At 32.5% G+C, this 133,571-nt stretch overlaps 1 protein-coding gene across 3 annotated transcripts; it reads right to left on the bottom strand.

Moving 5' to 3' along the window:
• Positions 1-24,535: 24,535 nt before the first annotated feature.
• Positions 24,536-129,798, bottom strand: LOC127723033 (DENN domain-containing protein 3-like). Of its 3 annotated transcripts, XM_052229453.1 has the most exons (26): positions 129,686-129,798; positions 119,323-119,451; positions 115,528-115,900; positions 112,687-112,811; positions 110,117-110,259; positions 100,268-100,376; positions 97,484-97,681; positions 96,340-96,480; positions 93,935-94,128; positions 91,721-91,831; positions 91,103-91,199; positions 72,512-72,645; positions 67,487-67,637; positions 66,013-66,149; positions 60,896-61,068; positions 60,283-60,387; positions 57,463-57,637; positions 56,623-56,753; positions 55,874-56,036; positions 53,849-54,045; positions 41,606-41,724; positions 40,569-40,717; positions 37,130-37,263; positions 35,231-35,376; positions 25,939-26,064; positions 24,536-24,909 (listed from the first exon to the last, which is right to left on the bottom strand). In XM_052229453.1, the coding sequence occupies exons 2-26, from the start codon at positions 119,440-119,442 to the stop codon at positions 24,691-24,693; spliced, it is 3,870 nt and encodes a 1,289-aa protein (XP_052085413.1). In that variant the 5' UTR covers positions 119,443-119,451; positions 129,686-129,798; the 3' UTR covers positions 24,536-24,690. The 3 variants fall into 3 exon arrangements, with proteins under 3 accessions (XP_052085413.1, XP_052085414.1, XP_052085415.1); XM_052229454.1 differs by lacking the exons at positions 93,935-94,128; positions 96,340-96,480; positions 97,484-97,681; ... (4 more) ...; positions 119,323-119,451; positions 129,686-129,798 and adding an exon at positions 93,876-93,906; XM_052229455.1 differs by lacking the exons at positions 93,935-94,128; positions 96,340-96,480; positions 97,484-97,681; ... (4 more) ...; positions 119,323-119,451; positions 129,686-129,798 and adding an exon at positions 93,758-93,772.
• Between the last annotated feature and the right edge of the window lie 3,773 nt (positions 129,799-133,571).

Genomic DNA, 133,571 nt, shown 5'->3' with positions numbered 1-133,571 from the left:
TACATCGTTACTGCTATATCAGATAACTATTGTTTTATGTCTCTCTATACATCGTTACTGCTATTTCAGATAAGTATTGCTTTATGTCTCTCAATACATTGTAACTGCTTTTTCAGATAAGTATTGCTTTATGTTTCTTAATACATCGTTACTGCTATTTCAGATAAGTATTGCTTTATGTCTCTTAATGCATCGTAACTGCTATTTCAGATAAGTATTGCTTCATGTCTCTTAATACATCGTTACTGCTATATCAGATAACTATTGTTTTATGTCTCTCTATACATTGTTACTGCTATTTCAGATAAGTATTGCTTTATGTCTCTTAATACATCGTTACTGCTATTTCAGATAAGTATTGCTTCATGTCTCTTAATACATCGTTACTGCTATTTCAGATAAGTATTGTTTTATGTCTCTCTATACATTGTTAGTGTTTTTTCAGATGTGTATTGCTTTATGTCTCTCTATACATCGTTTCTGCTATTTCAGATAAGTATTGCTTCATGTCTCTTAATACATCGTTACTGCTATTTCAGATAAGTATTGCTTTATGTCTCTCTATACATTGTTACTGCTATTTCAGATAAGTGTTGCTTTATGTCTCTTAATACATCGTTACTGCTATTTCAGATAAGTATTGCTTTATGTCTCTTAATACATTGTTACTGTTATTTCAGATAAGTATTGTTTTATGTCTCTCTATACATCGTTACTGCTATTTCAGATAAGTATTGCTTTATGTCTCTCCATACATTGTTACTGCTATTTCAGATAAGTATTGCTTTATGTTTCTTAATACATCGTTACTGCTATTTCAGATAAGTATTGCTTTATGTCTCTTAATACATCGTAACTGCTATTTCAGATAAGTATTGCTTTATGTCTCTTCATACATTGTTACTGCTATTTCAGATAAGTATTGTTTATGTCTCTCTATACATCGTTACTGCTATTTCAGATAAGTATTGTTTTTTGTCTCTCTATACATTGTTACTGCTATTTCAGATAAGTATTGCTTTATGTTTCTTTAAACATCGTTACTGCTATTTAAGATAAGTATTGCTTTATGTCTCTTAATACATCGTAACTGCTATTTCAGATAAGTATTGCTTTATGCGTCTTAATACATCGTTACTGCTATTTCATATAAGTATTGTTTTATGTCTCTCTATACATTGTTACTGCTTTTTGAGATAAGTATTGCTTTATGTCTCTAAATACATCGTTACTGCTATTTCAGATAAGTATTGCTTTATGTCTCTTAATACATCGTAACTGCTATTTCAGATAAGTATTGCTTTATGTCTCTTAATACATTGTTACTGCTATTTCAGATAAGTATTGTTTATGTCTCTCTATACATCGTTACTGCGATTTCAGATAAGTATTGCTTTATGTTTCTTTAAACATCGTTACTGCTATTTCAGATAAGTATTGCTTTATGTCTCTTAATACATCGTAACTGCTATTTCAGATAAGTATTGCTTTATGCCTCTTAATACATCGTTACTGCTATTTCATATAAGTATTGTTTTATGTCTCTCTATACATTGTTACTGCTTTTTTTTTAGATAAGTATTGCTTTATGTCTCTAAATACATCGTTACTGCTATTTCAGATAAGTATTGCTTTATGTCTCTTAATACATCGTTACTGCTATTTCAGATAAGTATTGCTTTATGTCTCTTAATATATCGTTAATGCTATTTCAGATAAGTATTGCTTTATGTCTCTCAATACATTGTTACTGCTATATCAGATAACTATTGCTTTATGTCTCTTAACACATCGTTACTGCTATTTCAGATAAGTATTGCTTCATGTCTCTTAATACATCGTTACTGCTATATCAGATAACTATTGTTTTATGTCTCTCTATACATCGTTACTGCTATTTCAGATAAGTATTGCTTTATGTCTCTCAATACATTGTTACTGCTTTTTCAGATAAGTATTGCTTTATGTTTCTTAATACATCGTTACTGCTATTTCAGATAAGTATTGTTTTATGTCTCTCTATACATTGTTAGTGTTTTTTCAGATAAGTATTGCTTTATGTCTCTCTATACATCGTTTCTACTATTTCAGATAAGTATTGCTTCATGTCTCTTAATACATCGTTACTGCTATTTCAGATAAGTATTGCTTTATGTCTCTCTATACATTGTTACTGCTATTTCAGATAAGTGTTGCTTTATGTCTCTTAATACATCGTTACTGCTATTTCAGATAAGTATTGCTGTATGTCTCTTAATACATTGTTACTGCTATTTCAGATAAGTATTGTTTTATGTCTCTCTATACATCGTTACTGCTATTTCAGATAAGTATTGCTTTATGTCTCTCCATACATTGTTACGGCTATTTCAGATAAGTATTGCTTTATGTTTCTTAATACATCGTTACTGCTATTTCAGATAAGTATTGCTTTATGTCTCTTAATACATCGTAACTGCTATTTCAGATAAGTATTGCTTTATGTCTCTTAATACATTGTTACTGCTATTTCAGATAAGTATTGTTTATGTCTCTCTATACATCGTTACTGCTATTTCAGATAAGTATTGTTTTTTGTCTCTCTATACATTGTTACTGCTATTTCAGATAAGTATTGCTTTATGTTTCTTTAAACATCGTTACTGCTATTTCAGATAAGTATTGCTTTATGTCTCTTAATACATCGTAACTGCTATTTCAGATAAGTATTGCTTTATGCCTCTTAATACATCGTTACTGCTATTTCATATAAGTATGGTTTTATGTCTCTCTATACATTGTTACTGCTTTTTCAGATAAGTATTGCTTTATGTCTCTAAATACATCGTTACTGCTATTTCAGATAAGTATTGCTTTATGTCTCTTAATACATCGTTACTGCTATTTCAGATAAGTATTGTTTAATGTCTCTTAATATATCGTTAATGCTATTTCAGATAAGTATTGCTTTATGTCTCTCAATACATTGTTACTGCTATATCAGATAACTATTGCTTTATGTCTCTTAACACATCGTTACTGCTATTTCAGATAAGTATTGCTTTATGTCTCTCAATACATTGTTACTGCTTTTTCAGATAAGTATTGCTTTATGTTTCTTAATACATCGTTACTGCTATTTCAGATAAGTATTGCTTTATGTCTCTTAATGCATCGTAACTGCTATTTCAGATAAGTATTGCTTTATGTCTCTTAATACATCGTTACTGCTATTTCAGATAAGTATTGTTTTATGTCTCTCTATACATTGTTACTGCTATTTCAGATAAGTATTGCTTTATGTCTCTTAATACATCGTTACTGCTATTTCAGATAAGTATTGCTTCATGTCTCTTAATACATCGTTACTGCTATTTCAGATAAGTATTGTTTTATGTCTCTCTATACATTGTTAGTGTTTTTTCAGATAAGTATTGCTTTATGTCTCTCTATACATCGTTTCTGCTATTTCAGATAAGTATTGCTTCATGTCTCTTAATACATCGTTACTGCTATTTCAGATAAGTATTGCTTTATGTCTCTCTATACATTGTTACTGCTATTTCAGATAAGTGTTGCTTTATGTCTCTTAATACATCGTTACTGCTATTTCAGATAAGTATTGCTTTATGTCTCTTAATACATTGTTACTGCTATTTCAGATAAGTATTGTTTTATGTCTCTCTATACATCGTTACTGCTATTTCAGATAAGTATTGCTTTATGTCTCTCCATACATTGTTACTGCTATTTCAGATAAGTATTGCTTCATGTCTCTGAATACATCGGTACTGCTATTTCAGATAAGTATTGCTTTATGTCTCTTAATACATCGTAACTGCTATTTCAGATGAGTATTTCTTTATGTCTCTTAATACATTGTTACTGCTATTTCAGATAAGTATTGTTTATGTCTCTCTATACATCGTTACTGCTAATTCAGATAAGTATTGTTTTTTGTCTCTCCATACATTGTTACTGCTATTTCAGATAAGTATTGCTTAATGTTTCTTTAAACATCGTTACTGCTATTTCAGATAAGTATTGCTTTATGTCTCTTAATACATCGTAACTGCTATTTCAGATAAGTATTGCTTTATGCCTCTTAATACATCGTTACTGCTATTTCATATAAGTATTGTTTTATGTCTCTCTATACATTGTTACTGCTTTTTCAGATAAGTATTGCTTTATGTCTCTTAATACATCGTTACTGCTATTTCAGATAAGTATTGCTTTATGCCTCTTAATACATCGTTACTGCTATTTCATATAAGTATTGTTTCATGTCTCTCTATACATTGTTACTGCTTTTTCAGATAAGTATTGCTTTATGTCACTAAATACATCGTTACTGCTATTTCAGATAAGAATTGCTTTATGTCTCTTAATACATCGTTACTGCTATTTCAGATAAGTATTGTTTTATGTCTCTTAATATATCGTTAATGCTATTTCAGATAAGTATTGCTTTATGTCTCTCAATACATTGTTACTGCTATATCAGATAACTATTGCTTTATGTCTCTTAACACATCGTTACTGCTATTTCAGATAAGTATTGCTTTATGTCTCTTAATACATCGTAACTGCTATTTCAGATAAGTATTGCTTTATGTCTCTTAATACATCGTTACTGCTATTTCAGATAAGTATTGTTTTATGTCTCTCTATACTTTGTTACTGCTATTTCAGATAAGTATTGCTTTATGTCTCTTAATACATCGTTACTGCTATTTCAGATAAGTATTGCTTCATGTCTCTTAATACATCGTTACTGCTATTTCAGATAAGTATTGTTTTATGTCTCTCTATACATTGTTAGTGTTTTTTTCAGATAAGTATTGCTTTATGTCTCTCTATACATCGTGTCTGCTATTTCAGATAAGTATTGCTTCATGTCTCTTAATACATCGTTACTGCTATTTCAGATAAGTATTTCTTTATGTCTCTCTATACATTGTTACTGCTATTTCAGATAAGTGTTGCTTTATGTCTCTTAATACATCGTTACTGCTATTTCAGATAAGTATTGCTTTATGTCTCTTAATACATTGTTACTGCTATTTCAGATAAGTATTGTTTTATGTCTCTCTATACATCGTTACTGCTATTTCAGATAAGTATTGCTTGATGTCTCTCCATACATTGTTACTGCTATTTCAGATAAGTATTGCTTTATGTTTCTTAATACATCGTTACTGCTATTTCAGATAAGTATTGCTTTATGTCTCTTAATACATCGTAACTGCTATTTCAGATAAGTATTGTTTATGTCTCTCTATACATCGTTACTGCTTTTTCAGATAAGTATTGCTTTATGTCTCTAAATACATCGTTACTGCTATTTCAGATAAGTATTGCTTTATGTCTCTTAATACATCGTTACTGCTATTTCAGATAAGTATTGTTTTATGTCTCTTAATATATCGTTAATGCTATTTCAGATAAGTATTGCTTTATGTCTCTCAATACATTGTTACTGCTATATCAGATAACTATTGCTTTATGTCTCTTAACACATCGTTACTGCTATTTCAGATAAGTATTGCTTCATGTCTCTTAATACATCGTTACTGCTATATCAGATAACTATTGTTTTATGTCTCTCTATACATCGTTACTGCTATTTCAGATAAGTATTGCTTTATGTCTCTCAATACATTGTTACTGCTTTTTCAGATAAGTATTGCTTTATGTTTCTTAATACATCGTTACTGCTATTTCAGATAAGTATTGCTTTATGTCTCTTAATGCATCGTAACTGCTATTTCAGATAAGTTTTGCTTTATGTCTCTGAATACATCGTTACTGCTATTTCAGATAAGTATTGTTTTATGTCTCCCTATACATTGTTACTGCTATTTCAGATAAGTATTGCTTTATGTCTCTTAATACATCGTTACTGCTATTTCAGATAAGTATTGCTTCATGTCTCTTAATACATCGTTACTGCTATTTCAGATAAGTATTGTTTTATGTCTCTCTATACATTGTTAGTGCTTTTTCAGATAAGTATTGCTTTATGTTTCTCTATACATCGTTTCTGCTATTTCCGATAAGTATTGCTTCATGTCTCTTAATACATCGTTACTGCTATTTCAGATAAGTATTGCTTTATGTCTCTCTATACATTGTTACTGCTATTTCAGATAAGTGTTGCTTTATGTCTCTTAATACATAGTTACTGCTATTTCAGATAAGTATTGCTTTATGTCTCTTAATACATTGTTACTGCTATTTCAGATAAGTATTGTTTTATGTCTCTCTATACATCGTTACTGCTATTTCAGATAAGTATTGCTTTATGTCTCTAAATACATCGTTACTGCTATTTCAGATAAGTATTGCTTTATGTCTCTTAATACATCGTTACTGCTATTTCAGATAAGTATTGCTTTATGTCTCTTAATATATCGTTAATGCTATTTCAGATAAGTATTGCTTTATGTCTCTCAATACATTGTTACTGCTATATCAGATAACTATTGCTTTATGTCTCTTAACACATCGTTACTGCTATTTCAGATAAGTATTGCTTCATGTCTCTTAATACATCGTTACTGCTATATCAGATAACTATTGTTTTATGTCTCTCTATACATCGTTACTGCTATTTCAGATAAGTATTGCTTTATGTCTCTCAATACATTGTTACTGCTTTTTCAGATAAGTATTGCTTTATGTTTCTTAATACATCGTTACTGCTATTTCAGATAAGTATTGTTTTATGTCTCTCTATACATTGTTAGTGTTTTTTCAGATAAGTATTGCTTTATGTCTCTCTATATATCGTTTCTACTATTTCAGATAAGTATTGCTTCATGTCTCTTAATACATCGTTACTGCTATTTCAGATAAGTATTGCTTTTTGTCTCTCTATACATTGTTACTGCTATTTCAGATAAGTGTTGCTTTATGTCTCTTAATACATCGTTACTGCTATTTCAGATAAGTATTGCTGTATGTCTCTTAATACATTGTTACTGCTATTTCAGATAAGTATTGTTTTATGTCTCTCTATACATCGTTACTGCTATTTCAGATAAGTATTGCTTTATGTCTCTCCATACATTGTTACGGCTATTTCAGATAAGTATTGCTTTATGTTTCTTAATACATCGTTACTGCTATTTCAGATAAGTATTGCTTTATGTCTCTTAATACATCGTAACTGCTATTTCAGATAAGTATTGCTTTATGTCTCTTAATACATTGTTACTGCTATTTCAGATAAGTATTGTTTATGTCTCTCTATACATCGTTACTGCTATTTCAGATAAGTATTGTTTTTTGTCTCTCTATACATTGTTACTGCTATTTCAGATAAGTATTGCTTTATGTTTCTTTAAACATCGTTACTGCTATTTCAGATAAGTATTGCTTTATGTCTCTTAATACATCGTAACTGCTATTTCAGATAAGTATTGCTTTATGCCTCTTAATACATCGTTACTGCTATTTCATATAAGTATGGTTTTATGTCTCTCTATACATTGTTACTGCTTTTTCAGATAAGTATTGCTTTATGTCTCTAAATACATCGTTACTGCTATTTCAGATAAGTATTGCTTTATGTCTCTTAATACATCGTTACTGCTATTTCAGATAAGTATTGTTTTATGTCTCTTAATATATCGTTAATGCTATTTCAGATAAGTATTGCTTTATGTCTCTCAATACATTGTTACTGCTATATCAGATAACTATTGCTTTATGTCTCTTAACACATCGTTACTGCTATTTCAGATAAGTATTGCTTCATGTCTCTTAATACATCGTTACTGCTATATCAGATAACTATTGTTTTATGTCTCTCTATACATCGTTACTGCTATTTCAGATAAGTATTGCTTTATGTCTCTCAATACATTGTTACTGCTTTTTCAGATAAGTATTGCTTTATGTTTCTTAATACATCGTTACTGCTATTTCAGATAAGTATTGCTTTATGTCTCTTAATGCATCGTAACTGCTATTTCAGATAAGTATTGCTTTATGTCTCTTAATACATCGTTACTGCTATTTCAGATAAGTATTGTTTTATGTCTCTCTATACATTGTTACTGCTATTTCAGATAAGTATTGCTTTATGTCTCTTAATACATCGTTACTGCTATTTCAGATAAGTATTGCTTCATGTCTCTTAATACATCGTTACTGCTATTTCAGATAAGTATTGTTTTATGTCTCTCTATACATTGTTAGTGTTTTTTCAGATAAGTATTGCTTTATGTCTCTCTATACATCGTTTCTGCTATTTCAGATAAGTATTGCTTCATGTCTCTTAATACATCGTTACTGCTATTTCAGATAAGTATTGCTTTATGTCTCTCTATACATTGTTACTGCTATTTCAGATAAGTGTTGCTTTATGTCTCTTAATACATCGTTACTGCTATTTCAGATAAGTATTGCTTTATGTCTCTTAATACATTGTTACTGCTATTTCAGATAAGTATTGTTTTATGTCTCTCTATACATCGTTACTGCTATTTCAGATAAGTATTGCTTTATGTCTCTCCATACATTGTTACTGCTATTTCAGATAAGTATTGCTTCATGTCTCTGAATACATCGGTACTGCTATTTCAGATAAGTATTGCTTTATGTCTCTTAATACATCGTAACTGCTATTTCAGATGAGTATTTCTTTATGTCTCTTAATACATTGTTACTGCTATTTCAGATAAGTATTGTTTATGTCTCTCTATACATCGTTACTGCTAATTCAGATAAGTATTGTTTTTTGTCTCTCCATACATTGTTACTGCTATTTCAGATAAGTATTGCTTAATGTTTCTTTAAACATCGTTACTGCTATTTCAGATAAGTATTGCTTTATGTCTCTTAATACATCGTAACTGCTATTTCAGATAAGTATTGCTTTATGCCTCTTAATACATCGTTACTGCTATTTCATATAAGTATTGTTTTATGTCTCTCTATACATTGTTACTGCTTTTTCAGATAAGTATTGCTTTATGTCTCTTAATACATCGTTACTGCTATTTCAGATAAGTATTGCTTTATGCCTCTTAATACATCGTTACTGCTATTTCATATAAGTATTGTTTCATGTCTCTCTATACATTGTTACTGCTTTTTCAGATAAGTATTGCTTTATGTCACTAAATACATCGTTACTGCTATTTCAGATAAGAATTGCTTTATGTCTCTTAATACATCGTTACTGCTATTTCAGATAAGTATTGTTTTATGTCTCTTAATATATCGTTAATGCTATTTCAGATAAGTATTGCTTTATGTCTCTCAATACATTGTTACTGCTATATCAGATAACTATTGCTTTATGTCTCTTAACACATCGTTACTGCTATTTCAGATAAGTATTGCTTTATGTCTCTTAATACATCGTAACTGCTATTTCAGATAAGTATTGCTTTATGTCTCTTAATACATCGTTACTGCTATTTCAGATAAGTATTGTTTTATGTCTCTCTATACTTTGTTACTGCTATTTCAGATAAGTATTGCTTTATGTCTCTTAATACATCGTTACTGCTATTTCAGATAAGTATTGCTTCATGTCTCTTAATACATCGTTACTGCTATTTCAGATAAGTATTGTTTTATGTCTCTCTATACATTGTTAGTGTTTTTTTCAGATAAGTATTGCTTTATGTCTCTCTATACATCGTGTCTGCTATTTCAGATAAGTATTGCTTCATGTCTCTTAATACATCGTTACTGCTATTTCAGATAAGTATTTCTTTATGTCTCTCTATACATTGTTACTGCTATTTCAGATAAGTGTTGCTTTATGTCTCTTAATACATCGTTACTGCTATTTCAGATAAGTATTGCTTTATGTCTCTTAATACATTGTTACTGCTATTTCAGATAAGTATTGTTTTATGTCTCTCTATACATCGTTACTGCTATTTCAGATAAGTATTGCTTGATGTCTCTCCATACATTGTTACTGCTATTTCAGATAAGTATTGCTTTATGTTTCTTAATACATCGTTACTGCTATTTCAGATAAGTATTGCTTTATGTCTCTTAATACATCGTAACTGCTATTTCAGATAAGTATTGTTTATGTCTCTCTATACATCGTTACTGCTTTTTCAGATAAGTATTGCTTTATGTCTCTAAATACATCGTTACTGCTATTTCAGATAAGTATTGCTTTATGTCTCTTAATACATCGTTACTGCTATTTCAGATAAGTATTGTTTTATGTCTCTTAATATATCGTTAATGCTATTTCAGATAAGTATTGCTTTATGTCTCTCAATACATTGTTACTGCTATATCAGATAACTATTGCTTTATGTCTCTTAACACATCGTTACTGCTATTTCAGATAAGTATTGCTTCATGTCTCTTAATACATCGTTACTGCTATATCAGATAACTATTGTTTTATGTCTCTCTATACATCGTTACTGCTATTTCAGATAAGTATTGCTTTATGTCTCTCAATACATTGTTACTGCTTTTTCAGATAAGTATTGCTTTATGTTTCTTAATACATCGTTACTGCTATTTCAGATAAGTATTGCTTTATGTCTCTTAATGCATCGTAACTGCTATTTCAGATAAGTTTTGCTTTATGTCTCTGAATACATCGTTACTGCTATTTCAGATAAGTATTGTTTTATGTCTCCCTATACATTGTTACTGCTATTTCAGATAAGTATTGCTTTATGTCTCTTAATACATCGTTACTGCTATTTCAGATAAGTATTGCTTCATGTCTCTTAATACATCGTTACTGCTATTTCAGATAAGTATTGTTTTATGTCTCTCTATACATTGTTAGTGCTTTTTCAGATAAGTATTGCTTTATGTTTCTCTATACATCGTTTCTGCTATTTCAGATAAGTATTGCTTCATGTCTCTTAATACATCGTTACTGCTATTTCAGATAAGTATTGCTTTATGTCTCTCTATACATTGTTACTGCTATTTCAGATAAGTGTTGCTTTATGTCTCTTAATACATAGTTACTGCTATTTCAGATAAGTATTGCTTTATGTCTCTTAATACATTGTTACTGCTATTTCAGATAAGTATTGTTTTATGTCTCTCTATACATCGTTACTGCTATTTCAGATAAGTATTGCTTTATGTCTCTCCATACATTGTTACTGCTATTTCAGATAAGTATTGCTTTATGTTTCTTAATACATCGTTACTGCTATTTCAGATAAGTATTGCTTTATGTCTCTTAATACATCGTAACTGCTATTTCAGATAAGTATTGCTTTATGTCTCTTAATACATTGTTACTGCTATTTCAGATAAGTATTGCTTTATGTCTCTCTATACATCGTTACTGCTATTTCAGATAAGTATTGTTTTATGTCTCTCTATACATCGTTACTGCTATTTCAGATAAGTATTGCTTTATGTCTCTCAATACATTGTTACTGCTTTTTCAGATAAGTATTGCTTTATGTTTCTTAATACATCGTTACTGCTATTTCAGATAAGTATTGCTTTATGTCTCTTAATGCATCGTAACTGCTATTTCAGATAAGTTTTGCTTTATGTCTCTGAATACATCGTTACTGCTATTTCAGATAACTATTGTTTTATGTCTCTCTATACATCGTTACTGCTATTTCAGATAAGTATTGCTTTATGTCTCTCAATACATTGTTACTGCTTTTTCAGATAAGTATTGCTTTATGTTTCTTAATACATCGTTACTGCTATTTCAGATAAGTATTGCTTTATGTCTCTTAATGCATCGTAACTGCTATTTCAGATAAGTTTTGCTTTATGTCTCTGAATACATCGTTACTGCTATTTCAGATAAGTATTGTTTTATGTCTCTCTATACATTGTTACTGCTATTTCAGATAAGTATTGCTTTATGTCTCTTAATACATCGTTACTGCTATTTCAGATAAGTATTGCTTCATGTCTCTTAATACATCGTTACTGCTATTTCAGATAAGTATTGTTTTATGTCTCTCTATACATTGTTAGTGCTTTTTCAGATAAGTATTGCTTTATGTATCTCTATACATCGTTTCTGCTATTTCAGATAAGTATTGCTTCATGTCTCTTAATACATCGTTACTGCTATTTCAGATAAGTATTGCTTTATGTCTCTCTATACATTGTTACTGCTATTTCAGATAAGTGTTGCTTTATGTCTCTTAATACATAGTTACTGCTATTTCAGATAAGTATTGCTTTATGTCTCTTAATACATTGTTACTGCTATTTCAGATAAGTATTGTTTTATGTCTCTCTATACATCGTTACTGCTATTTCAGATAAGTATTGCTTTATGTCTCTCCATACATTGTTACTGCTATTTCAGATAAGTATTGCTTTATGTTTCTTAATACATCGTTACTGCTATTTCAGATAAGTATTGCTTTATGTCTCTTAATACATCGTAACTGCTATTTCAGATAAGTATTGCTTTATGTCTCTTAATACATTGTTACTGCTATTTCAGATAAGTATTGTTTTATGTCTCTCTATACATCGTTACTGCTATTTCAGATAAGTATTGCTTTTTGTCTCTCCATACATTGTTACTGCTATTTCAGATAAGTATTGCTTTATGTTTCTTAATACATCGTTACTGCTATTTCAGATAAGTATTGCTTTATGTCTCTTAATACATCGTAACTGCTATTTCAGATAAGTATTGCTTTATGTCTCTTAATACATCGTTACTGCTATTTCATATAAGTATTGTTTTATGTCTCTCTATACATTGTTACTGCTTTTTCAGATAAGTATTGCTTTATGTCTCTAAATACATCGTTACTGCTATTTCAGATAAGTATTGTTTTATGTCTCTTATTATATCATTACTGCTATATCAGATAAGTATTGCTTGATGTCTCTTAATACATCGTTACTGCTATATCAGATAACTATTGCTTTATGTCTCTTAATACATCGTTACTGCTATTTCAGATAAGTATTGCTTTATGTCTCTCTATACATTGTTACTGCTATATTAGATAACTAATGCTTTATGTCTCTCAATACATTGTTATTGTTATATCAGGTTACTATTGATTTATGTCTATCAATACATTGTTATTGGTATATCAGATAACTATTGCTTTATGTCTCTCTATACATTGTTACTGCTATATCAGATAAGTATTGCTTTATGTCTCTCAATACATTGTTACTGCTATATCAGGTAAGTTTTGCTTCATTTCTCTCAATACATTGTTATTGTTATATCAGGTAACTATTGATTTATGTCTATCAATACATTGTTATTGCTATATCAGATAACTATTGCTTTATGTCTCTCTATACATTGTTACTGCTATATTAGATAAGTATTGCTTTATGTCTCTTAATACATCGTTACTGCTATATCAGGTAAGTATTGCTTTATGTCTCTCTATACATTGTTACTGCTATATCAGATAACTATTGCTTTTTGTCTCTCAATACATTGTTATTGTTATATCAGGTAACTATTGATTTATATCTATCAATACATTGTTATTGCTATATCAGATAACTATTGCATTATGTCTCTTAATACATCGTTACTGCTATATCAGGTAAGTATTGCTTTATGTCTCTCTATACATCGTTACTGCTATATCAGATAAGTATTGCTTTATGTCTCTCAATACATTGTTACTGCTATATCAGGTAAGTATTGTTTAGGTCTCTCAATACATTGTTATTGCTATATCAGATAACTATTGCTTTATGTCTCTCTATACATCGTTACTGCTATAACAGGTGAGTATTGTTAAGGTTTCTCAATACATTGTTATTGCTATATCAGAAAACTAATGCTTTATGTCTCTCCATACATTGTTACTGCTATATCAGGTAACTATTGCTTTATGTCTCTCTTTACATCGTTACTGCTATATCAGATAAGTGTTGCTTTATGTCTCTCAGCGCATTGTTACTGCTATATCAGGTAAGAATTGCTTTATGTCTCTTAATACATCGTTATTGCTATATCAGGTAAATATTGCTTTATGTCTCTCAATATATTGTTACTGATATATCAGGTAAGTATTGCTTTATATCTCTCTATACATTGTTACTGCTATATCAGATAAGTATTGCTTTATGTCTCTCAACGCATTGTTACTGCTATATCAGGTAAGTATTGCTTTAGGTCTCTTAATACATTGTTACTGCTATATCAGATAACTATTGCTTTATGTCTCTCAACGCATTGTTACTGCTGTGTCAGGTAAGTATTGCTTCATGTCTCTCAATTCATCGTTACTGCTATATAAGATAGCTATTGCTTTATGTCTCTCAATACATCGTTACTGCTATATCAGGTAACTATTGCTTTATGTCTCTCTTTACATCGTTACTGCTATATCAGATAAGTGTTGCTTTATGTCTCTCAGCGCATTGTTACTGCTATATCAGGTAAGAATTGCTTTATGTCTCTTAATACATCGTTATTGCTATATCAGGTAAATATTGCTTTATGTCTCTCAATATATTGTTACTGATATATCAGGTAAGTATTGCTTTATATCTCTCTATACATTGTTACTGCTATATCAGATAAGTATTGCTTTATGTCTCTCAACGCATTGTTACTGCTATATCAGGTAAGTATTGCTTTAGGTCTCTTAATACATTGTTACTGCTATATCAGATAACTATTGCTTTATGTCTCTCAACGCATTGTTACTGCTGTGTCAGGTAAGTATTGCTTCATGTCTCTCAATTCATCGTTACTGCTATATAAGATAGCTATTGCTTTATGTCTCTCAATACATCGTTACTGCTATATCAGATAACTATTGCTTTATGTCTCTCAATACATTGTTACTGCTATATTAGATAAGTGTTGCTTCATGTCTCTTAAAACATTGTGACTGCTATATCAGGTAAGTATTGTGTATGTCTCTCAATACATTGTTACTGCTATATCAGGTAAGTACTGCTTCATGTCTCTTAATACATTGTTACTGCTATATCAGGTAAGTACTGCTTCATGTCTCTTATTACATTGTTACTGCTATATCAGGTAAGTATTGTTTATGTCTCTTAATACATCGTTACTACTGTGTTAGGTTAGTATTGCTTTATGTCTCTCAATACATTGTTACTGCTATTTCAGATAAGTGTTGTTTAGGTCTCTCTATACATTGTTACTGCTATATCAGATAACTATTGCTTAATGTCTCTCAATACATTGTTACTGCTATATCAGATAAGTATTGCTTTATGTCTCTCAACGCATTGTTACTGCTATATCAGGTAAGTATTGCTTTATGTCTCTCAACGCATTGTTACTGCTATATCAGATAAGTGTTGCTTTATGTCTCTTAATACATGGTTACTGCTATATCAGGTAAGTATTGCTTTATGTTTATTAATACATGGTTACTGCTATATCAGATAACTATTGCTTTATGTCTCTCTATACATCGTTACTGCTATTTCAGATAAGTATTGTTTTATGTCTCTCTATACATTGTTACTGCTATATCAGGTAAGTATTGCTTTATGTCTCTCAATACATTGTTACTGCTATATCAGGTAAGTATTGCTTCATGTCTGTCAATACATTGTTACTGCTATATCAGATAACTATTGCTTTATGTCTCTCTATACATCGTTACTGCTATTTCAGATAAGTATTGTTTTATGTCTCTCTATACATTGTTACTGCTATATCAAGTAAGTATTGCTTTATGTCTCTCTATACATCGTTACTGCTATTTCAGATAAGTATTGCTTTATGTCTCTCTATACATTGTTACTGCTATATCAGATAAGTATTGCTTTATGTCTCTCAATACATTGTTACTGCTATATCAGGTAAGTATTGTTTAGGTCTCTCAATACATCGTTACTGCTATATCAGATAAGTATTGCTTTATGTCTCTCAATACATTGTTACTACTATATCAGGTAAGTATTGTTTTATGTCTCTCTATACATTGTTACTGCTATATCAGGTAAGTATTGCTTTATGTTTCTCAATACATTGTTACTGCTATATCAGATAAGTGTTGCTTTATGTCTCTCAATACATTGTTTCTGCTATATCAGGTAAGTATTGCTTTATGTCTCTCTATACATTGTTACTGCTATATCAGGTAACTATTGCTTTATGTCTCTCAATACATTGTTACTGCTATATCAGATAAGTGTTGCTTTATGTCTCTCAATACATCGTTACTGCTATATCAGGTAACTATTGCTTTATGTCTCTCAGCGCATTGTTACTGCTGTGTCAAGTGGTATTGCTTATTGTTACTGCTGTTTTAGGATAGTATACAAGAATTATGTTACCATGTTTTTTCATCAACAAGAACCAAATTTATAAACCATCCTTCTATCCAAACAAATTTGATTCACAGAAGCTTCAGAAAAAAGAACAAATAAGATTTTCACAGATAACTTTTAGAGTCTAAGCTTTATCATTAATGCCATGCATGTCTTAAGGTGTAATACCATCAAATCATAGCACGTCACATCCGGTTTCATACGATAAAGGTAAAAAAAAAATATTCTCTTGAATTTGACAGTTGTAGGAAGTTAACCCTGTATTTCATTGGAGATAAACAAATCTGAGTCATAAACATATATCTTAGGTGTTTCAAAGCACCATTCTTTTTTTATTTGGTGTTTCTATAAAATATTTCGGAAACTTGAGGTGACGGTTACTAAAGCTTGTAAAAAGTAAAAAAGGGGGTGAAAATTTGATTGGTTTACTTCCGGTGATAGTTATTGTCTTATATGCAATGAAATTTTAAGTGAATTTTTTACTGTAGTACTTGACAGGATAAACTTAACTCATCCCTTAAAAGTTCTTATCATTTTCTTATAGGCTACGTTTTTTTTGTAAGTCTGTACATAAAACCATAACAATGATTGATTCAACTTTTATTTTATTAACAATTAAACAGTACTACAAAAGTTAACTGAATCATTTAATTATATAAGGCAGCATTATGTGCCTAAGGAAATATACCTTGAAATGGATCATATGTTTGTTGTTGAATACATGCTTCATTTATGAGGAATAAATGCTAATTTATCTTAAAACTTACATCAATACAATATATTCATAATGTACCAAAATTCATAAGGATAATAATATAAGCCTGCTTACAATCAATTTTAAATAAATAATTGTTCTGATGAAATAAAGGTAACGACAAATAACAGATATTTGATCTCCTTTTTTGGAGACTGATCTCCAGTTGGATATTTCCAAGCTGTAGATTTAAAACCAATAGATATGTGGGAAAATTTTTAAGTGTACCGGGGTATTTCATTTCATAATTTCAGACTTTTCCAAATACAAATCAATGAAAAATATTAACAACTTGTTTAGTGTAAAAAAAAATAAAATACTTTTCCATGTTCATAACATCCCTATACAAAATAACTATTAAGAATGTTTCATATTTCATAATAACCTTTTTTAGAAAGTAAACTAGAGGCTCTCAAGAGCCTGTGTCGCTCACCTGTATTAACTGATGCTTTGGAAATCATGTAAAATTAGGTTAAAATCATAATTAATAGTATTAGATATTAGATATTATAATGATATCTAAGATAAAAAATTGCAAAATTTCTGTAAAATTACAAACCCAGGGGCAGCAACCCAACAACGGGTTGTCGGATTCGTCTAAAAATTTCAGGGCAGATAAATCTAAATCTGATGAACATTTTTGCCACCTGTCAGATTTGCTCTAAATGCTTTAGTTTCATAGATAAAAACCAAAAACTGCATTTTACCCCTATGTTCTATTTTTAACCAAGTCGGCCATGATGGTTGGAAGGCGGGGTCATCGGACAAATTTTTTAAACTAGATACCCTTATTATGATTATGACCAAGTATGGTTAAATTTGTCTCAGTAGTTTCAGATAAGAAATTTTTGTAAAAGATTACAAAAATTTACGAAAAATAGTTACAAATTGACTATAAAGGGCAATAACTCCTAAAGGGGTCGACTGACAATTTTGGTCATTCGACTTATTTGTAGATCTTACTTTGCTGAACATTATTGCTGTTTACAGTTTATCTCTATTTATAATAATATTCAAGATAATAACCAAAAACTGCAAAATTTCCTTAAAATTACCAATTCAGGGGCAGCAACCTAACAACCGGTTGTCAAATTTGTCGGAAAATTTACGAGCAGTTAGATCTTGACCTGATAATCAGTTTTACCCCTATGTCAGATTTACTTTAAATGCTCTGGTTACAGAGATATAAGCCAAAATCTACAGTATACCCCTATGTTCTATTTTTAGCCATGTCGGCAATCTTGGTTAGTTGTCGGGGTCATCGGACACATTTTTAAAACTATATACCCCAATGATGATTGTGGCCGAGTTTGGTTAAATTTGGCCCAGTAGTTTCAGAGGAGAAGATTTTTGTAAAAGTTAACGGACGACGGACAACGGACGCCAAGTGATGAGAAAAGCTCACTTCGGGCCAGGTGAGCTAAAAAGTAAAAATTAAGACGTTACTTACCTTTAAAATATAGGTAAAAACTTTGATACTAATGTATTATTCAGATATTTTGTTGGAAGGCACCAGTACCTACATGATATGTTATTTTCAAATTAAAAAATTAACAATACAAAAATTTCTTAAAATTAAAACAAATATTTTATACATAGCTGCATTGTTCATATTATTGGCAGTATAACAATATAATAACAGCAAAATAAACTTAATGGTAATGTGTATATATATATATATATATATATATATGAGATAATGAAAATAGTATATATTTTTCAATGATGTGTTATATTATCCTGTTAAATTAACATGATCAAATGGTCTATGTCTAGGTCCACTGGGCAGTTTTGTGTGCCTCATCATTTTATTTGTATAAAAGAAATTATTTTTCGATTCATTATAAACAAAAATTTCAAAAAGTCACCTTAACATTTATATATATATTACCTATATGAAGTTATTTCCTTTCAGAATGATAGGTCTGTTTATCTAAGAGACAACCCGGATATTACCATGTTTCAATGCAATGTCCTTCAAGACATAAAGTAATGACATGTGTAAGGGATCATAGATTTATTTACGAGGAAGCTCCAAGCATGCCCAGAGGATGCTATAGATTTGATTGACATATCCTGCTGTTTTTAATGAAACATGATGATTTTTACATAAATTGCTGAGAAGAGCCTGCTTCAAAAGCTCTGGCATCCTTCAAGCATGCTCTGAGCTTCCGCATAAGAATAAATCTATGATCCCTAAGGCCATTATGTACCCTGACTAAAATGCAAATTACAGTTTAACAAGCATTCTGAGAGTATTGCATGGCAATACATAGTCCCCTACCGGGTAAACATTCATCTTACTGGAACAAAATGCTAACTTGTTCTATAACTTGTCATGGTGTAAACAAAAAGAAAATATTAAGTCAATATCTTCAAGCATGACTAAAAACAGTGTGGAAAACTGAATATATGAGTGAATTTTTTCAAGTCCAAGGACCATAACTCTGCACAAAATTAACAGACCGAAACAAAAATTTGAACTTGATCTGTAACTTGTCATGATAAAACAATATACCAATTGTCAATCAATATCTTCAAGCATGATGAAAAAAAGTGTGGAAAACCTATAACACTCTAACATTAGATACGATTAATAGTTCTCTAAAATTAGATATGATGTAATACAATGTATATCTATTTTCAAATTACAATCAAATATAATTAATAGTTCCAAATATTTTTTCTTTCATTTATCACAAACTAATATAGATTTGTAACTTATCTATAAAAGAGGGACGAAAGATACCAGAGGGACAGTCAAACTCATAGATCGAAAAACAAACTGACAACGCCATGGCCAAAAATAAAAAGACAAACAGACAAATAATAGTACAGATTACACAACATAGAAAACTAAAGACTAAGCAACACGAACCCCACCAAAAACTGGGGGTGATCTCAGGTGCTCCGGAAGGGTTAGCAGATCCTGCTCCACATGTGGCACCCGTCGTGTTGCTTATGTTATTACAAATCCGGTAAATAGTCCAATTCGGTAAGTCACATTCGTGAAAAGGGAAGGGTATTGTAGTTACGACATAAGGAACATATCCGATATCATCTGTGAAACGGTTATTCCATAACGGTCAACCAACTCGTGATGGCGTCCGTAAAATTTACGAAAGGATGATTTCAACTTCACCATTTGGAACTCTTGGCTTTATAGCTTCCTTGTGAGCAGCAATCCTCTATCAAGGAAATCATGATAGGAAACTCAAGCCCGGGAATATCGTATCAATTGGGAGATATATACTCTGTATGCAGGCGCTGCTGGAATGTTGCTACATAGAAATTGAAAGTTCACAATTGGGAAGCTGAAATCATCTCTTTTGTCGTAAAGTTTTTTTTTCAACCGACCCTCATTGTCAATTTCTAGATGTAAGTCAAGATATGAGGCAGACTTAACTGTATCTGTAGTATCCTTTATCTCTAGTTCGATGGGATAGATTTGTTCAACATAGTCACCAAATTTTATATTATTTAGTGAGAGAACATCATCTATATAGCAGAACGTAGAGTTAAAGGATATTGCTTACTTCTTATCTTTCTTCCTAAGAAGTTCCTGTACGAAGCATAATAAAGAAACAAGTCGGCAAGAAGAGGGGCACAATTGGTTCCCATTGGAATTCCGACAGTCCGTTGAAAAACACGTCCTCCAAACGTAACAAATATGTTGTCAATCAAGAAATCAAGCATCTTGATAATGTCAGTTTCAAAATGTCAACAACTTTTATCTACACAATGTAATGTAATGAAATATATACCTTAATAAAAATAGATTATTATCTAATTAAAGGATTTCACTTAATAAAAAATATATATATATATATACATGTAGCATTCAGAAAATTAGTTTATACAAAATAACATATAAACATGCGACAAAATTCCTCAAACAATTTACCAAAGAATGTCTTTTAAAAAATGAGTTATCTCCCTTTGTACAGATATATGGTTTAACATATTACTCTAACATTAGTTATGGAGTTTTTTTATGGACCATAACTCTGGACTAAATCATCAGACCGGAACAAAATTCGAACTTGATCTATAACTTGTCATGATAAAACTGTATACCAAATATCAAATCAATATCTTCAAGAACGAAGAAAAAAAGTGTAGAAAACTGAGTTGCCGGACTGACGGATGGACAGACGGACAGAGTGCAAACCTAATGTCCCCTTCGACTTCGTCAGTAGGGGACTAATAAAAGATTTAATTCATTCACTTTATATAAGAAAATCATTCATTTTTGTTGCTGCAACTAGTCTTATAAAACAACAGCAAATATTGAAGTTGTAGAAAAAATGGAGAATGTGTCCATGGGACACAGATGATGCCCCTGATTGCATAGAACGTTATAAAGCAACATAACTGTTAAAGTGATGCCACCCAACATTGATCTTGATCTGTGTTTTGTGGAAATAAGCATTGTGTATAAGTTTCATAAAATTTGGTTGAGGCAAACTAAAGTTAGAGGACAGAAACCAATTTCGGACAAACAAGGTAAACCTTAATGCCCCCTCCACTACTGCGGGGGCATGTTAAAAATTAAAATGAAACCATATAACAAATAATGATTTGTAGTTACTGAGAAAAATGCAACGGAAACTGAGAGAGACAGACAGACGGACATAGGGACAGACAGGGGTAAAACGATATACCCCCTCTTTCAGAGCATGGGTATAAAAATAATTTTATCTAGTTAACAGCAATAACCAATGAATATGGATACTTATATATGATACCAATTCAAAATGAATATGGAATTTTGGCCTTCCATAAATAACAGATATTTACAAATCAATATAAAATCCAAGGAAAAATGTAACAACAAGTGTAAAGTCTTATCAAAACAACAATATTAAATGCATAAATTAGTAACAAATTTGAATAAATTAGTAATAAATTTGCATAAATTAGTAACAAATTTGCATAAATTAGTAACACATTTGCATAAATTCGTAACAAATTTGCATAAATTCGTAACAAATTTAAAAAACATTTTGTTTATACATTTACATCATTTAAAATCATTAACAATCTATTTTTTCTAAACATTAACATCATTACATAGATTAACAACATATAATAAATTACATTATTTTAAGTTAAACAAGATTGAAAAGTTTACTTTAATGATATTTATATATATATAATGCAACATTTTCATAAACGAAAACAATACAGCGGGAAGAATAAAGCAACAAGTAAAAACCAACATATAAATGTACCTATTTATTTGGCATTTTTTTACCTTAGGGGTACTTAGGCTTTAGGGTTAAGGTTCAATTATGGTTAAGATCAGGTTAGAGGATGTTCTAGGTTAGGGTAAGGGTTTGTGTTAGGGTAAGGTACATAGTATGGTTTACTGTAAGATTTAGGGTTAAGGACAGTTTAGTAAAGCTCTATAATGGGTTGGGACCCTTAAAGTAAAAGAAGGCCAAATATTATGTTATATATAAAAGAAGTTAAGGAATTATGTTAACCATGTTAACTGATCTGTAATTATTGGCGGTTTACAATTATTTCAATTCTAAATTAAATATTAATCATTGGCAATAGCATTTGCTGTGTGTTCTAAAACCTCTGTAATATCATTTTTGTTAAAAGAAAAAAGGGCAAATTGTTGAATGTAATTTTGTTTTTCTTCTTTGAATATTTTTGTTTTTGTATTTGTAGAGATAAACAAAGTTTAACATATACAAACTGGTACAAACCCAAAAATATCATGCCTTTCAAGAGTACTGATAAAAACCAGTGAAATTTTGTCAATAGATCAATTACTGTAAAATCTTGCAATCTATAGAGTTATTGCTTGCATTTATTCTTGAGATTGATGAAAAATGAACACAAATGTGAGTTAAATATTTGTGATTTTAGAAAATGCTGCTAACAAATAATGCTATCAAAATATAAAATGCGTCGCAATTTTTGTGAGAACAAACCATCACAAAAATTTCTGAATTACCACTGTTTTTTAAAATAAAACTTTTTAAGGATTTACTAGAATTTTTCCCATCATTGTCTTTTTTCTAAGACAGTATGGACAAAGATGAAGAAACCATGTTACTTGTGACCTCTGGAAAGCTTCCCTGTATAGAAACCAGACAGTAGTTTATTCTATTGATGCTGGAACTGACAGGGAGGTTAGAAATGCCAAACAGAAATAATTTAATTTTTAAAACACTGTCATCAAAATTTGAAGTTTAGGGTTTTTACTGGGATTTTAACATTTTTTTAAAAATATCAAAGGCATTTTTAGGCATGGAATATGAGTGACTTATAATTGCAGTGTTTTTTTTTCATATTTTTACTCTTGTACCCTTTAAAAAAACTAAAGACTCAATGAAAGACAAAATAACTTGATATATGCTGCCAACAACATAAGCAAATTTCCAATTAAAAATAACAAAATGAAAAGGATGTAAAAATATCCTTGAAATGTAAAATGTGATAATCTAGACTGTTAATAACATAGTGGTGGGGAGTATTAACTGCTGTATACTGAAACTAAAGATTAAAACTGATTTAAGTCTATAGTGTGAAAGGTTGTAAAAAAGTTTTCCAATTCACACTTAAAAAATGCCATACCATTTCTACAAGTAAATCCATAAGAGGTAATTAACATTATATTTGACACTTATACATAGTCACAATAACTTTTTTCTACTCCATTATTATCATTATTATGATGAAAATTTTAATGACCTCAACAAACTTTTTACTGACCTGATCCATATAGGCCTAGGGCAAGTGGTTAATCAAGAAGACTGTCAAAATAGACTCATATGTTTCCGAGTATTTTCATGCATAATGAAATGTATAGCACCTTTATAAACACATATCATATATTATTCCATTGTATCTAAATATTGATTGCAAAATCAACATTTCTTTGGTTGAGGCTATTCCATGTGACATTGAACAAAACTTCATATTCCACTTCCACTATCATATTCCCCTCTGAACACATAGACACATTTGACCATAAACATGGTAAATGTACATTTTTTGACAGTTGAGTCATCATCATGTTCAAAATTATTTCAGACGTAAAACAATACAGATAAAATCATGTCATAAAACAAATCATTAACTTTGATCTATGCTATTTATCAACGTTTATGTCATGTAGAGTTATAAAAGCAACCGATAAGAAAAATTGTATATTAATTATTGTTATGTTAAAAAAGTATAGGCAGTGGAATATAACATTTATTCCCTTGGCTTGGGGTGATATGAAGATTTCATCACCATCCAAAAATCACATTGCCCTTGGGAAATATGAATTTTCTTGGGTGAACAAATTCCACTGCCTATATTGTTGAGTGCTTTCAAATAGTCCTCAGTCAAGTTGTACAGTATAATTATACCAATAAGCAGCTGAAATTGTGACCAGTACTAAACTGGTGTAATTCTGGATTTTGATGAAAAAAAATTTCATTATGACATCACACTATTGGTAGAATCTTACCAATACTATCATTGTTGTCCTATCCAAACAGAGTTTTCACATTTGAAAGACTCAAATACAAATGGAAGTAACAATTTCACTCTCAATTTGCTCCTGAGTTACAATACTTCTCCAATTTGATAGTTAAATTTCAATTTTGATATGCACCTTAAATTTAACATGTTGAAAATTGAAAATCAAGATATCTTGAGTGGAAAATATTACATTGTAAATGAAGGATGAAATATATTTATTCATCTAGTATAAATTTTCCTGAGTCTGTCTTTGTGTCTGTAGAACTCCACATTGCAATACGTCCATCACGACTTCCTGCCCCGCTTATAATGTATCTGTTTTCAGCACAACACAAAGCCCTGACTGCATCATCATGTGCCTGAAGACGTTTGACTACTTTTCTTGTTTCCGTATTGATAATATGTATGGTACCATCTTTGCTCCCGACCCAAACCTATGGGGAAATCTACATGTGTCACTTATACTCTATTTTCTAAATGTTTTGTATACTAGTAAATTCAGAAATTGTGTGCATTTATCATTGAGATTTTTGATGTATAGACAAAAATCCAATACTGTTTATTGCAATTTGAGATATCAGAATGCAAGTTTTTATTATTGCAATACTCACTCATTATTCGCAATAACAAAAACCTCGCAACAATTTCTGAATTTAAAGTAGATTTAATTCAATTTCTTCACCTGTATATAAACACATGAAATATATAACTTGTTTTGGTATTTGTGCCTTTCATTTAAGGAATAGCAGTACTAAAGCTGAAGAGTTGCCGCCATCAATTGGGCAATTTGACATTTCTAAAAGACAGTTTTACTGGGGATGCGTAGAGTAGCATTATTTGTGAGTGTCTAATCTCAATTGACTGCAGCAACTGTTCAACTACAGTACTGTTATCACTATCCTAATGTATAACACACAGAAATTGTACAAAAAAACTTGTAGAAATGTAGAAATTTAAGATAAACAAAAATTCTGTGAAACTTCATGAATGATTTTGGTGCATTAATCCTCATCACCATGATGACGGCATACAAATGATAACTGCAGGTTATTTCATTACTTGTGCAATTTTGTTTTTGATAAAATCTAATTTGAAACAGCCTTTTTGAGGTAGCTTATATTTTATTTTCGATTCTATTGTATTAATTGAACAGTAAAGAATTCAAGTAATTCAAAATGGCAGCCCAAGACATGTCAATTGTGGATTTGACAGTAAATTTAAGTCAATGAGAAAAGTTGTTACATAAAGTCAATTTCTTTCAACTATCTGGTTGAATTGGCCATCCTTCTGCTTTGATTCTAGTGCCATTGACGAATGAAGATATAAGGTGTTCTTAGCATACTAAACTAAGCACCTAGTATCTTTCATGAGGTTTTAGTTTTTGTAACTTGTTGTACAAGATCTATATGAAGTTATAAAATATACGATCTTTTTCCTTAAGTAAATTCAGCCTTGTAACAAACCTTTTGTTCCTGTTGTACTATAGAACTTATTCCTTCACATTTCTGTAATTCTATTATTTCTTTCAGTTTCCCTCGTGTGCTGTCCCATATCAAAATAATACCAGACCGTCTATAGCCAGCCCATATCTACAATCACAGAAGGGTAAGATATCACATATCAATATAATACCAGAACGTCTATAGCCAGCCCATATCTACAATCACAGAAGGATAAGATATCACATATCAATATAATACCAGACCGTCTATAGCCAGCCCATATCTACAATCACAGAAGGATAAGATATCACATATCAATATAATACCAGAATGTCTACAGCCTGCCCATATCTACAATCACAGAAGGCTGAGATATCACATATCAAAATAATACCAGAACTTCTATAGCCATCCCATATCTACAATCACAGAAGGATAAGATATCACATATCAATATAATACCAGAACTTCTATAGCCAGCCCATATCTACAATCACAGAAGGATAAGATATCACATATCAATATAATACCAGAACGTCTATAGCCAGCCCATATCTACAATCACAGAAGGGTAAGATATCACATATCAATAAAATACCAGACTGCCTATAGCCAGCCCATATCTACAATCCCAGAAGGATAAGATATCACATATCAATATAATACCAGAACTTCTATAGCCAGCCCATATCTACAATCACAGAAGGATAAGATATCACATATCAATATAATACCAGACCATCTATAGCCAGCCCATATCTACAATCACAGAGGGATAAGATATCACATATCAATATAATACCAGAACTTCTATAGCCAGGCCATATCTACAATCACAGAAGGATAAGATATCACATATCAATATAATGGTCCGAGTACACAGTTATTTCGTAGTGCATTTCTTTTAGACAATAAATGAAAATTTAAAAAATCCCACCTGCGCTTTCTCAATAATATTTTTACAGTGTGTTGTACTACTTTTGGGACAAATTATATCAAAATTATAGAAAACTTCATCGGCTCTAACTCAAAATATGGACAATTTCATGTTAAGGGGGTCTTCAAATCTTTTGACATCTTCCGAAGTGCTAATTTTTAACATTTTTCAGCTGGACCAAATCACTACTTTACTTTAAAATTCATGACCCAAATTTTTTTACAGTGTCATTTCACCCCCCTACTTACTATTTGAGTCATAAAACATGGAGAAATAAATTTGGAAGGGGTATAAAAAAAATCGACAAGTAACACACTGTCCACACTAGGGACTATATTCTTGGACAACGAAAATCAAAGGATGATAACTGTGTACCCGGACCTAATACCAGAACATCGTTAGCCATCCCATATCTACAATCACAGAAAGGTAAGATATCACATATCAATATAATACCAGACCGTCTATAGCCTGCCCATATCTACAATCACAGATGGATAAGATATCAAATATCAATATAATACCAGACCATCTATAGCCAGCCCATATCTACAATCACAGAGGGATAAGATATCACATATCAATATAATACCAGACCATCTATAGCCAGCCCATATCTATGATCACAGAAGGATAAGATATCACATATCAATATAATACCAGAACTTCTATAGCCAGCCCATATCTACAATCACAGAAGGATAAGATATCACATATCAATATAATACCAGACCGCCTATAGCCATCCCATATCTACAATCACAGAAGGATAAGATATCACATATCAATATAATACCAGACCGTCTATAGCCAGCCCATATCTACAATCACAGAGGGATAAGATATCACATATCAATATAATACCAGAACTTCTATAGCCAGCCCATATCTACAATCACAAAAGGATAAGATATCACATATCAATATAATGGTCCGAGTTCACAGTTATTTCGTAGTGCATTTCTTTTAGACAATAAATGAAAATTTAAAAAATCCCACCTGCACTTTCTCAATAATATTTTTACAGTGTGTTGTACTACTTTTGGGACAAATTATATCAAAATTATAGAAAACTTCATCGGCTCTAACTCAAAATATGGACAATTTCATGTTAAGGGGGTCTTCAAATCTTTTGACAGCTTCCGAAGCGCTAATTTTTAACATTTTTCAGCTGGACCAAATCACTACTTTACTTTAAAATTCATGACCTAAATTTTTTTACAGTGTCATTTCACCCCCCTACTTACTTTTTGAGTCATAAAACATGGAGAAATAAATTTGGAAGGGGTATAAAAAAAATCGACAAGTAACACACTGTCCACACTAGGGACTATATTCGTGGACAACGAAAATCAAAGGACGATAACTGTGTACCCGACCTAATAGGGTAGAAAAAGTTGACCAATCTTAATGAAACTTGGTATGACCAAAGCTTATTAAATTATAAAACTGCTTACAAAGTTTCATGGCAATAGGATTTATATTATAGACAATATGACTAATTCTATATTCAACTTTGCGTATTAAATTTAGACGTTAAAATTGAAAATTTTCAACTATCAACATTTGGGGCTTAAAAAATTTAAATATTGCAAAAAAATACTTTTGAAATGCCTTAATATATAATATATTATGTATTAAAAGCAATAGAGTACTCATTTGATTTATCAGACTAATCATAATTATTAAAAAGTCAAATTTATATGAGCCTGTGGCTAAAAATGGAGGTTTTTCAATGAAGGGGGGCCTTACATGAAGATGTAATATTTTCCAGCAATTTTAAATTTGTAAAGCTTTTTGGTTATAAATAATCCTTACATATGTATTCAATGTACTTTAAATGGAAAGAAAACTTACAAATAACATATCACATTAGTTTAAAAGGGTCTTAGGCCAAGTAAGACTGAAAATAATTTAGGGTCAATTTAGGCCGTATCACATATTTACATTTAAAAATGCATATTGAAGCTATAGGAAATAAAATTTTGTGTCTTTTCTATCATTTCTATACTCAGGTGACATGATACAATAAATCTGAGCACAAAAAGACTCTTGCATTCAACTTTTTTTGCAGACAGTATGGTCTGTTACAAAGATTTTTCACTTTTTAGTGAAAAACATGCATGCAATTTTAGTCTCAACAGGCTTATATTTGAACCACTTGCTATCCTACAGAAGAAAAGAAAGATATTTTGTGACATAAAACAGGTACAAAAGACATTGTTAAGTGCTTTTTATACAAATTTAGTTAGGTCTTTATAATGGACTTCAACTTTTATGTTCCAAGCTCCTCACATTTAACTTGATCCAAACAGGGCGTTAGACGAGGATCATATATACAACACATTTTGCACATATTGTCCGAGATAACCTTCTTTTCTGTAGATTCAGAGTTCACAAATGAGTAATACAACTGGATTGAAGCATAGAAACACAAATATTGACACATAAAAACCTGTCAGATAGAAAGTCAGAATGCCACTTATGCATCAAAATTGAAAAAGCTATGAAATGCTTATTTTGACCATAAAATGCCAAAATTGGTCATTTTTGCAGAAATTCTATCAAATAAAAGTTTAAATCCTTTAGTTTTATGCTATTTGATAAATTGACACCATCAAATCATTCAGGGAAGTTGCCAAAGTACAGATTCTATATTTCCTGATTTCACCTCTTAGGTCCGAGTACACAGTTATTTCGTAGTGCATTTCTTTTAGACAATAAATGAATTTTAAAAAATTCCACCTGCGCTTTCTCAATGATATTTTTACAGTGTGCTGTACTACTTTTGGGACAAATTATATCACAATTATAGAAAACTTCATCGGCTCTAACTCAAAATATGGACAATTTCATGTTAAGGGGGTCTTCAAATCTTTTGACAGCTTCCGAAGTGCTAATTTTTAACATTTTTCAGCTGGACCAAATCACTACTTTACTTTAAAATTCATGACCCAAATTTTTTTACAGTGTCATTTCACCCCCCTACTTACTATTTGAGTCATAAAACATGGAGAAATAAATTTGGAAGGGGTATAAAAAAAATCAACAAGTAACACACTGTCCACACTAGGGACTATATTCGTGGACAACGAAAATCAAAAGACGATAACTGTGTAGCGGACCTAATACCAGAACGTCTTTAGCCATCCCATATCTACAATCACAGAAAGGTAAGATATCACATATCAATATAATACCAGACCGTCTATAGCCTGCCCATATCTACAATCACAGAGGGATAAGATATCACATATCAATATAATACCAGACCATCTATAGCCAGCCCATATCTACAATCACAGAGGGATTAGATATCACATATCAATATAATACCAGACCATCTATAGCCAGCCCATATCTATGATCACAGAAGGATAAGATATCACATATCAATATAATACCAGAACTTCTATAGCCAGCCCATATCTACAATCACAGAAGGATAAGATATCACATATCAATATAATACCAGACCGCCTATAGCCATCCCATATCTACAATCACAGAAGGATAAGATATCACATATCAATATAATACCAGACTGTCTATAGCCAGCCCATATCTACAATCACAGAGGAATAAGATATCACATATCAATATAATACCAGACCGTCTTTAGCCATCCCATATCTACAAACACAGAAAGGTAAGATATCACATATCAATATAATACCAGACTGTCTATAGTCTGCCCATATCTACAATCACAGAGGGATAAGATATCACATATCACACTACAAACCAGTAAAAGTCTGAAATGGCCTATATCTGTACTCGACTGTACTGATTTTTACTCGACCAGTCTGAATTGGTCTGAATTTTACTTGACATTACTTGACCCCAGTCTTAACCATACTCGACTGTACTGATTTGTTCTTGACCCTTATCTTTGCCATTGAAAATAGTCTGAACTATTACTCGACCAGTCTGAAACAGTCTTAACCCATTCTTGACCTGTACTCGACCTATTTTTTCAGTCTAAACCATACTCGACCAAAGGTCTGATCAATACTCGACCAGTCTGAACCATACTTGACCAAATAACCTCTACTTTTTTAATTTTAACTGTTAAAATAAATTTCTTTTTAACTGACATGACAACAGCCACAATAAAATAAAGATATATATAAAAACAGATTTTTACATCCTTACATGATTCTCAGATTTATCAAAAAGAGATAGTTAAATCAATTATCTTATATAATAATTTAATTATATTAATTTTAAAGTTTTAGAGTTTTGTTAAAAAAAAGATTTTCTTTTACCAAAAAACCACACCTAACTGAGGTTAATAAAACCTTATTAAGGTGCTTCTTGTTTGGCATGTGTTTTTTTTTTTAAATTAATTTTCCTAAATTCCTAAATAAAAACTACATAGGTTTTATGGTTACATACAATAGTCATATAATTATCTTTTAAATGAGGTAACAACAGCCAACAAAATCACTGAAATTGTTTAACCTTATATTAGAAATATATCTATTCTTATTATAATTTGGGATATATTATATATAATATATATCAAATTGGGATGAAAAATTAAAGAAATGAATAAAATTGTTCTTTTGATTAGTGGTAAAGTATAAAGTAATACCTCCTGCTTGGGGCAAACTCATTAAAAAGATCACACCTGGTCAGAGAGTAATAAATTCTTAATAACATTCATTCAAAATTGCAACATCCTGTAAAACTTAAATTGCAAGGCCTTTTGAATTCACTAGATAAGTAATACACGAGTTTAAGAAAAATAGGGCTTTCTTTTTACCTGTAAAACACACATGTACTGAGGTAATTAAACCTTATTAAAGTGCTTCTTGTATGGCATGTCTTTAATTTTGACAAAAGTTATTTAAATTTAATTGAAATAAATTTTTACTGCAACTTTGGAACACATTTCTTTTTTTAAAAGGTTATCAAGGATTGCTATGGAAGTTCTATTATCATGATTATATTAAATTCTTGGTTTTACAAAACAAAGGTGTCATTTTTTAAATTTATTAAGTTGATTTATATACTATTTTATATATATTTTGATAAAAAAAAAAATGTTCACTGCATTATTAACTAAACTCAACTGACACCATAAATCTATACTAGACTTAAATTAATGGTGAAAATTGTCCAGTAACCATTAAATATATCTGAAACATTCAAAACAATTTGAATAACATTGAAAATATTAGTCACAATAAAGTTTTGAGACTTTTTGATCAGCTTGTTTTTTTTTAATTTTAAAGGGGAAATATATATGTAAGTGTTGAAGTTATATTATGTTTATTGTGAAATTTTGGTTTCAATGCCATATTATTTACACTTTTAATTTCAAATTGTTTAATTTCTATCCAGGGGATATAGCTGTTATTAAAAACAGTTCCTAAATTGATAAAATACAATAGATAGATACAAAAAATAGGTCTAGGTTGGTTAAGAATTGGTCGAGTATGGTTCAGACTAGGTCGAGTATGGTTCAGACTAGGTCGAGTATGGTTCAGACTAGGTCGAGTATGGTTCAGACTAGGTCGAGCATGGTTCAGATGCGTATAAAATGGTTAAGTATAGTTCAGATTGCAGTCGAGTCTTATTAAGTAAATTTCAGACCAATTCAGACTGGTCGAGTAAAAATCAGTACAGTCGAGTACAGATATAGGCCATTTCAGACTTTTACTGGTTTGTAGTGTCAATATAATACCAGAACATCTATAGCCAGCCCATATCTACAATCACAGAAGGATAAGATATCACATATCAATATAATACCAGACCGTCTATAGCCAGCCCATATCTACAATCACAGAAAGGTAAGATATCACATATCAATAGAATACCAGAACGTCTATAGCCAGCCCATATCTACAATCACAGAAGGATAAGATATCACATATCAATATAATACCAGAACTTCTATAGCCTGCCCATATCTACAATCACAGAAGGGTAAGATATCACATATCAATATAATACCAGACCATCTATAGCCAGCTCATATCTACAATCACAGAAAGATAAGATATCACATATCAATATAATACCAGAACGTCTACATATAAATGTAATACCAGACAGTCTATAGCCAGCCCATATCTACAATCACAGAAGGGTAAGATATCACATATCAATATAATACCAGAACGTCTATAGCCAGCCCATATCTACAATCACAGAAGGAAAACATATCACATATCAATATAATACCAGAACGTCTACATATAAATGTAATACCAGACAGTCTATAGCCAGCCCATATCTACAAACACAGAAAGGTAAGATATCACATATCAATATAATACCAGACTGTCTATAGTCTGCCCATATCTACAATCACAGAGGGATAAGATATCACATATCAATATAATACCAGAACATCTATAGCCAGCCCATATCTACAATCACAGAAGGATAAGATACCACATATCAATATAATACCAGACCGTCTATAGCCAGCCCATATCTACAATCACAGAAAGGTAAGATATCACATATCAATATAATACCAGAACGTCTATAGCCAGCCCATATCTACAATCACAGAAGGATAAGATATCACATATCAATATAATACCAGAACTTCTATAGCCTGCCCATATCTACAATCACAGAAGGGTAAGATATCACATATCAATATAATACCAGACCATCTATAGCCAGCTCATATCTACAATCACAGAAAGATAAGATATCACATATCAATATAATACAAAACGTCTACATATAAATGTAATACCAGACAGTCTATAGCCAGCCCATATCTACAATCACAGAAGGGTAAGATATCACATATCAATATAATACCAGAACGTCTATAGCCAGCCCATATCTACAATCACAGAAGGAAAACATATCACATATCAATATAATACCAGACAGTCTATAGCCAGCCCATATCTACAATCACAGAAGGATAAGATATCACATATCAATATAATACCAGACCATCTATAGCCAGCCCATATCTACAATCACAGAGGGATAAGATATCACATATCAATATAATACCAGACCATCTATAGCCAGCCCATATCTACAATCACAGAAGGATAAGAAATCACATATCAATATAATACCAGAACTTCTATAGCCAGCCCATATCTACAATCACAGAAGGATGAGAAATCATTCCTTTAGTTTAATTTGTACTAAAACATTAAACAAGAATTTGTCCATAGAATATGGATGCCCCACTAGCACTATCATTTTCTACGTTCAGTGGACCATGAAATTGGGGTCAAAACTGTAATTTGGCATTAAAATTAAAAACATCATATCATGGGGAACATTTGTACTCAGTTTCAAGTTGATTGGACTTCAACTTCAACAAAAACTACCTTGATCAAAAACTTTAACCTGAAGCAGGACAGACTGACAGACGAACAAACAGATACACAGACCGAAAAACATAATGCCCTCTACTATTGTAGGTGGGGCATAAAAACAATGTTTTAGTACATGGAGGTAAATCTAACCTTACAACAAAAACTAACCGTCATATAAGTTCAGTTTGCACAGTGTTTCCCTGTATACAATATCATACTATATTTGCTATAAAGAGATGTTTAACAAAGAATTTTTAAGGTCATCTTAAGTTTGTGTCCAGTAATAAAATATCAAAAACCTTAAAAATTAAGAGTTAATATTGTTTTTACAGAATACTGAGCTAAACAATAATAAAAGTCACATTAATATTAGGTTCTATGGAGACTAAAATGCTCAACTAACATCTGTGCATAAGCTGTGCACAATCTGATTAACAGTAATATGAAAGCATGATCTCTTTTATAGCTTGCTAGGCTGGTTTTTGTAGGATTGGTTTTGCTCATTGTTGAAGAGTGTACAGTAACCTATAGTTGCTAACTTCTATGTCATTTGGTCTCTGGTTGAGAGTTGTCTCATTGACAATCATACCACTTCTTATTTGTATATTAGCTTAGATGGACTTATTACTTAGGAGGAAATGATTTTAAGAGTAAAACAAATGAGTTTATCTGATTTTAACTTTGATATTTACATCAAGGACTAATTAACATTTAGGTAATTAACAGTCCTTGGCTTACTAGCTACAGAGAAAATCATTAACATAAAATACTGGCCTGTAATTTCGTATGTCGGTAGGTCCATGTATTAAATCTTTTGTTAATGATATGAACTGATTTATTGGACAAAGGAAAGAACTGGACTTGAGGATAAGAGTTTTATTAAGATTTTGGTGGATGGCATTACTGAAAACACATTTGGTTATGGTAGCAACATTGATTTGTGGGAATTTCTTTTCCGAAAAATTGTAGATTGTGAACAGACACCAAGGGATGTTACCAACTTGCATTTGACCTCAGGTTATATGTTCTCACCTAATAAATCTTTGCTATTAGTTAAAATTACCTCTCCACTCTCACTTATATGGAAACTATCAATTTCTGGAGATACTTCCCGAGATATGTCAGCTTGACTCGATCTCTGAACAATAACTGGATATTTCTGTAACAAATTCATACTCAAGTCTATCCTGTACACAGCAACCTTGGTCCCTATAATCATGATATCAATTACAATCTATCTTTCATACAGAATATTTCTACTGGAGTCTAATTTTTACAGCCCCTTAAGAACTTGGCAACCTTATTCCTAATCCTGATGACAGGATATTGCTTAGACATCAACAATTTAAATTCATCTTTTAAACAGAAATTTTGAATTTTGAGAACATGATGTTGGAGTTTTTGCACCTTAATACAAGTTCTAGTATTTTAAATACACGCAAAACCTTAAAAGGAGAAGCAGCTAATATCAAGCGTCAACTTGTCAAGTCTCTAGCCTGACCTGGCCTAGGTTGAAACCAACGACACATTATAGGTTAGCTGGCTACCCTGAGACCACCAAGACTGGCATTTCTAACTATTTTGATCTGAGTGTCACCGATGAGTCTTATGTAGACGAAACGTGCGTCTGGCGTATCAAGTTATAAGCCTGGTACCTTTGATAACTATTTATTAAGTAAGTTCTGAACACATTGTAGGCGCATTAGCCGAGTTACTATACGGATTTAAAGTAGAAGTTGGTTGGATAATTTGTATTTTGCTTGTTTTGGTGATGATGGTTTAAAGGCTGCTAACATTTTATGTCAAATACTGCCAATAGCTGATACTTGGGCTAAGGGATATACTCATTTTAGAAAAAAAACTGCAGTAAAACTAACTTTTGACCAAGTGATCCACCAAAGATCTAAGTTATTTATCCCAAAGTATGATCCACCAAAGATGGATAAAGACTTGAACATTTCCCAAAATTTCAGTCTATTCACATGTACTGTGATCAACGCCATTTTTTAACCAAGGGGAATTAATTTTTTTAGTAGCTTTAATGAAGACCACATTGTGGCAATATTTTGGTTTATTGACGAAATCTTTAAACAATATTTCTTACTTTTACTGAACATATTTTGATGATGCCCAACTTGGTGCAGAAAACCAATATGCATTTGTTTTCATGGATATAAGACGTACCTACAGACCCTTATCATGTGTTCATGGATATAAGGCTTAACTACAGACCCCTACCATGGTATCATAGATATAGGGGTAAAATATCGACATAGCACAAGATTAAATAATGTAAATTCAGAAATTATTGTGATGCTTTTAGGTGAGTATCACAATAATAATATTAGTTATCTTGGTGTAATCAGGGGTGTACAGAATTTTACACCGTTGTTGAAAACACCCTGAGGCGCAGCCGAATGGGTGTATGAATTTTCAACAACAGTGTAAAATTCCGTACACCCCTGATTACACCAAGATAACGAATTTATTTCTTATGAACAATTCCTTTACTCATTTTTAAACCGGGATGTAAAATTGAAAAATGCTAATGAAAAATTTCTAGTGTAATATTTTTTCGACGTTGATGTTGCTGCGTATTGTCATATACTTTTTTCTTTATTTTGGGGAAATTCAGATAAAAAAAAAAAAAATTTTAATTTTTTTACAAAATTTATTTATTTTTTATTTTTTATATTTTTTTTTGTTTTTGTTTTTTTTGACATTTTATTTTTTTTTATTTTTTTTTTTTTTGGACATTTTTTTTAATTTTTTATTTTGGTAATTTTTTAATTTTTTAATTTCTGATACAAAATCTGTATGCAAATTATTTTTCTTAAATTGCAATAATCAATATTGCATTTTTGTTCATTTTTCTTAATTTACAAAAATGAATGCACACATTGATTTCTGAATTTACAGTATTCTCCATTTATTTAAGTTTTCCTAATGAAAAGCCACTTACCACACCATAAGAAACCATTACAGAATTTGAGCCTCCTCAGATCTTTGATTTTCTCACTGCATTTATCTACGACTGTAATTGTCTGTACATCCCACTTCAGAATGTCACCATCAGCACTGGCTGTGTATACATATCTAAAAAAAACAAGTCTAAATTGAAAACAACGTTCAAACCTATGATTGCGCTGGATAAAAACCGCAATTTTTATACATGTGCATGCAAAAAAAATAAACAGCTGCGCCATGAGCGCATGATACGCCCGTCGTCTTGTGTGTGAATTGTTATTCAATAATCATAAATAGTTTCTGACATACGGCCTGACATGCGAAAACCCCCTTTTTTTTACAAAAAACTCTCTAAAATAAAATTTTGAATCAAAACCAAAAAGTATACAGATCTTTAGATTAATATAACTAAGAAGTGTGTAAAATTTTAAGCAATAATCATAATCGTTTTTGAGCAACGTGTGAAAACCCCCCTTTAAAAAAAAAAAAAATCAATATCTCAAAAATAAACTTTTGAATCAAAACCAAAAAGTATACAGATCTTTAGATTAATATAACTAAGAAGTGTGTAAAATTTAAAGCAATAATCATACATCGTTTTTGAGATACGGCGCGACATGTGAAAAACCCCTCCCCCTTTTTTTACAAAATACTCAATAACTCAAAAACAAAATTTTGAATCATCACCAAAAAGTATACAGATCTTAAGATTAATATAACTATGAAGTGTGTAAAGTTTTAAGCAATAATCATAAACTGTTTTGAGATACGGCGCGACATGTGGAAAAACCCCTCCCCCTTTTTTAACAAAATACTCAATATCTCTAAAATAAAATTTTGAATCATCACCAAAAAGTATACAGATCTTAAGATTAATATAACTAAGAAGTGTGTAAAGTTTTAAGCAATAATCATAAATTGTTTTTGAGATACGGCGCGACATGTGAAAACAAAACACACACCTGTTTTAGTTACTAAGTCCCATAACTCAAAAAGTTTTAATCTTATTTTCACCAAGAAGTATACAGATCGTTTGACCATCATGAGAAACAACTATGTTAAGTTTCATAAAATTTGGATAAGTCGTTCTGATGTTACGGTGCGACATGTTTACGCCGGACAGACAGACGGACAGACGGACGGACGGACGGACAGCGGACATCTGTATACCATAATACGTCCCGTCAAAAATTGACGGGCATATAAAAATTCTTGGTAGAGGGGTCTAAATACAGCACAAACTACATTTTCCAAAAGACCAAAAAAGTGAAAAAGTGTAATTTAACAAAACACATTTGACTATAGCTAGCAGGTCGAACAACGAATTTTCTTAAACCCTGCTGACTGCCATGGCGATTGCCAAATAAATGGATCACCAGATGTAACAAAATTTAATATCAAACAGAAAACAATAAACTTGCTGAAAAGATGAGGTGAAAAAATTTGTACACCATATCCACATTTCGACAATTAATGTCTCTTCAGATCTAAAATAATATATATTTTAAACATCAATATACTGGCTGAGTATAAATACCTACATATATACATTAAAACAAAGATATGCTATTCCGTGGCAAAATGTCCCCTGTTGTATAAATGAGGAAATAAATTACTCCCATAAAAAGGCCCAAATTAAAATGATGGTATCCTGTGGTCAACTACACATGATGGCAAACAATACTACAAAGTTTAAGGGCTTTTTGTAGAACAGTGTCTAAGTACCAGAACTCCTGTAAAAAACGGTCATTTCAAAATTATATTTAGATGGGGTGCAATATTGTTAACCACATATAATGGAAAATAATCCTACCAAGTAAGTATGAGAGCTTTCTGTGAAACAATTTCAGAGGTGTTGGGTTTGCAAAAAAGTTATATAGTTACAATACCCCAAAAAATATTTGAATCAAAATGAGGTACAATATGCATGGTCAACTACACATGATGGCAAACAGTCCTACTAAGTATGAGAGCTTTCTGTTAAAATGTCTCATGGAAGTTGCGTTCACAAGGTGTCATTGTTAGAATATCAAATAAACTGTTAACACAAAGATATGTCTCGCCTTTTTGTAATTTTGATGATGCAAATGTTGAAATTGAAATAGCAATACTTTAACATGTAAGTTATGCAAATATTCAGTCAATGAACCATGACAGAAGGTACATGGCTAAACAATCTCTCATGGAAATGAGATGTGCCAATGCTAATACAACTGCATACCAAATACCATTGGCTTATCATAAGGGCTATTCCATTAAAATGTATGTGGGAGGGTAGGAAGGGAAGTTTAACTATTGAATGTGGGTCATGGGTCTTTTTTCAGTATGCGTCTATTACCATTATGCAAAATTATCTAAAAAATGGTTCTTGGTTGTAGGGATATTTTGAAAGTCCCTTCCTACCCTCCCACATACATTTTAATGGAATAGCCCTAAGTAGTTCCCTTTAAACAAACCTAAACACAAACATTAAAATGTAAACTATGTTTAAGTTTCAAAGTCAATGAACCATGATGAGGGGGTGGGCCGGTGGGGCTATATAATCTCCGTGGAAACGAGACTTACAAATGCCCATAAATTTGCATACCAAATATCATTGACTTAACATTAGCGGTTCATCTTAAACTGATCTAATCACAAACTGATACATGTAAACTAAGCAAAAGTTTCAAAGTTAATAGACTATGACTGAGAGGGCGGAGCAAAATATTCACCATGGAAATGAGATGTGCTAATGTTTATACAACTGCATACCAATTAACATTGGCCTACCACTAATGGTTTCCCTTGAACTGACCTAATCACAAACTAATACATGTAAACTAAGCAAATTTTTCAAAGTCAATAAACCATGACTGTGGGGGCGGAGCCAAATAATTCCCATGGAAATGAGATATGCCAATGCTTATACAACTGCATACCAATTAACATTGGTCTACCACTAGTGGTTCCCCATGAACTGACCTAATCACAAACAAATACATGTAAACCAAACAAAAGTTTCAAAGTCAATAGACCATGAGTGAGGGGGCAAGGCCAATTAATCTCCATGGAAATGAGATATGCCAATCCTAATACAACTGCATACCAAATATCATCGACCTACCACTAGTGGATCACCATAACCTAGACCTTATCACAAACTAATACATTGTTGACGCGGCTGCCGCGCCGAAAACAGCATACCTATGTTTCGCTTTTTGACTCCGTCAAGGCGAGACAAATACAATGTTCAAAATCCCATAACTCCTGTAAAAATTAAGGTAACTCTTCAATTTTGATTTGTTTATCAAGTACTGTGCCTTTTTAAAGCCAGGCACCAAATTAAACCATGTTTTCTTCTAAATCATGTTTTCTTATATTTTCAATAGCTTTTAAATTGGTTTTATATTATGAAAGAGTGATGAGTCTTTTAGACAGTTACTTCCCCTTACCTGCCATCATTAACAACAACAATACTGACAACTGAGTCAGCATGGTCGGTCAGTGGAGCTCTGTTACATCTCAGGGTTTGTACATCAATGATGTAGATATAATAAGATCCTGCCCAAATTTGTTTCCCACCAACATCAGCCAAACACATCTACAATGTAATAATGAATTACACTTAGGGCTGTTCCAAACTTAAGTGCATGGGGGTGAGGGGTGATGGTTGTTACTTTTTTACACAACTTCATTCTACTTATAGTTCTTAGCAAATTCTTTGGAAAATGCAACTACTCATATTTAATAGATTTGAGCGTACACCCAATAACTGTGGAACAGCCCGTAGACGAAAAATTGGAAGTAAATAGAAGCAATAAAAGAGCTTTTCCTTGATGTCTGGTCTATTCATTTGCATGTAGTGATTTTGTGTCAGTATTCAAACAGGGTTTGGCAAGTTTGAGACAACCTTAACCTCAGGACATTGTTAATTTTTTGACAACCCTGAACAGCACAGAATCTATGTCTAGATCTATTTCTTGAGATAACTTTTTTCAAATACATTAAAGGTATAATATACAGGTTTATTATGTATTTTAAATGTTCTTAACTAATTGAAATATGCCAGTTACCCCATGTCGGCTGTTTTATAGTAGGTGTTGAAGAAGTACAAATCCTGTATGTAAACCTTCAATGGTCATTAATAAGTTCATTATCAACACAGTTTAACATATTTACTCATGCCACTAAAGATTTTACATTAAGGAATCAAATATGATGTTGTGATTCATGCCATCTTTATTTTAAATAAATATCTCAACAAAATGAAAGGCCTAAACGTCAACAGCTACTTCATGAACTGCCTATATAAATACTTAATTGTCATTTCAGGACCTTTTAAAGCTTACTATGCAGTGTAGCTTTTGTTCATTGTTGAGGACATTTGGGGACCCATAAATGTTAATTTCTACATCATTTGATCTCTGGTAGAGAGTTGTCTCATTGGCAATCATACCACATTTTCTGATTTTCATATACCGGTATTTACCACAGCAGTTTTCGTCTGTATAAAGTGTGATTCTAAGTTCCATGCCATTGCATCAAATATTTTGATTTTTCCATCTCCCATACCACACCAGAGTCTCGGTAAAACATGCTGTTGGGGATCTGAAAGATAATGTAAGTCATCAATTAAAAACCCATCAAAAATACCAGGCTTATAATCTTGTACATAAGACGTGCATTTCGTCTATATAAGATTCATCAATAAAGCTGGAATTAAAACAGTTGGAAGACCAAATCAAATACGAAGTTGAAGAGCATTAAAAACCGAAAATTAAAAAAAAAAATTCCAAATAAAGCTAAGGTAATCTATACCTTGGAATAGAATAACCAATGTTTAAAAATCAGTGTAAAAGTTTGCAATTAAGCCACCCCGAAATTTTATTAAACAGAGGCAATCCTTTTCACAAACATGACAAGAAATGTTTAAGTGTACACAGAAAAAAAAATGAAAAACGCCCTGTTAGCATCGCATGTGTTTCTTGAATAACCTAAAAAGTATAAAGTAAGGAAGACAAAATTAAAACTAGAGGCTCTAAAGAGCCTGTGTCGTTCATCTGCAACAATGGCTACTTTTTAGTAAAAATCATCATTAGATACCCCAATAACGATTGTGGCCAAGCTTGGTTAAATTTAGCCTAGCAGTTTCAGAAGAGAATATTTTTATAGTTTTAACTTAATGGACTACGATGAAGATGGAAGGCGGACACCAAGTCATGAGAAAAGCTTACTTGGCCTTTCGGCCAGGTGAGCTTAAAAATGTTTGAGGGCATTAAAACAAAAAAGTCTAACAAAACAGCCTTAAATTGAATGACTGGTGTGTGTGTAAAAAGGAGATCAGTCCTGGAGAAATGGACCCTCATATCTTATATTAATAGTTCCTGCTGATTCATTATTATTCTTTGGATACCAATTTTCATAGGTTTCTTGGGTACAGGTGAACCAAGAATTTAAATTTTCAAGGAATTACACATTTTTTATAGGCTTGCATGCAGACACATGAAAAACCACGGAATCAAATGTTAATAACAATGCAAGTTTTCCTCAATCCACAAAAAATGGTACCCCCGAAAATAAATTAATACAGAGTAAATGACATTCAGCCGTTTCAGAATTGAGCCACATACAAACTGCCACATACACACCTTTATAATGTGCTTGTAGTAGTTGCTTTTAGAGTCATTGAAGTGAAATTCCATGAATGTTTTGTGTGGAATTTTGTTTTTGCACCCGCAACCTTGAGAATTAAAGTCAGCGCTCTTACCAGTACAACTTATCTCTATTTAGTCCATTCCGGGAAAAAAAAGTCATTTAGACAACTTCCAGTTTGGGTAAATTGTCACAAAACAAAGGTCATCAGTAATGAGCTGAGGGAGGAAAACGTGCAGGAAGTGAACATTGAGAAATTTGTATAGTATACACTAGTAACTCGAATTTAGCTTGAACGGACAAAAACGCATTAACGGCATTTAAAAAAGATTAATGAAAATTGAATAAAGATTGACAAAAATTAAAAATTATTTTTGATGCATTTCAATCCATATCAAATCATTTTAATACCAGTCAAATAGATTCCCTTGCGGTCATTCAAGTTAATTTGAGATGTGGTTAAACTGCGTCAAACTAATTAGCCACGCCCCCGTTAAACGGAATCAAACTGATGTTAAGTCCTTTTAAACTTTAAAGTGTCCGCCTTTTTGTAAGGTAAATCACTCAAGCGGTACAGCATCCGCGTGTATCTATCGTTTAACCGTTCCGAGCTAGCGTTATCGATTTTAGTCAGAAAAGTAAAAATGTACCTCTTACAAATATTCACATTAAAATTAAATAATGACAAATACATGTGTAAACTAAGTTTTTTATAGTTAATGATGCCAGATTTTTAAAATGCAGCGAAAAGTATAATTATTTCTTTTTTTTATTTGTAAACACGCAGCAGCTCTTGAGATAAAAAAAAAAGTGACTGTGATTAAAAAAAAATTATTTTGCTTGAAATAAAACGAGAAAGCTGGTAGTTATTTAATAGCCAATAAAGGGACCAAAATGAGCATGTTTGATGAATGCCAATAGATATTGTACGCAAACATTAATCTATATGAAGGTATCGTCTGATCAAAAATGTAATTTCGTCGAGAATATGCAATAATATTTGCCACGGTACGTTAAGCAAATTTAATTGAACCAATTCCGTCCCGAACGTTTAAAAATTCACATTAAAACATATCTTTTTTTTTTGGTCTAATTCGCCTGGAAAATTTAAATTTCGTTTAGCTTAAACAGTTTTAAATGCGCCCCGTACTCGTATACCGGATACCAAATATACATGAACACTGTTTGTCTTGAGTCTGATAGTGCTATGCTAGTCATTACTAAATTCATACGTGTAAAACTATACAATTTTACTCAACTGCCTTCAACACAAAGTCTTGGCTAACACCGAACAGCAAGCTATAAGGTGCCCCAAAATGACCAGTGTAGAACCATTCAAACAGAAAAACTAACGGTCTATATATTCGACTTTTGAAATACATAATCAAACAACAACCACTAAACAGCAGGTAAGGGCAGATGCAAACAAATGCAGCGGAGTTCAAAAGCCCAAATACACGAATAATTCTCGAGACTTAAGTGACATTATTTTAATAAGACCAGAACCTTATATGTGTTAATTTAGTTTATACAAGATATTATATTATCTGATGGTGTTTGTCAAACAAATCAATCAACAAAGAAGCATGGATATTGAGCACTTGTAGAACACTTGTACATAAGTTTAATAATGACAACTATCCATTTTGTTATAAAAAACATATGCATATTTTTTAATTTGAGGTTTCATATGACTTTAAGATCAATACCTCTTTATCTCTTCTAATTACGAAAACACAAGAATTATTTTTTTTTAGTTTGAAGTTATTTCTTAAAGATTTATTGGATCAATTAACAAGGTGATTAGACATCACACAAAAAGAGCGCGTGCCACATTAAAATAATAACATATTTTTTAAATTTTAAATAAGGAATCGTTTTGAAACTAATTTTTTATTAAGTTTTTGAAAAAAGTCATATTAATGGAAATTAGTTAAAAAGTCAAAGTTCAAAGTCATAAAGAAGTGTTCCGTGTAGAAATGTTTTCGAAAGTCTAGTTTGTTCATAATTTCTCTATGTAAAACGGTTTTGTAAACTTCTTTAAATAAATTCGGATCTTCCCTCATCTGATCACCAGCATGGCTGAAGAAATTGTTTCCAGATGTATTGTGAGGTGACACGTCCAGGTATTCAAGCGATTTCCTGTCGGACTTTAAAACTTTTATTACACAATTACATAAAGCAAGTTGGTGCATCACTTGACCTCTGAGGGTATTGATCAGTGTACACGGCCGATAACTTGTAACTTTCCATTTTGAAAATATCAGGTGTAATATACATCTTTGTCTTGCGTGTCCGATAGTGATATACTATAGTCATTACTTATACGCTTGTTTATAAATAACGTTTCTGGTGTTAAGAATGATATTTAAGAAAATCTTAATAATTCCCCCCAAAAAATCTGATAAAATAAAAATCTATTTACATATTTTCCAAGGGTATATACTCGTTGTCAATAGATATGGACATTTGAAACATACACTTTATAAATGATTTCACAAAATGCACTTGTCGATCATTGGTTTATACGCCTTGAAAGAATGTTATGGAACTATAATAATAATAGATAGTCTCAATTTAGAATATATACATGTATATACAGATTGAATATACGAGAGAAACATTCAAAACCAATCTGATTTTAAAACAGGTCGAAGTATTACTCGCTTTAATTTGGTTCGTCGAAGTTATGGACAAAGTAAAATTACAGATTTATCTTTCAGTTAGATTATTTCGAACAGTTTAAGAAATTCGTCATCATCACAATTGTTGGGTATAATCAGAGACATATGTCTAATGTATAATAATGTGAACATGGTTCTAATAGTACCTTATGTCAATTTTCCTGTTCCGACATGCATGTTATATATATGCCACTGGACGTACATTAATGATCCCCAAAAAGAATTTCTGAATAATATGATTTATGATAGTTTGTATGAGTGTAACCATTGTAACCAATGTAACCATTATGTCAATGGGGGTTACAAAACAAGGTAACTCAATTATGGTGCAAATTTTGTGCCTTATATGCCTTTTCTGCTCTCTGGTCGGATTGTTGTCGGACACATTTTCTATTTCCATTCTCCATTTTATTCAATTGGTTGCATGCATTTTTGTTTTATCTCTCTCTGATGTTTTCGCAGAATTAATCTAAATATTTTAAAGAAGACATTTAACTCTTTCTTCTAAAACTTTTAGCATTAAAACCTAATTGCATGAAATTGAATTAGTATGTTATTATCAGTCTTATCACTTTTTCGGATGAACTTTATAATATTGACCCAGGAAATGATATTTGACAGAATTTTATATATTGTAGAATGCGTTCTTTTTATCGACACATTAATTGATTATTTGCTTCCGTAAAATGTTATTTTTCGCGACGTCAAACTGTGAAATATCGGGAAAAAATGCATCTTTTTGGGATTTAACCATTAGCTTAAAAACGAGAACATGGACCCCCTCTTTTTAAAAATGGCGTTTGGCATGATACTGTATGAAGACAGAGACATATAATACAATTCGGCGTTTTACGTTTCCGCATTTTGGCACTAAGTTTCCGCATTAAAATTCTTACGTTTCCGCATTTTTATAGTACTCTTTTCCGCATTGTTTTTACATTGATTTTATTAAAGGTTATTTACGTTTCCGCATTTAAATTTTTAATGTACCCCCCCCCTCCCCCTTTTACTCACCAACTGGGTGGAAGTAGGACTTCGAGCAGGATAAGTCTTTATGACTAAAATGAAACTACAAATGTATCAACTTAAAATGAAAAAAATCACACATGGTCATATATCAATTAAAAGTCAATGTTCAGCACTAAAAGTTTATATATATTTTAAGCGTCAGTATACTATTATACAGTACATGTAGCACAGTTTAAAGCGGTAAACTTGTAGCCAACTGACTTTATAAAGTCTAACCTCGTATTCTATTCTCTAACATACTTGACAAACTGTTCGGATACGAATTCAGCACGTTCGCGATCATTTTTACGAACTGATGCTATTGCTGGTAAATACCGAATTTTGATGTAAGTTGTTGTTTGGATCTTCTGCAAAACGTCCATAAAAATAAATATAATTGTGTGACAAGGATAGAACTGGGAGAAACGATTCCGGCCCAGTTGTGTTTCTTTTGGTATCTGTGTCGGGAGGAGATGACCATATTTGATAATAAATTCTTATACCGATATATCATTATTACCATTTTTTACAGGTGAAATACAGGTAAAAATGCTGAAAAGTGGTATCTATTTATTTCGGAAAAGTAATGCACGAAAATGTGGAAACGTGAACTGGATTTTTGCTAAAAATGCGGAAACGTTATACACCCATACAATTACTATATGTCTCTAATGAAGATTATTCGTTCCAACTTTTATGAAGAAATAACCGACTTTTTTCAACTAGATAAATAAACAACAAAAATGCCGTTTTTTTTTCTCTTCTAAAATCAATTTCTTTCTTTAACAAAAAAGATTTTTGATAAGGATTGTTACACAAATGTAGAGCCCAATTTTGTAACGAAGATATTCCTTATCTCTTTACCGAAATCCGCATATGTTTATCTTTTGAAACAAAATTTAAGGAGACAGAAATGTTCAAGAAACCGAAATTTTTAGTAAATGTCGAAAACTTCAAACCCGTTTATCTTTAAAATTCAACACATGAAGATATAGATATAGTTTTTATTACATATTCAGGTTGATTTTGTAAAAATTAGCTTGTATGTGAACTTTCATAAAAAAACACTGTGTTGTTGGTCGTTTGCCCATAATTGCCCTAAAGCTAAATGTCACCGTCAGATTGTGAGGGTCTGAATCGGGATTCATTATTCTGTATTCTATCATTTAAGCCAATTTTTTCTATTCGTTATACCTTTTGCCGATCATTCTTTATTCCATGTATTCTAGAACCTCATCATTTTCTTTTCTATGTATTTGTCTGGTTATTTTCTGTTTTCTTTATTCTTTTGTCAATAATTTTCATCCACAACGTCATGTATAATGGAAGACGAAACATTTTAGTATACATACCACCCGTTGTCAATTCTCCCCTGATATACAAACCACATGTAGTTATTTCTCACTTGGACACAGGACTTATATATATATATATATATATACAACTCGTCTAAACATCAACCCAACAATGTTAGATCTGTAAATTTGCTTTCGCAAATTTTTTGTTCTTCCCTCGCCGGGATTCGAACCCATGCTACTGAGATATCGTGATATATATTTTACGTAATAGTAACGAATACAATTTTATCGCACTGGCTTGTTAAATGTATTTTGATCTGACAACAAGAATACATTTGTTTATCATAATTTTTTACTTTATTTAAAATTAAGAATGGAAATGGGGAATATGTAAAAGAGACAACAACATGAAAACAGAAGGCCACCAATTATATTTGATCATGTTTTAGTTTCGAAAAAGGCATCAACCATCGTATTTTCAAAAAATCTCTACAAGGATGATCAAAGTTTTAACGACCTTGAATGGCTATACAGACTGAGCCCTCGCACGGTCGGTCTCTAAAATTTGCCGAATTTAAGAAACTTTATCAAGAGATAGGCTTTACCTAGCTTTAGGCCCCGGGTTTTAAAAAATATCAATTTAGGAACCAAATTGTGGCTTCTTTATATTTAATTTTGTCGAAGAGAACAATTACACAAAGTGCAACATGCGAGAAGAGGTTTCATTTTCGCTTACATTTTTTTTTATTGAAGTGGCTAATCTTTTGAGGTTACGTCACGAAAATATATTTCAAATGAAAAGGTGCAATTGGATGCATCCCTAAAAAAAATTTTAAAAAAAATATATAGAGATAAAATTACGGCTATTCGTCAATCAGACAGCAATCCTACATAAAAACAAGTAGGTTATCTGACATATAGAATGAAAGGTTAACTTTAAGCATAATCCGCGCTGATATCAACTTTCTAAGTTCTGAGTAAAATTCAACATACATGTAGGACTCTGAAACGTAAAATATACGAAAGTTTTTTTTTTTACGTACGATACACGGAGAGTGCCATTCCCTAAATACATACGGGTCCACAAACTATTATAATGTAAGGGTAAATGAGGATCTCATTAGAGGAACAAAGTAAAGATGCATGCTGAAGGAAGAATAATTTCCACACGAAGAACATAAAAAAGGACGACCTCTCAATTAGTATGCAACTGTAACTAATACATCCATAGACATTAACACTAGTTAAATTAATGCTTTATATACTGGCATTGAAACAAATACACTGCTCATATAAAATTTGGCATTACTTTCCCGGGAAAAAGAATACGTTTCCACAATTAAAGTCTATGCTTCCGGAAATAAATACCTTACTTTTCCGAGAAAATAGTACAATTCCGGTATGTTAAGGCAAAAGTAGTTATATCTTTTAAAGTCAAATCCTAAGGAAAGGATGCACACAAGAGCTAACTGTACACATTCTGGTATGTTGTGTGGTTGAGTTGCTGTCTCTTTTACGTCTTTATCGCATCTTCTCTTCGTATATGTACGCGACTTTGATATAGTCATGCATGGACACAATACTTCACTGTAACGTTACGCACGCTGTTCCTACAACCCCTAGGATTTAAAACAGAATCTTCGAAATTTCCTCCGCAAAACAAAATAAAAATGTTAGCAAACACGAACCACTATTAAAACAAATTCAGTATATGTTTTAAATTATATTTTTATAGCTCTTGATCATATACTAAGTAATATCTAGTATATTTGAGGATTAAAATAACAAAGCTATGTGAAAAAAAAACGTTACATTTATGAAAAACTGTTTTAACTCTTATATATAGTAATCCTATTTCTTATTCTCTGATCTTCCTGAAACTTGGCAGGAACAACGACATGTGTCGGTTCTCTGTGGCGTTAAAGTCGTTATTTTGCCAAATTTCATTTGACTTGGTGGCTGCATATTAAGCTTGAATAAGAAAAATGTCCAACTACGTTTTTCGTTAACTCAACGACTGAAAGTGAATTTTATAAGTAGATATAGCAGAAAATAAATAAAAAGAGTAACACAATAATAACATCTATCAAAAGTACAAATATTTGCCTCATTGTTCGTGAGTTCAAATATTGCAGATTCTATAAAATCTTCTCTACACAGTCGTTTTTCAAGCGGTAGCCATTTTGTCCAAGTTGATATTTCATTTTTCAAAGCAATTAACGCGTATTTTTTAACTGATATTTCAATAAGTTATTTATAATTGATCAAAACAAAAGTTAGATACACGAAGAGTACAAAATGCCAAGATTCTATTCTTATTAACTACATGTTTGGGTGTTAAAGGAATAAAATGCCTCCACACATACAAAACGGTAGCCAATTTGTCCAAACGTCTGAAAACGTCGAAAAATCCGAAAAACGCTAATTTTCGACGTTACATGTGCTAAAGTTTCAATTAAATGCTCATGATAATTGAAACAAATCGTGTGGTGAAATTTAAAAAAAGATGATGATGGCTGCCGCAAAAAAAAAGAATATTGCATGTTGCTATAGACTCCGGCCGGGGACATAGATTCGACACGTGTTAAATTTTGCAATTTTTATTAATCGTTTATAGCTTTTAACGATTTATTTAAAAGAATGGTGAAATGGAAAAAAAATCTCATTACATGAACGAATACATGAACTTCGTTCAACTTTTGCAAAGACAAATTGGAGACACCAAGACCGTTCTCTAAATATAAAATGCGAATTTTAATTTATGTTGCGGAAGTACTCCGAAATAGATCATTTAAAGTCGTCACTTCAGTAAGGTGCATTCATCAATATTAAAAGACTTAATACAAGTCCACGGAATGCTTTACTTCGCGATTTGTCCTGCTATTCATGTTATAACTGTCGTGATGAAAGTAATTCCTGCACTTGCGAAGCCAGTACTTTTCGCCAATATAAACTTGTGCATGAAATGGAGGTAATTGAAAGACAAACAGCGACGAAAACCGTGTCATTGAATTTATAAAACCCGGGATTGTAATATTTTTTTTACGGACGATCCAGGAGTAGATTACTATATTCAAAATGTATATCAGAAGTTAAACAATTTATGCAAGCAACTTTAGATGACTTGGGAAATAATTCTCAAGCCAAGGTTCAAGTAATTGAAGCGGTGTATTTCGACAAATTATGTGCCAGGGAAAATACAATTCTATTCAAATTAACCAAGGGTAAAAATGTTTCGATTTACTTGCAGAGTATCAGATATATTTGAATTTGGGTTGAATTAAGATATAGAGATTTTAAAATGACAGATGATTTGCACCATGAAATTAAACATCCTATGATAAAAGTTTTGTACATCTAAAAAAATTAATTTATTTATGGAAAACAGTATACATGTACTTCCGTCCCATTTTTCCTTCCTACATTACTTGCGACAGTACTGCATTTTTCGGCGAAATAACTTAAAGGGTAAACATTAGTAAATCAATTTCCACAACTTGAGGTAATTTATGATAAAATGACATCACAAAAAGAACAGAACCAGAATCAACCAACAACATATAAAAAAACGAATAAAACTTGCAAAAATTAATCGAAGTCAAACATCCTCTTTGACGCGGCATTTTTAGTGTAACGTCGTGTTGTAGGAACATCGTGCACAACGTTTATTCGTTCCATTTTCGTATTTTGACATGATTAATATACAAATCAGAAGATGTGGTATAATTGACAAATTCGAGTATTTATACTACATAACATAGGTGATGTCATGATCACAAAACTTCCAATAATTTTGACATTGATCATAAGTTATATTTTACTATTTTGTAAATTTGAGTTATTGACAAACAATCGCAGGTCTTTATTTGTAGCACGTTCCTTCGTTCACGTTTCCGCAAAAAAAGAAAAAGAGTTTTCTTCTCGCACTTTAACAGCCCTTTCCCGCAATTATTTTCAAGATAATTTCATATAACACATAATGAAATCCCGACCAATGAAATTTATTTGAATATTAAACGTGGCCTACGAGAGCACCTAGATTAAACTTGGGAAGTTAGAATAGCCAATTATTTTTTTTTATCTAGTAATTACCGCTAAAATATGCATTACCGCTAGAATATGCCTTACACAATTATATGACTGAAACATTTTATCCGACGTTCTTTACAATGTTTAAGCTACCTTTTGGTCTTAAAAACGTTTTTGAATGCCGCAAATATAAAAATAAGGGTTTTTTTTAATATTCCTTTTGGGCCAGGGCCGACCGTGCGAGGGCTTAATAGCCAGTCCAGTTCGTCAAATGTTCATTTCTTGCAAGAATTATTTTACATGCGGACATAACGATAATCCCTTCGTAAACCCACTTCAAATTTCATTTGTCGTTTGCTGCTTTTTCACAAATAACACACATTTTTAACCAATGACCGGTATTACAATTTTACACAGGTTTAAAAGTTCATTGAGCTGTTACTTTAATTACAAGTTTTAGCAAGACGAAACTGTTTACTAAATGAATTCAACAAATGTCAAGCTCATCTAGATCAATTTTGTTATTTAACAAAAAAATGTTTTTAATTACAAGCTATTTTAAATGTCGGTATAAATGTTAATGTTTTTTTCTTACCGAAAAATTTAATATACATCTATTAAAACTTATTGTCTATTGATTAAAAAACATCTTTCACTTTTAGGTTTGTAATGAGCACAATTACGACCTTCTTATTATCTTTCCAGTTTTTTATTTTTCGCAGATATATTTAAAAGACCATACCTTACTTACATGCCACGAGTTTTCATATTAGTAAGCAATATTGAAAACGAATAATTTGATATAAAGAGCTATTTTATTTTTAACAGATTAACACTTTGTGCTTTTTAAATCGTGCATCAATATTTATAAATTTAGTTATATATCTATTGTTCATTCGTTTATCTTATTGTGAAGCATGTTTATATATTCAGATTCAATTTTTTTTATTAAAGTCTCACCACTTGTATAACATTATACATTCCAATATACATATAAAAAACATTACGTATAACATAAATATTGGAAAACATATATAAACTAACCACCAGTAAAATATCTTAAATCGATAACGCTCGGAGCGGATTAATGATAGATACACGAGGATGCTGTTCTGCTTGAGTGATTTACCTTACAAAAAGGCGGACACTTTAAAGTTTAAAAGGACTTAACATCAGTTTGATTCCGTTTAACGGGGGCGTGGCTAATTAGTTTGACGCAGTTTAACCACATCTCAAATTAACTTGAATGACCGCAAGGGAATCTATTTTACTGGTATTAAAATGATTTGATATGGATTGAAATGCATTAAAAATAATTTATAATTTTTGTCAATCTTTATTCAATTTTCATTAATCTTTTTTAAATGTCGTTAATGCGTTTTTGTCCGTTCAAGCTAAATTCGAGTTACTAGTGATATGATCCAATTATTTAAACACAAATTGAAGTAAGAAAAATGCTTTGTTTGAAGTCAATTTACAATGACTAAACATAACTCTTTGAAAAATTTTATACATAGCACATTGTTAAAACAGGGCACCAGATAGCTTCAACTGGTTTGAAAGAGTTGTGTAATTTCAGACCTCATCCAAAATGGAATAAATAGCGATAAGGTGTATTGAGCAAAAGAAGATTTTCCCAAAATCAACAGAGTACACCTCCCTTTACACATACGATTATACTATACTGTGAATTTTTAAATGATTGTCGTAACAGAAAAACAAAGGATGTCCTTTTAGTCAATTTTTTTTCCAAAATAAAACAGTAGTTTCCCAATTTTTCATATATAGCTTCCTGGAGACAGCAACACAATGTAAATACAAAATAAATGTATTTAGAAGTCAACAAACTATCTTTAAATGCTTTGTAACTTACCACCAGGAGTGTACAATAATGATTGAACAGTTTGTCTCAGACTTTCTCCAGAACAAGGGTCAATCCTATTGGCTAATAATGCTTTGTAACTTACCACCAGGAGTGTACAATAATGATTGAACAGTTTGTCTCAGACTTTCTCCAGAACAAGGGTCAATCCTATTGGCTAATAATGCTTTGTAACTTACCACCAGGAGTGTACAATAATGATTGAACAGTTTGTCTCAGACTTTCTCCAGAACAAGGGTCAATCCTATTGACTAATGTCTCTAGCGTTTCTCGTGGAAGTTCGTGTCTTTTCTCCTTCATGTATCGTGTGTAAAAACAGAGTTCTATCACAGCCTGCATAGGATTTTCATGATGAGTTGTGTCTTGGTCCTGAGAACTGAAACAAAATATATAGTGTTAATCATTCAATAACTACACTTATTTGGTTTTCTTTTTTCTTGGATTTCTTAACATTTTTTAACATTTGTACAACTCCTTTGAGTTTTCTTTCAAACTGTATCACCAACTTATACTCCATGATTATTAGCATTTATCATATACTTCATGCCTAATACAGTGCTTTTTGTATATGTGTAACGACCGGAAGAAAACAAGCCGTATTTGCACACCCAGCACCTCAACTATGTCTTGGGCTGATATGGGAGTCTGGGGATGATCCCCTATACATCTAACCAATGTAGAATAAACGAACACACAGCAGTATGCACAGTAAAACTCAGTTTAAAAGAAGTCCGAGTCTGATGCCAGAATAGGTAACAAAAGAAACTAAACAAAATGACATAAATTAACCAAGGACTACTAGCATTTATTAACATGCCAGCTCCAGACCTCAACTTAACTGATTGAAAAATTATGTCTTAATCATATGAAAATCAAGCACAATACCTCATGTTAGGAGTTTAGAGTCATACCATCATAAAATAAATGAGAAGAACATAACCTGTATCATGCCAGCTACTGGTTTTAGAATAAATGTGTTTATTTCTGATGCAAAGACCCTACGAGTGAATCAATATTAATACCAAAATATGCCATCTTTAATGACCTGACAACAGTATCGTAACTATATCCCTTCTGAATAAGTCTGTTGCATTTTTGTGCTTTGTAAAGATTATTACCATAAAAGATTGGATGTGAAATACCTGAACGTATAAGAAGTCTGCATGTTGATTCATATTTTCAGTAAAACAGAGATTTATTTCCTTAAAGGGACACTAGCTGTCAAATTCATGTTCACCGATTTGACTCAAATTCTCAAATTTGATTTATAACATACTAAAACGTATATTCAAATTACAATAAGTCTGAAATAAACAGTTAACACTGCATGTACTCGATAAAATATATCACAATTTCGTGTGTATTTTAGTCTAGACACCCTCAAATTAACTTTCGAGATGACCACCTGAGACTGCCTATTGTCATATAACCCAATATAAACATAAACATAAGTATAAATAACTACCTACCTCGTGCAATTGGATTTTTCTAGGTCTGTTTGATCTCATGTTATAGGTTAAATAAAAAGTTAATTATCGTTTTTTTGTTGTGTCGTTGTTCTCCTCTTATATTTGATGCGTTTCCCTCAGTTTTAGTTTGTAACCCAGATTTGTTTTTATCTCTATCGATTTATGAGTTTCGAACAGCGGTATACTACTGTTGCCTTTATTTTACCTGTATAAGAATGATTTTTTTGTGGATCGAATAAGTCAATGAAATGGTTCACCTTTGTTTCACTTTCAATGTTGACATTCTTTTGCTTTTAATGGCTGGCCACGATTTATACATACGTAACCAATCTTTATCTATTGGGTTAAATTGAGGGTCACATGAATACAGATTCAATGAGGTCGAATTATTCACTTGCAAGTGAATAATCCATCAGCAATGTTTCTTTGCTTATTTTGACAAAATTGAACCAAATTTGTTGCTAAAAACGAATTATTATTTCATTATTTAGCTTATATTAATAATTGACCTAAACAAAATCATATTCTATTTATTTTCATATCTCATAGCTAGTGTCCGTTTAAAATCAAATACGTTGTTACATACACGAGCGATTCGAACAAGTTGCGATATATAAACACCATAAGATGGAGACAAGGGAACGTCACTATCAGTGACCATCTCAAATAGGTATATCATTCCCAGGCATTACATCAAATGTCAAAGGAACAGAGACCCAGTGATCAAGAACATACCTTTTGAGAAAAGCATCAACAAGTTGTACATTATTGGCAGCTTTGTTTGCAGCCATGATGTCCTTAGTTCCAATAGAAACGACCTTGCCAGCCCATAATTCTTGTAGCAGTACAAACCAATGATCCCTTTCGTCCTTCAACCAGGCTGTGAACTTTGCATCATCTTGAAAACAAGTTTTGACTAAAGTTGAAACATAAAGCATGAGATGAACATGCTTAATACTGTAAATTCAGAAATTATTGCATGCATTTATTATTGCGATTTTGTCATTTTGGACTAAAATGCGATTTTAATTTCAGTGATATTGAGAAAAATCCTGTTTAATTTATATAAAAATATTCAAATGCGAGTTTAAATTATTGCGATTATAACCCTGTCGCTTTTGTCACAATAATAAAAACATCGCAATAATTACTTAATTTACAGTATGATAATAATTGAATTTGCAACATCATTTTTAATCTGAATGACACGCCAGGAGATCAAAATAGGCATTTCTAAGGAAATCACTCAATTATATTAAAATAATTTAAACAGTTTATTCACTTTATTGTGAAATACTGCTTGATTTTAGAATTTGATTTGATGAATAAACATCGTTCAAAATTTCTGAGATTTGAACATTAGTAAAATACTGTTGCCAAAATTTAAAACTATTTTTTCCTTGAATTTTTCATTCTTGATCTGAGTTTATTTCATTTTACATTTTTCTTTTTATCTTCTGAATTAGGTTAAACAAGCAACAAACCTTTTTTGTGAATCCTAAGTACATCGATTGTTTTAAAGAAAGACTTCAGTTGTTTCTGCTCAATCAGGACAATATCTCTTATCTTTGTAACTTCTGTACACTCCATTGAACCATCCTTCATAAACAATAATCTGAAAATAATAGCAACCAGGTGAGCCTTCTCATGGGGTTTTTATCATGTGATTACTTGGCCATTTTTATAGTGATTATTTGATTACCAGATCAAATATTTCATGATTATTTGATTATTTGATAATCTAGGACTGTTTTTTTATTATTTGATTATCATGTTTGAAAATTTTTTTTATGATTAGGTGATTATATTGACAAAAAATTAGTGATTATGTGATTACTTTGACACCCTGAGAGGCCTCACAGGTGTGGATAATGTGGAGTACAGTGTTTCGAAATAGCAAACATATATTAGGGCTATTTAAAATACAGGTGAATGGATTAATTTGGCGCTAAGATGGGCTTTAATGTCTGCCCTAAAATGTCCCCTAGTAGTTTTAAATGTGCTGCACCCATGATTACACTAAATGATTATTTCTTCAGTAAATAATTATTGATTATCTTTAAATATTTCAACAAGATTGATTTTCTCGCTTAAGCCGGTATGTTGAAAGTGAGAAAAACAGTTGAGATGACCAATTATAATCTGTTTATCACTATTTTGCTTATGACGACATTGAAGTTTACATTGAAAACAGCATGTGCGCCCTTAGTTTCTAGTGATAATTTTTCATATCACTCTACTGTGCTCAGAAAGAAAATTTTCAGTCTGTAAGATCAAAGAAAAATTTCTTAAAATAGCGATAACATGGAATATATATCTATTACCTTTTATTAGTAAGCACAATTCTGCCAGACCCAACATCAGTTTTACAGAGTAAAGACAACTTCAGTACATATTCTTCATGATCTAAAATGGATTCCTCTACCATCAGACAATGCTCCAGATTCTCTTGATAACAATGATTAAATGTCTCAAATGTTCCAATGTCCACTTTATCGTCTGAAATTATATAATAAATGATTAAATGTCTCAAATGTTCCAATGTCCACTTTATTGTCTAAAATTATATAATAAATGATTAAATGTCTCAAATGTTCCAATGTCCACTTTATCGTCTAAAATTATATATAATAAATGATTAAATGTCTCAAATGTTCCAATGTCCACTTTATCGTCTAAAATTATATAATAAATGATTAAATGTCTCAAATGTTCCTATGTCCACTTTATCGTCTAAAATTGTATAATAAATGAATTAATGTTCCAAATGTTCTAATGTCCACTTTATCATCTAAAATTATATAATAAATGATTAAATGTCTCAAATGTTCCAAAGTCCACTCTTTTGCTAAAATTATATAATGTCTCAAATGTTCCAATGTCCCCTTTATTGTCTAAAATTATGTCATAAATGATTAAATGTCTCAAATGTTCCAATGTCCACTTTATAGTCTTAAATTATAATCAGTATGCATCAAAGGAACATCTCAGAATTAGGTCATCTTAGTTTTTGCAGAAGAGACAATGAATATTCATTTAATTGTCAAATTGAGAAATTATTGCGTGCATTTATTAATGGATTTTGACATTTTAGACTATAGAGCGATTTTAATTTTTGCGATATTGAGAAAAATCCTGGTTAATTCATAATAAAAATTTCAAAATGCGAGTTTAAGTTATTGCGATTATAACCGTGTCACATTTTTCACAATAATATAAACATCGCAATAATTTCTGAATTTACAGTATATTGGTTAAGATGATATTTTTTGCTGACATTTTGAGTATCAAATTTGCCAGAGTCTACTGTTTTATATAAACATCAAGTTTAATATATCTGACATAAAATCAAAATAGCATGTTTTTTTGGGGGATATCTTTATCTATCTAGCAGCTTGGATAGGCAAGATTGCAAGATCAATTGTCAATACATTGTCTTATTAGGAAATAAAATTCTATAATTCTTATATGATTTGCATATCTACAAATACTTGAATTGGATTGGTCAATTAGAATTTTTTCCTTGGTTTACACTTCGATAAACCATGTTTCCAAAACTACTTTCATAATCTTCACTCTGATCTATTCATGCGCGAATGATCTATTCATGCGCGAATGATCTATTCATGCGCGACACAAATGAATGCAGGGATCCGGGGATTTTCAGCAAATGAGATTGAAAAACAAATACATAACAGTTGTTTCTATTCTAATGCAGAGATAACAAAAAAGAAATAATGCATTTAAGCTTCGAAAATGTATAAATTTAAATTTAAATAAAATTCTGCGAAATTTCACAAATTAGTAAGGCGAATTTACGTCATGGCAAAACACGACGTCATACGAATGAAAACAAGCGAATTATTTTGTTACTTGTACGCTTCAAATTCGAATAATATCTCATTAAAATGAAGTTTTTAGATTCTGTTTTATTTATCGAACATTTGTGGATTTTAGAAAGTCAATATGGCGGCCAACTCCTTATTTACTACCTGTCAATTGTGCATTTGATGGTAATTACAGTAGCCATTACACAAAAAAAATTAATTAAATTGAAATAGCGAATATTTGGGCAATGGCTTAAGAATTATAAGAATTAAACACTTTTTTTCTTGAGGTTATTGATGTGTAAACCAGGGCTCTTACTCACAAACTTAACATAATGGTCTTTTTGGACTTTTATTCAGTTTGTGGATTAATCGCCCCGGTTTACACATCAATAACCTCTTAAAAATAATGTGTTTAATCTTATAATAAACACACATGAAAAACTATCTAAATATGTAGAAATCACGGAAAATCTTTATGATGGGAATGGGTGACTGATACGTACATCCATTATGTTTGTTTAATTCTAATGCATGATGGGAATGGGTGATTGATACGTACATCCATTATGTTGTTTCAGTTCTAATGCATGATGGGAATGGTTTAATTTTAAAGCATGATGGGAATAGTTGACCTATACTTACATCCATTATGTTAGTTTAATTCTAATGCATGATGGGAATGATTGACCTATACTTACATCCATTATGTTGGTTTAATTCTAATGCATGATGGCAATGGTTGACCTATACTTACATCCATTATGTTGGTTTAATTTTAATGCATGATGGGAATCGTTGACCTATACTTACATCCATTATGTTGGTTTAATTCTACTGCATGATGGGAATGGTTGACTGATACTTACTTCCATTATGTTGGTTTAATTCTAATGCATGATGGGAATGGTTGACCTATACTTACATCCATTATGTTGGTTTAATTTTAATGTATGATGGGAATGGTTGACCTATACTTACATCCATTATGTTGGTTTAATTCTACTGCATGATGGGAATGGTTGACCTATACTTACATCCATTATGTTGGTTTAATTCTAATGCATGATGGGAATGGTTGACTGATACTTACTTCCATTATGTTGGTTTAATTCTAATGCATGATGGGAATGGTTGACCTATACTTACATCCATTAAGTTGGTTTAATTCTACTGCATGATGGGAATGGTTGACCTTTACTTACATCCATTATGTTGGTTTAATTCTACTGCATGATGGGAATGGTTGACCTTTACTTACTTCCATTATGTTGGTTTAGTTCTAATGCATGATGGGAATGAGTGACTGATACTTACATCCATTATGTTGGTTCAGTTCTAATGCTTGGAAAAGTCTCATCACAGTTTCCATATCTTGTGTCATCTCCAACATAGTAACAAATCGTCTAAATTCTTCAAAATCTAAAAAAAAACAATTCTCTCTAATTGATACCATACATACAAATATTAGGAAATTGTTCAAATTCTACAAAAATGTTGTCTAATCTTGATCTCTAATTACATAAGTAATAGAAGGCTCCCTTAAAATCTAAAAGATTCAGAATAAACTAACAATATGATCACAAAAAATTGTTAAAAGTCTTAACATTAATATGAATCAGCAAATTATTACAAAATCTAATTGCATACACTAACTATGAAAATTCTTTAAAAAATAATTATGAAAACCAAATCAGGAAAAATCTTCAAAAAACTTTCATAATATTAAACCTATGACTGATCAATCAAAATATTAAAATTTAATTAAGTTTACCGTAATCATATTAAAGTGAAGAAAATTCAACTGTATCTTGCAAATTCTTTGTCTCTTTTTTGTTTTTATTTTCTACCAAATAAATTAGTATATATTCACAAACATTATTTTAGAACACTTTCTATCATATTTTTTTATATGTAACAAACTACTAACTGAGATCATGGTCAGGAAGTTTAACAGGTTCCTCAAACTTATGATGTACTTTTGGAGACTGGCTCCCATCACTCTCCAAATGTAACAGTTCAGAGAGATGCTGTATGCCTGGTCTCATTAAAATGTCATATTTTTCATCCTCTGGTATCTTCTGGTAGGCTTGTTTCACCATACTGAAATAATTTATTTTGAATGTAACGCATCTTCTGATTGGCAGACAGAGTTTTGTCTATTGATCAGCTAATAGTCATAATTTTGTTATGTGACCATGACATCATCAACATTTTTTCATGATTTACTCCGGCTTAACATGGAATTTAGAATTAAATTATAAGGAATGGCTGTAATATTTTTTCTGACTATTAGAAACAACATAAAAAATGTGGTGCACACTTTAAAATAACCTGCTACCCAGGTTATTCAGTGTGCACCACATTTTTTATGTATTCATCATAGACAGAAACAAGAGGCTCTAAAGAGCCTGTGTCGCTCACCTTGGTCTATGTGCATATTAAACAAAGGACGCAGATGGATTTATGACAAAATTGTGTTTTGGTGATGGTGATGTGATTGTAGATCTTACTTTACTGAACATTCTTGCTGCTTACAATTATCTCTATCTATAATGAACTTGGCCCAGTAGTTACAGTGGAAAATATTTTGTAAAAATTTACAAAATTTATGAAAATTGTAAAAAATTGACTATAAAGGGCAATAACTCCTTAAGGGGTCAATTGACAATTTTGGTAATGTTGACTTATTTGTAGATCTTACTTTGCTGTACATTATTGCTGTTTACAGTTTATCTCTATCTATAATAGTATTCAAGATAATAACCAAAAGCTGCAAAATTTTCTTAAAATTACCAATTCAGGGGCAGCAACCCAACAACGTGTTGCCTGATTGGTCTGAAAATTTCAGGGCAGATAGATCTTGACCTAATGAACAATTTTATCATGGTCAGATTTGCTCTAAATGCTTTGGTTTCAGAGATATGAGCCAAAAACTGCATTTCACCCTATGTACTATTTTTTAGCCATGTCGACCATCTTGGTTCACGGACGGGGTCATCGGACACATTTTTTAAACTAGATACCCTAATGATGATTGTGGACAAGTTTGGTTAAATTTGTCCTAGTAGTTTCAGAGGAGAAGATTTTTGTAAAAGATTACAAAAATTTACGAAAAATGGTTAAAAATTGACTATAAAGGGCAATAACTCCTTAAGGGGTCAACTGACCATTTTGGTCAAGTTGACTTATTTGTAGATCCTACTTTGCTGTACATTATTGCTGTTTTTAATTTATCTCTATCTATAATAATATTCAAGATAATAACCAAAAACGGCAAAATTTCCTTAAAATTACCAATTCAGGGGCAGCAACCCAACAACGGGTTGTCTGATTCATCTGAAAATTTCAGGGCAGATAGATCTTGACCTGATAAAAAATTTTACCCTATGTCAGATTTGCTCTAAATGCTTTGGTTTCAGAGATATAAGACAAAATCTACATTTTACCCCTATGTTCTATTTTTAGCCATGGCGGCCATCTTGGTTGGTTGGCCGGTCACTGGACACATTTTTTAAACTAGATACTCCAATAATGATTATGGCCAAGTTTGGTCAAATTTGGCCCAGTAGTTTCAGAGGAGAAGATTTTTGTAAAAGTTAACGATGATGGACAACAACGACGACAACGACGGACAACGGACGCCAAGTGATGAGAAAAGCTCACTTGGCCCTTTGGGCCAGGTGAGCTAAAAATATTACAGTCATTCCTTAAATCAATTCAACATACAAATTGTATAACTATTTTCAAAAATAAAATTAAGCATCAAATGTATCCTTTGGCCAAACGTTTGTAAAAAGTAGTCCTATACAAGACTCTCGTTTAAAGAAACAGATATAGAAGTAGCAATGAATGTACAAATATGGTTTTTTTTAATCTACCATTAGTCTGATAAAGCAATCTCAAATGTTTAATTCAGTAAAATATATGTTACAAGAATATGTCCATAGTACACGGATGCCCCACTTGCACTATCATTTTTTATGTTCAGTGGACCGTAAAATTGGGGGTAAAAACTCTGATTTGGCCTTCAATTTAGAAAGATCATATCATAGGGAACATGTGTACTAAGTTTCAAGTTGATTTGACTTCAACTTCATCAAGCACTTGACCAAAAACTTTAACCAAAAACTTTAGCCTGAAGCGGGACAGACGGACAAACATAATGCCCATAAATGGGACATAAAAATTGCTCTTTCAAGGATATTTACAAAACTTTTGTCAACTTCACTAAGCTTAGCAGCCTTTTTCAAAAAATTACTTTGCACATCTGGGTTTTCATAACAACAAAATTCGACAGAATAAACTTACAGTTCTGGTACTAATGATATATCTATCTCTGCCGACTGAATATAACTTACAGTTCTGGTACTAAGGATATATCTATCTCTACCCACTGAATATAACTTACAGTTCTGGTACTAATGATATATCTATCTCTGCCGACTGAATATAACTTACAGTTCTGGTACTAAGGATATATCTATCTCTACCCACTGAATATAACTTACAGTTCTGGTACTAATGATATATCTATCTCTGCCGACTGAATATAACTTACAGTTCTGGTACTTAGGATATATCTATCTCTGCCGACTGAATATAACTTACAGTTCTGGTACTAAGGATATATCTATCTCTGCCGACTGAATATAACTTACAGTTCTGGTACTTAGGATATATCTATCTCTACCGACTGAATATAACTTACAGTTCTTGTACTAAGGATATATCTATCTCTGCCTACTGAATATAACTTACAGTTCTGGTACTAAGGATATATCTATCTCTACCGGCTGAATATAACTGACAGTTCTGGTACTAATGATATATCTATCTCTGCCTACTGAATATAACTTACAGTTCTGGTACTTAGGATATATCTATCTCTGCCCACTGAATATAACTTACAGTTCTGGTACTAAGGATATATCTATCTCTACCTACTGAATATAACTTACAGTTCTAGTACTAAGGATATATCTATCTCTACCTACTGAATATAACTTACAGTTCTAGTACGAAGGATATATCTTTCTCTGCCGACTGAATATAACTTACAGTTCTGGTACTAAGGATATATCTATCTCTACTGACTGAATATAACTTACAGTTCTGGTACTAATGATATATCTATCTCTGCCGACTGAATATAACTTACAGTTCTGGTACTAAGGATATATCTATCTCTACCTACTGAATATAACTTACAGTTCTAGTACTAAGGATATATCTATCTCTGCTCACTGAATATAACTTACAGTTCTAGTACTAAGGATATATCTATCTCTGCCCACTGAATATAACTTACAGTTCTAGTACTAAGGATATATCTATCTCTACCGACTGAATATAACTTACAGTTCTGGTACTAAGGATATATCTATCTCTGCCTACTGAATATAACTTACAGTTCTGGTACTAAGGATATATCTTATCTCTACCTACTGAATATAACTTACAGTTCTAGTACTAAGGATATATCTATCTATACCCACTGAATATAACTTACAGTTCTGGTACTAATGATATATCTATCTCTGCCGACTGAATATAACTTACAGTTTTGGTACTAATGATATATCTATCTCTGCCTATTGAATATAACTTACAGTTCTGGTACTTAGGATATATCTATCTCTACCGACTGAATATAACTTACAGTTCTAGTACTAATGATATATCTATCTCTGCCTACTGAATATAACTTACAGTTCTGGTAATAAGGATATATCTATCTCTGCCTACTTAATATAGCTTACAGTTCTGGTACTAAGGATATATCTATCTCTACCGACTGAATATAACTTACATGTAGTTCTGGTACTTATGATATATCTATATCTACCTACTGAATATAACTTACAGTTCTGGTACTAAGGATATATATATCTCTGCCCACTGAATATAACTTACAGTTCTGGTACTTAGGATATATCTATCTCTACCGACTGAATATAACCTACAGTTCTAGTACTAAGGATATATCTATCTCTGCCGACTGAATATAACTTACAGTTCTGGTACTAAGGATATATCTATCTCTGCCTACTGAATATAACTTACAGTTCTGGTACTAATGATATATCTATCTCTGCCTACTGAATATAACTTACAGTTCTGGTACTAAGGATATATCTATCTCTGCCCACTGAATATAAATTACAGTTCTGGTACTAATGATATATCTATCTCTGCCGACTGAATATAACTTACAGTTCTGGTACTTAGGATATATCTGTCTTTACCGACTGACTATAACTTACAGTTCTGGTACTAAGGATATATCTATCTCTTCCTACTAAATATAACTTACAGTTCTGGTACTAAGGATATATCTATCTCTACCCACTGAATATAACTTACAGTTCTGGTACTAAGGATATATCTATCTCTGCCCACTGAATATAACTTACAGTTCTGGTACTTAGGATATATCTATCTCTGCCTACTGAATATAACTTACAGTTCTGGTACTAAGGATATATCTATCTCTGCCTACTGAATATAACTTACAGTTCTAGTACTAAGGATATATCTATCTCTGCCTACTGAATATAACTTACAGTTCTGGTACTAAGGATATATCTATCTCTGCCTACTGAATATAACTTACAGTTCTAGTACTAAGGATATATCTATCTCTACTGACTGAATATAACTTAAGTTCTGGTACTAAGGATATATCTATCTCTACCTACTGAATATAACTTACAGTTCTGGTACTAAGGATATATCTATCTCTGCCTACTGAATATAACTTACAGTTCTAGTACTAAGGATATATCTATCTCTACCGACTGAATATAACTTACAGTTCTGGTACTAAGGATATATCTATCTCTGCCGACTGAATATAACTTACAGTTCTAGTACTAAGGCTATATCTATCTCTACAGTTCTGGTACTAAGGATATATCTATCTCTACCGACTGAATATAACTTACAGTTCTATTACTAAGGATATATCTATCTCTGCCGACTGAATATAACTTACAGTTCTGGTACTAATGATATATCTATCTCTGCCTACTGAATATAACTTACAGTTCTGGTACTAATGATATATCTATCTCTGCCAGTCTTGTTAAATCACCTAAAGCCTCAATTGCTTTATGATCAGCTAGGTAAAATGCTCCTCGTAGATATAAGTAAGAGGCACGATCTTGAAGGTCATTACTTTTCTGAAAAAAAATATTTTCAAACACTTTAAACATGTTAAATTCAGAAATGTTTGCATTCATTACTGCCATTTTATAATAATAATGGACAAACAATATCAATGATTGCAATTTCTGGAAATGTTGCATACAAATAATGCTATTAAAACCTAACTAGAGGCTCTAAAGAGTCTGTATTGTTCACCTAGGTCTATGTACATCTTCGACAATAGATACTCTCCTAAATTGTAGTCTACAATAGACTACTTCCTGACAAAAATCTCTTTTTTTTTGTTGATTTGAATTGCTGATAATTTTCTCCATTTACAGTTTCTCTCTATCTTCTTTATTTTTTGCCCAAAACACAAAAAAGGGTAACTGATCTTAAGTGACTTACTTGTCAACTATCAGTCAGCTGATCTATAGTGATTTACTTGCCAACAATCAGTCATCTGATCTATAGTGACTTACCTGCTACCAATCAGTCTGCTGATCTATAGTGACTTACTTGCCAACAATCAGTCATCTGATCTATAGTGACTTACCTATTACCAATCAGTCAGCTGATCTATAGTGACTTACTTGCCAACAATCAGTCATCTGATATATAGTGACTTACCTGCTACCAAAAGGTCAGTTGATCTATAGTGACTTACTTGCCAACAATCAGTTATCTGATCTATAGTGACTTACATGCGGTCAATCAGTCTGCTGGTCTATAGTGACTTACTTGCCAACAATCAGTCAGCTGATTTAAAGTGACTTACATGCCAACAATCTGTTCTATAGTGACTAACTTGCCAACAATCAGTCAGCTGGTTCAAAGTGACTTACCTACCAACAATCAGTCATCTGATTTATAGTGACTTACTCGCCAACAATCATTCCACTGATCTTTAGTGACTAGCCTGCTACCAATCAGTCAGCTGATCTATAGTGATTTACCTGCCAACAATCAGTCAGCTGAACTATGGTGACCTACCTGCCAACAATCATTCTGCTGATCTATAGTGACTTACCTGCCAAAAATAATTCTGCTGATCTATAGTGACTTACCTGCCAACAATCAGTCAGCTGATCTTTAGTGAATTACCTGCCAACAATCAGTCATCTGATCTATAGTGTCTTACATGCCATTATTAGTCAGCTGATCTATAGTGTCTTACATATATATATGCATGCCATTATTAGTCAGCTGGTCTATAGTGACTTACCTGCCAACAATCAGTCATCTGATCTATAGTGTCTTACATGCCATTATTAGTCAGCTGGTCTATAGTGACTTACCTGCCAACAATCAGTCTGCTGATCTATAGTGACTAACTTGCCAACAATCAGTCAGCTGATCTATTGTGACTTACCTGCCAACAATCAGATAGCTGATCTATAGTATTGATTATGTATGTTCTTAAGCTGCGTTGTATCCGTGGTAACTTGAAAATCTTTGTTTCTTTCCTTGTAAGTAAACCTGGTAAGAATGTGACTGATACTTGTTTCTTCAGCTGAGCTCTCCTATAATGATCATGTGTCTTCAATAATAAGTTATACTACATAAATATATAATACTGTGCATTCATTATTATTCGTGGGATACCAATTTTTGTGTTTTACATGGGGCAAGGTAAACCATGATTTTAAAAGTTCAACGAATTTTCTACAGACACATGTATGCAGACTTTACGAAACCACAAAATCAAATATCCACAGTAAGCTATGGACATATAGAATTGTAATAATAGAAATTAGGTGAAAAGTTCACACAATCAATTTTACGTTTGTAGAGATGATATATGCAAAAACTAAAAAATCTGCACACAGATTAAAAAACATATACTTTAAGCAGGTTAATTTAGAGGAAAAAAAATTGAGTCCTGGGGTAATAATGTACAATTAATAGTTTCTTTAAGAATAAAGTATAACAAAACTAACAAATCTTATTGACATCTATACTTTACCTCATAATGATGATGATGAATGGCTGTTTAATGTCCGGTGCCAAACTAACTGCATATATTCAATACTAGAACATGTAATTACACCACTGTCCCAGGTTAGGGGGTGGTTAAGAGTTCATAAACATGTTTCACCTTGCCACATTCTTTATGTGCCTGTCCTAAGTCAGGAGCCTGTAGTTCAGTGGTTGATAATTTGGTTCATGTATGTCATATTTGTTTTTTGTAAATTCTTTTGTTATTAATTAGGCTGTTAGTTTTCTCAATTGGATTGTTTCATATTTTTCATGTCCAGACCTTTTATAGCCAACTATACAGTATGAATTTTTCTCATTGTTGAAGGCCATACGGTTGCCTATAATTGCTTACATCAACTTCGTTTGAACTTTGGTGGGTAGTTGTATCATTAGCAATCATACCACATCTCCTTGGTCTTTGGTGGATAGTTGTCTCATTAGCAATCATACCACATCTCCTTGGTCTTTTGTGGGTAGTTGTCTCATTGGCAATCATACCACATCTCCTTGGTCTTTTGTGGGTAGTTGTCTCATTGGCAATCATACCACATATCCTTGGTCTTTTGTGGGTAGTTGTCTCATTGGCAATCATACCACATCTCCTTGGTCTTTTGTGGGTAGTTGTCTCATTGGCAATCATACCACATCTCCTTGGTCTTTGGTGGATAGTTGTCTCATTAGCAATCATACCACATCTCCTTATTTCTATAATGTAATATGAATACTAACCCTGTTTTGTACTAGATTGACAAGCTGGGCCCAATTTTTAATGTGGAAGTTCACAAGGTAGTAGACAGCAAGAAAACATGTCAGCCTACTGGTACACATTATTCTGACTTGGAACTGATACATGTCAGCCTACTGGTACACATTATTCTGACTTGGAACTGATACATGTCAGCCTACTGGTACACATTATTCTGACTTGGAACTGATACATGTCAGCCTACTGGGACACATTATTCTGACTTGGAACTGATACATGTCAGCCTACTGGTACACATTATTCTGACTTGGAACTGATACATGTCAGCCTACTGGTACACATTATTCTGACTTGGAACTGATACATGTCAGCCTACTGGTACACATTATTCTGACTTGGAACTGATACATGTCAGCCTACTGGGACACATTATTCTGACTTGGAACTGATACATGTCAGCCTACTGGGACACATTATTCTGACTTGGAACTGATACATGTCAGCCTACTGGTACACATTATTCTGACTTGGAACTGATACATGTCAGCCTACTGGGACACATTATTCTGACTTGGAACTGATACATGTCAGCCTACTGGGACACATTATTCTGACTTGGAACTGATACATGTCAGCCTACTGGGACACATTATTCTGACTTGGAACTGATACATGTCAGCCTACTGGGACACATTATTCTGACTTGGAACTGATACATGTCAGCCTACTGGGACACATTATTCTGACTTGGAACTGATACATGTCAGCCTACTGGTACACATTATTCTGATTTGGAACTGATACATGTCAGCCTACTGGGACACATTATTCTGACTTGGAACTGATACATGTCAGCCTACTGGGACACATTATTCTGACTTGGAACTGATACATGTCAGCCTACTGGGACACATTATTCTGACTTGGAACTGATACATGTCAGCCTACTGGGACACATTATTCTGACTTGGAACTGATACATGTCAGCCTACTGGGACACATTATTCTGACTTGGAACTGACACATGTCAGCCTACTGGGACACATTATTCTGACTTGGAACTGATACATGTCAGCCTACTGGGACACATTATTCTGACTTGGAACTGATACATGTCAGCCTACTGGTACACATTATTCTGACTTGGAACTGATACATGTCAGCCTACTGGGACACATTATTCTGACTTGGAGCTGATACATGTCAGCCTACTGGTACACATTATTCTGACTTGGAACTGATACATGTCAGCCTACTGGGTCACATTATTCTGACTTGGAGCTGATACATGTCAGCCTACTGGTACACATTATTCTGACTTGGAACTGATACATGTCAGCCTACTGGTACACATTATTCTGACTTGGAACTGATACATGTCAGCCTACTGGTACACATTATTCTGACTTGGAACTGATACATGTCAGCCTACTGGTACACATTATTCTGACTTGGAACTGATACATGTCAGCCTACTGGGACACATTATTCTGACTTGGAACTGATACATGTCAGCCTACTGGTACACATTATTCTGACTTGGAACTGATACATGTCAGCCTACTGGTACACATTATTCTGACTTGGAGCTGATACATGTCAGCCTACTGGTACACATTATTCTGACTTGGAACTGATACATGTCAGCCTACTGGGACACATTATTCTGACTTGGAACTGATACATGTCAGCCTACTGGTACACATTATTCTGACTTGGAACTGATACATGTCAGCCTACTGGGACACATTATTCTGACTTGGAACTGATACATGTCAGCCTACTGGGACACATTATTCTGACTTGGAACTGATACATGTCAGCCTACTGGGACACATTATTCTGACTTGGAACTGATACATGTCAGCTTACTGGGACACATTATTCTGACTTGGAACTGATACATGTCAGCCTACTGGTACACATTATTCTGACTTGGAGCTGATACATGTCAGCCTACTGGTACACATTATTCTGACTTGGAACTGATACATGTCAGCCTACTGGGACACATTATTCTGACTTGGAACTGATACATGTCAGCCTACTGGGACACATTATTCTGACTTGGAACTGATACATGTCAGCCTACTGGGACACATTATTCTGACTTGGAACTGATACATGTCAGCCTACTGGGACACATTATTCTGACTTGGAACTGATACATGTCAGCCTACTGGGACACATTATTCTGACTTGGAACTGATACATGTCAGCCTAAAGGTACACATTATTCTGACTTGGAACTGATACATGTCAGCCTACTGGGACACATTACTCTGACTTGGAGCTGATACATGTCAGCCTACTGGTACACATTACTCTGACTTGGAGCTGATACATGTCAGCCTACTGGTACACATTATTCTGACTTGGAACTGATACATGTCAGCCTACTGGTACACATTATTCTGACTTGGAACTGATACATGTCAGCCTACTGGTACACATTATTCTGACTTGGAACTGATACATGTCAGCCTACTGGTACACATTATTCTGACTTGGAACTGATACATGTCAGCCTACTGGTACACATTATTCTGACTTGGAACTGATACATGTCAGCCTACTGGGACACATTATTCTGACTTGGAACTGATACATGTCAGCCTACTGGTACACATTATTCTGACTTGGAACTGATACATGTCAGCCTACTGGGACACATTATTCTGACTTGGAGCTGATACATGTCAGCCTACTGGTACACATTATTCTGACTTGGAACTGATACATGTCAGCCTACTGGTACACATTATTCTGACTTGGAACTGATACATGTCAGCCTACTGGTACACATTATTCTGACTTGGAACTGATACATGTCAGCCTACTGGTACACATTATTCTGACTTGGAGCTGATACATGTCAGCCTACTGGGACACATCATTCTGACTTGGAACTGATACATGTCAGCCTACTGGGACACATCATTCTGACTTGGAACTGATACATGTCAGCCTACTGGTACACATTATTCTGACTTGGAGCTGATACATGTCAGCCTACTGGTACACATTATTCTGACTTGGAGCTGATACATGTCAGCCTACTGGTACACATTATTCTGACTTGGAGCTGATACATGTCAGCCTACTGGTACACATTATTCTGACTTGGAACTGATACATGTCAGCCTACTGGTACACATTATTCTGACTTGGAACTGATACATGTCAGCCTACTGGGACACATTATTCTGACTTGGAACTGATACATTTCAGCCTACTGGTACACATTATTCTGACTTGGAACTGATACATGTCAGCTTACTGGGACACATTATTCTGACTTCGAGCTAACCAGTCTTATATATCTCCTACTCCTAAATTCTACATGCTTAGCGGAAATGCAGAAAATACCAATTTTAAGTCTTTGTTTTGACCTGGCCAGGGTTCGAACCCACAACCTCTTGTACTTGAGGTGAACACGCTACCACGAGACAAACTTAAGCTGTTCTTAGCCTAATGGCATTATGAAAAATCAAACAAATATATGAAATAAAACAGACTGTATGATGCAGGCCTCCTGTTGTTTTATGGTTATTTTTGTTGTTGGGTTGTTGATTTATTGACGATCACCCCACATGTCCTTTTATTTATAAGAAACTGATATTGTACCTATGCTATGATGCTATGATCAGTACCACCATTTATAAGATAACAGACTTTTTACACCTGCTGACTATCAGATGTTTATTTTACCTGTTGGCAAGTTTGTCTGATCCCCCTGCTTTTTTAACTTGTGGTCTTGTTAACACTTCTAGCTGTGACCAGTAATCCTGTTTCTGTGACATTCTGCTTTTCAGGAATATCTTAAACATGTCTGTATTCAATGCCTAATAAAGACAACAAAATTGAATAAATGAAAAGAACACTATTTAAATTTCGTGTGTCAGAAGCGATTTTCTTGATTTATCTCCATCTCCAACGCTCAAACCTAGAAAATTGAAGCCAGAGATGTATAAATACTTAAAGGTTTAGGAGCTTTATGACCAAAAGGGACCAAAAACTAATAGCCTATGCCTAGTCAACTAAGCTCAATTTTGCCTGAGAATACATGTATGCTGACCGAGTTGCAAATTGGAATCCAAGTTTATTAATAATTTGTTTATCTATCAACAAGAAATTTTTGGCAATAATAATCTATGAATTTACATTTTTTCAAGCTTGTGACTACTAAAGGCTAGAGATGTCAATGGATCGCTTGATAATACTCAAAGGGTCAAATACCAAAATAAAATGATATTCAACTAATCGGTTAAAGTAAAATAGATTTTTATTGAAAGCACCTCTTGTGAAGTTAAATACTTATCTTTGGTTAATCAAAATTAAAATATATTTCAAAAGTTTACTCTTAATTGTCATTTATTAAAAATTCCACTAAAAAAAAGGTGGGCTATGCACAAGAGCAGCTTTTCTAAGCTTACACTTTTGGCTAAACATGTCTTTGCCATTCCACCACATATATACCATCAGAGCAAATATTGTTTATCTTTAGGACGTAACAAAGTTGAAAAACCAACTCATTTCTATATAAGAATAAATTTGTTTCACCCTGTGGTGAACTTTAGAGAAGGAATAAAATTATCATCGCCCCATGGTTAATCATAAAATGTGTTTTCTTGGTGTCACCAACCAATATTGTTTGATCTGGTTTGACTTTTTCAATAGGTGTTTATTAAATTATTGATTATATTATTGTTTATATTATTAGTACATGTAGTAAATGAGCCATTATTTATGGTATATTTAAGTTCCTGTGACTATTATCTAGTCCTAGATATCAGTGATAATAATGTTGACCCACAATACGCAAAATGAGTATAATTCTGTGTTTCCATTTTACAGATATTTTCCGAGTGAGTTAATTACTTGAGTAAAGTTCTGTAAAGTCAACAAGTACTCTTTTAGTAATTCTCCACCATCTGACATCCCTAATAAAGACTAATCTGAGGTACCGTCCCTTTTTGGAGCAAACCTTCTGTGAACACACTTTTCAATTTTGAATTAAATTTAAACTCATTTTACTATATATAATAAAATTAATGTAACACTTAAAAATGATTGCATAAAATGCATATTACTGGACAACAAGTGAAACTGCAAGCTACTGCTCACTGATGATAGCCCGCCCAGGAAGTTGTTGAGTGATGAATCTGAAAATGCATCACACAATATAAGCTGACTTATATAAACCCTGAAACCAAATTTCAGAAATCCTTATGATGTAGTTCCTGAGAAAGATGCGTCGAAAAATATTCATGGGACGGACGGACGGACGGACAGACAGACAGAGGTAAAACAGTATACCCCACTTTTTAAAGCGGGGGACTTTTTTAAATCGAGGGTATAATTAAAGGGCTTAGTTTAAAATGACAGACTGATACATTTTGTGTTAGAGCACACACTACAGATATAAACAAGTAAATAAAAGCTGACACTAGTATTCATGACCTGTACATGTAACGATAGAAAACATTTATTTCAAAAGTACAAAACACTACTATGTCTAGAGGGACAAATAGATATGTTTTATTATCATGATTATGGCTAATTTTTCACCAGTATGAATTGATTACAATTCCTGGTTGGATACCATCTTGAAACCAATTGTTGTCTTTGTTTTAGTTACAGTGACAACCTCAGGTTTACCAAATCCCTGTCTTGTCAATCTGTATAAGTTTCATTCAAATCCAGCAAGAAAAAGTCAGGTTACCACCTGCAGTAATCATTTTTTATTTAATTTTCCCATTTTAACTAACAGAGACCTTAAACTTTGACCTATTGAGCCCGTCTTCTCCTTCCTTTAATATATAAGTATCATTTCAATAAAGTAAGAGTAACTGCAGAAACCATCTAAAAACTATCTCCAAAAACAATCTTATATTATATTATATTATATTATATTATATTATATTAGAAAATCACTCTGCTTCTTCCCGTACCCAATATCTTCCATTTGAATAAAATTTAAAATAATAAAGCAGGAAATAATCAAATAATCATCCATCAATTATTTGTTCAGGGAAGACTGAACTTGACAGAGGGACTGGCAAAATGATCTCTTCATATGCTGAAAAATATTTGGGGAGCAGCATATAAATCAATGTTATTATCATAATAAAGACAACTTACTTTTTAAATTACTGTAAAATTGATAACCTCTTAGAACATGTAGAATAAAAGAGAGGTGAAAGATACCAAAGGGACCTTCAAACTCATGCCGTATGCGTTTTGCTCATTGTTGAAGGCCGTATGGTGACCTATAGTTGCTATTTTCTGTGTCATTTGGTCTCTTGTGGAGAGTTGTCTCATTGGCAATCATACTGAATCTTCTTATTTTATATCATAAGTCGAAAATAAACTGAAAACGCCATGGCTAAAAAATCAAAAGACTAACAAATAACAGTACACAAAACACAACATAGAAAACTAAAGACTGGGCAAAACCAACCTAACCAAAAACTGGGGGATGATATCAGGTGCTTTGGAAGGGTAAGCAGATCCTGCTTCACATGTTGTACCCTTCATAAGTTTATATAAAGGACCAAACAGTTCACTTGATCCTATCTTAATTTAAAAACTCTATAAACAACATCAAAATTAAAAACAAACTGTTGACATAGGTTTAAGTCCATTTTGTTGGAATAATGTGTAGAAAAGGTTTTTTAGCAAAGTAAATCTATGTGTATTGGCATTTCTCTCTCAAACTTAACATTATTTTAAGATTAAGAAATTTAGTTTGTGAGGGAGAAGGCTTAATTTAATTATCATTAAACTCTGTCCTACTATTCTTTATTTCTGTAATAATCAATGACTATAGCAATGAAATCACTCATGTAACTAGCCAGTCATGATTACATACTTTATTAATCTAAACTAAATATTTCATTCATCATTTTTTCTTAGAAATTGAAAATTTAAAACAAAATTTGAATTCAATGAATGAAATATACTAGGAAATTTCTTCAAGGAAGTAGGAAAGAAACTCAATATTTTTCATAACATTTATTATCCATCTATATATATAGCTAGCACACCATTCAGGAACAGTTTATCATGTTATATATATAACTTATTATCAAATTGCATTTTTTATATCAGCCCTGGAGCCAACCAGAGGGCTTAATCTCCTGGACTTATTAGGATGTAGGGTTGATACAAGGGACAATTTGATCTGTGGATCACATATTTTAACTCACATCCAAAAGTAGACAGAAACTTTTTACTTCTCATTTTTCTGGTATTTTATAAAATTGATGTACAGGGATGGTGGTAATATTATCTTATTATTATTAGTTTGTATGGCAATCACATCTAATAGATTGATTTAAGTTGAAAGTCTTGAAGATAAAGGAATACTCAAACATTCATCCAGAAACCATTTGTTTTTACATCTCAATAAACACTTTGAAGTTCATAATATTCTTTATTTCTGTAATAATCAATTATCAAAGCAATGATATCACACATGTAGCCAGTGCAGATGAAGCCCCCCCCCCCCCCCACCAAAAAAAAAAAAAGAAAGAAAGAAAACAACAAACCATTACCCCCTAAACCAACATCTTTCCATGAAAAAAATATTAGACTTAACTAATAGACAATTAAAGTCAAAATTGAGATTGAATTTTTTACTATTTAAGTCAAAGCATCATTACCCCATATAACCCCTATGGCTACAAGTCTGGATATATCTGCCTGTCTCACTAAGATCATAACATGCAATTATATAGTATGATCAAGTTCAGAGTGAATCTTGCCAAAAAAGGTGATAATAGTAAATTATTAACTATTCCATTCTAATTTATCTCAACTAAAATTTTCTATTACCATTTTTCTTTGAAATTGAAATTATAAAATAAAATGTAACTTTCTGTGAATGAAATATACAAGGAAATTTTTAAAAGGAAGTATGGAATTGACAGTATATCTTTAATTAATGTTTATCAAACTAGGTTAGCATTCAGTATTAAACATTATATCATGTTTAACATATAACTGATTATCAAATTTCATTTTCTATACCTGTCCTGGTACCATCCAGAGGGCTTAATCTCCAAAGCTCATTAAGATTGAGGGATCCTAGTACCAGCGAGAGGGCTTAATCTTTTGGGATCATTAAGATGGAGGGCTCCTGGTACCATCCAGAGGTCTTAATCCCCTGGGCTCAGTAAGATGAAGATCGATCGATCTGGTATCAGCTAGAGGTCTTAATCTCTTGGGCTCAGTAAGATGGAGGGCTCCTTGTACCAGGCAAAGGGCTAATCTCCTCGGCTCATTAAAATGGAAGTCTCCTGGTACCAGACAGAGGGCTACATTACCTAAGCTCATTAAGATGGATGGCCCCTAGTACCAGCTAGAGGGCTTAATCTCCTGGTTTTATTAAGGTAGGGGTGGTCCTGGTACAAGCGAGAGCGCTAATCTCCAGGGCTCATTAAGATGAAAATCTCCTGATACCAGCCAGAGGGCTTAATCTCTTGGGCTTGTTAAGATGGAAGGCTCCTGGTGGCAGCAATGGGGCTTAATCTCCTAGGCTCATTATAGAGGAGGGACGACACTCTGCACACGGCATGCAGATTTGTCTTATATTATCAATCGGTCGCTGTGAAAACGTGTCATTTATTAATATCAGTTCGTGGCGTGAACATCACCAGGACAATCGAATTTAGTTAACTGAGATTATAAATATAAAAAGTTATATACAGTTGTAATGGTTATACAATATACATTCATGTACACATAATAAACAAATTTGGTAATTATAATTATTTGTCGGGAATATACATATACTTGTCATTTTTATCCCTGAGGGCTTATTTCTTACGGCATGGACATTAATTGAATTCATTTGATTGATTTTAAGTTTTATTTGGGACCAAATTTTATTTCAGGATTACAAAATTATAAATATTGTTTTCGTTCTTCATTTATTTGTACAAAATATTTTAAAAATTAAAAAAAACCTGAGAAAACACAATTAGAGAACAAAGCTGACCAATACACAATTTATAAACAATTTCAAAAATTTATCTAAATTTAAAAAGTTATTTTATTTCATGGTTTTTCGGGTGAAACATTTTCATTTTATCTTGAATATAATCAAAATACACAAAAAAGTAGTTTTTATGCCTTAGGGTTACGTATTTACTGATGTATTTGACAAATATATTGGACATTTTATTTGAAAATCGTCGTTTTTTAGCATCGTACTATGCAGCAACGGATGGAGATTTAAGGAGACCTTTTATGTGTAAGGTTGTACAAACAATATTCTTTAACTTTCATAAATTTCAATGACTTTTACTGGCGAACTAACAAAATATTAACAAAAACTTGTGCCTCATATTTTTATAGACATCGAATAAAATTCCCGCCATTACAGAATATAATCTTCAAAGATACAATTAACCAAAAAAAGTAAAAAATACATTAATTTTTTGTATGTTAAGCTTATTTTCGATCATCAGTAAATCTTTCTCTGTGAAAACTTGCTTCATTTTCCCTGAATGCAGTAGAGTATATTTGATTTTAAAACACGTACAAATCGATCTTTTCCAATATTTAAAATTGCCAAACGGAAGCTGAAATCGTACCATGTGACATGAAAAGTTGTGCACATGGCACCTACACTGTCGTCCCTCCTCTAGGCTCATTAAGAAGGAGGGCTCTTAGTACCAGCCAGAGGCCTTCATCTCCTGTGCTCATTAAATGGAAGGCTCAGATCTGGTACCAACCAAAGGTCTTAATCTCTTGGGCTCATTAAGATGGAGGGCTCCTGGTACCAGCCAGAGGGCTAATCTCCTGGGCTCATTAAGATGGAGGGTTACTGGTATCAGCCAGAGCTGAATCCCATAAGCTCATCAAGATAAAGAGCCCCTTGTACCAGCTGAACTTATCAAGGTGGAGGGATCCCGATTCCTGGTACCAGCCTGAGGGCTAATCTCCTGGGCTCATTAAGATTTAAATTTCCTGATACCAGACAGAGGGCTTAATCTCCTGCAATTATTAAGATGGAGGGCTCTTAGTACCAACCAGAGGCCTTAATCTACTGTGCTTATAAAGATGAAAGTCCACTGGTACAACCCAGAGGCTAAATCTCCTGGGTTAATTAGGGAGGGCTCCTAGTACCTGCCAGAGGGCTTAATCTCCTTGGTTTATCCAGATGGAGGGCTCCTGGTACCTGAGTTAGAGGGCTTAATCTCTTTGGCTTATTAAGATAGAGGGCTCCTGCAGGTACCCGCGAGAGGGCTTAATCTCAATGGTTCATTAAGAAGGGCTAGTAGTACCAGCCAGAGAGCTTATTCTCCTGGGTTTATTAAGATGGAGGACTCCTGGTACCAGCTAGATGGCCTAATCTCCTGGGCTTTTTCAGATGAAGGGCTCATACATAAGGGAACATTGGAAACTTACATGTTAAAATCTGTTTATCACATATTTTAAGTTACTCTAAAACAAAACATTGACTTTTTATTTCTAATTTTGCTTATATTTCATATATTGATTTATGCATGGTAGTGATATTATCATATCAATATTAGTTATTATGGCAATACAATTGTCTTATATAACAAGAGTGCCTATTCTGACATGCTTGACAGATCATGATTGAATTTTATGTTGAAAGTCTTTAGGACCACGTAACTTATCATTATAAGGATCAATGTAAATAAGGTGAAGGTCAGATGAACTTTACCAGGCAGACATTTGTCCACCTTACAAACTTTCCATTCACAATATTAATATAATTGACCTGTTGCTTCTAGTATCTGAGAAACAGACGTAACCAAGTCAACCAATGATCCTTAAAAAATTAGGTCAAGGTCAAATAACATTCTTATTTCGAGGGTTCAACAGTATGTTTGGAGGGACATATAGAACCTGTACTTTTATTTCTAACTGTTCACCTGTTTAAATGTGTTCCAATTCAATAAACGGGATACTGGAGTTATTAATCAAAATTGTTACCAATACTTTTTCCATAGTTCCAATATACTTATAAACCCTTTTGAAAATATATTGCACTAGAAAATGTTATATTTTAAGTGCTTTGTGATGAATGAATGAAAGGAAATAAATACTTAATTTCAGTGGGTTTTCCTTATCATTATCTTTCATCAATCTCAATGGGTTTTTGTTTTAAATTTTTATCAATATAACTCTACTTGGAAACTTGAGATTGTCTACCTATATATTCTGTAATTTCATTGTATAAGAAGCATTTTCTATGTGAGAGTTGAAACGATCCTGTAAATTAGGTACCAGATGAAAACAAGTAAATGACTGTAGTCTAATTAAAAGGTAAGTAAAGTTAATATGTTATGGGTAAATGAATTTAGGGCTGTACTGATACCAGGGTGCTTTGTTTCAATATAAAATAATGCAAAAATCCTTAAATTGAAAACGTCATGCCATTAGTGAAAGGGTATTCAGTTTAAAATATCATACTTAAGAAACAAGTATGAAGCTACCATTGGGCAGTCAAAAACCCTATGTTGAAAAAAGACAGACAAATGAGAGAGAAAAACAAAAACAAAAAAAATCTGAATAGTGATATATTTTACAATTTATAATAAAGGGGGACAGGACAATACTCCAAAGAAACAAAACATTTAATCCACTGTAAAGGTTTTGTAATATCTATTAGAAATAAAAATGGACCAGAGTGATAATGTGATATTAATTATTGACACAAAAGAGACAGGGGGGGGGGGGGTCTCTCCCAGGAACAAAACATGGTTGACTGGAAAAGATCCATTACTAGAAAAGAATTATCTTTTCATATTAAGACTGTGTAGGTAAATGGCAAGTGTAACCTAGCTTAGTGAACAGGCTATATAACTGCATATTTCATTCATCAATAAAGTCGCACACATTTTTCCAGATTTAATAACTGGATGAACAGACACATCAATAATTTTAATAGAAATTTGAAAAGTATTGCTATACTTGTTTGCACAAAATGTGGGGTTTGTTCTGCTTAAAATTATTGAAAATAAAAATTAAAGAATGTATACGTGTTTTAAGAAAGGGGAAACTATCCAATGCACCTTAGGTCTAAAGGTATATACATGTTTTAAGATCCAGTTATTTCTAAATATAAATATTTCATGTCAATAATAAACATTTAAGTATACAAGTAGTTCAGATGTGATACTGAAATTATGGTAGCGTTCTGTTTCCTAGTTTAAAAGTACTTCCGTTAAGAAAAAAATTCTTCACTTAACTTAATGACAAAGTTTGGAAAACCCATTTAGGTAGAACCTTGGTAGAAAATCCTTCACTTTATATAAAGTATAAATTTCTAATATTCAAACTTTCCTCATTTCAAATTATTCTAAAAATATCATGATATGAAAAACAAACCATATACAAATATTAATCAAATTTGTAACAAGGAAAAATTATTTGAAATGATTTGACAACCAGATTAACTTCATTTTGTGTGTTTGTGTTCTCTAGTTTTTCCCTTACTGTAGGTACAACCTTACACTGAAAACTTTGTCAGATCCAGTAGATATCTTAATAATAAAACAAAATGTCAACCCAACGATTAGTTAATAATACAATTTAAACAAGAATGTGTCCATAGTACACGGATACCCCACTCGCACTATCATTTTCTATGTTCTGTGGACCGTGAAATTGGGGTAAAAAATTTGGCATTTAAATAAGAAAGATCATATCATAGGGAACATGTGTACTAAGTTTCAAGTTGATTGGACTTCAACTTCATCAAAAACTACCTTGACCAAAAACTTTAACCAAAAACTTTAACTTGATGCGGGACAGACGGACAAACGGACAGACGGACAAACAGATCCACGGTCAGAAACATAATGCCCCTAGGTGGGGCAAAAATATTTGTGCAGCCCCCCTAGATCCATTTGTTAAATGAAGAATTATCTAAATTCCATTTAATTGATAAATTCAACATCACTTACCGTTATCTTGATAACATTTTTTCCTTAAATAATTAAGAATTCTCTAAATATACTGCCGAAATTTACCCAAGGGAACTAATTAATACTTTAAATAAATCAAATATTAACCTCAATAATTGTCCTTTCCTGGGATTAAGATATTTTAGTTTTACACAAGAAACTCTACAAAAAAATTTATAAAAAAAGGGATGAATTTTCTTCCCCTATTATTTATTTTTTTCTTTTTTGGACGGTGATGTACCTTTAGCAAGTCTGACAGTGTTTATATATCCAAACTTTTTCACTATGCCTGTGTCTGTACTGGTCACTTTGCAATGATGTTTTGGATTTCAATTACCTTAAACTATACATTTCTGGTAAACTATTAGTTCAGTGATTTTACTACCACAATTTACTGTAATTTCATAAATTATTGCGAGGTTTTTATCAATGCAAATATTGCGACTGAGAGAGTATCGCAATAATAAGAACTTGCATTTTGATATCCAATACATATACATATAGCTGTAGGAAAATTTTCCTGACATCACAATAATTTTTCTTGCATTTTTTATCCTTATTTCCGAAATAGCAATTATAATAAATGCACGCAATAATTTCTTGACTTACAGTATTAAAAAGCTTTACTAAATTCTTCCATAGATACAAAGATGTGGTTTGCAAGTTTGGCAGCATCTGTAGAAAACTTATTTCAAATGGAAAGCTCATCCTTATTTTTACGTTGATGTTTAACGAGCCTGGAATTTAGATATGATTGGGGTATGATCAGGGTAAACTTATCGATCCTTTAAATAAACTTATTCTAAAAGGTTACCAATTCACCACAGTGACTGTAATTAGAACTTTTAAAAAGGGTTATACAGTGATCTCAAGTCCTTAAGTTTTCATTTGAAACCAAAATTACCAAAAAATTTATTTTTTGACAAAACTACCGCTATACATAGGAACTATTTTGTATGAAATATGTAGTACTTTCTTGTATGTTTTTTTCTGACCAGGCCCCAATTAGTAGTTCTACACTAAAGTAAAATATAAAATTGTTTGTTTATTTAAAGGGAAAATCAGCAAAAAAAAACAACACAAACCTTAAGAATGATAAAGACTATCTAAACCATAATTCAGTACCATCCAGAAAGCATTACAAGGATAAATGACTTTCTAGAAAATCAAACAGTACCATCCAGAAAGCATTACAAGGAAAGAGAGAATACCTAGACAATCATACAGTATTGTCCAGAAATTATTGGTACACAAAGTTCAAGGTAATAAGACCTTACTACCCAAAAACCATAAAAGAGAAAAAGACTTTAGACAGTCCAGAAACTATTACACAAATAAAGAGAGAATATTTGGACATAAAGATCCACCATTTAGAATCCCTACAACATCAGGGACAATGTCTCACAGTAAAACTGAATCATTGCATTTCTATAAATATTTGTGTCAGAAGATTGGATCAGAAGACTTAGTAACAGCAAGACGACTGACATTTTTAAGTGATGACATCAAATATTCCAACAAAATATATCAACAAATAAGCAGTGGAAGTAAGGGAGAAGGACTAGATCTTAAAGGTAGTGATCTTGATGTGATGTTCACTTTTACTTTCACTGCAGTATATGAATCGGATAAAGATTGTGTCCAGAATGGGAGGACAGTGTTTGTCATGGATACTGATGACACACCTCCTTGTTATACACATCTACGCTTATGTGACAATTATAATACTACAAACACGACAAAATATCTTATTAAACAAACTGTACAACACAGAGGAGAGAACCTACTTTCAAGTGAGCTATTTAAACAGCAAATAAATAGTAGTGCTAAACTGATTTTTCCGGAAATACCCAATAAAATTCATGGTCCTTGCATATCTAGCTCTAATGATATGTATGATATTGCATTTTGCCTTAAAGCTAATCAGTGGGTATCTCAAGCACAACCATGGATCTCTAGATCACGTGCAAGATGGCCTTCTCTGGAACTTATTTCCAAAATAACTTCATGTGGTGTTTTATTTGTTCCAATTGGCAACAAGGAATCTATTAACGAGAATCTTCAATGGCGTATATCTTTTTCTGTAGCAGAAAAACTACTCATATTTTCTTTTAGTCATACCCAGTTACTATGCTATGCTATGTTAAAAATATTATTGAAAGAAATTGTAGATAGAAATGAAGATTTAAAAGGTTTATTGTGTTCATACTTTCTGAAAACACTAATGTTTTGGATTTCAGAAGAAACTGAAACCTCAGTCTGGAGACCAGACAATATCATCTCCTGTTTTATGGCTTGTTTACAAAGGTTAATATACTGTATAGAATATTCAACATTGTTACATTATTTCATTCCTGAGAATAACTTGTTCTATCTAAGGTTCAACAGAAATAACAGGAACACATTAATTAACATCTTTAAAAATTCTTATCAAATAGGAGTTCAGATTTTCTCATCATCTCAGACTTTGCATAATTACCATGACTACAAAAGACTTCCTTGTGAAGTGTGTGAAATTCATTCAATATCGAAAACAATAAATAAGCAAGTTCTCATTGCACCTTTTCTAAACACCCTAAACAGTTTCTGTACTTTGCTACATCATTGTAAAACAGAATTATCTCGATGTATCTATAAAAAGTCACTTGCAATTACATATCAAATGATACCTTTTGCACTACCACTTATAAATAATCCAAACAATAAAAAACAATACAAAAACTACAAATGTGAGCTCAGCCAGTTGTTGGTTGGAGTACATTCAGATGCTGTATCAGGGTGGCTGAAATTAGCTTCTTTCTTCTATGTTCACAAACATTATTTAACATCAATAGATATAATAAATTACACAATGTCAAAATGTACAGATGAATCATCTTTTTCAATGATTACACTGAAACAAACAGAGAAACTGAGGTTTATACTATCGTTGAAGACATTCCCATCTCCAATAGTTATACTTAAAATGTTTGAATCTTATTCATCCAGCATTCCAAAGGAACTTCAGTCTTCTGGTATTACCCTGATGGAATTTTTCAGCGGTATTGCCCATTATTCCTTATCATTTGCACATTTTCTGAATTTTCTATGTTTTTACCATTTACAGGACTTTGAATCATGTCGAGATTGTATAAATAAGTTATCAGAAACATTAGAAATAGGAGATACTCCATTGGCTCATATTAATCATTTAATTTTACTGGGAATAGCTTTTCAAATGTTAGGTGAGAGAGAAAGAGCAAGACATTATTTTTATCTTGCTGCACAGGAAGATGTACATAACTTCACAACTGCTGCATTCAGACTGTGTCAACTCTGATGACGATGCCTGACTTATGAAGTATTTTGTTAACACTAGTTGCCACATAGCAGTATAGTCGACTTCTTTTTTTAACTTTTTTAAGGAAATAAGATTACACTTACCTATTGTCAAACAAGCATATTATTCTTTATAGTAAACTTCCTTGTATTAATAACTTGATTTTTGTTGATCATGTTGATTAGAATAAAAGTTGTCACATGGAAATCAAGGTATTCCTTGAAATCCACAAAACAAGATAGCTTAAAATTGCTGTTAATAGTAGGCTTGAAGGAGTCTAAGTATCTCACCTGGTAATCATTCTGACAGCAATCTCAACAATAAATAACCTAAGCCATGAATAATTCAAGTCAAATTAACTTACAGCTGAAAAATGGTTTTGGAGGAAAAGCTATTTTACAGTAATTTTCTATTTGGTATATGATTTTTATTAATTCCCCCATTTAGTTTTTGATTTTCAAATATTTTGACCTTGAGCAGCATTAAACAGATATTGTAAAAATACACCATGGCAGTAAGATTTGTACCGCTAATGTTATTAATGCTGCTAAGAAATAAACTTGTCTCTTTGTTATTTTGTTTTATATTGTAGTATATATATATATATGTGTTTGCATCCACGGCAGAACACTTAAATGCAGAACATTTCATTGGATACAAAGTGACAATAAATGTTTGGATTATCTGTGAATTTACCATTCAATATACTAGTATTTCCCCTGTAATCATTTTTAAAAAAGTGGAGGTATGATTATAAAAGTGCCATTATCTGGCCTCTGAAATTCTAAAAATAGTTAAAATTATAAATTAACTTTCAAAATTTTGTTAATTATATTGATAAATGAACATTAATTTATAATAAAATAATTTCAATGCAGAAAGGTCACAAGTAATGTCACTATGATGTCATATGTTCAAATTTACATATTTGACCTAAATTGGCCATTTTTCCAACTCTTTTTTGATAAATTAGATGCATTGTGTGAGCAAAGGTCTTACCCAGAAATATATCTTATACACATTAACATCTTAGTAAAATACAACTTGGAGCACAATACATGTATGGGTAAAGCCTTGGCTTATATCAAAACATTTAATGGAATGATCTCAAAAAGAGGCTATTTGGGCAGTTAATTTCAATTTTGCAAGACATTTGAAGAATGACAAAATTCTAAATATTCACACTGATATCTGACAGACTAATGTTTAACAAACGTCTGAGGATCTTATTTGGTAGATTTCTTATATTTCTATATTTTTGAATTGAAGGGGGCCAAAAAGTGGCCTGATCAAACCTCCTCCTTTCATATTTTTGTTGTATTATATCTTATAATTTTGTTATAATTAAACAGTCATGTACATTGCAGAATACTACATCATTTTATTTTATAGAATATAATTATTATAATTAAATATTCATGGACATTGTTGTATATTTTTAGAACTAATAAATCATTTTACTTCATTTTTACTGAAAGATTTTAACTTTTGAATGAGAAGGTTGTGCCTACTCATCTGATATAACTTATCAACATAATCAGGAAAACATGATGGGTGTCAGATGTGGAGCAGGATCTGCTAACCCTTCTGGAGCACCTAATATAAAAATGATTGCAAATGAGACAACTCTCCACAAGAGACCAAATGACACAGAGATTAACAACTATAGGTTACCGTACAGCCTTTAACAATGAGCAAAACCCATACTGCATAGTCAGCTATAAAAGGCCCCGAATTGAAAACAATTCAAACAAGAAAACTAACAATCTAATTTAAGTACAAAATAATGAACAAAAAAACAATTATGTTACACAGAAACAAAAACAACCACTTAATCAAAGGCTCCTGACTTGGGCCAGGCACATACAGAATGTGGCGGTGTTAAATTAGTTTGCTGGTGGCCAAACCCTCCCCCTTAACTGAGACAAAGGTGCAGCGGCACAACACAAGAACAAACTATACAAAACAATAAACGAAAAACAAATATAAGAAACAGCAACAAACAACAACCACTCAATTACAGGCTCTGACTTGGGACAGGCACCTAAGTTCAACCCTAGTTTTTGCTAGTGTTTTGCTCAGTCTTGAATGCTCTATGTTGTGTTTTGCTCAGTCTTGAATGCTCTATGTTGTGTTTTTGCTCAGTCTTGAACGCTCTATGTTGTGTTTTGCTCAGTCTTGAACGCTCTATGTTGTGTTGTGCTCAGTCTTGAATGCTCTATGTTGTTTTGCTCAGTCTTGAATGCTCTATGTTGTGTTATGCTCAGTCTTGAATGCTCTATGTTGTGTTTTGCTCAGTCTTGAATGCTCTATGTTGTATTTAGCTCAGTCTTGAATGCTCTATGTTGTATTTAGCTCAGTCTTGAATGCTCTATGTTGTGTTTTGCTCAGTCTTGAATGCTCTATGTTGTGTTTTGCTCAGTCTTGAATGCTCTATGTTGTATTTAGCTCAGTCTTGAACGCTCTATGTTGTGTTTTGCTCAGTCTTAAATGCTCTATGTTGTTTTGCTCAGTCTTGAATGCTCTATGTTGTGTTATGCTCAGTCTTGAATGCTCTATGTTGTGTTTTGCTCAGTCTTGAATGCTCTATGTTGTATTTAGCTCAGTCTTGAATGCTCTATGTTGTGTTTTGCTCAGTCTTGAATGCTCTATGTTGTATTTAGCTCAGTCTTGAATGCTCTATGTTGTGTTTTGCTCAGTCTTGAATGCTCTATGTTGTGTTTTGCTCAGTCTTGAATGCTCTATGTTGTATTTTGCTCAGTCTTGAATGCTCTATGTTGTGTTTTGCTCAGTCTTGAATGCTCTATGTTGTGTTTTGCTCAGTCTTGAATGCTCTATGTTGTGTTATGTTTGTAGACTGTTGTTTGTCTTTTTCATTGCATTTATGAAAGACATAAGTACACACACTGAAATGTCTCCCCTGCTTTACAGTTCATGATTGATTTTATGATGAAAGTATTTACAATAAAGGTTTTTTTACACAAGATGACAAGAAATACATAAATTTTAAGTCATCAATGATCAATGTAAATGAGGTCAAGGTCAGATGAACCCTGCCAGATCGATATGTACATCTAACAATCATACACCGAAATAAGTTAGTCTATTGCTTACAGTATCCAAATAAAATGCTTTGCTGAGTGCAGCCTCATACTACCGCAGAGGTCGAACCCTGAACAGTTGGGGCAAGTTTGGACACAATATTCAAGCTAGATACTGTCTGAATATGGATTGTGATCAAATTTTTGACATAATATAGGTTTCTGACACAAAATAAATGTGGTCAAAGATCTAAAAAATTTTAAATGGGACATTTAATTTATCTAGAATGGTCTGATATCCAAAATCTAACAACATGGTTACATTCAGCATATAAAAAAACACCAAAAATTTAATTTTAGTTGAAATCAAACAAAAAGTTTAATTTTGGACCCTTCAAACCTTAATATGGACTAATTTGAAAACAGGACCCAAAATAAAAAATATAAATTCACAATAAGATTCGGCATATCATACAATCGCAATAATTCAGTTTTTGATGAAATCAAACAAAGTTTAATTTTGGACTTTTTTTACCTCAATGTAGACCAATTTAAAAATGGGGCCCAATTTCCAAAATAGTAATACAACTTTAGAACCCCAAAAAATTAAAGACTTTAAATTAATCCCATTGAAATTGGATAAAAGATTTGTATTTATTTTCAATTGAAGATTTCTTGCTATTGCGCAATACTATGCTATTGCGCAATACTGTACAATTGAAGATTTCTTGCTATTGGCCACAGACCACAATTAAATTCCTCTATTAGTTCTTTATAACGTTTTGTCTCATTAAAAAAAATGCATCAAATCTTTTTGTCAAATATTTTGTGTGTGTAAAGTACAGTACTAGTCCAAAAATATATCCAACATTCAGACAGATTGAACTAATCACTCTTACAAATTTAGCCAATACACATCCATACCCCTATGGACAAGTCAAGAGATGTTCCGAAAACTGTAAATATTACCTTTTTGCACCTGGCCTAATCACTCTTTTTAGATCAAAATCAGTTAAAATACAACATCCAAAATTTTATTTCACCTCTCTTCTTTCATTTCCACCCAAAAAAAACTAGGAAATGAATGAGGAAGGCAAAGAAAATAAATTAAGAAAAAATACACTTTAATTAAAAGGAACTATATTCGTGGACAATGAAAAGCGGGGTCATTAATTGTGGTCTTGGGTCTATTGCACAATACTGTGCTATTTTGCAATACTGTCGATTAAAGATTTCTTGCTATTGCGCAAAACTGTGCTATTGTGCAATACTGTGCAATTGATGATTTCTTCTTGAAACTTTTCAAAAAATTTCAAATTTCAAATTTTTGAAGAAAAAAGATATGAACCCCCAGAAAAAATCGGGAAAAAAATCCCCCTCCCCCCAAACTTTTTGAACCCCCCCTTGGAGTAATAACCCCCAAACTCAATTCAAGCCTTTCCTTTATGGTATGGAACCTTGTAGTACAATTTTAGAGAGATCTATACACTTAAACACAAGTAATTGTCCGGAAACTACAAAAATGCTTGTTTTTGGCCCCTTTTTGGCCCCTAATTCCTAAACTGTTGGTACCATAACCCCAAAAATCAACCCTAACCTTTCTTTTGTGGTATTGAACCTTCTGGTAAAATTTCATAGAGATCCATTAACTTAAAACTAAAGTTATGGTCCTGAAACCAAATAAGTTTTCCGACGATAACATGATAGCATTATACCAAAGCAAAACATTTTTTGCAGTCGTAAAAAAACAGCCCTATCCATGCAAACTTTATGTTGACCAACAAACCATGGAAACAAGGCCAAGGTCAGATTAACCCTGTTATAGGGACCAAACCAGGAAACCTGAACATTGACCTATGAACAATGAATATGAAGTCAAGATCAAACAATACCTGCCAGACAGAAATGTACACCTTTCAACCATTCCATACACCATATAAAGTTGACCTATTGCTTATCATATCTGAAAAACTTGCCAAACTTAAAACAACTTAACATTGACCAATGAACTAAGAGAATGAGGTCAAGGTCATATGATACATGCTAGATGAACATATATAAAAACAAGCATTCTGAGAGTATTGCATGGCAATACATAGTCCCCTACTGGTTAAAAATTAATTGAACTGGAACAAAATGCTAACTTGATCTATAACTTGTCATGGTGTAGCCTATATAACAAATATCAAATCAATATCTTCAAGCATGACGAAGAAAAGTGTGGAAAACTGATTATTTAAGTGAATTTTCTAAGTCCAAGGACCATAACTCTGCACAAAATCATCAGACCCAAACAAAATTCGAACTTGGTCTGTAACTTGTCATGATAAAACTAGATACCAATTATCAAATCAATATCTTCACTGATTTGCTGGACTGACCAATGGACAGACAGACAGACAGACAGACGGAAGGGGTGCAAACCTAAAGTCCCCTCGACTTCTTCAGTAGGGGACTAATAAGGAGATGTGGTATGATTGCCAATGAGACAACTATCAAACAAAGTTCAAATGAAGTAGATGTAAGCAATTATAGGTAACTGTACAGCCTTCAACAATGAGAAAAACCCATACCGCATAGTCAGCTATAAAAGGTCCAAACATGGTAAATGTGAAACAATTCATTTGAGAAAGATAATGTGTACTAAGTTACAAGTTGACTTTCCCCCAACTTCATTGTAAACTACGTGAATCAAAAACTTTAATTTGTTTCTGGATGGACAGATGTATGGATAACAATGCGAGCACTAAAAATTCAGAAATTCTACTGACAGTTTTATGATTGTGAAAATTACCACTAGATAGGTTTCACAAAAATATTTTACATTTTGAAGGCATTAAGTCAAATTGCAATACTTTAATCTGGTATTTCCATCCATTTTTCAACAATCCCAATAATAAATGCACACAAAAAATTCAGAATTTACAGTCACATCATATTCACCCAAAATATGTTAAAAAAGTGGATATTTTCTACATCTATACCAACTTACTCTTTCATAAAACTTTTTATCTAGGCCCTGTATGCTGTCAAGGAATGCTTGCTTGTTAAATCTCTGATGTTCTAATCGAATTTCTGACATAACACCTCTACAACAGAAAAAAAAGTATGGTCATAAATCATAAAACTGCTCAATATGTTTCCTTTCCATATATTCTTAAATTTGTAAATTCCTACTATAAGTAAAAAAGTAATCAACAACACCCCCCCCTTTTCCCCACCATTGTCCAGGCCATCATTAAAAAAAAAATTGGTTATTGTTGCCTGTCCATGCCTTGCAGGGGTTAGTAGGTATGTTAGTTTTTTTAACCAACAACACACATGTAGAACAATTAACTAATAAGTGTTTCCTTCTTCAGTAAAAGAGGAATGTGTCCATGAGGCAAAGGTCACTTGTAAATATATGGCAAATTCAGCATTTTTTCCATTTGTATAGAAACATAACTAAAGAACATTGAAAGTGACGCCACCCAAACATTGCAAAATTCAAACTTGATCTGTATTTGGTGGTAATAAGCATTGTGTATAAGTTTCATGTACTGATTTTGTCTCAGGGTGGATAGCCTGTGTCCTTTGCTTCTCTGTTTTATGGTATTACAACAATACTTACCTATATAAATTAACCATGAGTTCCAAACATCCTGCAGTGATGTTTGAATTCAACTGTTGTACTTTTAGTTTCTCCATCTTTCTTCTCTTTCTGATGTCAAAGCACACTGGCCTGTTGAGAAGTAAAACAAAATTCTTGAAATGAAAATACTTCTGATGTCAATACACAATGACACAGGCGGTTGTTCAAGTTACATTTGACATTGCCTGATTTGTGACAGTATTTATCTCTGATTTTTAATATGTCTTTATCTGTGTTCCATTCATTTATTGTAATGTTTGAGACAAGGTTTCTGCTATTGATGGCCATCATTGCATTTTGTAAAAAATAAAGTTGTGGCAAAAAAGAAAATTTATAATTGGCAAAAATATATTGCCAAAGAAATTATAAAATTCGATATCATCCATCTTGTTTATTCTTTTCAGGCTTCTCAGAATTTTTCTCTTATCAGTCAACACTTGAATTTTTAACCTTGAACTTTTTCACATTTTATTTTTTTGAGAACTGCCATTTTTCTTCCCTTTTCGCAAATCTGGAGGCATTTACCACAACAAAACATGAATTAAATCAGACAAAGTTGACAGAACTATTAAAGTTTACAAAAATATAGGTTTCAGACTTTATACATACTGTGTATTCATTTATTTTTGTGTGTACCAATTTTCGTGGATTGAGGAAAACTTGCATTTTCTTGGATATTTGATTTCGGGGTTTTGCCAAAGTCTGCATAAATATCTTTAGGAAAGGAGTAGGTCCAGTAAGACCCCTTTTTGGCCCAAAAATATAGCAGTTTTACAAAATTGCTAAAATGTAAACTTTAAGCTATTTATTGGAAAGTAGAATACTTCTGCTACATAAATATGGACAGTTTTTGACAATACAATGCATATATATCGGGTACTAGCATCATTAAGTCATGCTAAATTACGGAAATCTTCACAATTTTAGCATTTGAGTTAAATTTTAGACGGTTTCCGTCTTAAATGGAAGTGGCCGCATTTGTGTTCATTCTTAATATTTAAATGCAAGTTGTATTTGATGATAATACATAACATATATAAAGGTTGAGAGTGAACACGGATGCGGCCACTTTCATTTTTGACAAAAACCATCTGAAAAGTGACATATTATGGCATATTTGATAGATTTTTCATATCTAAGCTTGAATCTGAGCGTCTTTAATGATAAAATCAGTTCAAATCTGTCACATAAACTAATTGAATCGACTGAAGTAGACACTTAAGTGTTTAAAAAGTGACCAAAATCTTTCATCAGATGAACCTGAAATTTGAGGCCACGAAATCCACAAAATTGGTATCCAACGAATAATAATAAATCCACAGTAAAGTATTATAATTTATGGCACATGGTCTTTAATCTAAACAAAAATTGGGGCTTTTCTCTGATACTTATGGTACCTTGTCCTTTGCCCCAATTGTAAGAATGATTTTCCTTCTTTTAGTTGCTTTTACATGACTGAGTACCAGAATAACATACCACTTAGTAAGTAACCTGTTGAAAAATTATAAACTCTGGAGACAAAAGTCGGTAAAAATAGTCTATTGAATCTGTTGCTTCAGCATGGAGGCCTGGAGAATTAAGGTAAAGGTAAGGAATCTGTTGCTCTGTAGTTTTTGTTAAGGGACTATAACTGGTGATTCCCCCTAATTACCTTTGTACAAAAATGTAGCTCTTCTAAGTCATGCTGATACAGCGCCCTCTTACAGAATTTAGAAAAATACCTTTGTAACTCTACTAAGTCAAGTTGATACAGCGCCCTCTTACAGACTTTAGAAAATACCTTTGTAACTCTACTAAGTCATGCTGATACAGCGCCCTCTTACAGACTTTAGAAAATACCTTTGTAACTCTACTAAGTCATGTTGATACAGCGCCCTCTCACAGACTTTAGAAAATAACTTTGTAACTCCACTAAGTCATGCTGATACAGTGCCCTCTTACAGACTTTAGAAAATAACTTTGTAACTCCACTAAGTCATGCTGATACAGTGCCCTCTTACAGACTTTAGAATATACCTTTGTAACTCCACTAAGTCATGTTGATACAGTGCCCTCTTACAGACTTTAGAAAATAACTTTGTAACTCCACTAAGTCATGCTGATACAGTGCCCTCTTACAGACTTTAGAATATACCTTTGTAACTCCACTAAGTCATGTTGATACAGCGCCCTCTTACAGACTTTAGAAAATACCTTTGTAACTCCACTAAGTCATGCTGATACAGCGCCCTCTTACAGACTTTAGAAAATAACTTGGCAGCCTCATCTGGTATTTCTGGTATGTCATGTAAACTTTCTATACTATTGGACTGGTTTGTTGTCATTTCTATAACAGGGTTAACAGTCACTGAACCGTCGTCTATATCTACCACAACAACTCCCTCTATCTGAAAATACACATTCAAAAGTTATCCTAAGGGTTATTCCATTATAACGGACATGGGTGGTTAGGATGGAACTTTCAAAAGGCTTCTGTAATACCACCATTGATTTTCTCCTATCAGTCTTTGTTAAATTTGCACTTTTCAAAAAATTGTGCAGAATTTATCTTTGTTTCAAATAAAGAAATACTTGGCATGAGTAAAGTTTTATCCTGTCCAGTACTATAGAAAAAATTTCACATAAAATTTCATTGCATATAAGAAAATAACCATCACTGGAAGTTAACCAATCAAATTTTTCCCTTTTATTAACCTGTGTACAAGCTTTAGTAACCATGTAACCTCAAGTTTCCAAAATATTCTATAGAAACCCCAAATAAAAAAAAAATGGGGCTTTTAAATACCCAAAATATATGTTTATGACCCAGAAATGTTTTACTGCAATGAAATGTAGGATTAACAAGTAAAACTGTGAGCTACTGCTCACTGATGATACCCCAGCCGTAATATTTCGGTTAACAGGAAGTTGTTGAGTGATGAATTTGAAAACACATCACACGGTACAGCTGACTTATATAAACCCTGAAACCAAATTTCAGAAATCCTTGTCAAGTAGTTCCTGAGAAAAATGTGACGAAAATTTTCAACTTGGCTATCATGTGTAAAATAATACAAGTGGTCGGTAAACAGGAAGTTGTTGAGTGATGAATCTGAAAATGCATCACACGGTGTAACTTACTTATATTAACCCTGAAACCAAATTTCAGAAATCCTTGTCAAGTTGGTCCTGAGAAAAATGCGACGAAAATATTCATGGGACGGACGGACTGACGGACTGACGGAAGGACAGACAGAGGTAAAACAGTATACCCCACTTTTTTAAAGCGGGGGTATAATTACCTACAATTGTCAAATTCAAGGGAATATTTTTTTTCGACCTATTTTCGTATGCAACCTGATGTGACGTACTATGATTTGGTGGTATTACACCTAAAGAACACAACACAAACAACATACTTTTTTGAGAAAATTTGCATACTGTGGATTCATTTATATTCGTGGGTAGCAATTTTTGTGGATTAGGGAAAAAACTTGCATGTTCGTAGATTTTGAATTTCGTGGTTTTGTCAAAGTCTGCGTACAAGCCTATATAGAATATGTCATTCGTTGAACAATTTATTTTCATGGTTCACTTGTACCCACGAAATCAATGAAAATTGGTATCCAACAAATAATAATGAATCCACAGTACATCAAATGGTAATACAAGGCATCTGCAAATGTATATCAACCAAAAAAAAAAAACTCCATCTGAAAACACACACCCCAAAGTTTTCCTGAGGGTAATTCCATTAAATCAGACGTTGGAAGGTAGAAAAGAACTACCAAAAGGGCTCTACAACTGACATACTTTCATTGAGAAAATTTGCATACATGAAATGGACATGCATACAAGGATTAATTTATTTAATGACCCACTACCCATATCCAAAAATGGAACTTCCCTTCCTACTCTCTCAAATTTATTCTAATATAAAAGTCCTGACACATAATTTACAAAATCTTAGAAGACGACAAATCAAACACTTTGATTCCATGGAATTGATGGTTCCTTTAATTCATAGATCTGACTTTCCAAAATTATCTAAAGTCCATTATTTTACTTATTATCATCTTACAAAAATCGGTTTAGAATAAAAAAAGCCATGATATCTCTGCATTGAAACATCCCACGTCTTTGAAAACTTTCCAAAAAATATTACAATAAAAATTATCAATTTAATAGGGTATAGATTCATTACTTTTGAATACTTTATTCTCAAGGGTCTATCAACAAATTAATATGGTTAAGATTTCAGACTTGACCTATTTTCAAACCTTGCTGAATTCTGAATTCTTCTCTATTTTTCTTGAAATATTTCTGATGTGTTCACCTGATTAACAATTTTAAGTTTAATTAACTTCATTATCACAATTTTGTTTCATTATAAAATTTCCATCTCACCAGATAAGTGATTCCTAGCCCGTGGACTGACCATTATTTAAGTGTGTGTCTTATCTACTTTCAAAATTAAAATCATATATAACATCAATATATCCCTGCCATATAAAATGTCAAATCCTTGAAAAGTGTTATTTTTTTAACCTCTGTTTTTGTATGAAATCATTCGCCGAAAAAAAAAATAGACCATTTTTTAATATTTAAACTAATCAAACCTGTTCAACTTCTTTTCTGTGTATTTTATGGCACCCCATCATAAATGTCCCTGGTGCTTCTAACAGTTCCAACGCTTCTATGGTCAGAATGGGGACAAAGGAATACCTCCATTCAAAGGGTAGAATAAAGTATAGAAAACTCTGAAAATGCAATTCATATAATTATTTTATAAATGTAAAAGACATCTATAAGACAGCAATCTCACAACACATGGTAACTAATAAACAGCTGTGCCTGAACACAATGTACACTCTTCTTTTGCTTACTGTAAACCAACTTATTTTCGCAGATACTTTATTTCACGTTTAGCCCTTTCTAGCCCACTTCACTGCGATTTAATTTTGCCATTTTTAAATTCACTTGATGTAGTTAAAATAAAGAAAGATCCAAGTTTTAAATTTTCGCGACGATATATATTCAAGTTAATTTTCTACTCGCAAAAGTCGAGAAAATAAATCGTTTGCAAAATTAGTTGGTTTACTTTATAGGAATTGTTGGAGGAATAAAATGAAATATTTTATAGAAGGTTTTAAATCAGAAGTCAGTAAAATGGCCCTTTAGCATATTTAGAAAAAAGTCACAAGATGATATATCCTAAGATTCCTAAGGAATATAAATATTGCCTAAAATTATACTGATAAAAGTCCCATAACTCTGGAATGACAGATAAATAAAAATTTGAAATTTAAAAGTAAGTGTTTTCTGTCAATCCTAATATTCTGTTAAAATTTCATGAGAATTCGTTAAAGCAAATTTGAGTAATCGTATGTTATGTTTGCATATAGACAGACTGATGTATAAAATGGAACATATAGCAGTAATTGTAAAAATTTAAACTTAGGAGGCTTTAAATTGTGAAGAGTCATTAAATTTAAATAATTATCAGGTCCTGAAATTATTATTATAGTGAAACAATTTTTGTATTTAATTTTAACCTTTTTAAATATTCTACCCAAGTAATTTTGTTTCCAATATTTACCATAAAAGCTCTTGGTGAAATCTGCATGAATTTATTTCTACTCTATTTTTTACGTCATGAGGCGACTTCTCAATGCAAGAGGTTGGCAACTATGAACCAAATTGAGTATTTTTAACCTAATTCTACCTTTGAATTGAGAGACATTTGTTTTTGAAAATATTTACCTGCATAATGGTGGTCAGTAGAGCATAACTAGATGAAATGAACACTATCCTCTCCTCCAATAAAATGGCAGAAAGAATTTTCAAAATCTCGTTGCTATTGAAACACAGGAAGACTAAATGAAGAGGTATATCTATAACAGGTTTATCTGGTTTTTCTGGTGGGTACAAAAATAAAGATTCTCCGTCAATCTCAACTTCCTGCAAATAAAGTATTGTAATGTGTAAAGTGGCATTCTGAAACAGAAAACTGAGTTGAATTAGGTTCCCTTCCATAACATAAATTCAACATTTATTATTCATTGAGCATTTTTCTTTTGCTATTTTAAACAACAAGTTTGTTGTAATGAGTTAAGAAAAATTAGTTCCTTTTGACCGCTACAATTTCAGAAAAATGTAAAGCTACCAAGAAATCTGAGTTGACATACAAAGGATTTTCATGATGAATAAAAAAGGAAAAATGGATTTAAATTGAATTACATCAAGAAATTCAAATTCAGAAACTGAAAGAGATATGTAAAATCAATTGAAAATGTATCAAGGACCTTTTCGAGAGAAAGACATTGAAAAATTTCCACCCAAATTAAGAGAATACTAAAATTCTACTCTTAATGTAAAATTGTGAGTTTTCTTATCATTTCAAAAGTGAAAGATCTCCAACAAACCTGACATAAAAACAAAATCAAAGAGCTGAAGAGCTCTGAGGGAAAAGACGGCCAATGTTTCTAATTTTTTTTTGTATCTTTTGATAGTCTTCATACAGAGAATAAGCAAAAACATGTAGAAAGATTGATAATATTGAAATTAACTGTTGGTTAATGTAATTTCATTTCCTTAGTCAAAAAAATCATAGAGTCAATTTGGCCAAATAAAAGAGATTGGCACCTTCTAATTCAAAACATTTCATTAAAGTTAAAAGATAATTATCTAAAATTCAATTGAATTCTATCAATAATAACTACAACAATATATATATTTTTTATTGTATACCACTGAACTGCAAGCTAGGGTCATTTTCCATTTTTTGTGACAGTGCTCCTAAGATTTTCATTTTTTTCTCAATAAAGTGAGGACTGAAAAGTCTTTTCAGTTTTAAATTTCCATATAAATATGTTTAAACTAAAAAAAGCCATTTGAAAATTTTATATATTTTTTTACCATTACAATGATTATGTTGGTACACAAAATTTTGTTTTAATGGAACACTACTTATCATATAATAAATATCACATTTTAAGTGTTCAGATACATTAACTTTTCATTAGGTGGATAATTATCAATTTGAGGTGCTCCTGTATTGGAGGAGAGATTCTCAATACAGTAAAGAATGGAAACTGCCATTTCTCTCCCCCATCCCATGTATCCCCATTGTTTACCGCGAAAGTTGACCTACAAATCAAAGCATTGATTTTAATAATGAGTAAAGGATATCCCTGCTTCTACCTAGTGTGGAATTCCAACCATGACGTCACTACTGACACTAGGTTGGATATATTTAGACTATTTCGTAATACTGATTTTACCGGATAGTAAAAGAAACGTAAATAATGTAAAGGAGAGGTCAAGATACGATAATTTAATGAGAAACAGAAGGCAAATGTGTAAAAAAGAGTTTTAAGTCAATCTGTTCATTTGTGTGTCTCCTTCTCATCAATTCAGTATGAAATTTTGAGGTGTTTTCCACAACTATTAAAACAAAATGAGTGACATGAAAGGCTTGGAAGTCTGGCCAGCCACATAGGGAATTGACGGCTTGAAGCCGTCTTTCCCAAAAAACAAAAGGATTTTTAAAGGAAATATTTCAATTACATGTAGGTATATATGTCAACAAAGATTTTTTGGTTGCTTCACATTTTTCCAATATGGTAATGATCGAAAAGACTTAAAACATAAAAGCAAAATAAAAAGAGATAGCACAATAGCAATAAGCATTTTGTAACCTTATTAATAAATACAAAGATATATATATATATATATATATATATATATAAGTCAAATAAATGGAGAATGTGTTCATGGAACACAGATGATGCCCCTTCTTGCATATTACGTTATAAAGGGGCATAACTGGAGAAAGGTAAAAGTGACACCAATCAAATTTGAAATTGATCTGCAATTTGTGGTAATAAGCATTGCAAATAAATTATTAACATTTGGTTGATGCAAACTAAAGTAAGAGAAAGGAAACCAATTTAAGGACGTACGTTCGGTCAAACAAGTGCAACACTTAATACCCCTCCGGTGACAGTAGGGGCATAAAAACATGAAACTTGTCTATTGTTGAGGATGTACGTTGGTTATTTGTGTGGTCTTATTATTGACGTAAACACTACAGTGAATATGATTTTATCATGTACACTCCTCCGTGGTAGGAAGCGAAAAATCAAACATTTGCAATATTTTCAAAGAAATCTTATGTTAAATATCAAGTAACAGGGTTCTCCAAAAATGGCTGTCTAAAGGTTTTGACCACATAAATTTTGCAAAGAACCCACACAAATTTGGAATTTTGCAATAGAAATAATAGTGAGGACCAGCACATTTTCTTCAGTGACGATCAAGGAAAAAATTATTTCCAGAACTCTTGAGGATGTCCATGGTTTGCAGGTGGAAATTATGAAATATACATGAGATGTACTGATTTCAAAATCAAGTTTTATTCACATGCATGTACGACAATATATGCAATCTAAAGAAAAAAAAAGTTTTATTTTTTGCAAAGACAAGCAATGCGAGTGAAAAGTGTAAATTCTATTATAGTGACATGTATAATAGCTAAAACAATACCAATGCCAATCTGCCAGCAAGTGGAACAGGGGTCATTGTCAGTGTATGGGTAATATCTTTTATATGGCTGTACATTTCTTCTGGGTCAGCTTCCATGCGAGATACCATGCTACAATCAAGAGAAAAGAGTCATGGTCAGTGTATGGGTTATATCTTTTATATGGCTGTACATTTCTTCTGGGTCAGCTTCCATGCCAGATACCATGCTACAATCAAGAGAAAAGAGTCATGGTCAGTGTATGGGTGATATCTTTTATATGGCTGTACATTTCTTCTGGGTCAGCTTCCATGCGAGATACCATGCTACAATCAAGAGAAAAGAGTCATGGTCAGTGTATGGGTAATATCTTTTATATGGCTGTACATTTCTTCTGGGTCAGCTTCCATGCGAGATACCATGCTACAATCAAGAGAAAAGAGTCATGGTCAGTGTATGGGTTATATCTTTTATATGGCTGTACATTTCTTCTGGGTCAGCTTCCATGCGAGATACCATGCTACAATCAAGAGAAAAGAGTCATGGTCAGTGTATGGGTAATATCTTTTATATGGCTGTACATTTCTTCTGGGTCAGCTTCCATGCGAGATACCATGCTACAATCAAGAAGAAAGAGTCATGGTCAGTGTATCTGTAATATCTTTTATATGGCTGTACATTTCTTCTGGGTCAGCTTCCATGCCAGATACCATGCTACAATCAAGAGAAAAGAGTCATGGTCAGTGTATGGGTTATATCTTTTATATGGCTGTACATTTCTTCTGGATCAGCTTCCATGCGAGATACCATGCTACAATCAAGAGAAAAGAGTCATGGTCAGTGTATGGGTAATATCTTTTATATGGCTGTACATTTCTTCTGGGTCAGCTTCCATGCAAGATACCATGCTACAATCAAGAGAAAAGAGTCATGGTCAGTGTATGGGTTATATCTTTTATATGGCTGTACATTTCTTCTGGGTCAGCTTCCATGCGAGATACCATGCTACAATCAAGAGAAAAGAATCATGGTCAGTGTATGGGTTATATCTTTTATATGGCTGTACATTTCTTCTGGGTCAGCTTCCATGCGAGATACCATGCTACAATCAAGAGAAAAGAGTCATGGTCAGTGTATGGGTTATATCTTTTATATGGCTGTACATTTCTTCTGGTTCAGCTTCCATGCTAGATACCATGCTACAATCAAGAGAAAAGAGCCATGGTCAGTGTATGGGTGATATCTTTTATATGGCTGTACATTTCTTCTGGGTCAGCTTCCATGCGAGATACCATGCTACAATCAAGAGAAAAGAGTCATGGTCAGTGTATGGGTAATATCTTTTATATGGCTGTACATTTCTTCTGGGTCAGCTTCCATGCGAGATACCATGCTACAATCAAGAGAAAAGAGTCATGGTCAGTGTATGGGTAATATCTTTTATATGGCTGTACATTTCTTCTGGGTCAGCTTCCATGCGAGATACCATGCTACAATCAAGAGAAAAGAGTCATGGTCAGTGTATCTGTAATATCTTTTATATGGCTGTACATTTCTTCTGGGTCAGCTTCCATGCGAGATACCATGCTACAATCAAGAGAAAAGAGTCATGGTCAGTGTATGGGTTATATCTTTTATATGGCTGTTCATTTCTTCTGGGTCAGCTTCCATGCGAGATACCATGCTACAATCAAGAGAAAAGAGTCATGGTCAGTGTATGGGTTATATCTTTTATATGGCTGTACATTTCTTCTGGGTCAGCTTCCATGCTAGATACCATGCTACAATCAAGAGAAAAGAGTCATGGTCAGTGTATGGGTTATATCTTTTATATGGCTGTACATTTCTTCTGGGTCAGCTTCCATGCGAGATACCATGCTACAATCAAGAGAAAAGAGTCATGGTCAGTGTATGGGTAATATCTTTTATATGGCTGTACATTTCTTCTGGGTCAGCTTCCATGCGAGATACCATGCTACAATCAAGAGAAAAGAGTCATGGTCAGTGTATCTGTAATATCTTTTATATGGCTGTACATTTCTTCTGGGTCAGCTTCCATGCGAGATACCATGCTACAATCAAGAGAAAAGAGTCATGGTCAGTGTATCTGTAATATCTTTTATATGGCTGTACATTTCTTCTGGGTCAGCTTCCATGCGAGATACCATGCTACAATCAAGAGAAAAGAGTCATGGTCAGTGTATGAGTTATATCTTTTATATGGCTGTACATTTCTTCTAGGTCAGCTTCCATGCTAGATACCATGCTACAATCAAGAGAAAAGAGTCATGGTCAGTGTATCTGTAATATCTTTTATATGGCTGTACATTTCTTCTGGGTCAGCTTCCATGCGAGATACCATGCTACAATCAAGAGAAAAAAGTCATGGTCAGTGTATCTGTAATATCTTTTATATGGCTGTACATTTCTTCTGGGTCAGCTTCCATGCGAGATACCATGCTACAATCAAGAGAAAAGAGTCATGGTCAGTGTATGGGTTATATCTTTTATATGGCTGTACATTTCTTCTGGGTCAGCTTCCATGCTAGATACCATGCTACAATCAAGAGAAAAGAGTCATGGTCAGTGTATCTGTAATATCTTTTATATGGCTGTACATTTCTTCTGGGTCAGCTTCCATGCGAGATACCATGCTACAATCAAGAGAAAAGAGTCATGGTCAGTGTATCTGTAATATCTTTTATATGGCTGTACATTTCTTCTGGGTCAGCTTCCATGCGAGATACCATGCTACAATCAAGAGAAAAGAGTCATGGTCAGTGTATGGGTTATATCTTTTATATGGCTGTACATTTCTTCTTGGTCAGCTTCGATGCTAGATACTATGCTACAATCAAGAGAAAAGAGTCATGGTCAGTGTATGGGTTATATCTTTTATATGGCTGTACATTTCTTCTGGGTCAGCTTCCATGCTAGATACCATGCTACAATCAAGAGAAAAGAGCCATGGTCAGTGTATGGGTTATATCTTTTATATGGCTGTACATTTCTTCTGGGTCAGCTTCCATGCGAGATACCATGCTACAATCAAGAGAAAAGAGTCATGGTCAGTGTATGGGTAATATCTTTTATATGGCTGTACATTTCTTCTGGGTCAGCTTCCATGCGAGATACCATGCTACAATCAAGAGAAAAGAGTCATGGTCAGTGTATCTGTAATATCTTTTATATGGCTGTACATTTCTTCTGGGTCAGCTTCCATGCTAGATACCATGCTACAATCAAGAGAAAAGAGTCATGGTCAGTGTATGGGTTATATCTTTTATATGGCTGTACATTTCTTCTGGGTCAGCTTCCATGCGAGATACCATGCTACAATCAAGAGAAAAGAGTCATGGTCAGTGTATGGGTAATATCTTTTATATGGCTGTACATTTCTTCTGGGTCAGCTTCCATGCGAGATACCATGCTACAATCAAGAGAAAAGAGTCATGGTCAGTGTATGGGTGATATCTTTTATATGGCTGTACATTTCTTCTGGGTCAGCTTCCATGCGAGATACCATGCTACAATCAAGAGAAAAGAGTCATGGTCAGTGTATGGGTAATATCTTTTATATGGCTGTACATTTCTTCTTGGTCAGCTTCCATGCGAGATACCATGCTACAATCAAGAGAAAAGAGTCATGGTCAGTGTATCTGTAATATCTTTTATATGGCTGTACATTTCTTCTGGGTCAGCTTCCATGCGAGATACCATGCTACAATCAAGAGAAAAGAGTCATGGTCAGTGTATCTGTAATATCTTTTATATGGCTGTACATTTCTTCTGGGTCAGCTTCCATGCGAGATACCATGCTACAATCAAGAGAAAAGAGTCATGGTCAGTGTATGGGTTATATCTTTTATATGGCTGTACATTTCTTCTGGGTCAGCTTCCATGCGAGATACCATGCTACAATCAAGAGAAAAGAGTCATGGTCAGTGTATGGGTTATATCTTTTATATGGCTGTACATTTCTTCTGGGTCAGCTTCCATGCTAGATACCATGCTACAATCAAGAGAAAAGAGTCATGGTCAGTGTATCTGTAATATCTTTTATATGGCTGTACATTTCTTCTGGGTCAGCTTCCATGCGAGATACCATGCTACAATCAAGAGAAAAGAGTCATGGTCAGTGTATCTGTAATATCTTTTATATGGCTGTACATTTCTTCTGGGTCAGCTTCCATGCGAGATACCATGCTACAATCAAGAGAAAAGAGTCATGGTCAGTGTATGGGTTATATCTTTTATATGGCTGTACATTTCTTCTGGGTCAGCTTCGATGCTAGATACCATGCTACAATCAAGAGAAAAGAGTCATGGTCAGTGTATGGGTTATATCTTTTATATGGCTGTACATTTCTTCTGGGTCAGCTTCCATGCTAGATACCATGCTACAATCAAGAGAAAAGAGCCATGGTCAGTGTATGGGTTATATCTTTTATATGGCTGTACATTTCTTCTGGGTCAGCTTCCATGCGAGATACCATGCTACAATCAAGAGAAAAGAGTCATGGTCAGTGTATGGGTAATATCTTTTATATGGCTGTACATTTCTTCTGGGTCAGCTTCCATGCGAGATACCATGCTACAATCAAGAGAAAAGAGTCATGGTCAGTGTATCTGTAATATCTTTTATATGGCTGTACATTTCTTCTGGGTCAGCTTCCATGCTAGATACCATGCTACAATCAAGAGAAAAGAGTCATGGTCAGTGTATGGGTTATATCTTTTATATGGCTGTACATTTCTTCTGGGTCAACTTCCATGCGAGATACCATGCTACAATCAAGAGAAAAGAGTCATGGTCAGTGTATGGGTAATATCTTTTATATGGCTGTACATTTCTTCTGGGTCAGCTTCCATGCGAGATACCATGCTACAATCAAGAGAAAAGAGTCATGGTCAGTGTATGGGTGATATCTTTTATATGGCTGTACATTTCTTCTGGGTCAGCTTCCATGCGAGATACCATGCTACAATCAAGAGAAAAGAGTCATGGTCAGTGTATGGGTAATATCTTTTATATGGCTGTACATTTCTTCTTGGTCAGCTTCCATGTGAGATACCATGCTACAATCAAGAGAAAAGAGTCATGGTCAGTGTATCTGTAATATCTTTTATATGGCTGTACATTTCTTCTGGGTCAGCTTCCATGCGAGATACCATGCTACAATCAAGAGAAAAGAGTCATGGTCAGTGTATCTGTAATATCTTTTATATGGCTGTACATTTCTTCTGGGTCAGCTTCCATGCGAGATACCATGCTACAATCAAGAGAAAAGAGTCATGGTCAGTGTATGGGTTATATCTTTTATATGGCTGTACATTTCTTCTGGGTCAGCTTCCATGCTAGATACCATGCTACAATCAAGAGAAAAGAGTCATGGTCAGTGTATCTGTATATCTTTTATATGGCTGTACATTTCTTCTGGGTCAGCTTCCATGCGAGATACCATGCTACAATCAAGAGAAAAGAGTCATGGTCAGTGTATGGGTTATATCTTTTATATGGCTGTACATTTCTTCTGGGTCAGCTTCCATGCGAGATACCATGCTACAATCAAGAGAAAAGAGTCATGGTCAGTGTATGGGTAATATCTTTTATATGGCTGTACATTTCTTCTGGGTCAGCTTCCATGCGAGATACCATGCTACAATCAAGAGAAAAGAGTCATGGTCAGTGTATGGGTTATATCTTTTATATGGCTGTACATTTCTTCTGGGTCAGCTTCCATGCTAGATACCATGCTACAATCAAGAGAAAAGAGTCATGGTCAGTGTATGGGTTATATCTTTTATATGGCTGTACATTTCTTCTGGGTCAGCTTCCATGCTAGATACCATGCTACAATCAAGAGAAAAGAGTCATGGTCAGTGTATGGGTAATATCTTTTATATGGCTGTACATTTCTTCTGGGTCAGCTTCCATGCGAGATACCTTGCTACAATCAAGAGAAAAGAGTCATGGTCAGTGTATGGGTAATATCTTTTATATGGCTGTACATTTCTTCTGGGTCAGCTTCCATGCGAGATACCATGCTACAATCAAGAGAAAAGAGTCATGGTCAGTGTATCTGTAATATCTTTTATATGGCTGTACATTTCTTCTGGGTCAGCTTCCATGCGAGATACCATGCTACAATCAAGAGAAAAGAGTCATGGTCAGTGTATGGGTTATATCTTTTATATGGCTGTACATTTCTTCTGGGTCAGCTTCCATGCGAGATACCATGCTACAATCAAGAGAAAAGAGTCATGGTCAGTGTATGGGTAATATCTTTTATATGGCTGTACATTTCTTCTGGGTCAGCTTCCATGCTAGATACCATGCTACAATCAAGAGAAAAGAGTCATGGTCAGTGTATGGGTAATATCTTTTATATGGCTGTACATTTCTTCTGGGTCAGCTTCCATGCGAGATACCATGCTACAATCAAGAGAAAAGAGTCATGGTCAGTGTATCTGTAATATCTTTTATATGGCTGTACATTTCTTCTGGGTCAGCTTCCATGCGAGATACCATGCTACAATCAAGAGAAAAGAGTCATGGTCAGTGTATGGGTGATATCTTTTATATGGCTGTACATTTCTTCTGGGTCAGCTTCCATGCGAGATACCATGCTACAATCAAGAGAAAAGAGTCATGGTCAGTGTATGGGTAATATCTTTTATATGGCTGTACATTTCTTCTGGGTCAGCTTCCATGCGAGATACCATGCTACAATCAAGAGAAAAGAGTCATGGTCAGTGTATCTGTAATATCTTTTATATGGCTGTACATTTCTTCTGGGTCAGCTTCCATGCGAGATACCATGCTACAATCAAGAGAAAAGAGTCATGGTCAGTGTATCTGTAATATCTTTTATATGGCTGTACATTTCTTCTGGGTCAGCTTCCATGCGAGATACCATGCTACAATCAAGAGAAAAGAGTCATGGTCAGTGTATGGGTAATATCTTTTATATGGCTGTACATTTCTTCTGGGTCAGCTTCCATGCGAGATACCATGCTACAATCAAGAGAAAAGAGTCATGGTCAGTGTATGGGTAATATCTTTTATATGGCTGTACATTTCTTCTGGATCAGCTTCCATGCGAGATACCATGCTACAATCAAGAGAAAAGAGTCATGGTCAGTGTATGGGTAATATCTTTTATATGGCTGTACATTTCTTCTGGGTCAGCTTCCATGCGAGATACCATGCTACAATCAAGAGAAAAGAGTCATGGTCAGTGTATGGGTTATATCTTTTAGATGGCTGTACATTTCTTCTGGGTCAGCTTCCATGCTAGATACCATGCTACAGTCAAGAGAAAAGAGTCATGGTCAGTGTATGGGTTATATCTTTTATATGGCTGTACATTTCTTCTGGGTCAGCTTCCATGCTAGATACCATGCTACAATCAAGAGAAAAGAGTCATGGTCAGTGTATGGGTTATATCTTTTATATGGCTGTACATTTCTTCTGGGTCAGCTTCCATGCTAGATACCATGCTACAATCAAGAGAAAAGAGTCATGGTCAGTGTATGGGTTATATCTTTTATATGGCTGTACATTTCTTCTGGGTCAGCTTCCATGCGAGATACCATGCTACAATCAAGAGAAAAGAGTCATGGTCAGTGTATGGGTAATATCTTTTATATGGCTGTACATTTCTTCTGGGTCAGCTTCCATGCGAGATACCATGCTACAATCAAGAGAAAAGAGTCATGGTCAGTGTATCTGTAATATCTTTTATATGGCTGTACATTTCTTCTGGGTCAGCTTCCATGCGAGATACCATGCTACAATCAAGAGAAAAGAGTCATGGTCAGTGTATGGGTAATATCTTTTATATGGCTGTACATTTCTTCTGGGTCAGCTTCCATGCGAGATACCATGCTACAATCAAGATAACAAAGTCATGGACAGTGCATGGCTTATGTTATGTTTAAGTCACTCAAAAATTACGAGTTCTTACATTTTTATAGTCTGAATTATAATTAAAATGTGTTTTCTAAACACTAAACAAGAATGCACACGTTGTCATGCTTAGCATATATACCCCCAATTGAAATTTTTAAGTTATGGAAAACAATAAGAAGGTGCTTGAAAGAATAAAATAAGCCAACACACTTATAACTCATCATTTTTCAATTGCTAACTTAATATGAAGTCATACTGTTCAGTATAGGTTCTGTGAAAAGAGTGATGAGTAAATTTAAGTTCATTCAAACCTCTTCCTTTGTATAACAAAAAAACTGTTAAATGAGAATGCTGTCAAGAGTTCCTAATCACCTTTCCACATGTAATCTGTAAATGTATGCTGTTTGAATTGTTTTACACTAGTCATTTTGGGGCCCTTTATGGGAAGCTGTACATGCACCTTTGACCTTGTGAGTACTCTCATGTGTTAAAATTTCTTGCTATTTAAGTGAAATATTACAAATAATGAAATATTCTGAGTGGATTGAGTCTCCAAAACACATTTTATGAGAAAATTTCCTTGAAATAGGACTTTACCCTGAATATTAGTTGACAGAACAAGCCATACTTAGAGCTTTGGGGAGCTTTTTCTCCTTATTTCTTATAATTCTGCTATACTAGAAAATTTTTCCTAAGAAATTTAAAAACTATATAGTTTTAAGTAAATGAAATTATTTTTAAAGCAGTAACAACAAATTATTCACCAAAAGAGAAGCTTTTTATGTCCCTCTCTGGAACACGGCGTAAATTTAAGTTTTACGTAAGGACTAATTGAAACCTCCTTGGAGACAGTAAAATTTTATACGTATAGTTCATTCAGCTTGAATACTTCAGTTAATCATTTATTACATTGTATAACATTTCTATCATAAATGAGTGAAAGTTACCCCAAAAATTTTATTTATTGGCCTAGAAAGTAGAAATTTTGAGGAAATGAGAGGTATAAATGGACCAAAAGAGACCTTATAAGGAAGACAAAGAGATCCATCAGTAGTATTTATCATCCTAAAGTCATCTTTTGTATCATATTCAACTGTTTGTAGGCAGATGAGATAAATATTTGATCATTTATTGGTCCACACTATATTCTATCATGATGCGACTTGGTTTGGATTTTTCGAAGAAATTTTGCTCGAAACACTGTAGATGTCGTCTTACATTACATTAGATTTTTCTCAAACTATTGAACTGATTATGACAAAACTTGACAGAAATGCTTGAAATAACCAGTATTACATAGGAAAAAAGTCACATTCAGTTTATTTAACAAAAAAGTCTTCTTTAGGTGTAATACCTCCAAATCATAGTACGTCACATCCGGTTGCATACGAAAATAGGTCGAAAAAAAATATTCCCTTGAATTTGACAGTTGTAGGTAATTGATCCTACATTTCATTGCAGTAAAACATTTCTGGGTCATAAACATATATCTTGGGTATTTCAAAGCACCATTATTTTTTTATTTGGGGTTTCTATAGAATATTTTGGAAACTTGAGGTTACATGGTTACTAAAGCTTGAACACAGGTTAAAAAAGGGGGAAAATTTGATATGTTAACTTCCAGTGATGGTTATTTTCTTATATGCAATGAAATGTTATGTGAAATTTTTTCTATAGTACTGGACAGGATAAAACTTTACTCATGCTAAGTATTTCTTTATTTGAAACAAAGATAAATTCTGCACAATTTTTTGAAATGTGCAAATTTAACAAAGACTAATAGGGGTAAATCAATGGAGGTATTACACCTTTATAGCTTGCTGTTTGGTATGAGCCAAGGCTCTGTGTTGAAAGCCGTACTTTGACTCATATTTGTTTACTTTTTATACATTGTGACTTGGATGGAGATTTGTCTCATTGGCACTCATACCACATCTTCTTATTTATATAAACTCACTATGATAATGCATCTTTCATTACAGTAAAATATGGAAACTTTGATATGAGTACACAGCAGTGTGGTATATAACATCTAACTTGTTGTTTCTCAAGGTCATCTGAACTGGTGTCAAGGTTCATCCATATCTTTGACTTTTCTTCCTACAAAAATTGTAAATCAAACGTTACTAGTTCTATCAGTTGATCAAATTTACATGAGAGGCGAAAGATACCAAAGTGATATTTAAACTCATAAGTCAAAAACAAACTGACAATGCCATGGCAAAGACTGAAAAATTATCAAAAAGACAAATTTATAGCTTGCTGTTCATTGTGAGCCAAGGCTCCGTGTTGAAGGCTGTAATTTGACCTTTAATTGTTTACTTTTTACACATTGTGACTTGGATGGAGAGTTGTCTCATTGGCACTCATACCACATCTTCTTATTTCTATAAACAACATGTCTACATAGTAAACTAAAGATTGAGCAACACGAAACCCACTAAAAAACACAGCTGAACTCCAATAAGATAGGTGGTCTCTCCTTGTACTCATCTTTTGAAAACAATTAGAAAAATAAAAAGAAATCTTACCTATCTACCTACATTATTTTTCTTGAGGAAGAAACAAAAAAAACAAATAAAGACATTTTCGTTCTGCCATACATTAAATTTCTTAGTAAATAACTTTTGTATAGATCTTAAACAAAAACAGCAATTTTGATCATCAAAACATAAAAAAAATAAATGGAGAATATGTCCCCATGGACACAGATGATGCCCCCGCTTGCATACAACATTATAAAGGGACATAACTCAAGAACGATAAAAGTGACTCTACCCAAATTTGTACTTGATCTGTGTTTTAAGGTAATATAAATAGGTTTCATAATGTTTGATTGGGTCAAACTTAAGTAACAGAATGCAAACTAAAAATATTGCAATTTTTCCATTTATAAAGGGGCATAACTCGATAATGATTAAAGTGACGCTACTAAATTCAACTTGATCTGTGTTTTGAAGTATTAAGCATTGTGTATAAGTTTCATAACATTTGGTTAAGGCAAACTCAAGTTAGAGAAGGGAAACCAATTTTGGGAGGTATGGACACGTACGTCCGTCCAGACATGACAGACGGACAAGGGTAAAACTTAATGCCCCCTCCGCTACGGCCGGGGCATAAAAATGAACAATAAAGAGAATGTGTCCAAGGAGATGCATGCCCCAGTTCAAGCTTTGCAATTTTTCAAGTTAAAAATGGGCGTAACTCTTAGAACGGTAAACATGGTAAAGTGACTCACTGCTCAAATTCAAACTCTATCTGCTGGTTTTTGCGGAAACAAAAATGGGATGGACTGAGGGACGGAAAGAGGGACATACAAGAGTAACACTTAATGCCCCCATTGCCTAAGGCGGAGGCACAATAAAATTTTAAGTCAAGTTCAGCCGTTTAGTTCATTTTTCAAACACTTAGCAGCATAACTAGTCCTTTTCAGATTACTATAATAAAAAAAAAATTTTTTCTCCAAATTTTAAATACAGGGTTGGGGGTGCATGCCTAATGCACCCCACCTGAATCTGCCCATGCATGACCAGAAAAAATATTTGTGAGCACAGTATTGAATAAACAAACAGGAAAATAGCTGTAAATAGTAAATCTTGTCTTTGTTTGCAGTTTCTAATTTTTTGAGAGGAGTTGACTGTAAGTGGTTGGTGTGGTATGTTGTACCCAGTGGGAAATCTAGTGACAAAATATTACCTCCCCTGTAAACACTAGATCTTCTCAATATTTGTCCCATTTTAGCAAGGATGCTATCAATTATGGATTCACAGGAAAGCATTCTCGTAAATTGTAAAAACAGAAATAATTTGAAATAAAAACAAAACTTCCATTTGTTATCATTTCCCTCCTTAAGTAGCAAACGACGAGTACAGCAGGCTATAGAAGTTTGACTTAAAATTGGTTTAAAATGTTTCTATGCGAATAAATTCCTGAGTACCAACTTCAATTTATTTTTCTACTAGCAGTAAATATATATTCGGCTAGATCAGAGAAAGTCAAGGAAAAAAAAGATCAAGAAGACCGCAAATACATGTACAAAAATCATGACGACCTTTGCTTAAAATTGTATAAAAAAATAGTAAAAAGATACCTACTTTATAAGAGTAGTTATCTTTAATTTCTTAACCTACACAGACAGACTTTTAAATTTTGATATTCACGAAAAGACAATATTTCTCTAATGAATGTACATATGACAAGAGTAGACCTGTGTGCTCGATAACTTAGGTGTGAAAAAATAAGTATGCTTTGGGAAATTGTAACATGCTAAGGACTTTGTTGAATACTCCAAAAATTGGTGACCCCAAAGATCTTTAGATTTTGTACATGTTGTATGTACATGATTTTTACCAATTTTTTTATCAATATGCAGCAAAGATTGGCATTTTTTAAATTTCAGTTTTACAAGCTTCTTATGCAATTATCTCAAGTAGAAGGAAAAATAAGTGCTTTCTTAGACCCCAACATTTGTATTAGAACTGCCCTTAGTTAATATGGACCAATCTGTTATAGTCTGACTGTACCAACCTTTTCTATGATAAATCTTCTGTTAAAAGTCAAACATGTGGCATAGGTCTTATTTCCCATTATATCTGTCAACACAAGAAAATGGACAAAATTCTCCAGTTTCTCTGGAAAAACCTTCATACCATCTGCAATACACAATTATTTACTAATCATTCAGAAATTTAGACATGCTCATTGTTGGTGATTGCTGATCAATAGACAAAACTTGTTTAAAATTTTTATTTTGGGAATTGCAGAATACATAAATGCTGACAAATTTTAAAAATATTAAAATGGAACTTTTTATTTTCTGAAATCTATCCATTGCAATTTTGGCTATGATAAAAAAAATATATAGCAAAAAGTTCTGAATTTCAGTAGTTAAACAAATATCGTAGGTAAACAAAATAACATTTAAATGAATTAAGGAATTTTTGTCATTTTCTGCTGAATGAATTAAGGGTCCAAAAAGGTAAACATGGTAAAGGTGAAAGGTCAATGATATTTTGTCAAACTTGTGCATATAATAGTGTTTAAAGTCTGAGGAGTATTACATGTTATAAAATGCTTGGTTTAATGATTTATTTTAGGCAGTGTTCTCCCCAGGCCCTTAAAGGACCGCTGGCCCGCAATGTATAATTTTTTACCGTGGTGGTATCGTTCTTACCGCAATGTATAATTTTTCTCTGTGGTGCTAAAATTTTCAGTTAAAAAATCGTAAATCGGTAAAGTTTTAAAAGACTTGTTAAATCTTTTCTGTGCGGTATAGAATTCCAGGTGAAATTTGACCAGTTCAAACCAGTTCAACACAGATTGTTTACACCACGTGATCGATTTACCTTATGAGGTTAACCTTGTTGATTGGATTTAATCGTCGTAATTAACACTTGTAACATGATTCTTTTATGTTTTAATTAAGAGTTCATAACTTTATGATCACAGATAACTATTTTACGACTTCACTCTCCACCCAAGCACTGACCTGTGACAAGTCGGCAAATACTTTGTACACAAACAGTGTCTTGACCCGAAAGGTACATTTTTTGTACATCATAATGGTGGCTCATTACGTATAATGGACAACTATACATTTTTCCAATTCTTATATTATAGTATTATATGTCTCTGATTAAACCATGGCCAATATTATCTTTAATTATGACATAGTTATTGCATGATAGTTGGGTTTCAAACTAGTATCTGTCTGTACATATCACATGACCCAGTTAGTTCACGTAGAATATTCAAGTTTATTTACAATTAATTGCAATCTATTATATTTTATAAATAAAATGCATGACTGTACCTTCAAATTGGACATCTATAGCCATAATTAATGAATAACAGAAATAATCTTGCAAATTTTATCCATAAGCACATGTTAAATCTATTTATATCAACTTCCTGTCATTTAGGTGGGAAAATAGGGAGACTTAGTTGTTGACAATGAATATGGTTTATACTTATAGATCTATAGACCAAAGATAAATTTATAGATTTAGGAATTCTTTTTAAATGGTTCATGACAAATAAAAATTTAGATTTTAGGGCAGTATTAAGTCTGTATCAATGTTTGATAATCACCAAAGACAAGAAAGGTTAATATTTACATGAAATCTATGGCAAAATGTTCTAAAATTTATGAAAAATTTCTTTTTATTAAAATCTAAGATAGAAACTGGTTCAAATAATAAAACAATATTTGCAATTGTTCTTGTTAATTTTATATCTTCTTATGACAGGAATCCTTTCACATACAACAACTTTTTTTCTAGAAACTAGAAAGTTTTTTAAATTGAACATTTTTGTTCTCTTTTGAATGATATTTAATTTTTATTGATTTTGGATTTTATAAAAGATTTAATTACTTTAAATTCAGATGAATATTTTATTATGAATCATAATTTATTTATTTTAAAAAAATATTAAAGTATACAAACTGTTTTTTGATTTACTTCTTTTTTACCAATAATTTTCTGAATCAATGTCTACATAACACAGTACCACAGTGTTAAAACAAAACAAGAGACATAAAAACTACAGTAACTAGAGTTAAGCGACGCGACGCGACACAACTGATTGCATGAAATATTTCACCAAGAAGTCCACACACATTACCCTGGTGTTATCCAAAAATCCTGGGGAGAACACTGTTTTAGGTAGACATTTTTTTCATAAATTTTATTCAATTGCATTAATCACACATTTATGGATTTCAGCAAGTCTATATATGGTGGCTCACTCCTTATTAATAATTTAGCAAGGACATATTAACTGGGGATTTGAAGGTGAAGAGAATAAAATGAAACAAAAAATAAACATAAAATATCAATTATTTGGGTTGAGAATTATTAGGATTAAACACTTTTTTTCTGGAGATTATTTGTGAAATAATTCGTGCAAGCATTATGTATATATGTTAAATTTGATGGATATTGTTAGCTTTATCTTACAGGGGGTAAATAGAACATTGTCACACACATTGCACACTTACTGACTTATCTTTGATTATCTACTAGTTTTAACCTTTAACACATTTTTCTAGAAATTTAACACTCAACTTTTAATTGTTGCAAAAGATACTCCATTACAATTTTGGCATTTAATAAAAACATTGCATTAATTTTTGTTTACAATATTCCTTTTGCTTGTTCATGTTGTTATAAAAAGGTGAATTAATCATGCCTCCAATGTGAAAATAATAAATGTTCGTAGAATTGTGAAGAAATATGTTAAGAGTATGTGTAATATTGTTGTTGAATAAAAAATAAAAAATGTTTATAGAATTTTAAAAGTATTAAACACTAATAACCATGGTCAGTAACTAGATAAAATCATTATAATTTAAGGGCAAACAATTACCTGGATAACAAAATGTTGTTATACTTTTGATGACTTCCTCTGAAACAGGGAATTCTGGGACAGAAGTGGTCATCTTGTTTTTCTTTATAGTCGTGCCTCTGATAGACATGTGACGACTAACACTAACAGGAGCAGTGTGTCTTGACACGTTAACGGTCTTATGAAATCTAGATTGTGTTAAATTATCAATGCTCCTCATCGCTGTGCGTTTATAGATGTAGTCATCTTTTAGCTGTCGTCTAATTCGTGGATAGTCTAAATCTTGACGTGCATGAGGGAAGAAATGCATCATAACTTTTGACGAAGCCGCTGACAGAACTTGTGGTTCATATTGTATGAGGAATAAATCTTCTAATGTAATGCTGTCTTCTTCCTAAAGCAGAAACAATATATTAAAATTTATAAATACACTGTCATCACTGTGTATGTAATTTTCAGTTTTCAACCTTGTAAGCAGATGCATGATTCTTAAATTTATGGCATTTGTTTTTTTGTGTTGTTGAGTTGCTGTCACATTAACAATTATCCCAATTCTTCTTTTTTTCATATACATAAAAACTAACAAGAGGTCCTCAAGAGCCTGAATCGCTCACCTGTAATTTTTTGCTTAAATCTTTCATCAATGATTATTTTTGACTTTCAGTATATATTAATGAGTGGCTTAAAAATGCCATTTAAATGTTCTTTGTATCTGTTATATTTTCTTCAAAAGCAAAAAAAAAACATTTTACCCCTATGTTCCATTTTAGCCATAATGGCTATGTTTCTTAATGTACAAGGAAATACAATACAAAATTTATACTATACTATGAAACTCATTCATCCGAAGTTTGGATGAAATTGATTCATCAGTTTCAAATGAGAATTTTTTTTTTATGTAAGCAAACTAGATGAACAAATTGTGAAAAACTGCCTTTAAAGGACAATAACTCCTTAAGGGGTCAATTGACAATTTTGGTCATATAAACTTATTTGTAGATCTTACTTTGCTGAACATTTTTACTGTTTACTGTTTACAGTTTATCTTTATCTATAATAATATTCAAGATAGTAGCCAAAAACTGCAAAATTTCCGTAAAATCATCAATTCAGGGGCATTAACCTAAAAATCAGATACCCTGTTTGGCTGATAATTTCAGGGCAGGTAGCCAAATAAATTTGTCGTTATGTTTTTCTAATTCATAAACCATTAGCCGTATAACCCTAGAAACTTTTTATTTGAGGTCCCTGGGTCCTAACTTAAAAAATTCGTAAGGGTTCCGCGGAACCCAGTGTCTCGCCTACTTTTGGTGTTAATCGCAGGCTCAACAAAAATGAGGAAAAAAATTAATAAAAATATTCCTCTCTATACTATCTTTTGATTGTAAGTAGCTTCTGTCCAAGTTTGGTAAAATCCAGGATAATTTATGAATCTAATAAATGTTTTAAAAACTTAAACTGCAGAATGTATGTAATGTTGACTGGAAGAAAAACTAAGTCCATTTATAAGTAAAATACGGAAAAAATGGAACAAAATTTTATCAAAATTTCCTTCTAGATACTAGCTTTTGATCATAAACAAGCTTCTGTCCAAGTGTGGTACAAATCCAGGATAGTTTAAGAAAGTTGTTAAAATTTTAAAAACTTTAACCACAGAGTGAATGTAATGTTAACTGGCAGAAAACTAAGTCCATTTATAAGTAAAATACAGAAAAAATGGATTTTTTTTTTTACAAAATTTACTTCTGGATACTATCTTATGATCATAAACAAGCTTCTGTCTAAGTTTGGTACAAATCCAGGATAGTTTGAGAAAGTTATTAAAATTTCCAAAACTTTAACCACAGAGTGAATGTAATGTTAACTGGCAGAAAAACTAAGTCCATTTATAAGTAAAATACGGAAAAAATGGATTTTTTTTTTACAAAATTTACTTCTGGATACTATCTTTTGATCATAAACAAGCTTCTTTCCAAGTTTGGTAGAAATCCGGGATAGTTTAAGAAAGTTATTAAAATTTCAAAAACTTTAACCACAGAGTGAATGTAATGTTTCCTGGCAGAAAAACTAAGTCCACTTTTAAGTAAAATACGGAAAAAATGGAATTTTTTTTTTACAAAATTTACTTTTGAATATAATCTTATGATCATAAACAAGCTTCTGTCCAAGTTTGGTAGAAATCTAGGATAGTTTAAGAAAGTTATTAAAATTTCAAAAACTTTAACCACAGAGTGAATATTTGTGGACGCCGCCGCCGACGACGACGACGCCGACGCCGACGCCGACGGAATGTAGGATCGCTATGTCTCGCTTTTTCGACAAAAGTCGAAGGCTCGACAAAAATGAGGTCAAGGTCAAAGGCCAAGGGCATGTTCTCAATTTTGACTTTTGCTTATTTTTGTATTTTCTGGTCTGAAACCATCTAATGACATCTTATAGGAGTTATTGCCCCTGAAATGTTTAATATAAGGTTAATTGATTATTACTTCAACTTTGTTCATTAATAAGCCATATGGTCTTTTACAAAATGTTGAGTGACATATGACCTTGAAATTTGTCAACCAGAAGTGGCCTTGAGTAAACCGGAAGTAGCCATTTTTGCACTTTTTCATGGAAAAGTACAAAGAAACCATATATTGTTAAAAGGCGGGTATAAACCTTTCATTTGAGACCGGATGTGACCATCAATGAACCGAAAGTAGCAAATTATCTCCCTTTTTATTGGCAAAAGTATATAGAAACCATATATTTTTGGAATCTATGTGAATAAAGCTATCTTATAAGACAAGAAGTGACTTTTTCTAAACCGGAAATAGCAAATCATCTACACTATTTCAGACAGAAGTATATAAAAAACATTTATTTTCTTTAATCAGTTTGCATAAACCTATCATTGGACGCCAGTAGTAACTTTGAGTAAACTGACATCAGCTTCTTTTCAATAACTTAGAATTTTAATTGATGTGGAAAAACCTTCAATTGTTATCTGAACAATTGGTTTTTAATTTTACAGACATTTTTTAGCTGGTTACTACTAAGGAATCAGTCTGACTTTAACAGTGCTTATTCCAAAATGGCATAAAAGTGTTAGGGTAGGTAGAGTTAGCGAAAACACATGTATTATTTATTTTTGCCTTACATTAAATCCATTGGATATTGGATGTGTACTAATTGATATTTTAGTCTTAGATACATGATTTTTTTATTAGTTGTTATTGGCTTTGAACTAGTTTTCAGTAACCATGGTAACATCAAGTATTCTCAGATCTGTAATTTGTGTCTTTTGTGTTTTTGTTATATAGTTTTGTGCTTTGTATCGATCTGTTGAGTTAATATAAAAGTAAGGAGATGTGGTATAATTGCTAATGAGACAACTGTCCACCAAATTTCAAATGAAATGAGTGTAAGCAATTATAGAAAATTGTATGGCCTTCAACAATGAGAAAAACCTGTGCCGTATAGTCGGCTATAAAAGGCCCCAACAAGTAAAATATGAAACAATTCAATTGAGAAAACTAACAGCCTAATTTATATAAACAGTTTACGAAAAACAAATATGACAGACATGAACCAACGACAACCACTGAACTACAGGCTCCTGACTTTATTGTTTTGTACATAAATCAGACCATTAGTTTTCTCTTTTGAATTGTTTCATATTTGTCATTTTTGGGACCTTTTAAAGCATGCTTTGTGGTATGTGTTTTGCTCACTGTTGAAAATGTTGAAGGCTGTACTGTGACCTATAATTGTTAATGTCTAGGTCATTTGGTCTCTTTTTTCCCCCTTGTTTAAGGTGACACAATAACAAATTACCTTCCCGTCATATGGGATGAGGCCAGAATTGTCATCCAGACCAATAACCAACAGAAGGTCAACAAAACTGTTAACAAAATGGATTCCATCTTCATCTTCCACTAATTTTCTTCCAGACATAACTTCTTTCTGAAATTAATCAACATTAATTTGCAATGAAAAATTGTAAAATATGTTATTTGGAGAATTGGGGGTTTATAGAAAACTTTTGTTTCTGCTAAATCTATTCACTACTTTTAAAAACTCAATGATTTAGAGCCTCATACAAAAAATTACATGTATATTGTATAAACACCTGTTTAATATAGTACTTATAAATACCTGTCTATTGTATTCATAAAAACTGGTCTAGGGTATAAATACCTATTGTAAAAATACCTGTCTATTGTATTTATACATACTTATTACTTCACCATTGCTTTCAAACACTTAGTAAATAAAAAAGGAGCAGACAATAGTACAAATGGTAATACAGTAAAACAGTAGTAATTGTATAAGTACCTGTCTATTGTATAAATACCTGTCGATTGTATACATACCTGTCAATTGTATAATTACCTGTCTATTGTATAACATTACTAAATGTGTTGCCCTATAATGGCTATTTAATAAAATTGAGAATGGAAACAGGGAATGTGTCTATATAATAAGAGACAACAACATGACCAAAGAGCAGAAAACAGCCCAAGGCCACCAATGGGTCTTCAACACAGCGAGAAAATCTCGCACCTGGAGGTGGGCTGTAGCTGGCCCCTTAATCATGTTAATAAAAATGTATACTACTAAGTTAAGAGAAAATGGACATGCCAGCTCCAGACCTCAATTAAACTGATTGAAAGATTATGTCTTCATCATATGAAATTAAGCACATTATCCCTCCCATTAGGGGTTTATAAGTATCATACCATCATAACATATATAACTAGAAGAACATAACCTGTAACATGCCAAAAACTGGCTTTAGAATAAATGTGTTTATTTCCAATGCCAAGACCCCCATGCATGTAGACATGAGTGAATCAATATTAATTCCAAAAAATGTGATCTTTAATGACCTGACAATAGTATCGTAACTATATTCCTTCTAAATAAGTCTGTTAAAGGTTTGGTTAGCTATTGAGGTGAATAATGCCTTTTTTGTGCTTTGTATAGAATATTACCATAAAAGATGGGATATGAAATACCTGAAAGAATAAGATGTCTGCTTGTTGATTTATATTTACGGATGATGTACTTGTTCCGATGATAAGTTCATTTGATGTTTATTTGCCATTGGGCTGCTGTCTCGTTTTGTTTCTTACCACACATTTTCTATTATTCATCAAGTTCAAAAAATATACCTTTGCAGTACCAATAAGATTACGCTTTGAAATGCTTTCTATAGACATGATAGAATTAAGGAGTAACAATACCGTATTTAAAGAGTTGCCACTGTTAATTGGAGATTTGACAGTCGCAAAGGCAGTTTTACTGGTGACACATAGCTAGTCAATAAAAAGGATATTTGTGATCATTAAATCCAAATTGACAGTGGCAACTCGTCAGCTACAGTACTGCTATTCCTATTCTGGCATGTCGGATGCATCTCAAAATGAAATAGTACATTAGAGCTTGTAAAAATTTATTAATTTACCATATATAACAAAATTCCACGAAACTTCATTACTGATTTTGGTTGGTTAACGTCATGACATGCATGACAAAACATGAAATTATCCAATTGAAAGGCTTAAACCAAAGGTTATTTCTTTACATGTATGATTCAGATTTGGATTAAATCTCATTGAAACCTCGTATTTGAGGCAGGTTATGTTTAATTTTCGATTATAATTTTGTATTACAGGAAAATTTGTGGATTCTAGCAATTCAAAATGGTGGCCCAATGCATGTCAATTGTGGATTTGACGGTAAATGTTAGCCAAGAAAAAAGATTGGATTTATAGAATTTTTTTTTCTTCAAAATAATCTCTGTGTACGCATATATCTTTAGGTTCAATGTAACTGTGGTGTGATATGTTAACAAATACAAAGGAGACTATTAATCATTGTTAATGTCATTCTGAAATTGTCAGAGTAAACTTTTTAAATTTAACAAATATATCGTTTTACAATGTTTTAGTAAATTAAAATATCTTTTTCATTTAATCCTAGATTGAGAATATTTATGAATAGTTTTTCTTTCTTTTACATTCTTCTTCTAAAGAAATATATATTAAACGATAAAATTGAATGTGAGATTATTTATAACTCACTTAAATCGTATAAAAATCTGTTCAGCAATATCATGAATATCAGTTAATAATATTATAATCCACTTTTTTCCACAGTTTTTAACTAACCAACACCTTTTCCTAAACCTGACGTCTATCTTGAATGTGCTTTGTACTAATTTTCTTTTGTTTAATATTAATTGTATGCATTGAGGAAGTACTAGCTCTCTGACCTAACTAAATACTTGTAAACTGTTACACAGTGTTTTCTGTACTAGTTACTTATCTAAAAGTACAATCATCTTATTAGATAAAAATAAGCTATGACATCAATACTGAGCTGATAGATAAAAGATGTGGGGGCATTTCAACCAAAATGAATTTTTATTAGATCTGCAAATTACACCTTTTCATATAATTGAATTTGAAGAAAACCCCTCTGACTGTCTACAATTGTTTTATGATGTTGAACAAGGCTTTAAACATGCTCCTGTTGTTAAAAAGAGAGTTAAAAGGGACTGACAGCCTGAATGGTATAACAGTGAAATCATTTACGCTAGGAATTTGAGAGATAAATATAATGCACTTGGTTTATGGAGTGAGTATAGATTTTGGAGAAATAAAACTAAACAAATCATAGATAACTCAAAAAAGAATTATTATAAAAATATGGTAAAAGACTCCAATGACCCTAAAACTTTATAGAAATGTCTTCAAAGTCTGAACCCAAAAGTTAAAAAAACACCATATGAGTTAGCCACAGAAGATAACAATACAACTAAAAGTAAAAAACCAATAGCAGAAACTTTTAATAACTTTTTCACTTCCTGTGCTGAAAAATTAAGAGAACAAGGAAGTTATACACCTGTAAACAAAGCAGATTTTAGTAATCTTGGTAAATTTGTTAAAAATAAATTACATAAACATGATAAGTTTTCTATACCACCATGCAGTGATCATGAATGAGCTATTTAATGAGTTAACAAAACTCGATATAAACAAAGCATATGGTATGGATAATATTGGACCAAAAATCCTAAGATTAAGTGCCCCTTTTATTGCATCACTTCTCACATACATATTTAACCGAATGATAGATACTGGTATTTATTTCTTATGCAGCAATAATACTGCAATCTGATTGGTTAATTACCCCGGTGTAAATAACACCCCACCCTTGCTCAACCCGGGATAAATAAAATTTTGCCAAAAAAAAAAAATTGCCAAAATAAAGAAAAAAAATAAAATGTAAAAAAAAATAAATAAATAAATAAAATGTAAAAAAAAAAAATATATATATATAATAAATAAATTTGAGGACAAAAATTAAAAAAATTTTTTTTTTTATTTTTTAATTTTTTTAAAAAATTTGTTTTCCCGAAAATTCAAAAGAACAAAATTTTTTTTCTGAATTTCCCAAAAATAAAGAAAAAAAGTATTTGACAATACGCAGCAACATCAACGTTGAAAAAATGTTACACTGGAAATTTTTCATTACCATTTTTCAATTTTACATCCCGGTTTAAAAATGAGTAAAGGAATTGTTCATAAGAAATAAATTCGTTATATTGGAGTTAATAATCAGGGGTATACGGGATTTTACACCGTTGTTGAAAATTCATACACCCATTCGGCTGCGCCTCAGGGTGTATGAATTTTCAACAACGGTGTAAAATTCTGTACACCCCTGATTACACCAAGATAACTAATAATATCCTTCTTTACTGAAGAATGCTAAGGTAACACCAGTTTTCAAGGATGGTGACAAGCTTTTAGCAACAAATTACAGACCTATATCTGTTCTTCCAACTTTATCAAAATTAATAGAAATTAAGACATGTTTCTAATAATATGTACAAATACTTATCTAAACTTAAACTTTTACACCCTACACAATCTGGTTTCAGGCCGCAGCATTCTTGTCAAACTGCACTTATTAATATCATTGGTTGCAAGAAATGAATGATGGTAATTTAAACCTTGCAATTTTATTAGATTTTAAAAAAGCTTTTGATTTGGTAGATCATGACATTCTTTGTTTAAAGCTTGAAATTTATGGATTTAGTGAGGCTACTGTTAGTTTTTTCAAGTCATACCTGAATAACAAAGCAGGTAAAAATTTGTAATGTTTATTCTGAACAACAACATGTAAAATTTGGTGTCCCCAAGGTTCTATACTTGGTCCTCTATTGTTTGTGCTATTTTCAAACGACCTTCCCTTATGCATTGAAAATTGTGAAACAGACCTATATGCTGATGACACCACTCTTCATAAATCAGGGAAAAACATAGAAAATATACATGATGATGTTCAAGAAGATTTATACAGGGTTGAAGAGTGGTGCAAAATGAATAACATGTTCATTAATGCAAATAAAACAAAATGTTTGGTTACTGGAACAAAGCAGAAACAATCAATTCAGACTTATCAACCAAACTTGAAAATAAATTCAAAAGTATTACAAAATTCTGCATGTGAAAAATTATTAGGTGTTAAAATTGACAGCACACTTAACTGGAGAAATCAAATTGACCAAGTTTGTGCCAATATATCATCCAGAATATACCTTCTTCCTAAAAAACGAAATTTTTTAGATATAAATGCAAGGATAACATATTACAATGGGTATATTCTGCCCCTAGTTGACTTACTGCTGTATTATTTGGGGTGAATGTAAAAATGAAGGGATAACAAGAATTTTAAAACTCCAAAAAAGGGCAGCAAGATTAATTCTAGATGCAGATCCATTATCCCCTCAGTCCCCTTATTTAAAGAACTTGGGTGGATGACAGTTGGCAGATTCCATATAAGAAAGTGAAACAACTCCCATAAGCACGTTAGGCAAAAATCATAAGCAATGAACTTCTGTTTTGGAATACATGCTTTACTTATAAAGATAAAGACAATTTGACAAAAAAAAAAATTATGAGCATCATCCTTTTTAAATAAACGAAGCCTTAAATATTATGTTTCTGACATAAGATTTGACAGACTTTATTGTTTCTGACATAAGATTTGACAGACTTTATTGTTTCTGACATAAGATTTGACAGACTTTATTTTTTCTGACATAAGATTTGACAGACTTTATTATTTCTGACATAAGATTTGACAGACTTTATTTTTTCTGACATAAGATTTGACAGACTTTATTATTTCTGACATAAGATTTGACAGACAAATTGAGTTTCTGACATAAGATTTTGACAGACTTGATTCTGACATAAGATTTTTCATACATAAGATATTTTGACAGACAATATATATTTGTTTTTTTTGACTGACATTGGAAATCAAATCCTAGTTGAAAGTTATTTTTAAAACTCCTGGAAAATACTGCAGCCTAACATCTAACAAGATTTCACTACAGATCAAAGAACTTTAACTGTTAGCACATTCAAATGTTTCAGACATAAGAAAACAAGTTTGACAGATCTTATGTAGGAAACATATAAGTTAAAACTATTGCTTGAATAAAGTTAAATGAAAGAATCAACATGTGTTTTTTCTTATGCACAGCATGACTTACAGTTTTAACTGGCATATATTGGAACCTACAATGATTTTGAAAGTTTTTACAGCGATGTTTCTGACATAAGATTTATTGACAGACACTGAGCTATAAAGCAAGATATTTGAAAGTGAAAAAAAATATATATCACAGATGTTTTTGACTAAAAAAAGTAACAAATTTGGGAACAGGGATGTTTGAATAACCAGACTACACTAGTAAATACCAATATAAAAGTGTCAACATAAAGCATTGCAACACATAAACATTGTGTAAAAAAATGGGAGTTAATTCTGTCAAAATCTTTGCATTTTTTCAACTTGTTTTAATCATTTCTACTTTAAACGGAAACAATCATATCCAAAAATTATTTTTATAATTTCTTCTAACATCATTATTCCTCAAAACATTCACAGATTATCTTTAAAATAACAGTAATTATTATTTTTATCTATTTATTCATTTTGACAGACATTTCAATTTCTTATATAGAATCTGCCATTTGACAATAGAATCAAATACCACAAATATTTACTTCTATATAAATGTATGTGTATGGAAGCACCAATGTACCTAGCTCAAAAGTTTAAACTGAAATCAGATAATAATCATTACTCCTTGAGAGGTGTCACTCAAGGTAATCTGATAGTTCCTAAGCCAAAAGCTGAGCTATTTAAGAAATCTTTTGCTTATTCTGGATCAGTGTTATGGAATGGACTACCACACAAAATGCGTAAAGCTCAAAACACTTATACTTTTAAACAAAGTATCAAAGTCCTGATAAGATTATGTTTTCTACAATGTTTTGTATACTTTTTTATTTTTATTTGATTTTTTGACTACATGTACATCTTGAACAGCTTTATATCTTATCATGCTAATAATATTACATTGAACTAATTGACTGTAAATTAACTATGTGTAAATATCTGTTTTTGATTGTATTGTAATTTGTATGTGAGGGCCTCAGGGAAGATTAGTTTATTGTAACTAACTGAGTTTACCCTCTTTCAATAAAGAATTTATTATTATTATTATTATTATTATTATATATTTGCCACTGACACATAAAAAATCAAAAGAAATTTAGAGGTCAATAATTGGTTTTAACAATTGACCAGTGTCTATACATGCTATAGATACAAAATAAACAAAACCTAGAAGACACAATTCTGGAAATAGTAAGTACACAGTTAGTAAAAAGGTTAGATCAAAATTGCCAAATGTTTTCAGATCCTATAAGCAATAGGTCAACAATATTTTGGTGTACATGTCTGTCTAGCGCCGGGTATCATCTGACCTTGACCTCATTGTCATTGTCTCACTTTTCTCAGACTTGTTTGTACGGTATGATTCCATTTGGTTAGTCAAATAAGCAAATCAACCCCATACACGTAAATGTATTCCTCCTTGAGCAAGAGATCAAAGTTATAACTTTGGTAACATGAGTCATCCTGAAAAGTTTGTTTTTTTCCCTAATATCTTGAGAGGACATGTCGGTTAATTAAAAGATTTGAGTAATTTTTTTATACACATTGTAGATAGTTTAATCATTGAATCATAAGCTTTAATCTTAAATATCAAAACAAATTTGTTAAATTCCAATTTTTCATAACTGCTCGCTTGGCTGGTTAAGATACGAGGAGAATCATATTCACTATGCCGCACACAATCTTACTGCCATCATGGCCATGACAGCAGAGAACTGTGACAATTTAAAATTATCTTATATAGATATTATTATTGTTATTATTGCACAATAGAATTCTTTGTATTGTAATGTTTTTAATTATCCTGCAATCTTAACTTTCTACTATACAGTATGGGTTTTTCTAATTTTTCTGGATGCTTTGGCATGTTGGTATATCCTCTTTCTGAATAAATTTTTTTTTTCGACCTGTGTCACATTCTAAAATATAACTATGATGTCCCATTTCATGTCATGGCTTAATGGACAGACCCATATATACATATAGTTTTGGAATCGGTACATGGGATTCGACCCGGAACTTGTTCATTATTGGCAATATTAATTATGTGGAAAACGAAAGGGCCTGGAAAGGTGTAATTTTTAATCAACACTATTGTCCTAAATTAGTTAAATATAAAGTTGAATTCTTTTATTCTTTGTTTTTACGTCATGCAAGCTAACAAATTGGACCTCTTTGTTTTAGTAGTATAGATATATATCATGTATATATAATACAAAAAAAAAAAATATTCACCCAAAACCTCACAAAAAGGGAAGAAAAAGATAAATATAACATTAAGAGCAGAATTGAAAAACCAAATGCAATATGACTTTAAATAGGTGCCGATTTGACTAGATGCTGATTTGACTTTTCATGTTTTTTCCATAGGTGTAGATTTGACAGACACCCAGTGCCATTTTCAAAAGTTGGCATTATGGTGAGGGGATGCAGGACCTTTTACGGGACGTCAGGATTGGCCATTTTTAAATACGGAAAATCAGGATGCCTACAAATTAACTCTGGGGTTTCGGGAAAAATTGTGAACGAGATTCGGGATTTCCGTATTTTAAGCTCGGGAAATCAGGATTTTTGCTTGTCATGCTTGTCGGGATGACAATTTTTCCTTAAATTCTTCCAAAACAAATCACAGAACCCTACTGTTCCTGAACTTAGTTTTGTGGTTAATAGAAACATATCCAGATCGGGCCGAAACCTCAAGATTTCTTGTCCTTTGAAGGATTGCTATTGAAGATTTTAAAACAAACTAATAGTCTACATGATCTACATCATTTTATGTACATGTATGAATGAAAAACTGATTTGATACATTTCACTTTCATAAAAATATAAAACTCTGAAATACATTTTCCGCTCAAATTTGTGCTAGGGGCATTCTTGGAACTTAAGATCTTAGTCAAATTTAAGGTTTAAGGACAGCACAAACATCTTTACATACTTGGATTCCGGTCAAGGTCATGTGCATCGTATTCATTCTTATTCATGGAGTGCATATAATGCGCCCTGCTGGATTCATTTTCAACAGGAATGCTTTTAATCATAATTTTGGAAAGCCAAATAAATCATAAACAAGGAAAATGTGTCCACAGTACATATATGTCCCACTCGCACTATTATTTTCCTTGTTCAGCGAACCATGAAATTTTGGGTCAAAACCCTAATTTGATATACAAGTTAGAATAATAATATCATAAGGAACATGTGTACGATGTTTCAAGCTGATGCGACTTCTACAACATCATAAATTACCTTGACCAAAAACTTTAACCTGATCCAGGACGGACTGTCGGACGCACAGACCAGAAAATATAATGCCCGACTATGTAGCAATAAAACTAACAAACGAAATATTAAACGAGTAAATTCCATTTTGATTAAGAGAGTCAGAACCTTATTTGATTCTTATCTTGAATAATTCCAGAATTTATCGACAAAAAAATGATACCCTGAGGACATGTATCAGTCCAACAAAAAAAGACACAAGCTGCATGGGTGGCAATAAACTTTCTAGATTATCTTATTGAGATCTATTGAGGCATGCCTATTGCACAATAATTTGAAACTGAAGTCAACAGCTCATAAAAATAGCTTTATAAACAAAAAACCAAAGGAGGGGACAAAGTTGTTGTTTTAGCTCCGAACACCAAAATACCGAGTGGTCACGGAAATTAGTCATAACTCACAATGATAACTATACTCATCACTGACTATACTAGTCTGTCAGCACTGGGGTTGCAAGTTAGAATATGATCCTCTTTTTAAAAGCAGATCGTGTTAGACTCCATTCTGAATTGACAAGGATTTCAGTTTTACTGCCGAAAGACGACGTTTAACCACAAAAAAACCAAACAATCAAAAATCAGAATCCGCATTAACAATGATTAAAGCACCAAACAAAAACTTGGGGAATTTATAAAGTACAGTTTTAAACTGTCGGTTACGGCTTACGGTTACAAAATACAAACATCTTTCATTACACACATGCTACAAAGGCAGAGTTATCCAGTTTCTCCAAGAGGGTCACCATGCCTTGCCAACTTACAGTTTTATAGCAATAGATATTCAAAAGACATCGTAATCCCATGAAAAAAGTATGATTAACCTGTTTATCTGAGGTTAGAGGCCATATTTATCATTTCGGGATTATTCTTTTGTCGGGGACATGGGATTTCAATGTTTTTAGATTGGGAATTCGGGATTTGGGCAAATTGAAGTTTGGGAATTCGGGTTTAGAACACCTCCTGCCCCCCCTCTATGATGATTGCTGTTGGATGTCAAAAGTTCAAGAGTTGCAAATTCTCAGGTCAAGTGTAGCAGATTCCCAAATAGTGATAAGGTCTTATTCAAGTTATTGGAATAAACATATTGTATTAATCGTTTATTTGTACTTGACTCATCTAACCTGACTGTATATATCACCAGCATGTATATACACACATAACAACAAAATATACACACATAAAAACAAAATAACATTCCACAACCATCTGTTTTGACTGCAAGTTAAATGAGTTTGAGTTCAGTTTTGAGTTTTAAAAAAACGCGATAAAAAACGGAAATGAAAGTACAATCAGAATATTTATTCATGAATGAATGAACTGTATCCGGCTGTCAACAGGACATATTCTATTTTGTAAATATATTCTTTTACCTTTTATGATGTGACTACCATTTTAATGTAAGTTCTGACTTTTCACGTGGACTTCTCTGGGTTGTCGATTCCAACAAATGTTTGTTATCATAGTCTGTACAAAACCACATGATCGGATGTCAACTTTCACTTTCTAAAATTACCTCCCCTTTCCGCTATAACTTTGGCGGGAATAATCAAATTTACATTTCGGCTGTTGAGACAATATATGAAAAAGTCTAATTTCCATGTTCCATCTTTCACCAGCAATTATATTTTTATTCAGGCATCTTTTTGGAAATTTTAAGTTTCAGTATTAACTAGAGTATATTATGCACCAACTATTACCAATTAAACACTCTTTCTTATATTTCTTCTAATAAAATATTATAATTTAAATGTTCAACTAAATCATTCAAAGAATATCTAGATTAAGTAAACAGGCTTCCGATTTTCACAAATATGATAGATTATATAGAAAACTTGTCACTTAATGGTCTGATTTTGTTCTAACTAAATCATGTGATAAAATTTTTCATTTTTAAGGGTCTTTTAAATTTGTCCCAAGGGATAATTTCCCTCCTGTTACCACTGGGTTTTTTCACCTGTAGAAACGTTTGAAAGACCAAGATTTTATTTCTTGTAATGCAATGAGAAGAGCATCATTTCCTGAATGTATGACTCCATATGTAAACTGAGGTGAATGGCAGCCAGTTTGAAAAATCCGAACTCCCCAAAGATCAGAATTTAGAGAAAAATAATTTTGTTGTTCTCCTCTGTTACAGCCTTTTTGTGTACCTTCTGAGAATATTTCATTGTCAGCACTGTAACAGTAAATGTTGTTTTTATAGTATCTTATTAAATTGATATGTAGATGGAAGTAAACTTCTACACAATTCGAATAAAAAGACAAAACTAGAGTACTGTGTAATTCTATGGAAAGCCTCAGCTGTCATATATTAGAGATTTACAAAACGTTATGCTGAAGCTTAAAATGTAAAGTTAAGACAGCGTGATGTTGAATTGAGTCACCAAAATGCTAACTCTAAATTACAATATGCAAAGTTGAATTTGCGCAATGTTGACTTGCAATGACAAGTGCTTTAGTCGTGATAGTATAATGATAAGTCACGATGTTGTGATGATATGCCAAACACATGTGACGTTGGGTTAAAGTACATGATGTGAAGTTGACGTTGCATGATGTTAGCTTGCAGATTGATACTGCTCAGTCATCCACATCGACAGCTATGATAACAAATAAAATGAATAGCTAAAATGTATGGTGCTGCCTTGTTATTAATAAATGTCGAGCTGTGATAGTACGATGTTATATCATTGTGATATTACGATTGGTCTATCATGCAATCTGTTGATTTAAAACACCATGATGCACAGTTGAAAGTATATGATGTTAAGTTAAGATAACACGATGCTACACCACTATATTGAAACGAAATGTTTACCATACAATTTGTTGACTTAAAACAACACGATGCAACGTGTTGAGCCGCTAAGATGCTCTCTTGAAATTACAGGACGTACAGTTGAAATTTTGTAATGCTAAGCTACGATAGCACGATGTTATATCATTATAATGTCACAGTAGGCTTATTATACAATTTGCTCATTTAAAACTACACAACGTACAGTTGAAAGTATGTGATGTTGAGCTATGATAGCACGATGTTATATCATAATAATATCACGATAGGCTTGCCATACAGTATGCTCATTCAAAACTACACGACGTACAGTTGAAAGTACGTGTTGTTGAGCTAAAATAGCACGATGTTATATCATTATGACGTCACGATAGGCTTACCACACGATATGCTCATTTAAAACTACATGATTTTCAGTTGAAACTAGGTGATGTTAAGCTAAGATAGCCATGTTGCTATATCATGTGAATGTCACGATAGGCTTATCATACAATATGCTCATTTAAAACTACACAACGTACAGTTGAAAGTATGTGATGTTGAGCTATGATAGCACGATGTTATATCATAATAATATCACGATAGGCTTGCCATACAATATGCTCATTCAAAACTACACGACGAACAGTTGAAAGTACGTGTTGTTGAGCTAAGATAGCACAATGTTATATCATTATGACGTCACGAGAGGCTTATCATACAATGTGTTGACTTGATACTACACGATGTAAATTTGAAGTAGTTTGGTCTTGACTTGAAACAGTAAAATGTTAAGTTATAAAAACAGAACGTAAAGTCAAAATAAAACAATGATAGGATGACATATACTTGTGCAGAATTGAAGATTTTTGCTGTTGACTTCGAATATAGTACAAATATTAGATCGTTTTATGTTAAATTGAAAGACAATAATGATGCGTAAAACATTACAGAATTATGTGAATTGAAACTGCAATTCTATGGAAAAGAATGAGGGACAAATCCCAAGGATTTTTTCTTCTTCAATTGCAAGTTCGGAGGCAAAATGATTCAATAAGCAAAAGAATTACCCATCGCTATATATTACACTTGAATATAGTTTTGCCGTATATTTTACATGTTTTGTTTGGATTTTTTTTTATGATTAAAAACCAGACTTTTTTTTATGAACAATATTTAAGAAAATATTTATCTATGTTGTGTGTTAATATATACAACATAATATTGTGCTTATAAGACTTATGACTGTGAGGGTCAAATTTTACTCAAATAAAATCACATCTATGTAAGAGTTAGCGGAGAATTTGTATTTACCACTCCCGTTTTCCACGAAATAGAACATAAGAATCTGGAGTCTTAATCTTAAAAAACAAAGATCAACTGATATGACAAATAATACGATTAGCGTAGGACTGAGAGGGTCAGAGCTATATCAGAATGTGACCCCACCCCCGGTCTTGTTAGAGGTATCTGAAAATTAGAATTTTCTTTTCCATGAAATAAAACAAAAGAATCTGGACTTAATCAAAAGTGATGCGATTACGACTTCCATAGAATGTCAGAGACAGTTTGTCGACTAGTTCGTTGAAAATTCGGCTAGGCAAGTAAAGTATGTCTTGTAACAAAGCAGGGTTTATTCATATTCATATCACACTTACATGTTCTCGTCCTGATATGCATGTGCTATTTGCCACTGTACGTAAAACGCACCCCTTTTCCCCGAAATAAAACAAAAGAATCTGGACTTAATCAAAAGCGATGCGATTACGATTTCCATAGAATGTCCGAGACAGTTTGTCGACTAGTTCGTTGAAAATTCGGCTAGGCAAGTAAAGTATGTCTTGTAACAAAGCAGGGTTTATTCATATTCATATCACACTTACATGTTCTCGTCCTGATATGCATGTGATATTTGCCACTGTACGTAAAACGCACCCTTTTCCCCGAAATAAAACCAAAAAATCTGGACTAATCAAAACCGAAGCTATTTGGATTTCCATAGATTGTCAGAGTCGGTTTGTCAACTAGTTTGTTAAAAATTCGGCTAAGCAAGCAAAATATGTCTTGTACAGAGCCAAGATTTATTCATATTCATATTACACTTACATATTCTCGTCCTTATATGCATGTAATATTTGCCACTGTACACTAAATACAAATACATTTTCATCAATTCTTTTTTTATGAAAAGGAGCATATTTGAAGCACGTTCATCGATTTGACACCCAGTAGTTCATGTTTTTTGGGATTACCTCGTAAATTATAACACATTCCTCCTTTATTTCCAAAATCGCCAAGTGACGGGTGCCACATATGAAACAGGATCTGCTTACTCTTCTGGAGCACCTGAGATCACCCCTTTTTTGAGGGTTTCGTGTTGCTCAGTTTTTGATTTTCTATATGTTGCGCTTAATATACTGTTGTTTGGCTTTTGATCTTTTTTCTCTCGTTTATTTCGTCTTATTTTAGGGAGCTACCATTTG

This window comes from Mytilus californianus, unplaced genomic scaffold (assembly GCF_021869535.1).
Source record: "Mytilus californianus isolate M0D057914Y unplaced genomic scaffold, xbMytCali1.0.p SCAF_13, whole genome shotgun sequence".
NCBI classification, from domain to species: Eukaryota; Metazoa; Mollusca; class Bivalvia; order Mytilida; family Mytilidae; genus Mytilus; species Mytilus californianus.
This window is presented reverse-complemented; position numbering and strand designations above follow the sequence as displayed.

Coding starts and splice junctions, on each gene's coding strand:
- LOC127723033 (XM_052229453.1), bottom strand. CDS start 119,442: ATGTCTGGAAGAAAATTAGTGGAAGATGAAGATGGAATCCATTTTGTT. Junction 97,682..100,267: donor TTGCTGGCAGATTGGCATTG/GTATTGTTTTAG, acceptor CTTTATTTGCAG/GAAGTTGAGATTGACGGAGA. Junction 91,832..93,934: donor GACTTAGTGGAGTTACAAAG/GTATTTTCTAAA, acceptor ACTTCTCAACAG/GCCAGTGTGCTTTGACATCA.